Source organism: Oryx dammah, unplaced genomic scaffold, assembly GCF_014754425.2.
Source record: "Oryx dammah isolate SB20612 unplaced genomic scaffold, SCBI_Odam_1.1 HiC_scaffold_6, whole genome shotgun sequence".
Classification (NCBI taxonomy): domain Eukaryota; kingdom Metazoa; phylum Chordata; class Mammalia; order Artiodactyla; family Bovidae; genus Oryx; species Oryx dammah.
This window is the reverse complement of record NW_024070190.1, coordinates 8,017,972-8,134,083: the sequence shown is the minus strand read 5'-3', so window position 1 is coordinate 8,134,083 and position 116,112 is coordinate 8,017,972. Positions and strand designations below refer to the sequence as shown.

The following is a 116,112-nucleotide window of genomic DNA, read 5'->3' as shown; positions in this document are numbered from 1 at the left end:
TCAGATTCTTTTACCTTTTAGGTTATTGTAAAGCATTGAGTAAAGTTCCCTGTGCTATACAGTAGGAGAGATGGCCTGTCAGCTGTGAGAGCCAGAGGTAGAGGATGGAGCACATCCCAGGAAATGGTCCTCAGAGACCACTGCCAGACACTCATGTCCCAAGGGCAAAGCACAGGTGGAGTTTCTCCCTCAGAAGCACACACATGTATTGCAGAGGAAACAGCATGGGGCAGGCTTTGGGTCCATGGGGTGCTGGAGAGAGTGGGGAATGAATCCATGACTACATGAGCGAGAGTAAAGCAGCTCAGGAGGAGGCAGGGGTGACTCTAACACGTGTCCACGCTGGCAGCTGTTTTTGATGTTGAAATAGCAACTAGTCTGGTAGAGGCACAAAGAACTGTATGGCGTTTCCTCAAAAACCTAAAAATAGAGTTGCCATTTGATTCAGTGACCCCACTCCTGAGCACATATCCAGGAAAAGAAAAACTGTAATTCAAATATATGCATACACCCCTATATTCACAGCAGCACTGTTTACAATAGCCATGACATGGAAACCACCTAAAAGGCCATCAACAGATGAATGAGTAAAGAAGGTGTGGTATATAAGCACAATGGAATGCTTGTCGTTTAGTCACTAGGTTGTGTCCGACTCTTTGCGACCCCATGAACTGCAATACCCTAAGCTTCCCTCTCCTTCACTGTCTCCCTGACTTTGCTCAAATTCATGTCCATTGAGTCAATGATACCATCCAACCATCTCATTCTCTTTCACCCCGTCTCCTCCTGCCCTCAATCTTTCCAGCATCGGGGTCTTTTCCAGTGAGTCAGCTCTTTGCATCAAGTGGCCAAAGTACTGGAGCTTCAGCTTCAGCATCAGTCCTTCCAATGAATATTCATGGTTAGTTTCCTTTAGGATGGACTGTTTGGATCTCCTTGCAGTCCAAGGGACTCTCAAGAGCCTTCTCCAACACTGTAGTTCAAAAGCATCAGTTCTTCAGCACTCAGCTTTCTATAAAGTCTGGCTCTCACATCCATACATGACTACTGGAAAAACCATAGCTTTGACTAAATGGATCTTTTTCAGCAAAGTGATGTCTCTGCTTTTTAATACACTGTCTGGGTTTGTCATAGCTATTTTTCCAAGAGGCAAGCATCTTTTAATTTTGTGGCTGCAGTCACCACCTACATTGATTTTGGAGCCCAAAAAAATGAAATCTGACACTATTTTCACATTTTCCTCATCTATCTGCCACGAACTGATAGGACTGGATGCCATGATCTACTGTGATTCCATGTATGCAATGCAATACCACTCAACTCTAAAAAGAATGAAATAATGCCATTTACAGCAACATGGATGGGACCTAGAGATTATTATACTAAGTGATTCAGAAATAGAAAGCCAAATAGCATATGATATCACTTATATGTGAATCTGAAATAGAACGAAATGAATGCATCTGTGATAGAGAAACAGACTCACAGACATCGAGAACAGACGTGTGGCGGCCAAGGCGGGCGGGGGTAGAGGAGGGATAGCTTGAGAGTTTGAAGTTAGCAGGTGCGAACTATTATTATAGAGAGGATAAACGACAAGATCCTACTTTATAGCACAGGGAACTATATTCAATATTCTGTGATAAATTATAATGGAGGAGAATACGAAAAAGAGTGTACATATGTATAGCTGAGTCACTTTGCTGTCCAGCAGAAATCAGTACAACATTGTAAATGAACTGTACTTCAATAGAATAAATATCTTGAAAAAGATCGGTACACAGGGCTCAAGAGCCCACTCGTGTGTCTCGCATGTATGTCTGCTCTGGAATGAACGGGCACAGCCCCAAAACTCTGATCCGTCGAGAAGCGGACATTTCTCTGGACAGAAGATGGTGCTATCGTCAACGCAGCGTGCTTTTGCCATCCTTTCCATTTAGTGTCACGGCTGCGAAGTGGAAGACAGCTGCAGAAAGAAAGAAAACAGCAATTGCAGAGCAAGATTCAGCTGGAGTCTTCAGTGAACCTCTGAGGATCAAAGAATGGGAGCAAGCTGCTTGATAGAGTCCTGATTCTTGCTTTGTGATGTCTCCCGCGAAAACCCTTCAGAGAATCTCCAAGGAGAAAATTGCCAACACAGTCTCAGTAATAGGTTTGTGTGAAGGGCAATGTCTAGAAAACTCAAATTCCCTGTGGAGCTCAGTGTCAGACACCATCAGTTATTAACCCAGTATTCATACCTTCTTCTCCCGTGCTCACAAAATTCCAGTTTCTTTCGAGATGACAATATGCTAACCCCTGGGGCAAGGCCTCATGCTCACAAGACCCAGCTGTCCTCACAGTTAGAGGCGAGGGCTAGCTCTGAGTCCCAGTCTTGGACAATGAGACTGAAGTGGAAGTTGGCTTGTGTAGTCTGGGAATGTTTTTTTTGTTTTGTTTTTGTTTTTAAAGAGATGACACTTTTTTTTTTAATTTTAAAAAATATTTATTTATATGGCTATGCCAGGTCAGGTGGCGCTAGTGGTAAAGAGCCTACCTGCCAACCCAGGAGATGTAAGAGATGTGGGTTCAATCCCTGGAATGAGAAGATCCTCTGGAGGAGGGCATGGCAACCCACTCCAGTGTTCTTGCCTGGAGAATCTCATGGACAGAGGAGCCTGGAGGGCTACATTCATGGGTTGCAAAGAGTTGGATACCACTGAAGTGACTTAGCATGTATGCACTCCAGCTTTTAGCTGTGACACTTGGGACCTTTAGTTTCTACATGTGAACTCTTAGTTGCAGCATGTGGGATCTGGGTCCCTAACCAGGGATTGAACCCCAGGCTCCCTGCAGTGGGAGAGCAGAGTCTTAGCCACTGGACCATCAGGAACATCCCCATCTGGGAAAGCTTTTGTTTTCTGATAAAAGAGACCATCGCTGCCTCGTCCCTCCTCTACTCCCATCTGCCTGAAAGCAGTGTGTTCTCTGCATCTCCAGTAGTCATCTCCAAGCCACAAGAGAACAAGGAGCAAAGGGCAAACTCTGCATGAAAGGTGCAAGGAAGGAGACTGAGAAGGGGCCTGGGTTCCTTGGAGGTGCTCAACCCGTGCTAGCAAGTATCCACTTCTGGACTTACTGTTCTAGGAGAAATATTGGCCCCTATTTGCTTAAGCTTCTTTTGTTGGTTTTTTCTGTAAGTGCGGCCAAGCATTCCTCCGTGGTAAAAATTCCTACCCAGTTGTGTATTATTTAGTATTATTAGCTCAGTTCATTTTGAACATCTTATTCTTTCCTCACAGAGGAACCTCTTTCTGACAAATCAGCACCATCATTCCTGCCTTGAAATGCACACTGGCTGGACCAAGCCCTGTGGGTCCTTTTTGGTCCAACAAAGAAGGAGGAGGCTACACAATTGGTTCTGGGCATCCACTGGCCTTTTTCCTTTTCCTCAACTCTTACTCAAGGGACTGATGAAGGTAAAGTTTGTAAGGACTGTCACTAGCATCTGTTGAATATGTACATGTTAGCTCTGCCTTTCTAGGAAAAAAAAAGATTGTTACTTGTGTTGGCCTAACTCAGAGATTCTCATTTCAGTACCCAGTAGAATCATCAGGAATCTTTAATCCCTGGGAGCAGCATGTTCACACAGAATGTCTGGGCCTCATCCCAGACCAGGGAAACCAGAAATTTCAAGTGCAAGGTGCAAGCATCCAAAAAAAATTTTTTTTAAACTGTGCGATGTGGCATGTGGAATCTTAGTTCCCAGACCAGGGCTTGAACCTGTGTCCTCTACAGTGGAAATGTAGAGCCTTAATCACTGGACCACCAGGGAAGTCCCATATGAATTTTTTTTAAAAGCTCCACAAGAGGGTTGAGAAATGCTGGCTTTGCTCTAGCACCTACTTACTCATTATAGATGTTCACAGGAATTAGGGGAGAGAGAGGATAACAACTTTCAGGACAAGCCATCCTTTCAACACTCAGAAAACCACCCTGCTATAGATAGATACTGTCTCACCTCCACTCGAGATGGCCTCACTCACTTGGAGATGCACAGAAGGAGAGGTGTGGGGTGCTGGGCAATTTACCAACCTAACTATGAAAATGATGGGATATGACTGAGGTCCCCAGGCAGGACATGCCCATCCTGGGCAAAATATATCTGTATCTCACCTGGGATCCCGAGGAAACTGCCTTGAAATCCATCAAACTTTCCACCAGCATATCTTTTAAAAACAATCTAAGAATCACCCTTCCTCCCATCTTTTCTTCCCTTTTTGGTTTTTCTGCAAACAAAGTGGTCCTGCATGGGTGTGCTTCCCTAATGCAGTGATGGTAGAATTACCCAGGGGATGCTTCAATCCATGGGCCTTGAGTATCACGGTTCCCATCAGATCCCTGAGTTTGGCAGCCAGGGAGTGCAGGACAAAGCCTGCTCATCTACTCTATTTGTGAGGCAGAATCAGAATTCTCAGGCTTTCTGTCACTGGCAGAATCTCACTCTGCTGTGTCTGGCTTAGGGAGGCAGTGGCAATATATTCAGGCACACGAGGATTCCTGTTAAATGATGAATTGTGATTCTGTATCGAGCAGCTCATCACTGCAGGAGAGGTTAAAGCCCAGGGAATTGTCGCCAGTGGAAGAGCCCTGGAGGGGCCTTGAACAGCTACATCTGCAATAAAAAAGGAGGTAAAATCCATTACTGGCTGTCTTTATTTTTCTAGCCCACTGATAAGCAATTGAACACTACAGAAAGCCCTTTACCTGCTTCTTTCAGCCAGACATGGTCCTATTAGGCCAATCAAATTCTCACCAATAATAACAGTGACTCAAAGAGCTTTTCCTGGAATACTGGGAATTTCCTTTCCCTGCTGGGTGAGTAGGAGGCCTAACAGAGGCTTTGGCACATAGATTTAAATATTTATCCTGGGTTTAGAGCCAGAAAACAGTAAGTAGATATTGCTGATTCCTCATGTGGGGCTGTGACAAGGCTCCAAAGGTGAGGTCTGGAGACAGTTTTCAAGGTTGCGTGCATTGGTATCATATGGTTGTTGTTTTTCCTGCTTTGTTAAGGCAGGACTGGTTCATACAGCACAGAGCAGGTGCCATCAGTATCACTCACCTCTGCAAGTGGTTTTCAGGCTTGGTTCTGGATCTCGGGCAGGGTGGCACTACATTTTTTTCCTCACTTAAGTGGGTTCTCTATTGGGTTCTCTTTCTTTGTGAATGTGTACATATGAAGTGTGATGATTAACTTTATATGTCAAATTAGGTATCTGTGGTTGAGACTAATAGTACATTGGTATAAATTTGAGTGGGCTTCCCACATGGTGCTAGTTGTGAAGAACCCACCTGCTAATGAAGGAGATGGGGGTTTGCCCCCCTAGAGGAGGGCATGGCACCCCACTCCAGTCTTCCTACCTGGAGAATCCCGTGGACAGAGGAACCTGGCAGGTTCCAGTCCATAGGGTCGCAAAGAGTCCGACATGACTGAAGCAACACACACATGCACGCATGCACATACACACACTTTTGAGTAAAGCAGATTGCCTTCTCTAATGTGGGTGGGCCACGCCCAATCGGGTGATGGCTGAATAGACAAACAACCGCAAAACTTCAGACCCCTAAGTAAGAGGCAACACTGCAACTGAAGCCTTCAGACTTCATCTGCACCATTGGCTTTCTTGGGTCTCCCACCACCAGCCCTCACGGCAGACTTGAACTTGTCAGCCTCCATAATTGTGTGAGCCAGTTCCTTAAAATAAATCTCTTTCTCTCTATATTCTCATATCCTATTGGACTGTTTCTCTGGAGCATCATGACCAATACAAACAAATTCCCAAACATGTAAGTATGTCTGAGAACATTGTTTATTAAATGCAATGTTTATAAAGTAAGAAGGAAAAGATGTATTTGCTGAGTGTTTCAAGTTCATTTTCAAAGATTGTTGTGATTTTAAGTTGATAATCTCATATCTTTCTAATGATGGGCACTTTTATTTAAGTTCAGTGTTTTCTCATTGGCTAATAATCATTTCAATGTTTCTGAGTCTGTAGGAAATAGGTGCTCTTTATTTAATTCTTCACAATCAACTAATCAATCAATCAAGATGAATTTATTTAATATTCATCTACTATATGCTCCCTAAACTGCATAGTTTATAAAAATCAGCATAACAAGGCACTGCCCAGGCTTCCCAAGTGGTGCAGTGGTAAAGAATCCACCTGCCAATGCAGGCAATGCAAGAGACGTGGGTTCGATCCCTGCATTGGGAAGATGCCCTGGAGGAGGACATGGCAACCCACTCCAGTGTTCTTGCCTGGAAAATTCCATGGACAGAGAAGCCTGGTGGGCTACAGTCTGTGGGCCCACAAAGACCGAGTGTCTGAACATGCACACACATCTTGCTCCCCAGGTTAAGATAAAAAAAAGGGGGGTGGGAGGAGGCAGACAGCCACTCAGCCTGTGGACCTACAGGAGACAGGCCAGGAGGAGGCTGATCTTTTCACTGTGCAGGGTACATTGTTCTTTAAGGTCCTCTACCCAGAGAACAGACGAACAGACTGAAAAAGACCTTGCTCTCTCCTACACACACACACACACACACACACACACACACGGCTTCCACCCCATACCCAGCAGCAGATGGTGAGAGCAGAATCTGAATCTAACTTCAGGAGGTCAGATCCAAGAAGAGGACTTTGGCAGGCAGGTGGACAGGGGTTGGAGAGAGGAGAGGTATGAGTCAAAATGTTTAAAAGGACAAAGAAACAGTGGAAAGATGACAACTGTCAGGCTTTGCCAAATGTGCCCCCACCTGCGTGCACGCTAAGTCACTTCAGTCTTGTCAGACTGTGACCCCATGGACTGCAGCCCGCCAGGCTCCTCTGTCCATGGGATTCTTCAGGCATGAATACTGGAGTGGGTTGCCATGGCCTCCTCCAGGGGATCTTCCTGACCCAGGGATCTTGTGTCTCCTGCTTTGGCAGGCGTGTTCTTTACCACTGGAGCCACCTGGGAAGCCCTGCCCGCATTCCGACCCACTCCCACCCAATTCCTTTTGCAACTGCAAAGGTTGCCTGCAGAGGAGACAAATAATCCTTGATCTTGTTTGCATTCAATTTGAAAATCTAGGTATTGGTAAACTAGCATTAAATCTAGTACTTGAGCAACTTTGTAAATAATTAATAATTAAATAATTAATTGATTAGGCTCCGTGGGGTCTTAGTTACAGCACATGAGGTCTTCATTGTGTACGTGGGATCTTTCATGGCTGATTCACGGACTTTCTAGCTGTGACACCTGGGTTTCAGTAGTTTCAGTGTGTTGGCTTAGTTGGTCTGAGGCATGTGAGATTTAAGTTCCCCAACCAGGGATGAAACCCACGTCCTCTGCATTGCAAGGAAGATTCTTAATCTCTGGATCCCCAGGGAAGTCCCTGGGCAACTTCTTTTTCTATCTATAACTGACATGATGGAAACTTAATGTCCCTATGAATGGGCAGGGCCATGATTTTAACACATGATCACAGTTCTCTGTGAATACAGGTTCCCATTGGTTAGGGACTATGGCAGAGCTTGGTGTTGCTTACATTAGTGAACCTTTAGTTCAGTTCAGTCGCTCAGTCGTGTCCGACTCTTTGTGACCCCATGGACTGCAGCACGCCAGGCCTCCCTGTCTATCACCAACTCCTGGAGTTCACTCAAACTCATGTCCATTGAGTCATTAATGTCATCCAACCATCTCATCCTCTGTCATCCCCTTCTCCTCACACCTTCATTCTTTCCCAGCATCAGGGTCTTTTCAAATGAGTAGGTTCTCCGCATCAGGTGGCCAAAGTATTGGAGTTTCAGCTTCAGCTTCCAGTGAATATTCAGGACTGATTTCCTTTAGGATGGACTGGATGGATCTCCTTGCTGTCCAAGGGACTCTCAAGAGTCTTCTCCAACACCACAGTTCAAAAGCATCAATTCTTCAGTGCTCAACTTTCTATATATCCAACTCTCACATCTATACATGACTACTGGAAAAACCATAGCTTTGACTAGATGGACCTTTGTTGGCAAAGTAATGTCTCTGCTTTTTAACAAGCTGTCTAGGTTGGTCGTAACTTTTCTTCATGGCTGCAGTCACCATCTGCAGTGATTTTGGAGCCCCCCAAAATAAAGTGGACCTTAGATGTATGCAAATGTATTTACATTTTCTGGGGTCTTAGCACTTCTCACACCCCTGCAGATGGGACTGGCAGAAAGAGTCCACATCAATAAGGACAACTTGAAATCGGACTTGTTCACCCAGCAAATACTTGAGTACCTGCATTATGTGACGGTCAGTGAGTAGTCCTGTCCTCTGGGAGCTTACAATCTAAATTTTTTTAAAATAATTAATAACTGTTATGACAAGCACTATGTAAGAGAAGCAAGAGCATGCTGAGAGCCTGCAACCAGAGGTCCCAGTCTGGTCTGGGCTAGGCCTGACTTCCTCATAACAGGTACGTCTGCTGATATCTAAAGAATGAGGAGGATTGACCAGTTCTGCTGGGGGAAACCCTGAGATGAGAGGGAGCAGAAATAAGGCCTGTGAAAGACAAAAGGATGGCAGAACGTGGGAGAGAGATGAGACTGGCCTGGTAGGCCAACAAACTAGATTAAGAGTTTCGGTCTTGATTCTTGATGGAAAATCACTGTAGGGCTTTTTGAGGGGAGAAGGGAATGTTGGAGGCTGTGATTTGCGTGTTTTAAAAGTCTAGCCATTCTGTTGAAAGAGCAGCACTACAAAAGTACAGGTGAAATCATCCAAAAACTCCTTAACTCGGCATTCTAAGCCTATTTCTTTCTCTTTTAAAATTGGGGTAAAATACACATGGGCTTCACCGGTGGCACTAGTGATAAGGAAAACCCGCCTGCTGATGCAGGAGACAGACTCGGGTTCAAACCCTGGGTTGGGAAGATCCCCTGGAGGAGGGCATGGTAACCCACTCCAGTATCCTTGCCTGGAGAATCCCATGGGCAGAGGAATCCGGTGAGCTATGGTTCCAAAGGGTCACAAAGAGTCAGACACGACTGAAGCAACTTAGCATGCACACACGCAAAATATACGTAACATGAAATGTGCCAGCTCCATCATCCTTAAGTGGACAGATGAGGGGCGTCAAGTACATTCACACTGCTGTGCAATCATCTTGCAAAACCGGAACTCTCCCTGCTAAACAACTGCCTCTCCTTTCCCCCCGACCCCAACCTGCCCCAAACCGGCATTGTGCATGTGTATCCATGCCTGTGGCTTTTCTCACGATCCCATCTAAGTGGAATCACGCAGTGCTTGTCATTTCTGATTGGCTTATTTCACCGCAGTGTCCTCCAGCTTCATCCATGCTGTAACATGCGTCAGAATTTCCTCCCTCTTAAGGCTGAGGAATATTCCTTTGTATGGATTTAACGCAAGTGGTGTATCCATTCATCTATTGGCTTTTGTGAATAATGCCGCTGTGGACGTGGATGTACAAATGTCTCTTTGAGTCTCTTTTTTCTTTTTCTTTTAATTAATTTTTTATTAGGGTATAGTTGATTTACAATGCTGTGTTAGTTTCAGGTGTAAAGTGATTCAGGTATGCATATACGTAGAATAGAATCTCTTTTCAGATTCTGTTGCCATCTAGGTAGGTCACTACAGAGTGTCAAGTAGAGTTTCCTGTGTTATACAGTCCGTCTTTGTTGATCGTCTGTTTTATATATAGCGGTGCGCATGTCAATCCTAATCTTCCAATTTACCCCTCCCCCACTTCCCTTTCCCCTTTGGTAACCGTAAGTTTGTTTTCTACATTTGTGACTCTACTTCTGTTTTGTAAATAGGTTCATTTGTAGCATTTTTTGAATCTCTACTTTCAGTTCGAGTATATAATAAGGTGAAGTCGCTCAGTCGTGTCCGACTCTTTGCGACCCCGTGGACTGTAGCCTACCAGGCTCCTCCATCCATGGGATTCTCCAGGCAAGAATACTGGAGTGGGTTGCCATTTCCTTCTCCAGGGGATCTTCCTGACCCAGGGATCGAACCCAGGTCTCCCTCATTGGAGGTAGACGCTTTAACCTCTGAACCACTAGGGAAGCCCGTTTTTGAGTATATACTGCAAGGCTATTTCTTGAATACCTTTTATAGGAATGGCACTACACTAAACTCTATGGGGGCTTAGAAAAATGAATATGACACACACAGGTCTTGTCAGCCCAGTGTAGACAGGAAAATGCCTCCTCTTTCTCTCTGCAGATTTTGGTGGAGAGAGGAGGCATTTGGTAAAGTAGATAAAGAAGAAGTGGCTGACGTAGTTAGAAAGACAGGGCCGGCTAAGGGTGTTAGGTTAATTCAAGAAAAGGTAGTGATCTTTGAAGAATTTGGGGGTTTCTGTTGTTGTTTGCTTAGCTTATTGGTTGGTTGATTTGTTTCAAGTTAAACTAAAAATAGACAGAAAAACCTGAACTGATTTGGGATACAGAAACATGGTTTTGGAGTTCATAAGTAGAATGAATTGGAGTGGCCTAAATTGGAGATAGAGTGCCCCTATCAGAGGCCGTGGCAGATGGCCCAGGTAAGAAAAGAAATCAGGGCTTTAATGAGCATGCTATCAGTGGGGATGAATAAAGACATTTTCCTTTAGAGTCTGTGTTAATGTGTGTGTGTTAGTTGCTCAGTCATGTCTGACTCTTTGCGACACCATGGACTGTAGTCCACCAGGCTCCTCTGCCCATGGATTTTTCTGGCAAGAATACTGGAGTGGGGTGCCATTTCTTCCTCTGGGGTATCTTCCTGACCCCAGGGATCAAACTTGGGTCCCCCGCATGGCAGGCAGATTCTCACTATCTGAGCCAACGGGGAAGTTAGTCATGGCCAAAACTCATGTGCTCCTGGTTGATTTCAGAACGGTCTGGTCTCTGCCCACATAGTGCTTCTCTCTCAGAACCATCAGCCTCTGTCAGAGGGAGAAAGTCTTCCTCCAGGGTCTCCTTCAGTTAAGAAGCATCTCTGTCCACTCCAGCCCCTGTTTCCTTGTGGCTGGATGAACGACAGCCCCGGAGAGAGCCCCCAACACACCAGCTATTGGGGCTATTTGGAGCAGCATCTTTGAAGGACAGATTCTCCAAGCAGGAACTCCCACGGGGCAACTCAAGAAGCCTCTGGGTAGCTCAGTCCCTTCAGCTATTTTTAGTGCACCTTTTAGATTTAGAAACAGCAGCTTTCTGTAAAAACTCATTTTTTTCTGCTTCCTTCAGGCAGAAAATTTCAATCCCAAGCCTTCACACTAAATGACACAGCGTTTGAGCATTCAGCTGGCTTTCTTCCTTCTTTGTTACCTTGCCATCATGCCTTGAAGGATGTTAAAAGCTCCGAATCTTACAGTCCCAACTCAAGCAGCAGATAATTGCAATTCATGAGGTCCTTAACCATATTATGACCATGATGTCAAGCTGAGGGGAGGGAGGGCAATAATTGCAGAGCAGTTGAGAGGTATGAACCTCAGTGCCCACCCACTTCGAGAAAGTAGTACCCCAAGCTTGTACATGAACATGCTCCAAGTGGTCCTCAGATTCTGGGTTCATCCTAAAAGATTCATTTCCTTTAAAAATACTCTTGGGGAGTATGAGGAATCTAGTTTTAAAAATTCTACATTATCCTGCTCACATGGTGCTATTAGCTTTTTTTGTTTTAAATGGAAGATTTCCATGGTGGTCCAGAGGTTATTGTTCTGCAATTCCACTGCGGGGACTGTGGGTTCGATCCGTGGTCGGGGAATTAAGATCCCACATGGTCCGCAGTGTCAAAAAAAAAAAAAAATCTGAAAAGATGGAGGCCTATGACAATAGAAACATCAATGTTTCATTTACTTATTCTTATTTGTGGAACCCACTGCCAAGAGTCAGGTAGCTAACAAGTGTCTGTAATTGGCTGCTCTCTGAAGTAAAGGACATCCAGAAGTACAGGACACAGGCCAGCTACATGCTTAGCTGGGAGCAGGACACAAATTTACTCTTCCAATTTTTTTTTTTAATTTTGAAAAGTGTCAAACCTATGGAAAAGTTGAGTGAGTAGTACACCATTCAAAGACATCATACAGCTTTCACTTAGATTCACTGGTTGTTATTATTTTACTATATATGCTTTCTCTTTTCTTTCTTTTTCCATATATATATATAGTATGTGTGAGATTTGTGCACACACACATGCCAAGCCATTTAAAAGTAAGCATGAGTAAACTATAAGCATGACACTCCACCCTAAATACTTCATTGTGTATCTTTTAAGAACAAAAAACATTGTCCTTTATAATCCCATTGTTATGAGCACACCCAAGAATAATGACATCAATACATTAAGGGAAAGTTTTCAAAGAAGGAAAATGATGACTCTTATCCCAATATAGAATCAACATGTGTTAAAGATTTTATTGAAGTCATGATCAGTGAGGGAACTGTTAGGATGTCACAACGAGTTCTAAAGAGCAGGCATGTTTGTGGATGAGGAAGGTTGAAAGGAATGAGCAAGTGGAGGCAAAGCTGGCTTCCTTGTGTCTAATGTGTGTGCATGCTCAGCCGCATCCAACTCTTTGCAACCCTATGGATTGTAGCCCGCCAGGCTCCTTGGTCCATGGGATTTTCCAGGCAAGAATACTGGAGTGGGTTGCCATTTCCTCCTCCAGAGAATCTTCCCAACCCAGGGAAGAGATCGAACCAGTGTCTCTTAAATCTGGGAAGCCCCTCGTTGTGTCTAAGGGAAGGATTATTTTACATTGCTCTTCATTTTCTACAACCTAATAAGCTGTAAAATAGCTCAAAGGCAATGAAAGATGCAGAGTCCTTACAGAGTCAGAATTAGATAACCTCGAGGTATATACTCACCTGGGAAACGTGTTCTATAAATGGTCAGGTAGTAAATATTTTCACTTTCGCAAGCCATGTGGCCTTTGTTACAACTACTCAACTCTACTGTTAAACAAAAAGTAACCATAGATAATCCATAAAGGAATGAGTGTTGCTTTGTGTCAATAAAACTTTATTTATAGACCCAGGTGGCAGGCCATATCTGGCCCACTGACTATAGTTTGCTGACCCTGCTCTAAAGAATGCTGTTTTCCACTGAAGCACAAGTTATCTCCAACAGATACAAAAATAAGATGGTCTTCTCAGTTGAACTGTGTCCCCCTTAACATTCATACGCTGAAATCCTAACTCCTCCTCCACCCCTAATCTCTCAGAATGGGACTGTATTTGGAGATAGAATCTTTAAAGAGGTAATTAAAATGAGGTCATTAGGGTGGGCCCTAGTCCAATATGACTGGTATCCTTGTAAGAAAGGAGACTAGGACATAGACACATTCAGAGGGAAGACCATGTGAAAATACAGGGAGAGGATGGCCGTCTACAAGTTAAGGAGAATCTTCAAAAGAAATTTCAAGAGAATAAATTTCTGCAGTTTGAGCCACCCAGTTTGCAGTACTTTGTTATACAGCCACAACAGACTACCAGAAATGAATCACCTTTAAAATAAGCCTATCTAATCATGAGTCAAAGGAATAGGCTAGACCAATTTCCTGCTAAATTTGCTTTATCAAATGGATTATTTTCAAGATACAGTTGAAGGTGGAGATGGGGGGAAAGTTTCGATGTCAAGTTTAGAAACTAAAAAAAATCATAGTTCTTTCTTAAATACTCCCTACAACGTCAATATGTCAACGTTCTTTAGATGTCCTACAATAATTCTTATTTTAATTCCAGAGTTTCTCAAACATGGAATGCCTTTTAAAAAATATATATATATAGTTCTCTTGTTTTGTAAATAAGTTCATTTGTATTATTTTTATTAGGTTTCACATATAAGTGATACCATATGATATTTGTCTCTGACTGACTTCCTTCACTTAGTATGATAATCTCTACATTCACCCGTACTGTTGCAAATGGTACTATTTCATTCTTGTTTAATAGGTGCATAGTATTCCATTGAATACATTAATATGTACCACATGTTTATCCATTTCTCCCTTGATGGACATTTAGGTTGCTTCCATGTATTGGCTATTGTAAATAGTGCTGCAATGAATATTGGGGTGCATATATCTTTGCAAATTAGGGTTCTTTCCAGATATATGCCCAGGAGTGGGATTGCCAGATGTTTAGTTTTTTAATGATCTAAATAGACATTTCTCCAAAAAAGACATACAGATGGCCATAAAGCACATGAAAAGATGTTCAACACTGCTAATTATTAGAGAAATACAAATCAAAATTACAATGAGGTACCACCTCACACTCTTCAGAATGGCCAGCATCAAAAAGTCTACAAACAATAAATGCTGGAGCAGTGTGGAGAAAAGGGAACCCTCCTACACTGTTTATGAGAAGATACAGTTCTGAATAATAAAACCAGTATTCTTGGAACAGGCTTCGCAAACACTAGAGTGGGCAAAAAATGAAGCAGATACTCTGAGAATGTAGAGATGCCGTGAAGCAAGCCTTGGGAAATGTTGGATTCCGAAGGCTGGAGAAGAGAACCTAAGCATGCCCCAGGCAGTGGAAAGAAGGAGACTCTTGTGCCCAGGTCTGTGCGATCATGACAGGGACAGGAGGACCCGAGGACATGAGATGCTGGATGGCCCAGAGCTGAGTGCTTCCCAAGGATCGTTATCTCTGTTTCTAGGAGAATCTGAGACATCAAGCATCCAGTTGTAGAGGAACGAACGGAATTTAGAACACCTGGCCCTTGGTGTCTTCCTTCGGGATCCCCTATGATCACTCCCAACAGAATTTAAAAGCCCACAATATACTTGTTTAATGGGAATACCAGACCACCTTACCTGCCTCCTGAGAAACCTGTATGCAGGTCAAGAAGCAACAGTTAGAACTGGACATGGAAAAACAGACTGGTTCAAAATTGGGAAAGGAGTATGTCAAGGCTGTATACTGTCACCCTGCTTATTTAACTTATATGCAGAGTACATTATGAGAAATGCTGGGCTGTAGGAAGCACAAGCTGGAATCAAGATTGCCAGGAGAAATATCAATAACCTCAGACATGCAGATGACACCACACTTATGGCAGAAAGCAAAGAACTAAAGAGCCTCTTGATGAAAGTGAAAGAGGAGAGTGAAAAAGTTGGCTTAAAACTCAGCATTAAGAAGACAAAGATCATGGAGTCCCGTCCCAACACTTCATGGCAAATAGATGAGGAAATAATGGAAACAGTGAGAGACTTTATTTTCTTTGGCTCCAAAATCACTGCAGATGGTGACTGCAGCCATGAAATTAAAAGACACTTGCTCCTTGGAAGAAAAGCTCTGACCAACCTAGACAGCATATTCAAAAGCAGAGACATTACTTTGCCAACAAAGGGTCCTTTATTCAAAGCTATGGTTTTTCCAGTAGTCATGTATGGATATGAGAGTTGGACTATAAAGAAGGCTGAGTGTCAAAGAAACAATGCTTTTGAATTGTGGTACTGGAGAAGACGCTTGAGAATCCCTCGAACTGCAAGGAGATCAAATCAGTCAATCCTAAAGGAAACCAACCCTGAATATTCATTGGAAGGACTGATGCTGAAGCTGAAGCTCCAATACTTTGGCCACCTCGTTAGAAAAGATCCTGATGGTGGAAAAGATTGAAGGCAGAAGGAGAAGGGGACAACAGAGTACGAGATGGTTGGAAGGTATCACCGACTCAATGGACATGAATTTGAGGAAGCTCTGGGAAATGGTAAAGAACAGGGAAGCCTGGCTTGCTGCAGTCCAAGGGGTCGCAAATAGTTGGACACGACCGAGCAACTGAACAACAAAATTGCTCCTTCCGTGAAATGACTGCAGATCAGTGGTGTAAAAGCCCGGATGGTGCCCGCAATGTCACCTCCGGGCCACCAGATGGCGCGCGGCATCCACAGTGCACTTGCGCGGCCTCTGCGTGCCCCAGCGCTGGCCCGGGGCCCAGAGGAAATGTGTTTGTGTGTCTCCTCTTAGGGAGCGCCCTGCAACGTTTTTACACTTTAGAAAGCTCATCGGCAGAGGAGCATGTGAAACGCACACGGCACAGCTGTGCTCTTCCTGTCCTGTCCCTCGCGGGGACACGTCAGCAGCATTTCCCCGTTGTCTGTAGAATTTCGGAGCCTTCTTGCCCATTTGTTCTCAGAACTGGAGCTAGACGCGGGGAGGACTTTGCTTCCATTTTGAAACCCGCAATCCTGCTGCAAAAGAAGAGGAAAAAAATATCCCAAGATTGTTTATGAGGGCAGGCACGTTGCTGGCATGAAAACAAACTGCCAAAACTTTGTTACTCTGGTATTCTGTCAGCTAACACAGTGGGGTGGAAGATTTTGACGTCACCCCAGACCTCAGCCCCTAAGAGTTAATGATGTTACTCATGCCACTGGGGCCGCGAAGAAAGACTCGCATTTTTGGGTGGTTGCTGCTTGCCCAGAGCTGTGGAATGAGCTGTGAGGCTGAAGGCCAAGGGACTCGGGCCACCCATGCAGTGAAATAATCCCCCAGAAATGCGCTGCCTGGAGTGGAAATGAACAGTCATTCCAGGGCATTTACTAAATATTACGGACAGTCATTCAGGCTACAGTTGGTTGCACTCTCAACACTGCAAATCTCACATTTGGGATACATTACGCAGATACCAGGAAATAATAGAAATCAAACAATGGTCAAGTTCTGGGTCATAAGCAGTGAGGCCTCGTCTTATTTTCTGTTCCAATAGCAATGTATAATTAATAACCTAGTTTTTGACTGGAAGGAATATTTCAATACATGGGTGATGCTTTCAGAAGGGCCTCAGCAAGTCACTTTTTATTTCCTTCTTTCTTTCTCTTTCTGAAGTAGGGCCCTGGAAGGGAAGACAAAGGCAATATTCAAATATGACCTACATTTTTGACCCAATCAGAAACTTGTGAGAATCAAGACAAGCAAAACCTTGGCACCTACTCTTTGGCACCCTGTCCCATGTCTGAAAAGTACTTTATTATTTCATCTTCCTGACAACGACTTAGTATTTGGCATTGCCTCAGGTTTTCAGATGAGAAATCTAGGCTCAGAGAGGTTAAGTAGCTCACCAGAAGTCACACAGCCAGTAAATGTGAGAGCTAGAAAATAGACACAGGTATTTTTGACTTGAAGGCCTGGGTTTGTTCTCCTTCGTCAAGGCATTTCATAGACTCACAGAACCTTTGAGTTGGGAGAGGTCTGGGAGGTCATTTAGATAAACCCTCTAAATGTAATAATCCCTTCCCCACCATTCTTCATAAATTGTAAATATAAATGTGCCTGGAATCAAAAGCTGAAGCTTAGAAAGAAATAAGAGCAAGACTTCAGAATGCAGACAGAGGGCCTAAATAAATGGAATAGATTTTGTTTCAGTTTTATTTAAACATTTTAAAAAATGGATAATACATACAAGTCGGATGGTTGTGATATTCTCAAGTGCCTCTGTGTTATAACTAAAAATGATGCAGAGGAATGCTACTATCTCAAAACACCTTTCTGAACCAGAAAGATAACGTTCTGGTAAAAAGCTCCCCCTCTGTACTGGAGACAGGTAACTGCAGGCGTGAGGGTAGGGGACTGGCCTCAGGCCACACAGCAAGTCGGTGGCCAAGCTAGAAATAGAACTGACGGCTGCGTGTCCTAGCTGTGCCCTGCCACCTCACACTTAGTCCCTTGTCATGACCAGGTCTGTGTGAATTTGGTAAGGAAACCCAACACTGGGTTTCGGTTTTCATTACACACCGGAAACTTGGCCTGAGATCACTAAAAAGTTCACTGTGGTTTGTGAACCTTTCAAACAGATGGAGCCAGGTTTCTGCCATGCGCCTGCCCCCGCCGATGCCAGGGGGGGATTTATGGGGCTGAGCGGGAACCAGGTACAATTCCATAGCCTCAGCAGTGCCGTGTCCCAGGTACGGGCGGCTTGGGGTGACACTGCAGGCCAGGAGCCTCTGCAAATCACAGCTGCTACAGTTTCTCTCCACTCCAGCTGTGGAGAGAGAGAAAAGGAGGGAATGATTTAGGAGGTGTGCATATTCATTTGCAAACAAAGTTATGGAAGTTGCTAGTGAGATTTATATTGGTAATTAAGTGATAATGGCTGTGTAAAGCTGCTTGAGTTGGATTCCTGGAAAATACTGGAGGGACTGAGGCTCTTTTGAGAAATGTCTTATTGTTTAGCATTTCCAGAAACAATTTGGGTTTCTATAGTACTTAAAAAAAAAAAAATTATTGAACGTTGCTTTACAACGTTGTGTTAGCTTCTGCTCTACAGCACAGTGAGTTACCCATACATGTGTATATATCCCCTCTCTTTTGGACTTCCTTCCCATTTAGGTCATCACAGAGCATTGAGTAGAGTTCCCTGTGCTATACAGTAGATGCTCATTAGCTATCTATTTTATGCATGCAGGCTTAGTCCCTCAGTCGTGTTCAACTCTTTGAGACCGCATGGACTCTATCCTGCCAGGCTCCTCTGTCCGTGGGATTCTCCAGGCAAGAATACTGAAAGGGGTAGCCATTCCCCTCCCCAGGGGATCTTCCTCATCCAGATATCAAACTCGGATCTCCTGCACTGCAGGCAGCTTCTTTACCACTGAGCCACCAGGGAAACCCATCTATCTTACACGTACTATCAACTGTGTAATATATGTCAATCCCGATCTCCTAATGCATCCCACCCTACCTCTTGCCCCTTGGTATCCATGTTTGTTTTCTATGTCTGTGTCTCTATTTCTGCTTTGTAAATAAGATCATCTATATCATTTTTACAGATTCCACATATATATATTAATATGCAGTATTTGTTTTTCTCTTTCTGACTTCTTCACTTTGTATGACAGTCTCTAGGCCCCTCTGTGTCACTACAAATGACCCAATTTCATTCCTTTTTATGGCTGAATAATATTTCATTGTTTATTTGTACCATATCTTCTTTATCCCTTCCTCCGTTGATGGATATTTAGGATGTTTCCATGTCCTGGTTATTGTAAATAATGCTGCAGTGAACACTGGGGTGCAAGTGTGATCTCACTACCTGGGGTATATTATACTCATATAATATTTTATATCCACTAACTAGTAACTCCTCAAAACACCCTTGTGAGGCAGGCCACTGGGCCAGCCTATATTGGCAGATCCCAGGGATGGTCTATCTGTACATAAGGCCTAGATTAGTTCCACATACTCCTGTCCCAGGCCAGGGAAGGAAGGTCAAAAAGATGTCCTTCAAGTGACATGGCCAAGTAGGGAACGTCTTGTTTTGGTTTAAATCACGAAGACCCTCCATACAACCAGCTTGAAATTATCCAGCTTAATTGAGGGAATTAGGAGAACTCTGAAGAAACCAGGTTCCAAGACCATCCAAAGACCTTGCAAGAATTCAAATTCAAATGACTATGGAAGACAGAAATGGTTCTCTTCCCTTGCTGGCTGGCAGTGGTGGCCTGAATATCCACGAGGCTGGGGATGGGGAATAAAGGAAAGTATTCTCTAAATATTCTCCAAAATATTAAATATATTATCAAATATATATAAATACATATGACATACACTTTATATATTATAATTATGTTTTAATTACATATTGTGAGATATATGATATGTGCTCTAAATTTGTGTATATAATTTATCTCAATATAAATTATATGTAGAGAGAGGTTCGCTTGTGAGAACACATGTGTGCTCTGTAATGAGTTAGATCTCTTTCAGAAAACTGGACTGAGGTGTTCTTATTTTTCTCCTTTCCCTTAATAGTGGAAGTCTAAATAAATATTCATTTCCAGGACTAAGAGTGGAAGAAACAGTCCCTACTTATGCTGGTTTAACTTAATGATTTTCCAACCTCATGACAGTTCAAAAGCAAGATGCAGGACTTCCCTGGTGGTGCAGTGGTTAAGACTCCACAGTTCTATTGCAGGGAGCATGGGTTCAATACCTGCTCGGGGAAATAAGATCCTGAAAACTGAGCAGTACAGCAAAAACCAAACCAAACCAAACAAAAAACCAATAGGCATTCAGGAGAAAAAGAAGTTCAGATTCTGAATTGTGATCTCTCCCCAGGCTAGTGATTTGGGTCACGACCCTGCATCTTCGCTGGTGATGCTGGGCTACGAGCGGCAGCTCCCGATCAGCCTCGTTGTCATGCGTGTTCACAGTTAATACATTTATAACCATTGCGTCCCCAGATAACTATTTTGTTTTCCGCTCTCAGTACAGCATTCAACCAATTGCATGAGCTATTCAACACTTTATCATGAAATAGGTTTTGTGTTAGATGATTGTGTTCAACTGCAGGCTCATGTAAGTGTTCTGAGCACCCTAGAGGTGGGCTGGGCTAGGATATGATGTTTGGCAGGTTAGGTGTGTAAATACAGTTTCTACTTAGAGTATTTTCAATTTCCGATGGGTTTAAAGGGGCGTGACCCCATCGTGAGTCAAGCAGTACCTTTTGAATATTCAAGGTGAAGCTTGCTTATAGGAAATACTGAAAACCCCATCTTGTCACAGGTTTGTCCCCTTTCAGGGTTTTAAAATGCTCCTTCAATTCTTGCGGCCATACGAGCAGGCTTGCAGGTATATATGTTTGTAAGCTGAGGACAGGGATTTCCCAGGACTGGTTTTATTCCAGTGCACCTTTGTTAAGTGAAGGAGGGGTCAGTGTGACTCTTCCCATCCCATCTTTGGGGTATGTATCTCTTGCCAGCATCTCTGAACAAACCTCATAGTGCAAGACTGGAGAGGGACTTCTTTTGGAGGCTGTGACAGTCTGATGAATGTTCAGTGGAAGGAGGAGGTGGTTTTGCTAGATCCTGAGGCAAACCTAGAACTAAGGTCATGGGAGAGAGGGGAAGGAGTCCAAGAATCGGAACTCAGTGAGCAGGCTAGCGCCCTATCGACTTGCCCATTCAACCCTTGGTGAATGCCAACATGCTCAGTTGACTCAAGATGATACTCATTGTTCTCAAAATATGAAGTGAAAATAATCTAAACTAATAACCGTTTCATCACACGTCTGAAAGTGTGACATGCTAATGTACCAGCCATGACTGCCCTCAGCTCTTATGTCGTCATCCGTCAGGGTGGAGGGTGGGAGCTTTGAACATGCTTGATGTAAGCTGGGGAGGGGGTCTGGGGTCCATGAGGGCACCATGCAGCCCTGGGCTGTTAGAGAGGATGACTGAGAGGATAAAGGCATTTATGTCAAGGTGTTAGGAAGGATGACTGAGGTGATGAGCTGTAAAGAGAGAGAAAGTTGGGGAACTGGGAAGTTATTTTGTTTTAAACAACTACTTCCTAGATTCATGCTCAGTTCAGAGTGATACCGCAGTACACCTTCTATTTTCGGGGGCCCCTGGATTCTGTCGTCTACAAATATAGGTCTCCTACACCCAGATGATTTAGTCCATGTTCTCATGGGCTTTCCTCTGCCATTTCCTGGTTGTCCTATTGTTTCCTTGGGACTAAGGCAGGAGACCCTGGTTCTATTCCTGAGTTGGAGAGATCCCCTGGAGAAGGAATAGGCTACCCACTCTGGTATTCTTGGGCTTCTCTGGTGGCTCTGTAAAGAATCTATAAAGAATCAGCCTGCAATGTGGGAGACCTGGGTTTGATCCCGGAAGATCCCCTGGAGGAGGGCATGGCAACGCACTCCAGTATTCTTGCCTGGAGAATCCCCATGGACAGAGGAGCCTGGCAGGCTGCAGTCCATAGGGTTGCAAAGAGTCGGACATGACTCAGAGACAGGACTGAGCAACTAAGCGCAGACCAGCACAGCAAAGTGACATTGGAAAGCTTGAAAGTGATGGAGATGTAACCAAGGCCCGTTGGTTAGAATGTGAAGCATAATTTGGACATGACTACTTGCTAGGAATTTCCAGAGGTGACTTGAATTATCATATTATGTTTAGTACAATTAGTTACATTTTTCCTTCCCTTGATGACTTCCTGGTTCTTCCCAAAGGATGTTAATCTGAAAAATCGATGACCAATGTTCCAAAGAAACAGGTCAAATCTTGGTTTCCTAAAGACTGTTCAGCAAAATTATCTTTCAGGATTATCCAAAGACATATGACAGAAGACAGGAGACAAGGATGCCAACTGGACATATAAACTCACACTCACAATGGTGGCCACTCAGTGGAAATTTACCAGGTGAGTGACCCTTCGCTGTACTGACTGCACATGTGCATGTGTTTAATAATGGAATAAATGAACAATCACCCAGATGACTTGCAGTGATTTGATTGCTGGCTCCTTTTTCCTCCCTCACCCCTGGCCCCTACTGACTGCTTTATGCTCTATTTTAGCAAACGTGTCAAAGAATCAATATCAGGTTTTCGCCAATCCCTCCCAAATTTCATTACTGTCTATGTGATTTCTCCTGTGTCTACAGGGTAGGTTTACCCAATCCATTCATAATGTGAAAAAAGAGAGAGCCCTTTTCCCGCCAGAGGGCTTGGTAGCCTGGGTACATCCCTGCGTCTCCTGCCTTCGGTTCCCGGATCAGTTAGATTTCATTCTCCGGGTTACATCGTGTCCCCCGCTGAAAGATACGGTTCAGTACCAACCCCCTATGAATGTGAACTTCTTTGGAGATAGGGTCTGAGCAGATGTGGTCAAGGTAAGATGAGATCATGAGGTTGTAGGTGTGCCCTTGATCCAGTGTGACTGGTGTCCCCATAAGGGCAAAAGAAACAGCCACCAAGACAGACAGAGTGACTGAAGGCCACGTGATGACAGAGAGGGATGAAACGTTGCAGCTACAAGGTGAAGACTGCCCCACCAGAACCTAGACGAAGCAGACAAGAGTTCTCCATAAGCCTTGCCTGATCTTGATCTCAGACTTTGATTTTTTAGACCCACGAGACAAGCTATTCCTGTAGTCTAAGCTCTCCAGGGTGGGGTACTTTGCCAGGCCAACCGTTGCAGACTAATATGGGTGAGAGTGCTATGGGGAAGCAGTTGAAGACACCGTAGTTTGAAATCAACTCTGAACTTGAGTCAAGGTTCAGTTACTTACTAGTTGGTGGTTTGGGGCACATTTCGCATTAAGCCTCATCCTTTTCTGAGACCTAAGTGGCCCAAGAAATGGGAATAATAAGACTAATCTTGCAGGATTGCTGTGATAATTAAATGAGATGCTTATGTATGCCAGGAAAGTTGTTTTAAAATATATTTTGTTAAAATGTAGTTGAGTTGCAATGTTGTGCTAATTTATGCTGTACAGCAAAGTGATTCAGTTTCAGTTCAGTTCAGTTGCTCAGTCATGCCCAACTCTTTGCGACCCCATGAACCGCAGCACACCAGGCCTCCCTGTTCATCACCTACTCCCGGAGTTTACCCAAACTCATGTTCATTGAGTCAGTGATGCCATCCAACCATCTCATTCTCTGTCATCCTCTTCTCCTCCTGCCCTCTATCTTTCCCAGCATTAGGGTCTTTTCAGATGAGTCAGCTCTTCGCCATCAGGTGGCCAAAGTATTGGAGTTTCAGCTTCAACATCAGTCCTTCCAATGAACACCCAGGACTGATCTCCTTTAGGGTGGACTGGTTGGATCTCCTTGTAGTCCAAGGGACTCTCAAGAGTCTTCTCCATCACCACAGTTCAAAAGCATCAATTTTTCGGCACTCAGCTTTCTTTATAGTCCAACTCTCACATCCATACATGACTACTGGAAAAACCATAGCCTTGACTAGATGGAACTTTGTTGACAAAGGAATGTCTCTGCTTTTTAATATGCTGTCTGCTGCTGCTGCTGCTGCTAAGTCGCTTCAGTCGTGTCCAACTCTGAGCAACCCCATAGACAGCAGCCCACCAGGCTCCTCTGTCTCTGGGATTCTCCAGGCAAGAACACTGGAGTAGGTTGCCATTTCCTTCTCCAATGCATGAAAGTGAAAAGTGACAGTGAAGTCGCTCAGTAGTGTTTGACTCTTCGCAACCCCATGGACTGCAGCCTACCAGGCTCCTCCGTCCATGGGATTTTCCAGGCAAGAGTACTGGAGAGGGGTGCCATTGCCTTCTCCGTAATATCCTGTCTAGGTTGGTCATAACTTTCCTTTCAAGGAGTAAGTGTCTTTTAATTTCATGGCTGCAATCACCATCTGCAGTGATTCAGTTTACTATATATATTTATATATATATTCTTTTTCATATTATTTTCCATTATGGTTTATCACAGGGTATTGAATATATTTCCCTGAGGTGGTGCTAGTGGTAAAGAACCGGCATGCCAATGCAGGAGACCTGAGACATGGGTTGGATTTTTGGGTCAGGAAGATCTCCCGGAGTAGGAAAAGGCAAACCATTCTGGTATTCTTGCCTAGAGAATCCCGTGGACAGAGGAGCCTGGTGGGCTTCAGTCCATGGGGTCGCAAAGAGCTGGACATGACTGAAGTGACTTTGCACACATGCGTGCAACCTTACAGTTATTTTCACATACCTTAGCCCTAAACTCTCTTCTGATTGGACCGAGTCTAGACACTAAGCAACCTGAGGGCAGGAGGCCAGCCTTATTGGTCTCTTAGATTCCCTCTGTTGTTTAGCATGCTTCCAAGTGTTAGGAACTGCTGGGCAGTGGCCCTGAACCTGTCCCATCCTTGCCAGCTCTTTGGGGGGTAGCAGGGTGCCATCTGCAGGCTGCCCCTCCCTCCATCCACCTGGAACTCCAGAGAGGCTCATGATGAACAGAGCAATATTTCTATATAGCAAACAATGAAAATTATTAGGGAAAAATGTGAATATACATAAAAACAGAGTAGTACAATGACTTTTTCCTTTTATGGATCATGCTAACAGTTCTCCTAAATGTTTCATAGGTTTACACTTTAAATTTAAGTCCATCTGTTTTTGAGTTGGGTTTCCCAGGTGACTCAGTGGTAAAGAAACTGCCTGCCAAGCAGGAGACCAGGGTTCGATCCCTGAGTCTGACCCCTGGGTTGGAAAAATCCCCTGGAGAAGGAAGTGGCAACCCACTCCAGTATTCTTGCCTGGGGGAATCCTAAAGACAGAGGAGCTTGTTGGGCTGCAGTCCATGGAGATGCAAGGAGTCAGATATGTCTTAGCGACTAAACAGCAGCAATACGTTTGAGTTAATTTTTTGTGTAAGATATAAAGTTTAGAGCAAAATTGTTTTTCTGTCTTTTTTTGCCTATGGATAGTTGTAGAAACCAGGATATTTAGACAGAGTTGTTACTCTTCTAGTTCTGAGAGTTGTCTCGCCCCAAATAACCTCAAGAAGTAACCAAAGTCACATATGTGTGCCCCGTTTCAACTCCAGTCTATTGGAATTTCTGTCTTCCTGAGTTCTGGGAATCCATCAGCCCTTCCCTAAGCCAGTTGGGGGTGCCTGAAGCATGTTTTCTGCCCTTTGCCCAGTTTAGTCTTGCTCAGGAAGCCTGGGCAGGTCAAATGGATGCCTCACCCCTGGGCTGATACTGATATCGATGGTTTAAATGGGGCATGCGATGGAGAAGCTTCATTATGAGGACAGCAAATTAGGACATTTAACAAGAGGAAGAATTGATGCTTTTGAGCTGTGGTGTTGGGGAAGGCTCTTGAGAGCCCCTTGGACTTCAAGGAGATCAAATCAGTCAATCCTGAAGGAAATCAATCTTGAATATTCATTAGAAGGACTGATGCTGAAGCTGAAGCTCCAATCCTTTGGCCACCTGATGTGAAGAGTCAACTCCTTAGTAAAGACCCTGGTGCTGGGAAAGATTGAAGGCAGGAGGAGAAGGGGATGACAGATGGTTGGATGGCATCACCGACTCAATGGACATGAGTTAGAGCAAGCTCTGGGAGATGATGAAGGCCAGGAAAGCCTGGTGTGCTGCAGTCCATGGTATCACAAAGTATCAGACACGACTGAGTGGCTGAACAACAAGAGGAAGCAAAATCTCGCCTGGGAAAAAAAGAGCACATCTTAGAAGGCAGAGGCCAGGACACAGCCTGGCAGACCAGGGCTTTGGAGACCTTCAACTGGAGAAGGCAGGTGGGCCCATCTCCAAAGGTAACTTCATAAAAGACAACACTAGGGACTTCCCTGGTGGTCCAGTGGCTAAGACTCTGCGCTCCCAATGCAGGGGCCTGGGGTTCGATTCCTGGTCAGTGAATTAGACCCCTCATGCTGCATCCCTGCATGTCAGACCTAAGACCTGCAAGAAGAAGAACAGTAAACCTAAAATTCAAGGTGTTCAGGTATGCTGAAATTAAAGTAGCTTCTTGCTAGATTTTCCTGCCAATTAAACTCTGAATACATTCATTGAAGCTAAACTTTTGTCTTCTCTCTGCCTCTTTTTCATTTATCCTTTCTTCCCTCCTTCCCATCTTCTTTCTCTTTGTCTATGTTTGTTATTTTCCTAAGCGAGAGCATGAGCATCTTATGGAGAATGTTAGAAAAGGATTCTCGCATTTTTTTCAGAGGGTTCATCAACATGACCTTTCAAAGCCCTCACAAGTGGGAGATTCTATAAGTCTGTGAAATGCCTTGGTGGGGAAAACAAATCCTAGCTTTGAAGCCAGACAGATCTGGGTTAATCTCCTAGCTCCTACCTGTGTGGGATGTGTGACTTCAGGAAAGTGACTTAACCTCTCTGAGCCTCAGCTGCTCATCTGAAAACCTGGGCCAATGACAACCACCAAATCATGGCTTTAAGGATTAAATAAAAATTTGTTTATAAAACATACAGCAAGGATAGAAATGAAAGGATGAGTCAGAAACTGCTGGTGGCAATGCTGGGAAGCACCTGCCTCAGGAGAGAAGCTGGGGGCTGCAGGGTGTGGCACATATGTGGACAGAGAGAGAACAAGTTCCCTAGGCTGGTGCCCAGAGAGTTCAACACCGCTGCTCAGAGGAGCTCCTCGGCTCCATTCATTTCCCAGGGCCTGGCTGCACTTCTGTCTCCCTGTCCGTCTGTCCCCTAGAACCTAGGATAGGAACCGAGATGACTACAGTAAGTCCCCTACATGTGAACCTGCTTGTTGTGAACTTTCAAAGATGCGAACATGTGCTCCCAGGCCACCATCAGGCTCTCCCTTTGAGGCTCCACACCCTGGCATGTGGTCATTTCTCCTGGGCTTTGCCGCCTCTGACTTGACTGGATTTATCTCTCCACTCCATTTGGACCTTCCTTCTTTTATTTATTTATTTTTAAAATTCATTTATCCATAAGTATTTTGTGGCATCTACAGGGTGCCAGGCTCTGTGCCAGGGCTCTGAGAGTCCGCAGCACTGGTACCATCTATCTGCCCCGGGGATCCTGCTGCTTTCTGTCAGCTTGGGAACAGCCCCCACCCTCGGAATAGCCCCTCCCTTACCGGAGGCTGCCTGCTGCGCTGCAGGGGGCCTACCCCCTGCCAGGAGCAACCCCTGACATTCAGTTATTTGTTGATTAAATGAACACATAGACAAGAATTTTTTTTTTTTTTTAATTACCACCCCTTCCAGCTCCCCAGCCCCCTTCCCAACTGATGTCACCCAAATTGCTCTGCATTGTCATGAGTCAAATAGTGGCGGCTTGGGGATGGTGAAGAAGCTGGTTCCCAGCTCTCAGGCAGCCATTACCAGCAGCTCTGAGAGTATCTGATTTTCAAGTGTCCCCAGGGCCTAAAAATGCTAATGCTGGCTCTTTCTCTATTACTATAATAATACTTAGCAGTCATGTCCTGCCACAGATAATCAGTTCAAGGGTATCCACAGCCCCTGGAGAGATGGGTCCCTTTTAGCACCGTGTTGTAGATGGGCAGCTATGGGGTGATGGGGTTTAGCTAAGGCACCTCGGCTCTTGTGTGAAATACATTAAGTCCCCTACATATGGACTGGTTCGTAGTTAGCCTAGGTACCCAACTAACACAATCAACTATATAGTAGTGTACCGTAATAGAGTTATAATACTTTTCACACAAAAAATACATTTAAAAAAGCACACAAAAATTAAGGGAACATTTTTCATCTTACAGTCCAGTACCTTGAAAAGTACAGTAGTATAGTACAATAGCTGGTGCTTTTTAGCACTATCAGCTATATCGCCGCTGCTTTTAAGCCTGCATTCAGACATCCTGGGCTTGAAATAAGGATACTACGCTACTGTACTCTGTGCAGTACTGGACAGTACCCCAAAGCACAACCACTTATAAAGAATGCAAGCACATATACACCGGACACGTGAACTAACTTATGTGATTGGACAGGGAAACACATGTTCGCGTCTTTGAAAGTTCACAAAGTAAAGGTTCACGTGTGGGGGACTTACTGCAGTCATCTTGGCTTCTGCCCCAGAGGTATGCCCGGTGGAGGTTTGTCCCCTCAGAGAGCAAACATGCAGCATCTCCCCAGGACCTTAGCCCACAGTGGTCTGGCAGGAGGTGACTGGGCCGCTTACTTCCCAGAGGCAAAAATGAAATCCTGACAGCGATGAGATAGAACAATCCACTGTATGCGAAATTAACCAGGTAAATGGTGAAATACTCTGTTACAGTTTTATGGACTCAAAATAGTAAAATTTTCAACCACATTGAAAAAAGTTGATGAACACTGCAAGGTTGGGGGGGGGGCGGGTCTCAGACTAGGAGAAGCAATCTGCTCTAAGCAGGGATGTGTCTAAATCACCAAGAATGGTCCAGAGCACCTGAAAAGATACATCTATCATCTGGCAGCCCCAGGGGGCAATTGAGAAACCCCATGTGCCCCCAGAGCACCCCCCATACTGTTCTCCTCCTTACGCATAGGCTGAACGACAGATTAGTTTCAGGGAGAGAGGGGAGGCAGGAGGCACAGAAAGGCAGAGTGTCTGGAATGACGTCCAGGGAGCCCTTGGTTATATTCTCATCAGTCTGTGAATGGTCCTGCCCCAAGCCCAGCCAGGTCCTTCAGAACCGTAGCGTGTAGACATTGAAACAACTAAAAAAATTCTAACCTAATCTGGAAACTGATGTTCAAAGCGTTTAAATGCCTTGTGGGAGGTCATCCACCTAATTAGTACCAGAGCTATATTTTTCATATTAATAATATTATCAAGATTATTAATAAAGTTGCAATGGATATCATCATGGCTGCTGAATCAGCCAGTGTTCTTTGCCTAAAGTAATATAGATATGGGAGTATAGTGGCAAGAAAGAATAAAATTAGTGCAAAAGCAAAAACATGAGAAGTACAGGAAGGAAAAAGAGGGGGAGCATTCTAACCCAGAAAGCAAATATTTTTCTTGTCCCCACATGTGTTTGTAGGATTCTGGGCAATTCAACATAGTGTGAGCTCTGAGTGTTTTTTGACCAAATGGGACTTAGGATTCCTGTATAGTCCTTGAAAACTTTTGGCACCGTCTTATGTAAAAACAGCAAAAAAATCCTTATGCCTCTTGAATTTGCACTGCTTGACTTATTTGCTTAGAAACTGGAAACTTCATCTCATTGTAAAGTTGCTGGTCACTTGGCCACAAGATGCCAAAACCAGTGTGTGGAACAGGCGATGCTGGAGAGTCTCCTAGAGAATGGGGCAGGGCTCTTCCCAAAGTCAAGGCTGATTTCCAGGGGTCTTCAGAGAAAAAGGATGAAAGTGCTTCTCCAGGAATCCACATGCCCTGTTCTAACTGGGAGCTGCTCTGAAAATGCTCTACGGCTACCTCCGTGTCTGTCGAAACTCCTCAAATGGCAAAAACTAAGTGCTCAGTTTGACTGAGAAAAATAAAAGTTCCCCCGCTGAAACTGCCTGTTAGTTATTCCGGGGACATTCTTCCTGTCAATTTTTTATTAATTATTCAGGGGAAGTGATTCTGTAAAGCAACACACAGGGAAATTATTCGTCTGACATAACTTCCTCCGTTTTCCATCCAACTGAAACAATTCCAAAAGCTTCAACTAACCATCAAGTTGGGAGAAAACTAAACTGAATGTCTTCCAAACACACCACCACTTCCTGAGTTGAGCTCCCCAGCAGAAGCACTGGCCTGAGTGCAGGCCCTGGATGTATTTTGTGTCCCTTCCCCTCCTGTGGTGTTTATAGTGAAGCATGGATTCTATAAATACATTCTAATACATGACTGAATCCATTTTAATAACCAGTGACTCAGGTTATGAGTAAGAACACCCCGGAGTCTTAAGTATTTATTTGAAAGATTTAAAATGCTATAAATTATAGATGTTTGAAGTGTAAACCACTATTACATAAGAAACTTAAAATATTAACAAAAATTAGCTATCATGCTATCATGAAATTACACAATTATTATAAATTCATGTCATCTTACTACAATCTATGCCTTCTATAGATTACCTATTACATGTTATCTTAACTATAGATATAGGTTATCTTACTATTTTGTTCTTTTTTTGTGTGACCATGCTGCGTGGCACGTGGGATCTTAGTTTCCGGACTGGGGATCGAATCCACACCCCCTGATCTGGATGCACACAGTCTTAACTACTAGACCACCAGGGAAGTCCCCTTACTCATTTACACCTGAGAGGTTGTGCCCTGTTACTAACCTCTCCCCATTTCCCTCCGCCCAGCCCTGACAATCACCATTCTACTCTGTTTCTATGTAATCAGTGTTGTTTTTTTTTTCTCTTTAGATCCCGTATATAAGTTATCTTATGCAGCCTTTGTCTCTCTCTGTCTGACTTATTTCACTTAGCATAACACCCTCAAGATCCATCCATGCTGTTTCAAATGGCAGATTTTCTTTTTTGAAGCTGAATAATATTCCATGGTGTGTGTGTATATCACGTTTTCTTTATCCATTCATCCAAGCACATAGGTTGTTTATATATTTTTGGCTATTCTGAATAATGTTATTGGCTATTATGAAAATGGGTGTACAGATATCTCTTTGAAATAATGATTTTGCTTTCTTTGGATGTATATCCAGAGGTGGGATTGATGGATCAGATGGTAAATCTATTTTTAATTTCTTGAGAAATCTCCATACTGTTTTTGATAGCAGCTGTACCAGTTTCGACCAACAGTGTATAAGGGTCCCCTTTACTCCACATTCTCACCAGCATTTGTTATCACCTATCTTTTTGATAACAGAAAACAAATATGAAGTGATAGCTCACTGTGGTTTTGATTTGTGACGATTAGTGATTTGAGCATCTTTTCATGCACCTGGTGGCCACAAGACTATCTTCTCTGGAAAAACGTCTAATCACGTCCCTTTCCCATTTTAAAAACTGGGTTATTTGGCTTCTTGCTATTGAGTTGTGTGAGTTCTTTGTATAATTTGGATGTTAATTATTATTTTTGGATATATGGTTATTGGATATATGGTTTGCAAATACTTTCTTCCATTCCACAGATGACTTTTCATTTTGTTGGTGGTTTCCTTTGCTGTGCAGGAGCTTTTTAGTTGGATATAGTCCCACTTGTTTATTTTTGTTTTTGTTGCCTTTACTTTCGGTGTAAAAAAAAAATCATACCCAAGACAAAGGTTAACAGCTTTTTCTATAAAATTTATTCGATAAGTTTTATGGTTTTGCATCTGATACTTCAGTGTTTAACCATTTTGAGGTGATTTTTGTGTATGATTTAAGATTGGAGAAGGCAATGGCAGCCCACTCCAGTACTCTTGCCTGGAAAATCCCATGGACAGAGGAGTCTGGAAGGCTGCATTCCATGGGGTCGCTGAGGGTCGGACACGACTGAGCGACTTCCCTTTCACTTTTCACTTTCTTGCATTGGAGAAGGAAATGGCAACCCACTCCAGTGTTCTTGCCTGGAGAATCCCAGGGAGGGGGGAGCCTGGTGGCCTGCCGTCAATGGGGTCGCACAGAGTTGGACACGACTGAAACGACTTAGCAGCAGCAGCAGCAGGAGTTCAGTGACATTCTTTCGCATGAAGAAATCTAGTTTTAAGAGCACCATTTTTTGAAGAGGTTATCTTTTCCCTGGGCTTCCATGGTGGCTCAAATGGTACAGAATCTGGCTGCAATTCCAGAGACATGGAAGATCCCCTGGAGAAGGGAACAGTTACTCATTTCAGTATTCTTGAAAATTCCATGGACGAGGAGCCTGGCAGACTACAGTCCATGGGGTCGCAAAGAGTCAGATATGACTGAGTGACTGAGCACAGCACAGCATAGGTTTATTTCTGAGCTGTCTATTCTGTTTCTTTGATCTATGTGTCTGTTCTTAATGCCAATACCATGCTGTTTTGATTATAATAGCTTTGTAATATACTGGTGGCCCTTGAACAACAGGAGTCTGAATTTCATGAGTCAACTGAAACACAGATGTTTTTCAATAGATATGAATTGCAGTAAAATGCAATCTGATCCCTGGTTGGTAGAATCCAAGGCTACTGAACTGTGGATGAAGAGGATGGCTGACTGTAAAGTGACATGCAGCTTTGCAACTGTGTAAAGGGCTGGCACCTTGTGTGTTGTTCAAGGTCAACTGTAGTTTGAAATCAGGATGGATGGTGCCTCCAGATTTGTTCTTCTTTCTCAGGATTGCTTTGGCTATTCAGGATCTTTTGTGGTTCCACAGAAATTTTTGGATTGTTTGTTCTAGTCTGTGAAAAATGCCATTAGTATTTTGATAGGGATTATACAGAATCTGTAGATTGCTAGGGTAGAATAAAGTTTAAACAATATTAATTCTTCCAATTCATTTATTTGTTTCTCCCTTAATTTCTTTCATCAATGTTTTATAGTTTTCAGTATACAGTTCTTTCACTTCCTTGGTTAAATTTATTGCTATGTATTTTATGTTTTCTGATGCTATTGTCAAGGTAATTGTTTTCTTAATTTCTCTGAAAGAGTGTTGCTGTAGAGAAATTGATTTTGTATATTGATTTTATATCCTGCAACTTTACTGAATTTATTTATTGGTTCTAACAATTTTTGGTGGAGTCTTTAGGGTTTTCTATATACAATATCATTTCATCTGCAAACAGAGACAATTTTACTTCTTCCTCTTGGACAAAAGTATTCTTTAAATGTGCAGGGTGAATTCAAGGAAAGCACAGGGGTGAAAGAGCATGGCACCATACCTGCATTACAAGACTAAAAACTTACTGCCACTTCTTCCCAGTTGGTTGCTGGGCACACTGAGTTTTAGGAGCATTTGAAAGAGAAGATTTCATCAGTCATTCAAAGGCATGGATTTTAAATGCAATTACTGTATATAATTAGCTGTTTCATCTCCGGGTGCCAGTGAATTTGGAATTTAATCTCTGATTGCACAAAATAGAATACTAAGCAGCTTACTCTGTCTAAGGGCTGGTAGAGTTGTTTATTGGTGTATGGATAATGCAGCCAAATTCTTACAGCTACCATAGACAAACATCACAGAGAACAGGATAGTGTGGGACTCCCCTGGTGGTCCAGCGGTTAAGACCCTGTGCTTTCAGTGGAGAGGGCATGGGTTTAATCTCTGTTTGGGAGACTAAGACATCACATACCATGCAGCAAAGAAACAAACAAAAAAAGACAAGGATGCAGAAAAGCTACCGGCTCTTAAAAGAGGGTTAAGCATCTTTAAACTTGTGCTGAAGACACTGTTCAGATGTCTTCTTTTGATGACCCTCCCACTGCCTTGCTCATGCAGGGTGGACTCCATCCCCACTCTCACCTCAACATAGCACCTACTAGATTGTTTCCATGTCTGCTTTTCTTACAGGATTATAAGCTTCAGGAGGGCAGAGGCCATGTCTTATTAAACTTTGTGTTTCTGTCATAAAGCACAGTGCCTTGGTATACCATAAATGAATACATGGATGAGCTGCCAGTTAAAATCAGCAGATTTACAAAATCAGCAGTCTATTTAAATAGTTGTTTTCTATGTCTCTAAAGAAAAACGAACTGTTTAAATGATATTCACTTCTAAGTCCTTTTCCAAGATAAAGCTTCAGCAAAATCCAATTTTTTTCACAGGTTGGGTGGTCCCTTTTCAACCTTGCATCTAAGCCTTTGTCATCACTGTAGGAGAATTCACAAAATCCAAAATTTTCAGGGACACAGCCAACGCCCCCCCACCACATTGGGGGGATGCCTGTTGTATATCTATGTACACTAGTAGGTAGGTACCCTTAGTTCCTAAGTCGTGTCCAACTCTTCCTGACCCCGTGGGCTGTATGCCACCAGGCTCCCCTGTCCATGGGATTTCCCAGGCAAGAATACTTGAAGTGGGTTGCCATTTCTTTCTCCAGGGGATCTTCCCGACCCAGGTATGGAACTTGGTCTTTTGCACTGCAGGCAGACTGTTTGCCAACTGAGCCACCAGGTTAGCCCCTTGTGTACACTAACAATGACTTGAGAACAATAGTTGCATATATATTAATAAAGGTAGGCCATTAAGTTTACTGCTGCTGCTAAGTCACTTCAGTCGTGTCCGACTCTGTGCGACCCCATAGACAGCAGCCCACCAGGCTCCCCCCGTCCCTGGGATTCTCCAGGCAAGAACACTGGAGTGGGCTGCCATTTCCTTCTCCAATGTATGAAAGTGAAAAGTGAAAGTGAAGTCGCTCAGTCGTGTCCGACTCTTGGCGACCCCATGGACTGCAGCCTACCAGGCTCCTCTGTCCATGGGATTTTCCAGGCATTAAGTTTAAGTGGGTCTTTATCCAGCCTTAATTCTGGTTTCGGTTCATAGCATATCTATGAAGTTTTTTTAGTTATTACTGTGCTGTAAGCTTCCTGAAACCAAGAAGTGTATCAGTGTTGTTCAAAGCTATATACTCAGCAAACTGAACAGTGCCTGGATCATAGGCAATGCTCAAAAATGCTTCCTGAGTGACTGAATTTGTATACGTGGCAGCCACTGGGATAGAAGGTGGCTATTGAAAAATCGAGAGCTACTTCGTTTCCAAAATAATTTCAGTGGACTAACAGCCGAAAGAGCAGAAACACCACAGGCATCAAAAGTTTTGTGGGTTTTTCTTGTAATAATTTTTATCCCCAAGGGGGTAAAAGAAATCCCTAAAATCTGTGTAGGGAACACAAAGCAAGAAAATTCCCCCTTAAAACATGTCTATAGTAAAAGCTTTCTCCTGGCCCCACAGGAAAGGTCCTTCAGCGCCCCCATCTTGGGTGTGGGCTGGGCAAATTAGTACAACACAGACCCAAGAGGCAACACAGAAAAGAAACTGTAATGGCAGATGGAAGGGAACTTCCGGGGTCCTCCAGGCCGAAGGCAGCGTATCCATCCGCAGGTGGAATGCCTGGGCGCGGTCGGTGTGCGGTTTGTGATTCGCCTGTATCCCTGCCGCTGCGGAAGTGAGCTCAAGAGCAAAAAAAAACCCAAAAACAAACAGAAACCTTGCTGTGGTTTCTGAAGACTGGGGTTTCCATAGGTGACCCGAGAGGTTTTGTAACTTCCACATGAAGCTGTTTGCCAAATGACTCATTCCAGAGCCGGAGAAAGATTGATCCACCCCCGTCAGCCCCCTCTCTGTTGTCATGACCGCCAGAGAGACACTGGGGAAGGAAAATGGGGACATTCCAGTTTTTCCTGTGTTCCAGTCTCTCAGCCCCAGTCCCTCTGCAGGGAAAGGAAGACTCTGGGTACCAGGTTCATTTAGCTGATCCTTGGTGCAGTGAGGCCAGCCCTCGCCTCTTCTGTCACTTCTCCAGGTACTAAGGACCCCAGGGAGCTCTGGCCAGTATAGTGAAAGTGAAGTTGCTCAGTCGTGTCCGACTCTTTGCGGCCCCATGGACTGTAGCCTACCTGGCTCCTCTGTCCATGGGATCTTCCAGGCAGTAGTACTGGAGTGGATTGCCATTTCCTTCTCTAGGGGATCTTCCCGACCCAGGGATCGAACCCAGGTCTCCTGCATTGTAGACAGATGCTTCACCGTCTGAGCCACCAGCTGGGTCCCCCTGCCCCTCGGTCAGGCACCCAGTGTGCACGTCTGTGTCTGTGTGTGCAGGAGGAATGTTCGAGGAAGTCCAGGCGTGACTCTAAACAGTTTCTCACTCTTCAGTTGGTAGACCAATCCTTTAGGGCCCATTCTCCTGCCTGAGAATGTTTGCATCTGGAATATAGTGATAGTGAAAAACACTAGGCCCTCTTCTCAGAGATCAGTCAAACCCTCTCTGCACCGCAGCGATGAGAATGCCACCATTCCTTTTTTTGTTTTGCTTCTGCTGGGTCTTTGTTGCGGCATGCAGGCTTTTCTCTAGTTGCAGCGCCTGAGGTTCTCTTGTTGTGGAGCATGGGCTCAGGGGTTGTGGCTCCGGGGCTTAGTTGCCACCTGGCATGAGGAGTCTTAGTTCCTCCACCAGGGATGGAATCCACATCCCCTGCACTGGAAGGTGGATTCAAACCATTGGATCATCAAGGAAGTCCCCCATTCTTTTGTGCTGCTTCTCTCTTTTCCCTGCAGTCATGTCCTGTGGTTGGACTGCTTGCTAGACCTAGGTGCCCCCAGCCAGGGCTGTAGGTCACTGAAAGCAGAATTTGGGGTTCCCCAGCTAGGACAGGCTGGCTCCACCCTCTATAAGGGATCAATGTTGATATATAGCCCCATCAAGGTATAGGTCATCTGTGTTGTTTCCACCAGTCGGTCTCCTTGTCTGCAGCTGCCCTTCCTTTTCAGCAAGACCAGATGTTGATGACTGATGCAGTCTCACTTGCTAACTGCAAAGGTTTGTCCTTCTAAATGGTCTCCTGGGACTTCCCTGGTGATCCAGTGGTTAAGATTTCACCTCCCATTGCAGTGGGGGCAGGTTCAATTCCTAGTCTGGGAGCTGAGATCCCACATGCCTCTTGGCCAAGAAAACAAAACATAAAAACAGAAACAACATTGCAACAAATTCAATAAAGACTTTACAAATGGTCCACATAGAAGAAGACCCTTTAAAAAACACTCAAGTAAATTCTCTTTTGAATTCTGTCTGGTGAAGTTCTCTATGTGCTAACAGCAACAGCAGTTGAGGTGTATCCATCACTTTCATGCCAGGCACTTAGCCAAACCCACTGCAAACTTCCTTTTATTTAAGTCAGGGTATTTCTTAAACTAACTGGCATGATGTCCATTTTCCAGATGAGGAAACCGAGGCTTCCAGAAAATAAAATCCTGCTCGAAATCACACAGCACTCAAGTGGCAGAGGCTAGGTGGATACTCAGGAGGTTGGACCCCAAAATCCTTGCTCTGAATCGTAGCCACCAGGCTTGGCCAGCTTCACAGCATCTCAGCCCATGGGAGATGTATGGAGTTTGGCAAAAGGGAAGAAAAGGATGAGAAAACTGATTCTGGATGTACAAGCTCTGGGTGAAGGTTAACACATCCTTTTTCCACTGCCTTATACACAGGTATGCTATTTTCCTGCTTGGCTCCCAAGGGAAAGAGAGTGAGAGTCTAGTTCAAGGCTGTCCCAGCACCACCCAGGTTCTCTGCCTCTGGCCCTGTGGTGACTGCTGGGCTCCCTTGCTGCCTCTCCAGTCCTGCCAGGGGACAAGTGCAGTCTGGAGACCATGGGCGCCTGCTGGTCCAAGTCGAGTGTAAACCAGAGAGCTCCTCTGTGGGCACCCAGTGAAGCAAGGAGAAGAGGGCTGTGGGTTCCGTTGACCCCCAGCCCGACCTCACCTCCTTACTGCTCACATCCACACTGCCCGCAGCCTCAATGGTCCTTGAGCTTCACATTCCACTGGACAGGGCACTGCACTTGGCAGAGAGGACCATGGTCTGACCCCTGGACTGACCCCAGAGGAGAGCAGGCAGCCCTGCTGAGAAAGACACAGACCTGGGCAGCGAGAGCAGTTCTTAGCCCTGACACCAACTTGGCCTTACCAGCAAAGTCATTCAACTTCTCTGGATTTCTTATTTCTCATTCTCAAAATGAATGAGGAGCTTGGGTTTCACTCAGTCTCTAAAAATTCCTTTCAATGCTAAGACCCAGTGATTCTAAATGTCTCCCCTCCTGGGAGCCCCATTTCCATTCTCCTCCTGTGAACCAGGGGACCTTCTTCAGTGGGGATGATGGCCGAGTTCCCAGGAGGCTGTGCACCAAGGGCACAGGGATTACAGAACAGAAGGGGGATTGTTCCATCCGCTGGCAGGAGGAAGTGGCATCCTCCACAGCCCCGCTCAGAGGCAGATTTCAGAGCCACAAAATTCTTAGGGCTCTCAGTGCATTTCCAGAGGATGAGACCTACGACCTCCTCGGGAGCTGGTGATGAAAGGCGCCCCTCCACAGTGGAGACTGATGCTCACACACAGGCGGAAGTGGCTTTTCCCCCAAATCCTCCATCATCGTCACCCATGATTAAGTGAATTTAATAACAATGCCCCCTCCCCACCAACCAAATGACTTCTCTCCAAATTTACAATGTTCCAACTATTGACTGTGATTAACTGCTATAGCCACTGCATAACAATCTGGAGGGCTATTGTGCAGGGGAAAGCTCCTTGATGCTTTGCTCACTTTTCAGAAAGAGAGAAGGCAGGGGCATTAGCTGGAGGCTCTCTTATCCACTTGGCTATTTGTTGTTGTTGTTCAGATGCTCAGTTGTGTCTGACTCTTCGCAAACCCATGGACTGCAACATACCAGGCTTCCCTGTCCTTCACTAGCTCCTGGAGCTTGCTCAAACTCATGTTCATTGAGTCGGAGATGACGTCCAACCATCTCAGCCTCTGTTGCCCCGTTTTCCTCCTGCCTTCAATCTTTCCCAGCACCAGGGTCTTGGCTATGGTATTCTTCAAAGTAAAATATTCCAAGATGAAAGTGGAGATCAAATTACCAGATCAGCAAATAATGACGTGGGGAAAATGAGGAAATAGGTATCACGTGGGCAGTGGTTGACACATCTTTCTTATCTGTGGCTCTCAGCATGCAGGGGCTGCTCAAGGTCACTGCCCACAAGGTCTGGCTGACTTTCTTAAAGCAAGATCAGAGAGCAAATCATAAATGGAGGCAAATTTCAGCTGGGTCTTTCAACCAGCCATTTTGTTCTATGAAAGGTCACAAGGTAACAGGGTAATTGGAGGGTTTGGATAAGCTGGTGAGGGAATAAAGGCTTTTCCCAAGGATGATAAAAGCAGAGAAACAGCTCTCTGCCCTAAACTGGCTGCCCTGTTTCTTCAAAAATAGGTTCTCTAACGTGGAGAAGCAGAAATCGAAACCTTCCTAAATCCTCCTCGAATGTTTGGAATGGAACAAAAACACCTATTTCATTAAAAAAAAAAAAAATTACGTTTTGAAAGATCCCAGCAACAAGAGGCACCAGCTGCTGGGTCATCTAAGTGTTTTTGGAAAAGGAAAAGAACTATTCGGCATGAAAGATTCAGGAATGTCTGTTGACATATTAAGGAAACAACCTCAGGGGACAGCTGACAAGGCTCCAAGAAACATTACCAAGGCAACAGTGACGCAAACGCGTTCCGTTTTTACAGGCGGGCCGGCTGCCAGGCTCCCTCGCCTGGCGGCTGATGTAATGCTAATCCCTCTCTGGGTTAGCGTTGCTTGGATATCAACTCAAGCGGCTCAGTCAGCTGCAATCAATAGCAAGCTCCTTTTATAGAAGATAGTAAAAGAAAAAATATGTATACAGAGAGTGAGAGAGAACCCCAGATTCTGGTGTGCTGAAAACCTATACATTGTGTCAAAAACGAGAGAGGCAAAGGAAGGCAGGACCAACACAAAGCTAAGAACCACCTAAAAATGCATTCAGGTGTCTTTCCATAGAATAAGGCCCGTTGTCAACAAAAGATACTATTATTTCGTACTATTAGTTTTTTTAAGGCATAACTAAAGAATATGCCTAATTCCCAGCTGAGCTAAATGAAGATGGAAGAAAACAGAAGACATTACGTGGGAATGTGAAAATAATGATTTTTTTCATTATCGAATAAATGGGCTGATTCCTTTTAAAACCTCTGCGTAAAATACTGCTTTTGAAAAATTCTATCTTCAAGACCACTGCTTTTCAATTATTTTAGAATAAATAATAAGATGAATTATGCAAATTTTAATCAGCCTTGGATTGAATGCTTATGTCAAGGGTCCTCTATAATGGGCTAAGGGGCCACTTTTGCATTTTCTCTTTCTCAGGCACGGCAATTTTAACTGTCCAAGAGTGATAAAGAAGAACCCCTTTTAAAAGCTCAGTTCAATTATGCACATTCTTCTTTATTTTCTAGGTCATACTTAGATGGAAGGAACTGATGTGATCTTACACAGACGACCAACAGCAAAAGCATCCCTCATTCCAAGACTTTCAGAGTCTAAATAATAATAAAATGGGAGGGGGGCGGTGAAAGGGAAGGATGAACACCGATGGAGATAGAGTTATTTTTTAATAATAATGAGATGAATATAATGATGGTACAGCACATTAGATGCAGGAATCAAGTCCACTAGGATGGCAGTGGCGTGATAGCAATGGCACATGACTCACCTTTGACCTATTTAAAACACTTTCCTTCTAAGGTAGTGAGCTTTTTTTTTTTTTCCCACCCAAAGGAAATTTAAGCTTTGGGGAGTCAATAAGCCTCATGAATTTATATGAAAAGTTTATGGCTGTATACGTATTTTTCTGGAAGTCTCCCACCTTTCATTAGATTTTCAGAAAAGTCCAAAAGCTCCTCCAGTGTGAAAACTGATGAATTCTAAGGAGTTAAAAATCCTTCAGGAATTTGATCTCAATTATCCTTTAGCTCCGAGGGAGATCATTTATTTACAGGTAAAGAAAGTGGGAAATTTAGAGGCTAAGTTGATTGCCCAAGGTCATGAAGTGGCCTGGTCTATAATTATCAGGGACACTAAGATCAGACGGTCGCCTTGTATGAGTTTCTGTGGCATGTCCATTAGTCAGGAATGTTCCTTTAGAGCACTGCTTACAAGGGAAGGACCAGAGGAAGCTTGGGATGCCTTCTGATGAGGTCAATTTCAACTCAACTGACAACCCCGGCCCCCATCCTTTCCCATGCCTGCCTACTCTGCCCTCTCGGGCCCCCACCTGCTACCCAAAGTCTCCTTTCAGTGAGGCCAAGGCTAAGCAGAAGACTCAACTGCAGAATTTCAACATTTTAACAGTCTCACATAAGAATGTAATTTTAGCATCACCTTTCTTTGATAAAGCGATGTTTGCTTTGGAATCTTGAAACACTTCCTATCTGGCAGAAAGGATACAGAACAGGAAACTAGGGCACACAGATAGGAGGGAACTTCCCAGCATTGTAGAAAATAGGATGCAAATTTAGCTCTCCATACTCACAGGCTGGTCTGTTCTACATTGACTTACACCAGCTCAGCCTAGCAATCAAGACCTGCATTTTGAATCAAATTCTTCCTGCCTGTGGGGAGGGGTCAGTCATGGATGGCACAAAAAGTCCTCAAGTAGGAATGCAAGAAAAAAGAGTGGAGTGGAAGGCGTGAGAGTAGGGATTTTAATATAAATATTAAAAAGTGTAACATTTAATGTCATTTTACCATTCTAAAATCATATTTGTTCATTGTAGGAAATTTGGGAAAAACAAAAGTAAAGAGAAGAGGAAGGAAAAAAATATTTAACCTCATCTCTCCCAGGTATGATCCTAAAAGAATAAACATCCTCATTGTTAGGACTAGCTTCTCCTCTTTCTAACCATGACCTTGAAGTCACAAACTCTTGGTTTCTTTGGAAGGAAAAATGCAGATGATAAAACCTTACTTGCAGGCCTCCCAGACTTGCTACACAGCTCAAATAAGATTATGGATTTGAAAATGGGAAAACTCATTTGGAAAGCACAAATGTCTATATTATCTATAGAAGGAGTTCATACTATTACCCTTAGAAGCTGCTTTGTCACGATTGTACTCAAAACTGCTGAAACTATTCCCTTAAAAACACTGCTTCTCGGGACTTCACTGGTGGTCAAGTGCTAACACTCCATGCTCCCAATGCAGGGGGCCAGGGTTCAATCCCTGGTCAGGGAACTGGATCCCACATGCTACAACGAAATATCCTGCATGTGGTAACTAAGACCTGGTGCAGCCAAATAAATAAATATTAAAAAATACTGCTTCTCATGCTGATTCTCTGCTTTAGAACTTACCAGGATCCCTTTGGCCTGTTATTCAAATCCAAGTGTCTGGTCAGACTTTTCTTAATTCAGAACCCAATCTTGTCTTTGGTGCCACCAACTACGACTTCTGATGCCAATTTTACTCCATCCAAGGAAATCTTAACAACATTGACCCACAAATTGTTTCATATCCTGAAACTTTTCATAGGCTTTCCTTCATGTCTCACATTTTAGGCCACCTTAAAATGCAGATCACTTTTAATGCTTTATTTAATATCATTTCCATCAAAAGATGGCATGCTGAGGAAAGTGGGTAACCTACTCAGAGCTAGTTTTATACATGATCATTATGTGACATGTCATTTAAATTTACATCCATCTTGTGATTTTTCTCCTGCAAACTTTTGTTTTCATTCCCTACATCCTTTCCTAAAATGCTTAAAAAATAGATTTTTACAAAACATGGGATATGAATGTCATTTGTTGTGTATGAATTTGCTAAGAAATTGGGTGTACCACAGCTGTTATTTTTTCCACATATCCTACTCAATCTGTCATGCATTTACTATGTTTTATAAATATGTGACATATTTGGAAATATATTGTTCACATATCTTTCATGTTTTCCATTCAAGGCATGCTAAAAATATAGCATCAGTTTGTCAACATGGCTTGCAAAGACGACAAGATCTCCTCATTTGAAAATGCTAAGAGAGTCCAGAGTCCAGACCAGGCAGTTATTTCAAGAAGTTTAGCTTCCTGTTTCTTACTTTGCCATGTTCAGATATGGCCCTGTGTCATGTAGAAATTCTGTTTTAAGCATCTCAGATACAAAAATATCTGAAGTGAGGAAAGTTACTCAAATTGCTTCATGTCCTAGAATGCTGTTTAACTTGCTCCAAGTACACGAGGAGTAATAGTCTGGGTTCTCGCACTTTCTTTCTGAGGAGTCAGCAACATTACCCTGAGATAAAGCTGGTAGGACGGTTCCATGAACTGAATGGTCAGAGGTGTGCAAATCATAAACTGAGCTGGCTTCCAGACCATTAAAAATGCTTGTTTTGTTTGGCTTGACCACAGCCCTGGATGGAGGTTAAGTCATGTCACTTCCCAGAGAGTTTAGGACCCAGGTATGGCTTTATGTGTCTGTAATGTTGACTTGGGGGATGGAACTTAGGGATGGAAGACATGAAAAATACTCTAAATGCGTGTGTGTGTGTGTGTGTGTGTGTGCGTGCGTGCGCATGCGTGCGCATGCGCATTCAGTCACGTCTGACTCTGCAACCCCATGGACTGTAGCCCGCCAGGCTCCTCTGTCCATGGGATTTCCCAGGCAAGAATACTGGAGTGGATTGCCACTTCTTCCTCCAGGGAATCTTCTTAACCTAGATTTTGAGCCCATGTTTCCTGCACTGGCAGGTGGATTCTTTACCACTGAGCCACCTGGGAAGCCCTGGACTCTAAATATCAGTTCTTAAAAATAAACATCCTTTTTCAGTCAAAAGAACAAGGCAGTGGTTAAACTGAGAAAACGAGTCAGTATCCAACTCTTTTAAAATTATCTTCTATTTTATAAATTACATATGTCAGTTTCTTTTAAATAAGGGCAGGATAAGCCTAAGAAACCTATCCTCCAGATCTCATATTTTCAACTGATAGAACCATGTCAATGACAACCATGCTTATTACACTGCTATTATTTATTACATGTTTATTTCCTGTGTTAATCGAATCTTAACACATCAGTAGCCGACTCTTTCCTTGCAGGAGGGAAGCCTGCCCAGTGGGCCCTTGCTCTTCAAAGCTGTCTTCCCAGTCGGGACTGTATGTGCATTGGTTCTGTGTAGCTGTACCACTTGGGCTGACCTCTGACTCTCCAGTGTCTGTCTCCCTTCATTAGTGTGCCAGGTCCAGATACACAGAGGACCAGGGGACCATGAAATCTGGCTGTGGATGCTGTGGAAGAGAGTTTTTAAATTTAATTTTTATTTTATATGGGAATATAGTTGATTTACAATGTTGTCTTAGTTTCAGGTGTCCAACAATGAGATTCAGTTATACATATATCCATTCTTTTTCATATTCTTTCCCCATATAGGTTATTATAAAATATTGAGTAGAGTTACCTGTGCTATACAGTAGGCTCTTGTTGATTGTCTATTTTATACATAGTAATGTGTGTATGTTAATCCCAAACTCCTAATTTATCCCTCCTCCCCTACTCTCCCCTTTGGTAACCATCAATTTGTTTCCCAAGGCTGTAGCTTTGTTTCTGTTTTGTAGATAGGTTCCTCTGTATCTCTTTTTTTAGATTCCACTTATATGACATCATATGATATTTGTCTTTCTCTGTCTGATTTACTTCACTTAGTATGATCATCTCTAGGTCCATCCATGCAGAAGAGGTTATTGATTTAGAGCTCAACTTTGAGGTAAAACTTGTTTTTTATTTGTTTTTTTCAATTGGAGTATAATTGATTTACAATGTTGTGTTAGTTTCTGCTGTACATCAAAGGGAATCAGCTATATGCATATAGTTATCCCTTTCCTCTTCAGCCTCACTCTGTACCCCCATCCCATCCCTCTATTCATCACAGAGCTCCCTGTGCTATATAGCAGCTTTGGGGTAAAACTTTGAAGGAAGTTCAGAAAGGGTTCTAACGTGTGCCTGGAAAGGGGATCCCCCAGTTTCTGGGAGACACTTGGGCTGTCTCTTGAGAGTGCCTCCCTGCTTATCATTAAAAAAAAAAAAAAAAACCTCTCTTGGTTATGTGATCACACATCCACCTTTTGAGATAACAGTGTATTATTAATCACCAGTTCCATAGCAATCTGCGTCAGGACAATAAAACCTTTGTACCCACAGCTTGTTTTTTCAAAGCCCTCTCTGCCCAGCGTCATTTTGCCTGTTCAGCAACCCTGCCAGGGAAGGCGGGTACTATTTCCTCCACTTTCGAGGCTGAGGAAGCACTCACAGCTTTCAGAGGAGGAGCTGGAATGAAGCCTCACTTTCCCAGCTCCTTTTTCCTTCCTTTCAACCACAGACACTTTGGATCGGTAACTAGTCACACTTCCCTCCATCCCAACCCATGAAGACCAATGGAGGGAAAAAAGGACCTTTTCCAGAGTGTGCTCTGGAAGAAAGTTCGTGTCTTAAAAATATGAACCTATTTTCAGGGCAGGAATAGAGACACAGCTCTAGGTACTTGTAGACATGGGGAAGGGGTTGGCGGGTGGGTAAATTGGGGGATTAGGACTGACAAACTGTGATGCTGGAGAAGACTTTTGAGAGTCCCTTGGACAGCGAGGAGATCAAACCTGTTGATCCTAAAGGAAATCAACCCCGAATATACATTGGAAGGACTGATGCTGAAGCTGAAGCTCCAATAATCTGGCCATCTGAAGTGAAGAGTTGACTCACAGGAAAAGACCCTGATACTGAGAAAGACTGAGGACAGGAGGAGAAGGGGATGAGAGAGGATGAGATGGTTGGATGACATCACCAAATCAATGGACATGAGTTTCAGCAAACTCCAGGAGATAGTGAAGGACAGGGAAGCCTGGTGTGCTGCACAGTCTATGGTGTTGCAGAGTCGGACACGACTTAGCGACTGAATAACAACAAATATATGCTACCATGTGTAAAATAGACAGCTAGTAGGAAGCTGCTGTATAGCACAGAGAGCTCAGTCTGGTGCTCTCTGATGATCTAGAGAGGTGGGATGATGGGGGTGTTGGAAGGGAGGTCCAGGAGGGAGGGGATATATATATATACATATAGCTGACTCATTTCATTGTACAGCAGAAACTAACACAACACTGTAAAGCAACCATACCCCAGTTTAAAAAATATGAATTTATTATATTCATATATTTACTATATGAATTTATTGTCAGTCGCTAAGTTTTTAGTGTCCATGAATTACTGTGTGCCTATCACTCTGCTAAATGTAATGACACATCAAAAAACATATCACAACCTTCCTATACTCCAGTAGCTTATTGTCGAAGGCAGATTCGAAGATGACCTCTAAGACCCCTTGCTCTTGTATAATCTCTCCCTCTTGAGAGTGAGAAGGACCTTAATTTGCTTCTAGCCAATAGGATCTGGCAAAGGTGATAGGATATCACTGCTGTGATTTCATTACGTTATGTGGCAAAGGTGAACAGATTTTTGCAGATGTAATTAAGATCTCTAATCAGTTACTGTAAGTTAATCGAAAGACAGATTATGGTGGGTGGGTCTGACCTAATCAGACAAGCCGTTTAAAAGAAGGTCTAGAGGTCAGAGACTCTAAGCAGCCTACTATCTCTATCTCCCTGGCTGGCTTTGAAGATGTAAACTGCCAGGAGAGTTACAGCTTCATGGGAATGAATTCTGCCCTGTGAACTTGGGTGAGCTTCCCTGGTGGCTCAGTGGTAAAGAATCCACCTGCAAAGGAGGAGATGCAGTTTGATCCCTGGGTCAGGAAGAGCCCCTGGAGAAGGAAATGACAACCCACTCCAGTATCCTTGCCTGGAAAACCCATGGACAGAGGAGCCTGCCGGGCTACAGTCCATAGGCTCGCAAAGAGTCGACACGACTTAGCAACTAAACCACCAGCACTGTGAACTTGGCTGAGGACCCTGAGCCTGGCTGAGACCCCAGCTCCAGGTGACAGGCTGATGGCAGGCTCCTGAGAACCTGGGCAGAGGACACAGCTCACTTGTGGCAGCTGTGAGATCATAAATGTGTGTGTCTTTAAGCTGCTAGATTTGCACTAATTTGTTACAGGGCAATAAAAGACAAATACACTTATGATCTAGGAAAGGGTTACTAGGCAACAGAATTTAGTATCTGTCAAACCTAAGGTTTGTAAAAAAAAAAAAAAAATTAACTTCTTGAGTATTATTGGGTAGGCCAAAAAGTTTGTTTGGGTTTCTCTGTAATGTCTCACAAACCCAAGTTATAAGTAAAAGAGCCAACTCATTGGAAAAGATCCTGATGCTGCAAAAGATTGAGGGCAGGAGGAAAAAGAGGGCAACAGAGGATGAGATGGTTGGATGGTATCATCAACTCAATGGACATGAATTTGAGCAAACTCTGGGAGCTAGTGAAGGACAGGGAAGCCTGGCATGCTGCAGTCCATGGGGTCGAAAAGAATCAGACACAACCGAGTGGCTCAACAACAGCAAGACGTAAATAAGATATAGAGGTGATATGTAATGCCAATAATTACACCATGGTAATATACAATTAGTCTTGTCATCTAGAAACAATAGTGACGGCTGTATCGTCTCCCTCTGTCTGTCCTTTTCTCATACCCACAGTAGCTCAACCAGTTGCTTATAGGAAGGACTGATTAATGCCATTAGCAATCACATTTAGAAACATCAGATAACCGTTACAAGAAGGCATTTTAAATATCTGTCATGGTTAGAGCCATCACCTTGGAGAGGAAGAGTTGGATTCTGCGCCAAGTCACAGGAAAAGATTTCTCTGAAACGCTAGGATTTCAAGGGGTATTTATTCCTATTCTAAGCGTTGTAGACACTTCAAGGCAGTGCCTGAAACAGTGCCTGGACTATTACTAACATAGTAAGCACACAGTAGGTACCCAGCGAATATTGAATACTCGAAAATGGCATCAACTCTGGAAAACAGTCTTCACTTTCAACATGTCAGATGGCATAGAGAGCCGACTTGTGCTTGCCAAGGGGGAGAGAGGTGGGAGAGGGATAGATTGGAGTCTGGGATTAGCAGATGCAAACCTTCACCTATAGAATGAATAAGCAACAAGATCCTGCTTATAGCACAGAGGACAATAGTCAATATCCTGTGATAAACCATAATTTGGAAAAGAATATGAAAAAGAATTGTATATATATGTATAACTGAGTCACTTTGCTGTACAGCAGAAATTAACACAACACTGTAGGTCAACTGTTACCTCAAGAAAAAAATAAATGAAAAAACCAGTCAGATGGAATGGTTTGTGTATTCAACACTGACCCATGGATCTGACCCCAAAGGTGACATTTTAGTGATCCTTTCTTCTGTTAACCTGATAAGGAGAAGAGCAAGCTTTTCTCGTGGTGGTGATGATGCCTAGTGAGTGGAATGAGGGAGGGAGGGAGATGAAGCCTGGCCAGGTAGAAGGTGTCTCAGACCCACTCTGAGAAGTCACCACGCACCTGGGAGACAAGGCTGGTGACACAACCCAGCGCTCGGCTGACCTCACGTGTAAGAGGAATGAGGATATGCATCTCCGCATGTGTCCCTGTAGGGAGACCATTCTGACATCCAGTGCAAAAGCAGTCTTAATGAAACAGGACAGGGGTGAGACGTGAACAGCGCCAAGCCCCAGGCAGTGGCAGCACGGTGACTTTCCAGGCTGCCCCACACAGCACGCCCGCAACTTACTACAGTTTGAGAGCTTGGCCAGGCCACTTCACCCACCCAAGCTTTGGTCCCCTCAGTTGAAAATGAGGGGTAATTATGTTGCCTACCTCATTGCAAAGTGGTGATAGGGCTCCCACGAGAATGAAGCTACTTCACATTGACGGGCTGAGAGATGAGGGATGCTCCATGAATATTTATGATTATGATTCACAGAGGTGAACCTCAAAGGTAAATGACAGGAGTGACTGGCTGGGTGTTACAATGTCAGGGGAATGCTTCACAGTCTGACTCTGGCTTCAGAAAACTCCATGCTCATCCTGGTGACCGTACCAACATTGGTGCCCGCTGGTTAGAATGGGAGATGGTACCTGGCCTCGAGTGCTGGGCGGGCAAAGCCACCTTGGTGCTATAATGAGATATGTGCCTGCATGGTGTCACTGTCCTTGCCTGGGGTGGAGCGGCTGGCGTGGCTGTGCCTTCCTCCCCGCCCCCTCCCCCAGCCCCAGCCTCCATCCTCTCCCTCTGCAGCGGCTGAACAGTGGCCTTCTGTGCCCCTTTCTGTCCACACTTCCGCTTTGACTGAACTCAGACTGATTCACAAGCTCTGGATCTTTGCTGGGCAGCCCCAGCATACAGGGACCAGGCTGGCCTGGTTTCCGCGGAAGCAGTGTGTGTGTGTGTGTGTGTGTGTGTGTGTGTGCGTGTGTGTATGTGTGTGTGTGTGTTTGTGTGTGTGTTGGTGGTGACTGCGGGGACTGTCTTCAGACTGAGAAAGGAAAAAGCCCTTGAACTAATTAGAATTTAAAAGCCCTGAATGATGGCCATCGTGAAGAAAACAACAACCGTCATGGGGCAGAGGAGGCCGGGGCCAAGGGGAGACAGGCGCCGCACACACGTGGTGTCTGAGACGGGGCCCCAGACCTTCCCGGGAAGAAAGAGATCCTTTCTGGCTGACTCCCCTGACTCTATGTTTCCTACAATTCTACAACAAAGATCCAGGAACACGAGAAAAGGAAACTGAGAAAAATGTGTCCTGTAATCCAAATTTAAGCAAGAACAGGACAGACAATGTGAGCCAAATAGAAATGAGGCCAAGACTGCTTTCTTGGGGCCCTGGCTCTTTCTTTTTTTCAAATGCCCAAACCTGTTTAACTGCTTCGTGTGAGCGATGGTTCTGGGATACAGTTCACGATGGGAAAGGAAATCTAATTAGCAACTGGCAGTCTCACCTTCAATCTCAGGTCAATCTAGTCCAATGGGACATTAAGAGTGATTGCTACCAATTGATTCCTAAAAAAAAGAAAAAGAAAAGAGAGAGGACAGGAGGGAGAGGGAGAGGAAGGAGGGGACACACTTTAACGAAGAGTTATACTGAGAGAGGTCGTCCTGTAACAGCTGCAGAAAACGAGCATCTCTTCTCACTGACAGCCCCGATAAAGACCCGGGTTCCATTGCTCATGTGCGTGGACTGCTCGGATCCCATCCTCCACCCTCATCCTGCTACAAGTTGCTGTGTTACTTTCCCAGTAACTTAAGTGATCACATTTCTACAATTAGGACTTGAAAGATACTATGAACAACTCACATTTGTATACTGTGCTACAGTTTACAAAGAAGTTGTGTAATTACGACCGCACTTGGTCCCTCACTGTAGCGCTAAGAGGAAGCTGGTACTGGCCCCATTTTACAAGAGAGGATGCCCACTGAGACTTAAAAGATTGCAGCTCGAAGGAGGTAGGTAACAGAGTGACAAAAATACGAGGTAGAGACCGATATCCAATCACACGACTTTTCTCCTGCCCTGGGAGAATGGCCACAGCACACACAGAGAGGGAAACCGAGGCACACTGGAGTAGCTAATTATTCATTCACTGGGTCAGTGACATCGTGGGGACCATGGGCTTTTTGAACACTTAGAGTTGGGACTTAGTGAAATTGACACCATTGTCTAAGACAAAAAAAACACCTGCAGCGACCTTACAGTTCTCACGAAAAGGGCTGTGTATGGAGAAAGCGTCAGCCCCAGTGGGAGTCGGAAGGATTTAGCTGTACTCTCTGTCTCATTATGGGCTAATATGATTATCTCATAGTAGCTATTATGTGTGTCCTATGAAAAATGTCATCCCAGCGCTTCTGGAGAATAGGAGTGGAGCTCCAGGCCCTTGACAGCAATCCCGGGCAGAGTCTGAGTAATCTAGTACCTCTGAATCACAAGCAAGAGGCAAGTCTCAGTTTGGAAGCAGAAATGAAATGATGCAAAGCTTTTTAAGCCTTGGGAGGGAGGGAAGCCCGGGCAGACCCAGGATCTGACTACAAGTGCTGGCTGCACCTCTCCTCCTTGCTTTCACCCTGGCCAGCTGTGGCTTGTCCTCCAGGGTCCACCCTCTGCTTCAAATCCTGCCCAGATGATTGACAGGCTTGCCAGACCTCAAGGCGGACCCAGACATCTCCAGGCAGGGCCGCAGCCTCCATGCCGAAGAAACACATTCTGCTTAAAAGGTTTGCTCCCTGGTCTGATTCCATTAAAGTCCAAGCCCTGGTGACCGGACAGGCCAAGTGAAGGGTGTATATGTTTTTCTCCTTCCAAGTTTTTCTGTTACTCCGTGTTTCCCACCTAGACATTAGGCTGTCTCCATGATGCGAGACATCTTTCCTTTCTAGAATTTCCAGGAAGCCCAGTTGCCTCCCACGTGTTAGATTTAATGTAATTCAACCCGAAGTTTGAGGCTATTTCTCCTAATTCAGGAAAAGTTGTGAGCTTGGCAGCCCCAGTGGAAAGAGATTTTTTTTTTAATGGTAGTGGATTTGGGGGAGGGTGTTTTTCTCATTTTGGTTGTGTGTGTATGTTTCATAAAGTGCATAGGAGAATTAAGCTCAAAAAGCAACTGCTTGGAGAGATAGAAAGTCTTGTAATTCATGTTGTGCATAATGGATTTGGCAGGCCCAAGCACAGAAATTTCCAGAAGTGTTTGCGTGGCAGCAGTTCTTAGCCAATTCACATTTTTTAGCTGTCCTGGCCAGCTGCCCGGCCTACAGAAAAAGTCTTGTATCTCCACAAGTTTGGCTGGCCTCTCTGACGAGTTTCCAAACTGCATGGCAACATTGGATGAGCTTATTTTCAAGTGCCAAAAAAACTCCTGCTACTTATATTGTTACTAAATACCAGATGTGCTTAATGCCGAGCAGGCAGAGCCAAACCTAGGGTAATCAAATAACCTATCATTAACATTTTCTAAAAACAAAAAATGCAATTGGAACACCAGATTACTGTTTTTCTTTGTTTGCTTTACGCCCTATTACTGGAACCCCTAGGGTGATGGGAACAGGACTGGGGTGGAGAGGCCGTTCTGGCAGCAAGGGAGACGCTGTTTACCATTACACCCCAGCACATCTGAAACATGGGTGAGAAAGTCAAGGCCCCAGCAGATTCATCCCCGCCCCTTCACACACACACACCCCCGCCCCACCCCCGGGACACTGAGGGCTGAGGCTCTCACTGAAAAGTTGAGGTGCACTGGGATTTGACCTTGAAGGAGAGAAACAGAAGGAGAAGAGTGGGTAGGGTTGCGAGCTGGCAAATGAGAGGTTCGCAGCAGCTGCTCCTACTGCTGGAAAAATGTAGAGAAATTCTGAAAGGCTTGAAGAGACGAGAGGATGCCGTGTGGCTTTGTCAGAGGCCCTGGCTTAGCTTCAGTTGGTAGAACTGGAAGCATTTCTTGATGCAAAAATATCCAGGCCTATCCAACATCGCCCCCCCCCCCCCCCGCCCCAACCACAGCTGTAATTTCTCTTCTTTTCTTTCTCTTTCCCTCTTTCTTTCTCCGGTCTCTCTTTCTTTCTCTCTTGTCTTCTTTTCTTCCCTCCCTTTCTTTGTCTTTCCTTCTTTCTTTTCTTTCCTTTTTCTTTCTTTCTTTCTCTCTCTCCCTCCCTCCCTCCCTTCTTCCCTCCCTTCCTTCCTTCATCCCTCCTTTCTCTCCTTTTTTTTCTTTCTTTCTTTCTTTCTCTCTTGTACTTTTCTGGAATCCAGTGGGAAAGGCCAAGTACCTGGCTCCTCTCACTCTATCCCAGGCCATTCCTACCACTGGGCTCCCTCTTCACAACTTCCATGCCCTGGGCACCCGATTTTCCAAACCTCTATGCCTTCCACCTTTCAGCCCTCCCTCCCAAACTCACACTTCTGGAAGGATGAAAAGCACCTTCTCATCCTGAAGGTGCTGACCCCCACCAGATAGATTGCAAGCCTGAGTCATTAGAGGTGATCAGAAAGACAGAATATTGTAAAATAAAATGTTATGGATGGAAGTAGGATCACCACCATAAGAAATTTGAGAGTTAATAACTATTCTAAAAATATTGGTTGCCTGCATTAAGACAACTGTGTAAATAAAGGAATCTGTGACTCAGCCTAGGATGGTTGTTTTAGGAAACCTGTGACTAAAATTGTATTATAATCCAACTGTGCCTTACATGCCGTTTTGCCAAGCCAAACTCATCGAGAAGACTGCAGGGTTTCTCCACTGCGTGGAGTCATTAGGAGGATAAACCATGAGTCTGGTCTAATGAGCGATGAAACGCTTTGCAAATATTTGTTTTAAGGGGATGCAAATAGCAAAATAATGTGGAGCTGACGTTTGCAATACCTTTTGAACTTTTCTCCTAACTCCAGTCACACATGTTTTACATATCAGCTGTGTTCTTGAAAAGTCAGGTGTGAATGCATATGCTGAGCAGAATTATGCTTCAGATGTTCTGGGGTACTCCTGACTTGGGGGAACCAGGAATGGGTAAAGAAGTTACAGAGAAAATCTAACACCTAGGACTGCTTTGTCTCTGCTCAGTTTGGGCGCCCACTCTGCATCCAAGCTGATGAGCCTGCACCAGAGGAAAAAGAGGAGTCCAAACTGAGCAGAGACAAAGCAGGGGTGTGTTAGACTTCCTCAGTAGCTTCTTCACCAATTCCTGGTGAATTTCCTTCCATCAGCAGTGGTTCATTCCATTGCTGAGTCTGGGGAGGAAAGGGCTGGTCCTGGAGGAGGGTCAAGGGAAGGGTGTTTTGTTTTCTAGCAAGGAAAACAGAGAAGGCAGGAGGAAACCACCCAAATGCCAAGCTCTGCAGAGGGCAAGTGAAGTCAGGGTTTAAAAACAAAACTGGAGGAGCTCATCTCCTTGAAGCTGTTTATATTGCATAACTCAAAAAAACACAGCAGTGCAGGAATGGTTCTCTTGGTGAGGGCTAGGACCCGGGGCCCAGAGGACAAAGGGTGTTGCCCCAGCCCCTGGTTAGAAATGGCTCCTTTAAAACAACAACAGCAGTAACAGATAATAATAATACTCAGGGACACACCAGGGCAATTCAGGAGGACATCCTAAATAAATTAAGTAGAGGAATCATTCTAGCAATAATTTGGGCTTGTAAGGTGACTTTCTTTTCTCTTGCCAAGGAAATGAAGAGGATCCTAGGTGGCGCTAATGATAAAGAACCCACCTGGCAATGCAGAAGACATGAGATGGGGGTTCGATCCCTGAGTCAGGAAGATCCCCTGGAGGAGGGAGTGGCAAGCCATTCCAGTGTTCTTGCCTGGAGAATCCCATGGACAGGGGAGCCTGACAGGCTACAGTCTGTGGGGTCACAAAGAGTCGGACGCGACGGAAGCGACTTAGCACATACAAGCACAAGGAGATAAATTCTAATCAGAGCAATGGGAAGACGGAAAGTTGACCCCAAATGGCTATTTTCATTTTCAAAAAAAGGACATGAGGCCCTTGATCCTGCTGTGAAATTTATCAGGATCACAGAGGCTGCTTTCTCGCGCCCCAGATGGGTAGCTGGCTTTCTAACGTAGTCCCTTCTCAGTCCAGGGTGATGCAGGGGGACCACAGCCTTCTGGGAAACATCGGGCAGTTTCATGGAATCTGCTGGAAGAATTTAAAAAAATAATGGTTCCACACTCGGTAAACGGACACAGACCCACAGGCCCAGTGTCTGAACGAAATCAAAGAGTCTTGAAATTGAGAGCAGGCAAGAGTCGACTGCAACCTTTTTCGTCAGTCGCCTGTAGTCTCCTGGGACAGCAACCCCTATCGTATGCCAGGGGACAAGAATAGAAAGAAAAATTGAGAACACAGCCCTGAGCACGGGCTGGTGGTGTTGGTTGCCAACCGTTGCCCCATTAGTAGGCTATGGGGACATGCAAGGGAACATTTTCTGTACAAGGCTTGTGTTTAAAAATACATCTTGCTTCAAAGCTGGCTCAGGAGTGGCTGGGGAGTGAGCACCAGCTTTCTGTGTGCCCAGCAGTTGTTCACCCTCCTATGATTTGCTGCACAGCACATACCCCTCTGAGGCTCCCCTCACCTGCCACATGACAGTCACAAAGACCTCAACCTGGCTTCTAGCAGGCTAACATGCAGGACGATTCCTGGATGAAAGCCAGGCTCCAGAAACATCCTCCCTGTTGGCTTACTGTATGCAGAGGGGGCTGAGAGTGGATGGAGGTTGAGCGGAACGCCTCCCCAGCAAGGTCTCTGACCCTTTCCACTCCATGGATGTGTGTCCCTGGGGACACGTCCCTCCCCATGTCCTTTTTCTTAAAAGGAGGACACCAGTTTCTACCCACCTCCTAAGGACGTTCAAGAGTAACAGCTAACGGAAATGACTTAAAAGCCCTTGGCAAATACAAAGTTCAAGATCAAGTGCTGAATGAAGGCTTCCCTCACCTACCCTCTCTAATGCGTTACTTCCGTGCCCAGTGTGAACGCTTTGCTGACAGACTGCCCCACGGGGTGTGAGGCTGGTCTGTGCAGAAGAAATCTCAGGTTCCTCCAGAGGAGTTTGCCTTTGTAGGAGCCGCTGAGATCTTGACATGTCCAAACGCATATTCTGGGTAGAAAACAACAGGTGATGAGCTGCAGAAGCTGAGAGGCTGCCAGGATCTAACCATGGGCACCCAGGCTTTGGCACCCCTCTCCCAGGGGGACATGAAAAGGGATAGATCAACACTGCAGGGTTGAGTTCAAGTCTGCCTCGGTGAAGCCCTGGGGACCTCCTTCTTGAAAAACAACTGGGACAGTGTGACAGCTGTTTAAGGATGCCAGAGATCAGGGTCCCCGGGGAAAGCTCCCCAGGGAATGTTCTGTTTGCAGGAGGCACTTGTGAGTGACACGAAAGAGAGACAGCAGGAGTGAGGACAGCTGGGCCCCCATGAACTCTCTAACGAGCCATCCATCAGGACCACCCTCCAGATGCGAAGTCTAGTAGTACCTAGGGTGGTTTCTATGATAACCGTCATGATGATTGTTGTTCTTTGGGGCCTATTAGACAATACATTGCCCTGACACCCTGGCCCCTGGAGGGGTCCTTTCTGGGGAAAGATTACCACCCTGGACTCCTCGCAGTTCCTGTGTTTATTTCCTCTGAGGGTCTTTATCAACCAAACACAAGTCAGGTTCTATGTTGCCAGATATTTGTGGCTACTTTAAAATCTGGTCGGTGGTTCCACATGACAAGTGGGTGACAGGACATCAAGACAAGAAGATGGGGACAAAGGGTTTGGAGATGCTGCACCCTGCAGGTGAAGACAGACCCCACAATGGTCCCCCACTTCTGTGGGAGCTGCCACCTCTGATGCAGGTTTTGTGGATGCCTCTGATGGAAACCACTGGACTTGGGTCCCAAAGACTGGGATCTGACTCCTGGCTTACCCATTTCACAACAGTGTGAATGAACTGGGGCATGTTAGTGAACGTCTCTGAGATGCAGTGGACTCACCTATAAACTAGGACTGAGACCTGCCTGTCAGGGCAGTTAGGGAGTCCCAAGGAGGCACCTCACTCCCAGGGGCACAATAAACATGAGCTGAAACAGTAAAATCTGCTTCTGTCCATGGGTGTGACCTCTTACCTCTAAGGGCGTTAGTCACTTGGCAGGTGTGGGTGTCCTTCTGCCTCACCCCCTCATGGCAGGGCACACAGCCTGGAAATCAGCCTGCCACCTCCCCCCGCCCCCGAGAACTGGTGACAAAACCTGGGCTGAGCAGGTTCTGTTTGGCCTGGGGTATCCAGAGCGCCTGCTGCCACATGGCTGTGGGCTTTTCCAAAGTTCACCAGTTGGCCCATTTGCCTGGGCTCCCATTGCTCGCGGCTACAAGGAGGGGTATCTCTTTCTTTCAGGCCCCTAGGGTACCACTCCAGGGATCGAAGTCCCAGCAAAAGTACAAAGAGAAGGAAGCTCAGTGTTAACAATCTTTCTAGGTGAATCTCCAGGTTGCGGCCACCCCAGGCAAGTTCCAGGCCTGCAGCAAACCTGTCTGCTGTGGGGCTGTCTCAACATGCTGTTTGGAAAGCCAAGATTTTCAATGTAAACTTTGTTCGCCCTCCCCTTTCTTCGGGGAGTCACAGCTGGAGCTCTTTTCGGCCCTTCCTCTCCTTGGTGCTGAAATTGGAGGTCACACGACATCTCTGTCAGAACAGATCCTCAGAGCCACTGCCCTACTGGGGAGGGCAGAGCTGGCACGGTGCTGGCTCCCAAGTTGGCCTGGGTGTCGGTTTCTCGGTGGCACTATTTTTGGCAGATTTTTTATCCTTGCTCTTTATCACAAGCCCGTCGGGCAAATGACAGCGGAATTGCAAGCTTGAATGGGCTTGTCTGACAGGCCAACTTTTATCCTGGGCTCTGCTGCCTGACTTTTAAAAAGGAACTCCGAGGAGAGGATAGTAATTTCACACTGATTCCTTGCTGTAATTTGCTGTGGGGTTTAAAATGTCATTTTCCAATCACCCCTGGCTGCGCCGCTGTGTAAAGGAGAAGATGGGCCATGTGTGTGGTTTATGTCTTTGTAATGCATGTGTGCATGCTAAGTCGCCTCAGTCATGTCCGACTCTTTGTGACCCTATGGACTATAGCCCGCTAGGCTCCTCTGTCCATGGGATTCTTCCGGCAAGGATACTGGAGTGGTTTGCCATGTCCTCCTCCAGGGGATCTTCCCAACCCAGGGATCAAACCTGCGTCTCTTAAGTCGCCTGCATTGGCAGGTGGGTTCTTTACCACTAGTGCTGCCTGGGAAGCCTAGTGTCTTTGTAATAAATACACACAAAGGCACTGCTTTGCTCTGGAGCAACAACCCCAGAAACAGTGATCAGTAGGCCAAGGAACTCTCTACCAGCTACAAACAAGTGCATTCAAAGGTCTCCATAATAGATGATCAGCCTGTGCAGAAGTAGGGTTCCTTGTAACTGGTGCCTCATGTGCAAATCTCCACTATTCAAGCGTATATTGAAATATCTTTATGCTCTGGGCTGTATTAAGTGGAGGAGCTGGCTGGTTTTAGGTGAAGCTGTAAAGTAAGAGGAGACCTGAAACCCAGATCTAAACACAGTGAGGGCCCAATGAGGTCTAGCTGAGGATAGAAAATTCAGCTTAGACAAGGGTAAACTGACAGGTACAGGCCCCAAACGGAAAGAAGTCCTCATGCTGATGAGAGTTGGTGAGGCTGTGTTTGGAGAATCCTCTAAGGAAAAGGCCTGTGGAAAGGTCAGTGGACAGGGTTGTACCCAGTTTAGCATCAGGAAAGGAGGGCTTTTCCTCATTTAAAACCCTCCTGTGGAAGCATCTCTCTTGTTCCTTCACCATCGCTCATCACGCTCACAATGGAGGTCACCCTGCCTGGTGTTTAATTATTCTTCCTGCTGAGGGTCCATAATGTTTCTTGTTTCTTGCTCTTCATCTGGCCTATATATGCCTTGGGGTCAGGAGCCAGTATCTAACCTTCTAACATGCCCTGAGGATCCTTCCCAGGGTTGAGCACCAACCATGACTCAGTAAGTACGTGGAGTGTGTCAGAACCCTTCCCACTTGCTTAGGAAGCTTCAGAAGCACCGGTGGGACTGCACAAGGGCCAAGCAGGCTATTTCTTCTTCTTTTTTTTTTTTTTCTGGCTGCACTGGGTCTTGGTTGTGGTGCTCAGGCTTCTCTAGTTACAGCACATGGATCTCAGTTCCCCAGTCAAGGATCAAACTCTCATCCCCTGCACTGGAAGGCAGATTCTTAACCCCTGGACCACCAGGGAAGTCCCCAGGCAGGCTATTCAGAGGGAAACAAACCCCCGCTCATTCTAGGCAGGCCACCAGGCTGCAGACACTCTCTCCCGCCTTCCTCCTATGCCTTCCTGGCTGTGGCCCCGTGTGCTCTCCGTGCCAGCTGAGCAGAACTGAGCACTCAGGCTTCTGGGCCTTTTCACACACTGTTCCCTCCACCTGGCTGTCCTTCCCTTCTTCTTCCACCTGTGGATTTGTCCGTTCAGTTCCAGGCTAACCCTCCCCTCCCACCAGAGCCGCCAGCATCTGATGGGCAGAGCTGGTGACACCTCCTTCTGGGGGTCCAGGGTGCTCGGCCTGAGGCAGTGTCTGGGCCAGCGACACTGCCACCGAGTTGATGCTGCCTGCTGGGCAGCCCTACCTCTTCCGCTGGGCTCTGAGTGCCTTGAGGGCAGACCCACGTTCCTCCTCACCCCTCAGCTCTTGGTCCTCATCACAGTGCCTGGCACCTAGTACAGATTTATCAAAGGAGTGTGTTGCCCTCATTTGGCAAATCATGGGGAAGGTGGGACCAGGGCCCAATATGTAATGCGAGAACAAGGCAAAAGGGATCCCACTGTGAGACAGCATGAAAGCTGCAGAGAGAAGCCAGGCCTTGGGGCCCCTTTTGATGCGCTGGGGCACCCAGGACCAATCCTGGATATGATGTTTTGAAAAGTGATGTTTATGAAGTGATCATTCTGATATCTTTTTTCACTGTAGGGGTTTCTCTGTATTTTCCTTTCCAAAACTTTGGGCAATCTTCTCTTACAGCTTTCAGTTACCCTGCCTGACAAGATAGTTATTAATCATCCCCAGGGGTAGACTGGGGGTGGCAAGTGCAGCAGTGTGCTGAGTGGGGGACCAGGAAGAGAGGGCACCACAAGCTCTGGGTGGCAAGGAAGAGAGGGAGGGGATGAGGAAGATCCTCAACAGCAGCCTGGCTTCAGACCCCAGACCGCCACCCTCCCTGCCTGGGCCAATAGCGATGGCTTTCTCACTGAGCTGTTCTGAATATTAAGCAAATTAATACATGGAAGCATCCAGAGTAGGGCCTGGCATGTGGTAGTTGCTAAGACTATGCTAGACTAAGCCAGATCTTGTCACCTTGAACCAGAAGCTGGAGCCCAGCCTGGCTTTCTTCACTTGTGAGCTGTCTGACCTGGGTGAGTAAGGTCACCTCACTTCTCCACTCACATTCTTTGGTCTCTCATACGGAGACAGAGATGATGACCTCGTCAGCCATTGTTAGAATCAGGGAGAGGATGGGATGAACGTGTTTTGTAAGCTATTAGGTGTTTTCTCAAGGTGCTTGTGTAGTAACCTGGGTGAAAGTTTAGGGAGGTGAGGACACCTCAGATGTCCTGTCCCTATGGAGTCAGTGACCATGAATTAACTTTAAATACTTCACATTTCTGAAAGTGATGCTTTAATAGCCATCCAAGGGTCTATCACGTACCCCTCAGCAAACTATAACCTCATTATGGTGGCCAATTCTACGTGTCAGCTTGCCTGGACCACAGTTCCCAGATATTTGGCCAGACATTATTCTGGATGTTTCAGTGAGGGTGTATATGGATGAGATGAATGTTTAAATCATTGGACTTTGAGTAAAGCAGATTGTCCTCTGTAATGTTGGCAGGCCTTTTCCAATCAGTCAAAGGCCTAAATAGAACAAAAGACTGATGGTCCCCACTGAAGAAATGAAACTTCCAGCAGACTGCCTGCAGACTTGGATTGCAGCATTGGCTCTTCCCTGGGTCTCCAGCCTGCTGGCCTACTGTGCAGGATTTGGACTTGTCAGGCTCCAAAGTTGCATGAACCAATACCTTAAAAATCAATTGCTCTCTCCTCCTTTCTCTCTCTGTCCACACACACATACACACCCTCTACTGCTTCCGTTTCTCTGGCGCACACTGACTAATACATCCATCAATATTAGGACTCCTCAGACAGCTTTAAACTATATTCTTCCCAGTCACTGCAAACATGAATTTCACGGGTTCCTACTTTTACACATAGCTGGCCAAATCTAAACTTGGCTCTCCTACCTCACCCATTCCTCCCCATGAAAAACATAAAGATTCTTACCTATAGGTCCCCCTAGCTCCCTCAGCCTCTTGACTGATCCTGGTGCTTCCCCTTATGGCCCTGCAAGGTGACTTGTGCTCTCCCCAAGGACTGTAGGATAATCAAACCTTTAAACTTTCTCAGTCTTGATGTGCGTCTATCTTACTGATCCCTATCTAAGGTACTATGATAAAATAGACCGTGGCTGCAGCCCAGTGCTAAGAAAACCGTGCCCAGTCTCCAGAGATGGGTGAGGCGGTTACTGCAGCTATTGTGTGTCATTCTGCTACAGGCCATGGTACTATTCCATGTGAGATCCGGGGCTGATAGAAACCATAGCCAGCTTCTCAAGCAGCTCGAACCAAAAGAAAAATTCCTTGCACAAAGCAGAAATCATCATCATTGTTATAAACATACTGTGACCCTGTGAAGAGCCCAAGTGAGCAGTTTTCTCAGTGAGCAAATGTTCACCCAGAGTAAGGCTTTTTATTGGTTCCTTCAGGGCCCAGAGAAGTGGCAGTCACACTGGTAGGGTGTGTCCCAGAAGCATCTGTGTCTGAGACAGAGCTCATTCACCTCCCCTGGGGGAGACGAGGCTGGCTACCTCTCAGAAAAGCATTAATTCACCTGGGTGACTCATAATATCACAGAATCACACAATTACAGAACTTTAACATTTCAGAGCCTGGAAGGGAGCTAACAGGTCATCTGGTCCCATACCCCTCATTTTGAGAATCAAAAAAATAATCCCAATTAAAACAAAGGCTGTCACTTACTGTGGTTCCTAGGATGGAGCCCTCAGTGAATGCTAAATTTGAGGACTGAATGGAAAACAACTTCGACCTATAGCCAGTGTTCATTTTGTGGGCTTTCTTACTGATGGAGGAATTGATGAGGGTCCATCATTCATCTGCCCATCTGTTCATCTCTCTATTGTCCCTCCATCCATCAATTCCTCTTCCTAGTAAGACCTTCAGGCAGCTACACAAAGAGCACAGATTTTGCTGCTCTCACTTCCTCCTCTTTCCTTGTTTTTTTCTCTCACCTAGGATGAAGATGAGTGTCATGCACATGTGTTGGGGGTGGGAGAAAGACCAGTCACTGCTGGTGTCGCTGTGGGGTTTTTGAAACTCTCCAAGTCCCTCATACGCCCATGGTCAATATCACCCAGCCAGGATTGCTTGACAGAACATACTATAGAGGGGACCTTAATGAAGGGGAACCTAAGATGCTGAAGGGCTGAAAACAAGCCCTTCTCTTGTCTTCAGAATACTTTCCAATAGGGTGTCATTGAATGGAGACCAGGACAAAGAAATGTAAATAAATCACCACTGAAGCTGCTGTTTCCTCACTTCCCGCGGCCAATTAGACTATCCACCCGGCTTCCGCTGAGGGTCCTGAGTTAAACCTCACAGCTGATGGTGGAAAGGGGCTGGGTGAATTCATGAACAATAGTGATGCTGGTTCTTATAGGATCTAAGATAAGGGTAATTAAATCTTGTACTTCAAGCCATATAAATGGATCTCCACAGGAGGGCGAGAACTAATTTAATTTCACGTGCACAGCCCTGCCCAACCCCTCCACTAGCTTTATGTGATAGACCCAGTGTATGGCAGAGAAGACAGAGTGAAAGCAGAAAGATTTGTTCCGAGCACCAGGTATTAACCACCACACAAATCAGGAGCTTGAACTTGATGGGGCCCAAGGCTGATCTCATGTGGCAAATCCACAGCTTCTTCCAGCTTCTCCCTGCATTTGGTTTATTACACACAATCTGTACTGGGGCTGTTTTCTCACTTAATGGCAATCCTGAATCACTATCTATTTCCCATCTTCGCCTGCAAAATAGCAACCCGGAGCTAGTGCTCCACCATAAATACTGGGCCCCATAAAGCCACGGCTGTATAGATTTGCCTTTTTGTGCGTGTGCGTCTGATTCACTGGCACTCTGGCAGCCTTCCAGGATCTAGGAGAGGAAAAAAAACCATCCTGAGCATCCCAACAGCCTCATTTTGCCCTGTGATACTGAACAACTCATTTCCACTTCACAGGCTCTGCTGAGCTGTGCCACAGAAAGACGAATCCCAGACGAGGAAAGGAAAGGCAGGGGGGAGGACGGTGGAGGAGACGGAGGGAGGAGGGGAGGGAAGCAGAAAAGGGCTGCATCTATTAAGCTGTTTTTCTTTTGGTGAAAAGAAGCATTTATCAGTGATTTCATATATCATGTGAGAGGTGGCTTCCTGCCAATTTCCAAGAAATCAAACAACCCACTGACATCAGATGCTAAATATAGCACAGCCTTTGCTTTAGGTGAATAAATAATGCCGCTGGAAAGGAATAGGTTCTCTTCACTTACATGTTTATTATGATCAGGCTGTCAGGCTTGTGTAATCAAAAGAATAATGTCCAGTTCCAAGGAGGAATGGTGGGCAAAGGATCTTCAAACAATTTCGGGAGGTCAGTGTTGGAGACCCATGCTCCTTCCCTTCCCTGATGGCCAGCTGAGCCTGGCTCTGGGAAGGAGGTGGGTGATGATGTTGTTGCGGGTTTTCAAAGCCCTGATTCGTGTGTGTGTGTGTGTTCTATTTGCACGTCTGCCCTCCTTTCCAAACTAATAAGGAAAGAAGACTTGGAGACCCAAGGGAAATGCACAGAATGAAGACATTCAAGTGCATAGAGACGGTCATGAGATTTTCATGAGGCTGGGGTGGAGGTGATGGGAACCGGAGAGACGGCTGGGTGGGGTTTATATTCAAGATGGCCAAGACAGCCTCTGTGAATTCTGCCAATCTCTAGGTAAGGATGCTTGTCTAACAGCCATTGGAGCGCCTAACCCCGCTGTTCTCAGGCCTCGGCGCTTTTGATTCCACCCCCAAGGGCTTTTAGGTTTGGCATGTTGTGTCAAAGCCATGGGAAGAATTAAGATTTGTAATAAGACCCAGAGATTTCTGCCTTCTCTTCCAGCATCACCCTTCTCCCTGCTCACCCCCAGGCTCATATGGAGGAGGAGAGCCATCCCCAAGGGCTTGTAGGTACTTGGAGGAAGGGGCAGCTGTCAGAAGAAGAAAGGCAAGAAAATTAGTGCGGGAAGATAAGGAGACAGTGCATCAAAATATCTCCTGGAAGGTGTTGGATCCCTACTAACATCTGCAAGATTTCTCTTCACAGTCAGGGATACAATAGAGGTGGTTACTATGGAAACGAGTGTAAAAGCAGCCCAGAGAAAGGAGAGAGCTGGATATAAAGAGGAAAGAGGAAAAGGCACATAACACTTTTAAATCATCAAAGGGGAATACTACAGCACTTTCCATCTCTGAGAGGAGAAAAATAAAGTCATTGAGCCCGGAGGCTGCTGAATGCCAGGAGCAGGGGAGGGGTCAGGGCTCACAGACTCTGTAATCCCTGTTCCCACCGCCTGGGTTTTGAACCTGCCTTCTTGCAACTAAGATCATCAACCAGAAAAGCCTCTGCAGGCTGCTCAGGGAGGCAAACTCCAAAGTGGACCGCATGCTCGTCTTGGCTTGGTCATGACCTTCAGTAATGACCTTGGTGAGATCAGATCATTTTTCTGGGTCATGGTTTCATCATCTACCTTCCTCCCGAAGAGGAATGACAAAGCACTTCGCTCAGGGAAGAAAGGATAAAGGCTTAAGGCAGAAACATTCCAGAATGTCGAGAGCTGTGGATTCAGGGAACAAGGCATGGGCTGCCCCAGCCAGTACCCCGAGCATATCCCAGAGGGCCAGGGAGGCAGGGGCCCAAGCTGTGTTCATCCCCAATCAGCCTCATTTTGTTTCAGTGTGAGTATTAATGGGGTAAAAGCATTTTCTCTGGCCAAGGAGAGTTTTAACAAGCCATCCGTCTTTTATCAGGACTTAACAAAGGCAGTGCAGCAGATCAGTGCTCTCCAATAGAGATAAGACACAAGCCATATAACGTAACGTTACATTTTCTACTAGCCCCATGAAAAAGCAAAAAGAAACAGATGACATAAATGTTAATCCAATTTATTTATCCCCAGTATATCCAAACTATGATCGTTTCAATAAAATCAATCTAGAAATTATTAATGGGGTATTTTGTATTCCTTTTTTCATATTGAGTCTTGGAAATCTGGTGTCTCAAGGGCTCAGTAGCCACGTGGGGCTGATGGCTACTGTATTAGACAGAGAGGCTCTAGAATTTTCCATTAGAAATAGGAGGAAAACAAAGAAAGAACACAAGGAAGAATGTAAAATAGGTCTGTTTGACTCACACTGATTCTCACCACTGGCCTTGTCTTACTGGGGGAGCAATAATTACACACACACAGAGAGAACGGAGAGTCAATCTCAAACACTTCTTTCCGTTGTTGAATGGTGGCCCTCCTGTGTTAAGATGAAGGAGAATTTCCATCTAACATCCTCAGCCTCTGTGCCAGTGAAATTAGACAAACCCGGTTCAAGACCTGTCTCTCTATTCCTTCCTGAGTGTCCCTTTCTGAGACAGTTTCTTAACCTTTCTGAGTTTGCCTCAGTTGTGAAATGGGAACGCTAGTACAGTCAGTCCCCTGCACACGAATGAGTTCCATTCCGAGTGTGAGCTTGCAAGTCCGGTGTGTTTGTAAGCCCAACGAAGTTAGCCTAGATACCCAAGGCACGCACACAATCAGCTATATAGTAATGTAATAGATTTCTAATACCCTTCATAAATAATACATAAAAAACAAAAGAAAACATAGAAAACATTTTAAATGTTACAGGATAGTATCTTGAAAAGCACAGTAGTACAGTACAACACCTGGCATACAGGGACTAGGGACTGGCATCGAGAAAACAGGCAAGAGAGCAACTGCCTGGAGGAGGGAGGGGGGTGGGAGATGGTAGAGGTGAAGGACTGTCAGCAACAGGAGATGGAGGGCAAGCTGCAATTTCACACACATCTGACATTAATGGAACGCACATTCGAATCTTTGAAATTTTGCAACTTGAAGATTAGTATGTCAGGGACTTACTGTAGTTAGGTCACACAATTGCTTTTAGGCTTAAATAAAGTAAAGCCAGGAGCAGGTTTAACATAGAACAGATATCCATGGGGGTATCTCACTTCCTGTTCCTTGCCCAGCTCTGGGCTATCCGTCTGTCCTTGAGTATCTCATCTTCTCAAGGCCCGTGTGAACGAAGAAATTAGAATCGTGCATTTCTTCACATGGTGGGAAAACACCAGAGTAGAAACAGGACTTTAATGGCAAGGATCTGCCTTCTTTCACTGATAAATACAACCTAACAGCTGGGTGTTTTCCCAGCACAGAAAAGTACTGAGACTCAGTGAATGAGGAAGAGCCCTTCGTTCGATGGCCGTGGACAACACAATGAGGCACTTAGAAAAGGTAATTGAAATGTGTCCTTTGTCACAATAGCTAAGACATGGAAGCAACCTGAATATACACGGACGGATGAATGGATAAAGAAGATGTGCTACATGTACACAATGGAATATTATTCAGCTCCAAAAAAGAATGAAATAATGCCATTTTCAGCAACATGGATGGACCTAGAGATGATCATACTAAGTGAAGTAAACCAGACAGAGAAAGACAAATACCATATGGTCACTTATATGTGGAATCTAAAATATGACACACATGAGCTCATCTACAAGACAGAAACAGGCTCATTCAGTGCAGTTCAGTCGCTCAGTCGTGTCGGACTCTTTGCAACCCTATGAGCCGCAGCACGCCAGGCCTTCCTGTCCATCACCAACTCCTGGAGTTCACCCAAATTCGTGTCTATTGAGTCAGGGCTGCCATCCAACCATCTCATCCTCTGTCGTCCCTCCTGCCCTCAATCTTTCCCAGCATGAGTCTTTTCAAATGAGTCAAAGTACTGGAGTTTCAGCTTCAACATCAGTCCTTCCAATGAACACCCAGGACTGATCTCCTTTAGGATGGACTGGTTGGATCTCCTTGCAGTCCAAGGGACTCTCAAGAGTCTTCTCCAACACCACAGTTCAAAAGCATCAATTCTTCTGCACTCAGCTTTCTTTATAGTCCAACTCTCACATCTATACATGACTACTGGAAAAACCATAGCCTTGACTAGATGGACCTTTGTTGACAAAGTGATGTCTCTGCTTTTTAATATGCTGTCTAGGTTGGCCATAACTTTCCTTCCAAGGAGTAAGCATCTTTTAATTTCATGGCTGCAATCACCAACTGCAGTGATTTTGGAGCCCCCAAAATAAAGTCAGCCAGTGTTTCCAGTGTTTCCAGTGGCTGACCAGTTTCCACTGTTTTCCCGCCATGAAGTGATGGGACCAGATGCCATGATTTCAGTTTTCTGAATATTGAGCTTTAAGCCAACTTTTTCACTCTCCTCTTTCACTTTCATCAAGAGGCTCTTCAGTTTTTCTTCATTTTCTGCCATAACGGAGTTGTCATCTGCATATCTGTGGTTATTGATATTTCTCCCGGCAATCTTGATTCTAGCTTGTGCTTCTTCCAGCCTAGCGTTTCTCATGATGTACTCTGCATAGAAGTTAAATAAGCAGGGTGACAATATACAGCCTTGATGTACTCCTTTTCCTATTTGGAACCAGTCTGTTGTTCCATGTCCAGTTCTAACTGTTGCTTCCTGACCTGCATACAGGTTTCTCAAGAGGCAAGTCACGTGCTCTGGTATTCCCATCTCTTTCAGAATTTTCCACAGTTTCTTGTGATCCACACAGTCAAAGGCTTTGGCACAGTCAATAAAGCAGAAATAGACGTTTTTCTGAAACTCTCTTGCCTTTTCGATGGTCCATAGAAGAAAAAGCTTATGATTACCAAAGGAGAAAGCAAGGGGGTATAAATTAGGAGTTTGAGATGAACAGATACTCATGTCTATGTATAAAATAAATAATAGATACTGCATAGCACAGGGAACGACACTCAATTTCTTATAATAATCTATCATGGAAAAGAATCTGACAAAAAACAGATTCTGGACCCCCTCTTCATGGGCAGAACCCCTTGGAAGTGAGCAGCAACCCCAGCACCACTGTTAAACCAGCAATCCCCAGGCTGTCTGACTCCCCACTTCCCTGCAGAGGCTAGAAAAGGGGCAATCACGTGAAGTGGCTCCATTCTAGGACAAGTGTGAGCGAGAGGAGGCAGGGAGATTCGCCCCATTACTATTCTGGTCATTGTTTCTTCTGTGAAAGTGGCAAATCTAAAAAAAGCCAGGACATCCTGGGGAAGGAAGTTAAGACCAGAGTGGCCGAGGGGGTCAGGATGGGCCTGTTCGTCTGGCATCCACAGACTGACACACCAGCCGGCTACCCCCAGCCCACCGTATGCAAGTCAGGCACTTCCAGCCAAGTAGGAATGGAAAACCCAGAAGGGCAAGTTTCTGGTGACTGGGAAACGTGGAAAGCCCTGATAGGCATGAATAATGATGAGCCTGCACAGGCCTGGCAGTCAGGAGGGAGGAGGCTGTGTCCATATTTCCACAGGCCTCTCCCAGGAGCTGGGGGCTCAGGCCTCCCCAAAGCTCCAGAGGTTAGGTAATTGAGTTCCTAAATGGATCAAAGATGGAGCTCCAGACCCCTCATTTATGTCCGAGGACGGAAACAGTGGATTCTCCTGGGGACTTCTGGTTTCTTCTCTGTTGTTCCTATTCTTCCCAGTCACTGTCAGAGAAGGAATAGGCCTTTCCAAACAGATATCTGTCTTCTAGTGGATCTGCCTTTCTGGACCCCCGGGGAAGATGGGGTAAGAGAATAAGGATAGAAGATGCCCCCATGGGGACCCACCATCCAGAGCTGCCTGGGACCATCTTGGGTTTTATCTCTGAATGTCCCTCCACCCCAGAAAACTCTCATCCTGTCCTAAGTGGGACGGTTGGTCACTTGCCCCCCCATCCAGCTTCCTTCTCAGCCCTGGAGTCCAGGTGGAGAGATTCCCTAGGCAGTGACTCCATCAGGAGACGTGCACGAGAGGAGAGTACCTTCCTCTCTCCCCACGGAGAGCTCTTTATCTTCTGGCAGCAAAGGAAAACCTGGGTGTGGGCCTCTACCCTGTTGCCTCAGCTGCGGGACTGGGAGTAAGAGCTGGTCAGGAGATGGAGACACTGGGGGGAGAAAGCAACATTTGTCCTACTGAGATGTTTGAAGACCTGGCGGGCACTTGGTACCCTGACCTGCTGGCAACCACGGAGCATCTCTGCTCCTCCTGCTGGGCTATGGGTCAGGTAGTGAAGGGGCAGTGGGAGAGAAGTGGGGTGTCGTGTCCTGATCCCTGAACATATACACAGTGGTGTGCTGGTTCATAGCTGATTTCCAGCTGCCGATGTGAATGGGGACAGATGCACACCCCTGGCTCCGCTGAGCCATGGAAACCATGTCCCCGCGTCTCTGTGCTGTGTGCGCCTCTCTGGCTGTGTCCACTGAGTGATCTAGTCAGGCCTTGCACAGGGCGCTTGAGACGGAGGAGGTTCTCACTGTGTGTGAAGGTGAGGCTGAGAGTTTTTTTGCTTGTTTTCTCTTTTTTTAATGCTTTTATTTATGTATGTGTTTATTTTTATTAAAAAGTTTTTTATTGGCATATAGTTGATTTACAGTGTTGCATCGGTTTCAAGTATATAGCAGTTTTACATTTATCTATATCCACTCTTTAGATTCTTTTCCTCTATAGGTTATTACAGAGTATTGAGTAGAGTTCCCTGTGCTAAGCAGTAGGCCCTTGTAAGATACCGATTTTATATATAGTAGTATGTATATGCGGAGAAGGCAATGGCACCCCACTCCAGTACTCTTGCCTGGAAAATCCCATGGATGGAGGAGCCTGGTAGGCTGCAGTCCATGGGGTCGCTAAGTCGGACACGACTGAGGGACTTCACTTTCACTTTTCACTTTCATGCATTGGAGAAGGAAATGGCAACCCACTCCAGTGTCCTTGCCTGGAGAATCCCAGGGACGGGGGAGCCTGGTGGGCTGCCGTCTATGGGGTTGCACAGAGTCAGACATGACTGAAGCAACTTAGCAGCAGCAGCAGCAGCAGTGTGTATATGTCAATCTCAGTCTCCCAATTTATCCCTCCCCCATCCTCCCCCCATGGTAAGCATAAGTTTGTTCTCTACACCTGTGATTCTACTTCTATTTTGTAAATAAGTTCATTTGTACCCTTTTTGTTTAGATTACATGTATAAACAATACTATAAGATATTTGGAGTCCAAGAGTTTTCAGCAATATTCACCAATACCAGGAAACCAACTAACTTGCTGTGACCTTAAACCAGTGAAACAGGATTTATCTAGAGGCGGAAATTATAAGTGAAGGGATCAACTCTCAGGAAATGAATGATCTCATTATGAATGGTATCAGACCTATCCTATAGCAAGCTGAGGCGGAATCAGACCTACTTTATCTTATACAAACAGTGGGAAATGGGGGGCATTGTGAGATATTCATTTAAAAAAAACTGAAAGGAAAGCAATGATTTTTTTTGGTCACCATTAGAAAACATTATTTTTGTGGATATAACCTAGAATCAATTATTAAACCCCGTTTGGATAAAGCATAACATGTAGTAAATTTCAAAGAAGGTCGTTCATTTCATTTCATGATAAATAAAATGATGTTCGACCAATCTGATGAAGACAATAAGTCAAACTTCAATGCTCTGGCATTTGATGTGCACTAAATGACAAATCTTATTAAGGAGCTTTTTACATTTAAAATATGCGAAATGCAAACAAAATTTAGTAGTGAAAGTAAAATTAAATATTTAATGACATAATTAAGTCTTATTAAAGGCATGATCTTTATTTTGCAGATTATATATTCACCACGATGATCATCTCTTTCATCTTTATTACTTAAGCAATGTGTTTTTCATAATTATTTGTTAGGTATTTTCATTAACATTTGATGAATATTAATAGTTAAAAAACAGTTTTTATTTCTTCTGTAATGACTTTACAGCGATAATAATATATAACTGTTTATAATGTGTTCTACTTGTTAATATTTAGATCCCCGATTTTGTTGCCACAGAGTGGAAATGTGGATCTTTATGGGTGATAAATGACAATCGTCACCCTCTTCCATTATTCTTTATTTATTTAATCTACTATTCTTAATGTAGCTTCACTGTGGGAGAAATATGAATTGCAGACACAACTAAAACTAGTAAGTCGTGCGTTAGGTTTAATCCTATTCTTGTGTTAATAATGGCTTGCCTGTCTGTTTAGACATCCTCATTCATTTCCCATTTTTAGTTCATTTACCTCCCTGTTTTGGTCCGTCAGAGCTCATATGGCTCTGGGACATTATCTCTCCATGATGTTTAAGACTTAATATCTGATGGCCTCTCAGCTATTTTTCTTCTGGGACAAGGGATAAGAATTTTCCATCCTGGACAATATGAAGCAAATGCCTGTGGATCTCCTGCTGCTGCTGCTGCTAAGTCGCTTCAGTCGTGTCCAACCCTGTACGACCCCATAGACAGCAGCCCACCGGCTCCCCCGTCGCTGGGATTCTCAAGGCAAGAACACTGGAGTGGGTTGCCATTTCCTTCTCTGGCGGATCTCCTAATTTTCTCCATATAGACAGTGATCTTGGAGAATCAACAGGAATGGGTCCAATCAACATGAGGGCACGAAAGGCATGTGGTGACCATCCCTTAGTGCATCCAGTATGCTGGCCACATTGCTATCAGCAGCATGGAAAGCTTGCCACCTCTGGGACAGCTCAGGAGCTGCATTTTCTCCATCCCCCATCTCTGGCTCCCACTCCTCAGGCTGCTGATCTGAAACCTTCAGTGCATTTCCACTGAGGGTGACCGGCGGAAAGACTGAGGACAACGGTGGTGCACCCCAGTCTCATGGTCAGGCAGGATCGCAGTCACATTTCTGCGCAGTTCTGATGCAGACCCCTGCTCAGCATTCTGTGACAGGCAAGAGCAGGCATTAGAGTGCAGACAGAGTTGCGCTAATCAGAACAGTTTGCCCTTTGGCTTTCCTCGGAAAGCTTTTTTTCTTCTGCAGAAGGCATCTGCATTTTTAAAGCCACAGCTTGTTGGAAAGAGCTCTGAATCACAAAAATGTACAGGAAGAAGGAGAGTTTCTAGCCATGAACAATCTATAGGTAATTTACAAGAACCCATATGCATTTCAATAGAAACTACAGTTTACTGAGAACTTGAAAAGACCCTGATGCTGGGAAAGATTGAGGGCAGGAGAAGGGGATGACAGAGGATGAGATGGTTGGATGGCATCACCGACTCAATGGACATGAGTTTGGGTAAACTCCTGGAGTTGGTGGTGGACAGGGAGGCCTGGTGTTCATAGAGTCGCAAAGAGTCGGACACGACTGAATGACTGAGCTGAACTACCTTCTGAAAGGCTATTTCTCATGAAAACTCTGCGAAGAGGGAGCAATCACCCCATTTTATGGACGCGTGGAAACTTGGTGTGTTTGCTGAATGCTCAAAGGGCTCACGGGTGCTGATGGGCACAGCTGGGATTCAAAACCAGGTCTTTCTGGCTCAAAATCCTGGGTACTTCTTCCCATCACGTGATCTTACCTCCCTCATCAGCTATTCCTCTAGGCAGTCATATAAGACACAAGCCCCTGATAAATCTCATGGTTAAGAAAACCCAAATATATGTATAACTGCCTCATTTTGCAGTACGCTGCAAACTAACGCAACTTTGTAAATCAACTATACTCCAAATTAAAAACAAAAGCCAAACACACAGAGACTTAGCAAAGGGCGAGGGCTCCATTTTTCACGAAGCCAATGCAGGAGCCAGGTATTCTCAAAGACACCACTAGAAGTGGCCTCTGCCCCATGGCCCTTAGAGACATGCCAACCATCCGGTCCTGGAGGGGAAACACCGTGCTCTGCTCTCAGATTTTTATGTGGGGAAATTAGTCATCTGGACCAGCCTTAGGTGTCTGTGGGTTCTCCAGCCCCCTACAAACAGCTGTCCTAAAATCTCTAAAACTCAAAATTTGGGACTTCCCTGGTGGCCTAGTAGTTCAGACTGTTCTTTCAATGCAGACTGTTCTTTCAATCCCTGGTTGGAAAACTAAGATCCCACATCCCCAAGGGCAAAAAATAACAAGATAAAATAAAACAGCTAAGCAACAGGTGCTAAGTCACTTCAGTTGTGTCCGACTCTTTGCGACCGTATGGGCTGTAGACTCTGTCCATGGGATTTTCCAGGCAAGAATACTCCAGAGAATCTTCCCAACCTAGGGATCGAATCCACATCTCTTATGTCTACGTACAATGGCAGGTGGGTTTTTTACCACTAGCACCACCTGGGAAGCCCCAGCAACAAGTGTTTACAGTAAAAAATAAAATAAAATTCAAATTTGTATAATATGTGCTCACACCATTCATGCGGAACAGTTCTGGCTATTTCCAACAATGACATCTGCTCCCTCCTCACTAACAGCCCAGCTGTGAGTGGATGGTGCTGCCAAAAGCAAGCAGGGGCCGTGACAGAGGGGCTCAATCCACACCATGCCTTCGGAAAGCCTACCGGCCCAGGGGGCAGTGCCAAGAACACATTTCCACATGATCCACGGCCTTAGCTTCCCCCTTCCGGCTTCGGGCGCATCCATCAAGAACAAAGCCCACAGGGGCTCCGCAAGGACAAATATGGGATTCCTGCTCCCTGGGGTGAGCCGGGCAGCTCAGCCGGGACCGCACACGCTGACGTCAGGCCGGCCCCTCGCTCTCCTCTGTCACGTCTCTCCTTGTGAGCCCGCAGTGTGACCATTTTGTTTATTACCTCTCGAGCCCAGCGCCATATTTGGCGCTGCATGCAAGATTGATGGATTCTTCCTGTCACCGGCCTCTCTGGGCGGCAGCTCTCCAGGCCTCCTCCCCCCCACCCCCCGCCCCGCCTCCCTCCACCTTCCAACCACCCCAGCAGCTCCGAGCAGGCCTCGCCACTGGCGGCTGCAGACCCTTTTGAAGAAGCCGTTTCCGAGAGAGGAGAGCGCCGATGACAGATGCCCAGTTGGCCTCCGTGATGCAGAGCTGGCCGGCCCCGTGAATCACTGCATTGGAAGCTGCTGACAGCAGTGGAGCCTTTCTGGAGTCATCTCCTTCCCCAACTGCCCTCAGCTCTCTCGCCTTCAGAGGGAGCGGGGCTTCCAGACAGAGAGGCCTATTCGGTGGGTGGCGAAAAGCTGAGATGCTGCCTTCAGTTATCCTGCCTGATGGAGAAAAGTCCAGTTTAAAGAGTGGAAACCATTTTCATTGAGTCCTAAACCTTCACGGAGACTTGACTTTTGCATTGCTAAGTCACTTCAGTCGTGTCCGAATCTGTGTGACCCCATAGACGGCAGCCCACCAGGCTCTTCCGTCCCTGGGATCCTCCAGGCAAGAACACTGGAGTGGGTTGCCATTTCCTTCTCCAATGCATGAAAGTGAAAAGTGAAAGTGAAGTCGCTCAGTCATGTCTGACTTAGCGACCCCATGGACTGCAGCCTACCAGGCTCCTCCATCCATGGGATTTTCCAGGCAAGAGCACTGGAGTGGGGTGCCATCATTGGTCCTACAGAATTGTGGCAGCGAATAAGGAAGCAAACTTCGGGAAGTTGAAAGACAGTGAGGCCAAGGGTTGATGTCTGACTTAAGAGGCTGATATGCCCCGTCCTTGCTCTGTCACTGAGCATCAATGTGACCTTAGTCATTGAGTCCTCAAACTTAACTAACACCTCTCATTTGAAGGCCAAGCTCACTGAGCCAAACCCAATGAACACCAGTTTCACTAACTAACTGAAGATAAAGAGAGGTTTCAGGAGCTACGCCTGGAGGTTGAGAGCCTGAAGTTGCAGATAAAGGGGTGAAACGAGGTGAGTACCTGTGACATGCCAGGCTCTGTGCTGTCTAGGCCCTCCCCAGGGTCTAGCTCATGGGTCAACACAGTGGTTCTGTGGTTTCCCCAACACCAATCAACTAGTTTTTCAAGTCTCTGATACCAATAGGGTGTCCTACAGTTCAATCCAGTTCTGACACTAACTGCCTGGAGTTAGCACAGGACCTCCCCCCACCCCCACCCACCCAACACACACACCCACCCCAGATCAAGGGCTCAGTGCCATGAGACTGCTCCCACTTCAGGCACCAGCTGCAAATGGAGTCCCCAGCCCACTTGCTCTTCTGGGCAGCTGGCTACAAATTCAGTGGTTCCCATGACCTGCCTTCAGGTTCTATAATATACTACAAGGACTCACTGAAGTCAAGACTTATGATTATTGTTAATTGTAAAGGAGAGAAATGAACAGTCAAATGAAGAAGTATTTACATTGGACAAGGTCTGGAAGGGTCCCCAGCACAGGAGCCTCTATTGGGTTGGGGTGCACCACTCTCCCAGCATGTGAATGTGGTTTCCAGATCAGAAGCTCCTGGATTTTAGGGATTTTTGTGGAGGTTTCATTAAGTAGGCATGATTGATGAAAGCATTGGCCATCGAGATTGAACTCAATCCCCAATCCCTCTCACCTCCATGGAGGTGATGCTGAGGTGGGGTGGGGCTGAAATTTCCAACCCTCTCACTATATGTTTGGTTTCCCTGGGAACCCCCATGAGCCATCTCATCAGCATAAATTCAGGTGTGGTCAAAGTGTTATGAATAACACTCCTATCACTAGGAAATTCCAAAGGTTTTAAGAACTCTGTGCCAGGAAATGAGGACAAAGGCCAAATATATCTATGTGTTTTTTAAATCATATCACAGGTAGACAAGAAATCAACCCTAAACTCATTGGAAGGACTGTTGCTAAAGCTGAAGCCCCAATACTTTGGCCACCTGATTCAAAGAACTGACTCATTGGCAAAGACCCTGATGCTGGGAAAGCTTGAAGGCGGGAGGAGAAGGGGATGACAGAGAATGAGATAGTTGGATGGCATCACCGACTCAATGGACATGATTTTGAGCAAACTCTGGGAGATGGTGAAGCACAAGGAAGCCTGGTGTGCTGCAGTCTATGGGGTTGCAAAGAGTTGGACACGACTTGAGCAACTGAACAACAGGTAGACAGAAATGTGAATGCATGTGGTGGTTGCTCTGAAGGGCTAAGGAAGGGTGATCCTGAGCATCCCTTCCTGCTGACTAGGGAGGCCATATAAAGGAAGTGATCCATGGGGGAACTATATATGCACAGGTTCACTATGGCCACAGTGCAATGTACATTTGAATCCTAATATCTGTATGACTTTGAACAGGTGACCTGCACCTATGAGCCTCCATCATCCCATCCATAAATGGGGCCAATAATGGCAATATTCAGGGTTAATATGGGACATAATGAGACTCTTTAAGGACAACATTCACACCATGCCTCACACATATGAATCATTTGGTGAATTTAAGCTGTTGATACTGGGTGATGATGTTGATGATAAAGGAAAATTTCAGAGGAATAGTGAGAAATTGTATGTGGCTGAAGAACTTGACAGAGAAGTAGCCCTAGTTACCTTGTGATTCACGAGACCTCTGTTTACTCAGGCAACCACAGGCAGGCCACCGGCTAACTGGATCATGGACAGTTACTAAGTGGTCCGTTGGGGGTCCTTGCCTCTTTCTGCCGTGGACACTGCAGGGCTCCCCTTTCTGTAACAGCCTCCTCAAGACCTCGAAATTTTGCCTAGTTTAGCTGGCAATGGACCCAAATTTGATGATGCTCCTAATTAGAAAGAGCTACTGTTTAAAACAACAGCCATAAAAGAAACCAAAAATATTTTTTTAAACAAAGCAAAAACAGTCTGTATCTAATCAAAACAGGAGAGAAAGGGCCAAGTTTTTGTAAGGCAGTCTTCCTGCTTGGAGTAGATATGCCTGAAATAGGACCATGGGAGCCTAGGGCTTGGGGTGCCCCAGGCTCCATGAGTGAGGGTAATGGGGAGACCCTGAGAGTGGAGATGGCCTGCTTGTTGAGGGGGGCGGGCTTGTTGATCTGGGTGGGCCCTGGGCTGGTCTTGGGAATGTGGCCAGCTGAGCCAAGGGTGTGTCCAGCATGGAGGATATAGGTGCCCCCTGGGCTGTACCTGCAGCTCTTCCATCTTGCAGAGAAGACAGGAGTGAACAGTAGTAGAAGATTTCAGGCTGGTTGCCCTTCCCCTGGGGCTTCCCAGGTAGCCCTAGTGGTAAAGAACCCACCTGCCAATGCAGTTCGATGCCTGGGTTGGGAAGATCCCCTGGAGAAGGAAATGACAACCCACTCTAGTACTCTTGCCTGGAGAATCCCATGGACAGAGTAGCCTGGCGGGCTGCAGTCCCTATGGTCGCAAAGAGTCAGACACGACTGAAGCGATTTAACACAGCACAGCCCTTCTTCTGCACACCCGCCACCCAAGGTAGCATCTTCCCCTCCTTGCAAAGAAATGCCCTGTTTGGGGCCTGAGGCTGGAGCATCTTTACAGCATCCTGGGTGCTGCTCTGTGAGCCCAGGGCTGAGAGCGTGGGAAGGGGGCTATCAGGCCTTGGGTGCAGGTCCCTGGACTTCTGTGATCGATACACCCCATGCCAGTACCAGAACTGGGCTAAATTCAGCCATGGCCAAGTTCACTGCTGCCTTTTACTCTGGGCCAGATGCAAGCCAGTGGCAGGGTCCTGGGTTTTTAGCTTTTTTCTGGATGGATGTCACCTTTCGATTCAAGAACAAGGAGACCTGGAAGGAAATGCTGGCAGGTGGGGGCCTTGCACACTCCTTGGCCTGCAGCCTGCCTGGTGCCTCCCAGGAGGGCCCCCAACCAGAGAAAACAGGACTTCCCCCACTTCTGGAGCTCCTCTGGAGGCCAGGGTACACATGGGGGTGCCAGGCACTGTGCCAGATATTAAGGAAGCAGAGACCCCAAAAAGGAGACCAGACCAGGAGCGTTCATCCTCAGACCTCAGTATGGGGCACATAGAACTGCTTATGAGCTTTGCAGGTACCCAGGCCTCGCCTCAGTGGTTCAGATTCATTGTCAAAACTGCCCTAGGAGCTCATACATAGATGGTTGAGGCCCATCTTTGGGGAATCACTGACTAAAATGAGCTCAGAGGACAAAGACACACCACAACTTGGGAGTCCTGGGTTGTAGGAAGAAAGTCTGGAGGGATTTCTTGGTGTGGTACCCAAGCCAAGTGAATCTTAAAGAACAAGGAGGAGAAGAGGATGATGAAAGTGGAGAATGAGCAGGATATTCCAGGCTAAGCGCCACAGGAGTGAGGGAACTGTGGTGTAAACACCCCATGGGGCAGGGCTGGCCTCATGGGCAGGTGACTTGAACGTAGTAAGTCCCCGACATTCAAAGGAGTTTTTTTCTGAGAACGCATTTGTAAGTACAATATGTTCGTAAGTCCAACAACATTAGCCTAGGTACCCAACTAACATAATTGGCTGTATGTAGTATACTGTATATGTACTACAGCACAATATTGTAATAGATTTATAGTACTTTTCACACAAAGACACTGTACCACTGTACCCTATACAGTACGCTACAGTGAAATACACCTAAGCGTGACCACTTGTAAAGGATGCACACCCATGGCAGTGTAAAGCAGACACGTGAGCTAACGTATGCGATTGGACGTGTGAACACTTGTTCGCATCTTTGAAAGTTCACAACTTGAAGGTTCGTAGATGACTTAGTATAGTCACACAGGCCCCGTGCTTGGAGTTTAAGGCCCTGCTGACAGCATTTTAAAAATCCTCAATTTTAAAAAATCTTATGTATTTATTTTTAGCTGTGCTGGGTCTTAGTTGCTGCACACAGGCTTTCCTCTAGTTGCAGTGTGTGGTTTTCTCATTGTGGAGGCTTCTCTTGTGCACATGGGCTCTAGGGCACACAGGCATGGGTAGTTGTGCTGCACAGGCTTAGTTGCTCTGTGGCATGTGGGATCTTCCCAGACCAGGGATTGAACCTGTGTCCCCTGCATTGGCAGGCAGATTCTTAACCACTGGACCACCAGGGAAGTCCTAAAATCCTCAATTTCATCTTTGAGTTTGTGGTTTGAAGGAAGGACCCTTGCCCTGCAGGGGTCGGGAAATGGCAGGAAGCCCAGGTCTGAGCTGGGAGGAGTAGAGGTAGCTAAAGAGAGAAGGCCCCGAAATGCCAGGTCAAAGAGCTCGGATTTTGACCCAGAAGGAGTAAATTTTAAAAGGGAATGACGTAGTTAGGTTTGCATGCTGCGATGACCGCTTTGGGACCTGGGTGAGTCTACCCACAGGTCCAGGGGCCTCGAGAAGGCCACCAGGATAAGGCCAGGATGCCAGTGGCAGCTGGAGAAGGGGTGGTTGGGAGAAACAAGAGGTGGGGGTTTGGAATCGAAGAAGCGGGTAAAAGAGATAAAAGGCAAGGATAATTCCCGGATTTCTAGCTGAGCCACTGCATAGCTTGGTGTTGTTCAGTCACTCAGTCATGTCAGACTCTTTGTGACCCTGTGGACTGCAGCGTGTCAGGCTTCCCTCCTTCACCATCTCCCGGAGTTTGTTCAAACTCATGTCCATTGAGTCAGTGATGGCATCCAATCATTACGTCCTCTGTCACCCTCTTCTCCTCCTGCTTGGGATGTCACTAACGGAAAGAAATGCACTGTTGTTTGTTTCCTCGTTTGTTTTCTCCTCTGCAATGGTATTTATGCTAAGAAGTCAACATTGTTCACCTTTGTCAATAAGAGCTGTTTTCCAACATACAAGTAACTCATCCTTTAAGAGAAAAACACAGATGAAGAAACTGTAATCTGGTCCCAAATTCACCCATTTCTAGACATCCCTAAAATATTTGCTGGACAGAGAGCTTCAATAAGAGACCTAGAATTTCATTTGTTTCCCCGCCCTCTGCCCCTGTTTTCTATCCTAAATATCAGTTATTTTTTTTCTTTTGCTAGAAACCCAGCACTGACCTTGAAAATATCATTCATGTTTAAACACACTCTGGTTGTTTGACCAGACATGGAGAGCTGCTTAGATGTGACCTCAAGACACCCTTGCTCCAAAAGCAGCTGCCTATGGGGCTCAGCCCAGATGGGCAAGTGTCCAGTGGATCTGAGGCTCGGGGGAAAAGAAATCTAAAGTTAATGCATTTATCTGAGCCCCTTTGATCTGGAATCAGGCTGACAATCCTGTGAGGCCAGAGTTGCCCACAAGATTTTCAGGCTTTCCTCCTATTCAGCCGTCTTCCCTCTGGTGTCTTATAACTTGAGCTTTGAATAACTTGATATATACAAATTAAAATCACCCTGAACTATGAATGAAAGATTTTTAAAAGAAAAAATAGATTTTGTTCAAATTAGACATCCTGAAACTGAGAATCATGAGCTTCCTTTGAGCCGGTTTATTTACAGCAAGAAAATTCAGCTATGAAAAAAGCTTACATCAACCACACTGCTCTCACAGGAGGCAGCAAGAAAACATTACTTTTAATAAATAATAATGATTCAACAGATATTTTAATAGCATTTTTCCTACTTCTAAAAGTAATATATACAGATTGTAGATATTTTGAGAATACAGAAAATTGCAGGATGAAAAACAAAATCACTCATAAACCATTACACAGAGATAATATTGTTCATGTTTTGATGTGTTTCTTCTCAGCTTTCTTCCTGTGCACACATTTATAAATTCTTTTCTAAGTCATTCTAAAGCATTCTAAAGGTTTGGGATTTGGAATTCTAAAGGGGATTGTGGATTAAATTATAACACTCATTTGAAAACCAGATTGGTTTCATAGCCATATTTTTTTCTAATCAAAGAAATAAAGTATCATCAGAAAAGAAAACTTGTAGAACAGAGAAAAATCACAAAGGAAGACAACAAAAATCACTTGGATTCCAACCAAAGAAAACTATGATTAATGTTTTGCTGGGTACCTTCCAGTATTTTTTCCATGTGTGTATGTGCTTTTCTTATTTATTAAAAAATATCAAACAGTGTATCCTCTTTTACTGTTCGCATATTTCACGGAGTGATACAGAATGAATAGTTCCCATAAGAATAAATGTTTTTCTACAACGTGATGTTTAATGGCTGCCGAGATGGTATTCCTCTTTATAGATTTATAATAATTTACCTACCCAATGTACTTTGTGGGACTGGTAAGCTGTAATTTTTATTTTTGACAGAAATGCTAAGTTGCCTCTGGAATAGTGGTACTAATTCATATTTTACTAATTCAAGCTTTTGAAAACATGATTTTATGGTAAACATAATAATCTCTATGTTGTCATTTGGGACAATTAAGGCAGAAACCAGTATTGTTGTGAGGGCTACACAGAAAGTCCATGGGCAGAATCACCTTCATGTAGATCAAGGGTATATTTTTGCATGCACTTTATGCTTGGGCTTCCCTGGTGGCTCAGACATGAAAGAATCCGCCTGCAATGCAGGAGACCTGGGTTTGATCCCTGGGTGGGGAAGATGCCCTGGAGAAGGGAATGGCTACCCACTCCAGTGTTCTTGCCTGGAGAATTCTATGGACAGAGGAGCCTGGTGGGCTACAGTTCATGGGGTCGTAAATGTTACAACCTCACCAGAGCCATGACAGGCTCAGAGAGGTGCACTAGGCCAAAAATAATCCCTGAGTCATGCTTCCGGGGCTTCAGAGAGATGATATCTCTGACCAATCAGAGGGATGATAAGTGGCCAATCAGTAAATACCAGGAAACCCCTGCAGCCAATCAACCCTTGCCAACTCCCTGTCTTTGTTCTAAACTTATAAATACTGCTGAAAATCTGGGCTTGGGGCTCTTGTTCTACTCCACTGTGTTAGATGTGACAGGAGCCCTGGCTCGAGCTAGCAATAAACCCCTTTATGCTTTTGCATTGCTGTGGATGTCTTATTCTCTCAGTTTTGGGGACTCGGACTCTGGGCAAAACAGTAAAGAGTTGGACACAATGGAGCAACTAACACTCTATGCATATTCTCACTTAATTCTCACAAAAAAAGAGTTATTTTTAATCCTTATTTCCAGATAAAGAAAATGGGGCCCAGAAACGTCACACCGCTGCCTTGCCCATTCATTGTATTGTGGTGTCTTCATGACCAGAGACTTCCATATCTGCAGACAATCCAGCTGTGCGGCAGTCTGAGAATCCTAAAGTGTAACCCAGTTTTACAAACATCAAATGCATCAAACCCTTGCAGAAACCAATACTTGATTTTAAATAAGTCAATAACATAAACCCCCTCTTTTTTGATAAATGCAACACGAAAGATCGTGCCCCTGGATTTATTCTGTAGGTAAAAATAGCTCCCAGGTTATGGCCTCTTTTGGGGAGATGGCTAGGGGTGAGGGGAGTGGAGTGAGCTTGAGAAAGAGAAGAACAACATCTTTAGACAATGAGCAAGGTGTAAAAGCTTGTCTCCTAGGTCTAGATTGGCAGACCTCCTGCCTTGACTCAGAAGGAGGGAATTTGCTTTGGTTTCCTAACTGAGTTGCCTTGTTTATCAGCCACCAGGCAAGAGACATGCCACAGCAATGAAATAAAGTTGACATGTCATACTGGGGAAAAGGGGGTTATTCAACAGGCTGAGTCACTCACTGTTGGACTGTAGGTATGGGTGAGACACCCTGCAAAGACTCAGAGCGAATGCAGACAAACTGTGGGTGAGTAACAGAGAAACAGGTCTGTGGATGACCTAACACTCCCGAAGTATTTTGAAATTCCTGGATTGTAAAAATGAGAATGAAAAACTTTCCAGCAGATGTATGTTCACCTTTGCTTTGTAACAACTCCTGGGCATATGTCTGGAGACTTAACAGACACAGAGAACAGACTTGTGGTTGCCATGGGGGTTAGGGGTGGGGGAAGGGATGGATTTGGGATTTGGGCTTAACAGATGTAAACTATTATATACAGGATGGATAAACAACAAGGTCCTCCTGTACAGCACAGGGAACGATATTATTCAATATCTTATAATAAATCATAATGAAAAAGAATGTATATGTGTGTATATATGTAAAACTGAACCAGTTTTCTATAGAGCAGAAATTAACACAACATTCTATATTAGCTATACTTTAATAAAATAAATTTCAAACATTTCCTCACTGGTGTCCACATGTAGTCCATTTAATTATCACAACAGTCCTGCAAAATTAGTTTTATTATTCCCCTTTCTTGGACCACTTAGGTCTCAGGAAAGGTTGAGGCTTAGTGAGGAATTTGTCCCAATAGAACTTGTACACGTGAAGTCAATTACCTCTTAGTAAATAAAACTATTAAATGAGACAATACTTTGAAAATCAAGTTAGTAGGATATCATATTAGAATCAAGACACACTTGAAAAAGCATTTAGTCCAAACCCCTCATTTTATAGATGTAGAAACTGCATTGCAAAGAGATGAAGTAACTTGCTTGATGTTAGGCAATTGGCTGGAAAAGAGCTTGGGAACTGGCTGAAGGCAGGTAGCCTGAGATCTTCCCCAATACTCTTCCCATCATCCACTCTACCTATCCAGATCATCAGCAGATTGGCAGATGTGTAATAAATGGCATTAGGAAATTGAGGTTAAGAGATGGATAGATGAAATACACCAGATTAACAGAAAATTTTAGATTGTACTTCAGGCCCTGGGCTAACTGACTGTAATTCTCTCCAAGTCCCTGAGCCTCTGTTAATCTCAATTACATGTATAAAAGGGAGTCATAAATACTCACGGACTACTACCTGCACGTATAGAGTACAGTTGATTCTCTGTATCTGCAGATGTGGGATCTGTCCTTACAGGTGGATCCACAATGGAACTTGAGCCCCCTTGATTTGCGTACCCACAAGAGGTCCTGAAGCCACTCTTTCATGGAGACCAAAGGACGACTGTACTTTGTTAACTGTTAAGGTTTAATGAGTGTAAGGCATTCACGTTCATTCATGAAACCACACTGAAGATCGCACTGGGTTTTCATCCAGATGAGCTCCTTGAGGATGGGAAATATACTTCTTCATTTTTGTATGTCAATAGGTATTTTTAAGGTATTTTTAGGTATTTTTAAGGTAAGTGAACAAATTAATAGTATAGCTTTTATGTAAGTGCTCTTCCTTATCACCATGACCCAACTGAGCTCAGGGACTCACCCAGTCAGTATGTTACCCACCAGGGTTCTTGGCCTTCCCCAATCAATAGAAATTGACTACAGGCTAGACAAGAAATTCAGGCAAGGCTTTACTGGGGTCCCTGCTGCAGCAGAGAGGAGCAAGAACAAGCAACAGAAGCCCATGCTTGCTCACTCCCCGAGGAGGGACACGCTTGTTCCTTATATGAGGTGAAGCTGGGGGGTATGTCCGTTGGTCAGGCAGGAGGGGAGGCTGAGGTGGTGGGGAGGCACCATGCCTCAGGCGGTGCTGTGTGCAGGGGGCATGTGCAGTACCCCGCTTTGCTCCCAACACCCTGTTTTTGCTCCAGGCTTCTCAAAAGTGGCAGATGGGTTTTTAGTCTCTTTGTATCTTTTAGGTCTAAAATTTGCCCTTACTGAGCTAGCATGCAGTTATTTTCAGTCCTATATAGTTTCTTTGTATTTTGTTGCTCCAGGAGAGGTGTGTCTGGTTGCAAGCTTTGCAGCATTACAGCAAAGGGTCCCAGGTCCCAAGCCTTTCTCAAGTGTAGAGGCTGAATTAAACCAAAAGTGATACATTTCAAAGGGACAGGGGAGCACAGTAAAGGCCCACGATTACCACTTGGCCTGCAGGGCTTCATCTCAATAAACTCTGAGGACTAGTTGTTTCTTAACCTCCTGGAATCCAGTCCTGTTTGCTTGTGTTTTTCCTTTTTCTTAACATTCACATTTCCCATTATCTTGAAAATGTCCTCTGCTTTAGAAAAAAAAGTAGGTATATGAAGATGAGACATTCGATCCTTAAGCCACACAATGCATAGAAATTAACTCTAGTTACAGTTCAGATTTAGTGTCAAAAGAAAACTTTTCAAAATTTCTCACCATAGAGCAGGGAAAGATTTTAAACAATTAGACCAGAAAACTCTAAGTTGAAAAGATACATACACCTCAATCTTCATAGCAGCACTATTCACAACAGCCAAGACATGGAAGGAACATACAAGTGTCCGCTGACAGATGAATGGATAAGGAAGATGTAGTACATACATACAATGGAATAGTCCTCAGCCAGCAGAAGCAGGAAATAATGCCATTTGCAGCAACACGGATGGACCTAGAAATTATCATCCTAACTGATACATGTCAGAAAAAGAAAGACATATAGTATACAATATCCCTTACATGTGGAATATTAATTATGATACAAATACAATATGCACTTTTCTACAAAACAGAAACACAGAAAACAAGAAGGAAAGGGGGTGGGGAAGGGCTAAATTAGGAATTTGGGATTAGCAGATACACACTATTATATATAAAATAGATAAACAACAAGGTCCTAGTGTATAGCACTGGGAACTACATTCAATCTCCTGTAATAAACCACAATGGAAAAGACTATGATAAAGAAAATACATATGTATAACGGAATCATTTTGCTGTATACTAGAAACTAGATTGATAAATTAATTCATTAAAGGTTCAAATTCGCGTTTATCAGAAGACCCTATTCCTCAACTCTGTTTGAATTAAGATGTTAAACATATGTTGGTGTGTGTCACACTTGGGTATCACCACCCCAGAAATGAGGTGTTCAACCAAAGTTTGCTGCCACACCCAACACGACAGTAATTCAGGAAGACATCCATCTGGCAGGAGCTTCATGTTCCCATGAGAGCTTTATCTAGATGATTTAGGGACTGGAGGACGCAGTGTGGGAGGAGTGTGCAAATCCTTTGTTACCAATAGAAAAATAATGTAATACACATGTCTAAACAGACGTCATGAACACCTTGAAGGAATGCAGCAGATCTTATATCTTCCTAGATCGAAAGACCCTGGACACTGGTACAAACACGAAGGCTCTTAATACGTGGAGGTGTGGAAAACAGTATCCTCCTCACTCAGATAGGAAAACTATTACTTAGATCACTATTTTCACCAGAGATTCCTCACTCTTTCATATTCATCAACCAGAGGCTGTCCTCTCCAGCCTCTATTGCCTATAACTATCATATCAAACAAACAAACAAAAAAATCCGCACACAAATAAACCCCCAAAACAACAACAAAAAAAGGTTGTCCACAGAACAAATAAATTCCCCCAGTAGTGACAGCAATATTGTGTTTTGCGCTTCCCAAGTGGCACTAGTGGAATCTGCCTGCCAGGACAAGAGATGTAAGAGATGTGGATTTGATCCCTGGATTGGGAAGATTCCCTGGAGGAGGGCATGGCAACCCACTCGTATTCTTGCCCGGAGAATCCCATGGACAGAGGAGCCTGGCGGGCTACAGTCCATAGGGTCACAAACAGTTGGACACGATTGAAGCGACTTAGCACACACACAGGCATACTGTGTTTTACAGTTTGCAAATGACATCAAATATAATATCTCACCTGAATCTCACAACAACAAGTAAAATCAGATACTATTCATCTTATATCATAGGTGAAGAAACTGAAGGTTTAGAGAGGTTGTGTGACTTTTGCAAGGCTACACAGGCAGGAGGTGGCAAAGCCAGGACTTCAGATTCCAGGTAAAGGAAACAGTGGGAAGCCTTAGTTTCCAGTGGTCATGTGTGGATGTGAGAGTTGGACTGTGAAGAAGGCTGAGCGCCAAAGAACTGATGCTTTTGAACTGCGGTGCTGGAGAAGACTCTTGAGAGTCCCTTGGACTGCAAGGAGATCCAACCAGTCCATTCTGAAGGAGATCAGCCCTGAGATTTCTTTGGAGGGAATGATGCTGAAGCTGAAACAGAGTCTTGGAAAAGACTCTGATGCTGGGAGGGATTGGGGGCAGGAGGAGAGGGGGACGACAGAGGATGAGGTGGCTGAATGGCATCACCAACTTGATGGACGTGAGTCTGAGTGAACTCCGGGAGATGGTGATGGACAGGGAGGCCTGGGGTCGCAAAGAGTCGGACACGACTGAGCAACTGAACTGAACTGAAAGGAATAGTGTGAAATGAAGATGATATCAACTTTCTCCCCAGAAATGTGTTTAATTTTACTCTTGGCTTTTCAATAGGGTTGGTTTGGCCATACATCTTATAATTGAGAACACATAGAGACAAGGGGCCGTCATACAGAGTGAAGCACGTCAGAAAGAGAAAAACAAATATCACATGTTAAAGCATATATGTGAAATACAGAAAAACGATACAGATAAACCTATTTGCAGGGCAGGAATAGAGATGCAGATGTAGAGAGCAAACGCATGGATGCTAAGGAGAGAAAGGTGAGGTGGGATGAATTGGGGGGATGGTATGAACTAGGAGATTGGGATTGACATATATACTATGTACAAAATAGCCGACTAATGAGAACCTACTGTGTAGCATAGGGAACTCTACTCAGTGCTCTGTGGTGACCTAAATGGGAAGGAAGTCCAGAAAAGAGGGGATATATGTATACATAGAGCTGATTCACTTTGCTGGGCAGCAGAAACTGACACAATATTGTGAAGTAACTATATTCCAAAAAATTAATTAATAAAATCACTAACACCAATCTCTCCTCACAAAAAGGCAAGGGACAATACCCTCTCTTGGGTATTTGTTGAGACTTCCCATCCTTCACGAATGCATCCTTCTCACTTCCATGTTTGACCTGATTTTCCTCACTCTTCGACCTCTTGTGCCGGGACTCTGGCAAGCAATATTTGTCTAAGGCCTTTCTCTGAGTTTGGTGAAATTGTTAACATCAATAATGACACAAGCAGGCACCCGCTAAAGAGTCCTGCTTATTATGGGCCAGGACCAAGTGCTCCGCCCGCATTATCTCGTTTAGCCTCCCAACAACTCTATGAGGTAAGTACTATTTTGGTCCCTAATTGACGAACACACTGAGGGGCAAAGAGATGAAGTAATGTATCCAAGGTCAAACTGTTGGTAAGTGGCAGATGGAAGACCAAGCTGTCCGACTCCAGACCCCTCTCCCTTACCACTGCCCTCAACTACTTTGCAGTAGTCAGGTTGGACCACTGTCTCTCGGGTTCACTGACCTTGTCATCTGGTGGCCCCTCAGCTGCTGGCTTTGCACCACCTCTCAGCTTTGAGGAGCTCGCAGCTCTAAGTGATAGCATTCCCTCTGCCAGCGTCTCCCCCAGGAGTCTCCAAATAGACAAGGTTAATCCCCAGCAGTAGATGCCATGGCACCCCATTCTCATTCCCCTGGCTGCAGCAAGGGTTGGCTGAGACTCCCAAGGAACTGCCCTGCCTTATGGGAGTCATTGAACAACCAGCACCCCCACCCACATCCAGTGATTGTACACATGGGACACAAAGACCCAGGCGTCTAGACTCACTGGGGCCAAGTCCAAAGGTCCATCCCAGCTCCAGAGCTCCCATGGGGTTGGATGAGGCCTCTGCTGCACCTGCTTCCCAGTTCAACTCCTTTCCCCAATTCTGCTTCCTTTACTCCTCAACAGAAGATGTTCCCAAGTTGTGTGCAGTGTGTATTTAGTCGCTAAGTCATGTCCAGCTCTTTGCAACCGCAAGGACTGTAGCCTGCTAGGCTCCTCTGTCCGTGGGATTTCCCAGGCAAGAATAGTGAAGTGAGTTGCTATTTCCTTCTTTTTCCCCAAGAGCACTCTTCAATAATCGTCCTGCATGCGCACACACTGCAGCCTCAGACTTGGATGCCCAGGAAACGCAGCAAACTGACCAAACATCTCTGCCCAGGGCCTCAGCCCCCAAGTGCCAGCGCAAAGTCTCACGCAAGCTGAGCTCTCAAACCTGTCTGGTGTTTCTGTTGTCCTGTCACCCAGTCTTTGGCACGGCCACGTGCATGCTGACTTTTCTTCTCTTATTTTTCAGTCCACTAGAATTTTCTGGTGTTCATTCCTTTGTTTATGAGTCTCACCTATGCCTCCAGCCAACATCAGAGCTGTGCTCTTTCTGCGACCTCTCCAACCCTTGATGATGTTGAATGTCCCAACCTGGGACCCAAGTTTGTTCTGCTCATCACGTCCACACAGTCCACACCTTTGGGTGACAGACGTGCTTGCAATTTATGTGCATCGAACACAAAATAAACATGTGGGCAGGAGTAGAAGGACCCTTGGGTCTTGAAGGCAGTGCAGATACCTACAAGTAGACCCAGAAATCCTTGGCTAGTGTCCTACTATTTCTCTAAGCTCAGATCCTTACTCCTTCCAAGCCAAGATGCCATCTTATTCAGCAGGCTTCTTTATCTCCTATCTTTTCAACTTTAGTCTGCTGGACACTCCGTTGTCTGATTTACTTCCTAAATGAAGCTCTCATGACTTCCCTGGTGGTCTAGTGGTTAAGACTCTGTGCTTCCAACTTCCAAAGCAGGGGGCGTGGGTCTGATCGCTGGTCGGGGAACTAGGGTCCCACATACTATGTAGCATGGCCAAAACAAAACTCAAAACAAAATCAAACTAAGTGGGAATCTTAATCAGTGGACCCTCCCTACTTAAAACCCTCATGTTCCCTGATGCCCATGTGTCTCATCCAAACCACCCAACAAGGCTGAGATCAGAGTGCCCCATTCATCCTGTCCCAAGCAGCCAGCCTTTCCAGGGCTTGGTGAAGCCTTTCTTTCTTTTGTTTTAAAACACTCAGCAAGAAACTCTTCCTGATCCATATAAAGAACTGAAGACAGTTTACCCTGTTCTTCTCTTATAACTTCACCTGGGGCTCCTGTGATTTATAGTCATTCATATACTGGGTTCCTCTTTCTTCCTAGATGACAACCAGCTCAGGAGACTATGGGCCACCAGAGCAGTATGAGACACATGATGGCCTCTCAGGAGAGATTTGTGGGAGTGATTTGCTGTCTCCCAGCATGACCATAGATTTATTCTCCTCCACTTCTCCTTGACCCCACCCCCAATATTCCTGAAATAAATAGAAATATAAACACTACCCCAAACACATCTCAGAAGAAGGATGATTTAAAACCTAAGGTAGAATGGAAGGAAAATAAGGTCACTGCTTTAATTTAACAAGAAAAGTTATCATTTTGAAATGATGTTTTTGGGAGGCTGCACAGGGTTTATGGGCTTTTCTCTAGTTGCACAAGCAGGGGCTGCTCTCTAGCTGTGGTGCGAGGGCTTCTTATTATGGTGGCTTCTCTTGTTGCAGAGCATGGGCTCTAGAGTGCATGGGCTCAGTAGTTATGGCACATGGGCTTTGCTGCCCCACAGCATGTGGAATCTTCCCAGGGATCAAACCTGTGTCCCCTGTATTAGCAGGCAGATTCTTAACCACTGGACAACCAGGGAAGTGCCTGAAATGATGATATTATATTTAAACAATGGACTAAACCCAGGGTAGAGAGGGGCCTTCTAAAAATCTAGTGTAGGCTAATTAGAAATCAAAGGTAAGCAGGTGGTAACTGTATAAACTACTTCTAAAGAAAAAGGTGAATATTTTACGGAAAGATTTCAAAGCCGAGTGTGTTAGCTTTTGCTCTTTCCTAGACAAGTGGACAGCTGGCCCCTTCTCCTAGGGGTGGGTTGGGCTCAGGGCCTGGCTCTGTGGTTTTGCGCACCTTTGCTGGCCAGTTCAGTTTTCTATACTAGCCCGCCTGAGAGCCCAGAGTCCCAGCTCTGCAAACAGTGATATTATCATATCCCAACTGAGCTGCAAAAGTAACTGCTTCACATTCAAACACACTTGTGTCTTATTTCCTCAAAGTCATGTTCCCCCAACAAATGGCTGGAAGCTTCTGGTAGGAAGTAAAGCTCCACTGAGTTTCAGAGATAATGAAAAAAGGGGTAAGATTCAAAGAGATTCTTAATGAACACAGCAGTGACTCCGAGTGGCATTTGGTTCAGCTTTGGCCCCTCTTTGTGTCCTGGGGCCTTCTCTCCAGAGGGGCAGCTATGTTTCAGGGCAGGTTGTCCAATTCTGGAATTGGTCCTGGTGGTGGGAAACAACGGGCCTTCTCTCATCTGCTTTCTCTAACAAGCTGATGTCCCAATGGACACAATCCAATCTTTGAAAGTCAAGCCATCCAGGGTGGGTAAGGCACTGAGAGATGCTCTAGAATAGATTCAACGTCAACATGGGAAGTGATGTGGATAATGGTATTTGCAAGAAGGATTTGCATACTGCAGAAAATTTATCCCAATAAATGTTTGGCTGTAACATTGCTCTTTTTTTTTTTTTAATTGCTGGCTTGCCTTTAGACATAGTCAAGAGAGGCTCTGACCCAGCCCCACAGTTTCAAGGGCTCCTCAGATACAGAGACATACACACACACACACACACACACTGAAATACACATGGTAACCAATCCCTTGAAGTCAGTGCTCAGGGCAGGCAGAACAACTTGTAATCCTAAACATCCACTCTGGTGACCAGGACTGCTCAATCCACAGCTTTATATCTCTGGTAAAAAGAAGGCCCTGAATCTGAGTCCCCAGAAGATGTGTATGCACCACTGCTGACTGCAAAAATGACCATTATTTGGAGTGTAGACAGGATTCAAGCGGCAGAAGTGCTGAGATAAGAGAAAAGACAAATTCATTACCTTGTTAAGTTCTTCCTCTCATAGAGCAAGGATGTAGTAAATTCTTGCATAATGAAGAATTATTTCCCAATAGTGCCAGGAGTCCATTTTCTTGTTTCCTTTCCCATTCCAACTCAGGGTTCTGGGCGGTACTAAAACAACTGCATACAATGTGTGCAACAGTTGTGCATTGGCCAACATTTTGCAATATTACATAATTTCTATTTTCCTTACGTTTGTATATAAATATAGTTCTAGTTCTAGAACTTGGGCAAATGCCAGGAGACAGTGAGGGACAGGGAGGCCTGGCATGCCGCAGTCCATGGGGTCACAAAAAGCTGGACATGACCTAGAAGCTGAACAACAATAGCATAGTTCATCTGCTGGCTCATCGAAAAAGCAAGAGAGTTCCAGAAAAACATTTATTTCTGCTTTATTGACTATGCCAAAGCCTTTCACTGTGTGGATCACAATAAACTGTGGAAAATTCTGAAAGAGATGGGAATACCAGACCACCTGACCTGCCTCTTGAGAAACCTATATGCAGGTCAGGAAGCAACAGTTAGAACTGGACATGGAACAACAGACTGGTTCCAAATCAGAAAAGGAGTACGTCAAGGCTATATATTGTCACCCTGCTTATTTAACTTCTATGCAGAGTACATAATGAGAAACGCTGGGCTGGAAGAAGCACAAGCTGGTATCAAGATTGCCAGGAGAAATATCAATAACCTCAGATATGGAGCTGACAACACCCTTATGGCAGAAAGTGAAGAGGAACTAAAAAGCCTCTTGATGAAAGTGAAAGAGGAGAGTGAAAAAGTTGGCTTAAAGCTCAACATTCAGAAAACTAAGATCATGGCATCTGGTCCCATCATTCCATGGCAAATAGATGGGGAAACAGTGGAAACAGTGGCAGACTTTATTTTGAGGGGCTCCAAAATCACTGCAAATGGTGACTGCAGCCATGAAATTAAAAGATGCTTACTCCTTGGAAGAAAAGTTATGACCAACCTAGATAGCATATTGAAAAGCAGAGACATTACTTTGCCAACAAAGGCCCACCTAGTCAAGGCTATGGTTTTTCCTGTGGTCATGTATGGATGTGAGAGCTGGACTGTGAAGAAGGCTGAGCGCCGAAGAATTGATGCTTTTGAACTGTGGTGTTGGAGAAGACTCTTGAGAGTCCCTTGGACTGCAAGGAGATCCAACCAGTCCATTCTGAAGGAGATCAGCCCTGGGATTTCTTTGGAGGGAATGATGCTGAAGCTGAAACTCTAGTACTTCGGCCACCTCATGCGAAGTGTTGACTCATTTTGAAAAGACTCATGCTGGGAGGGATTGGGGGCAGGAGGAGAAGGGAACGACAGAGGATGAGATGGCTGGATGGCATCACAGACTCGATGGACGTGAGTCTGAGTGAACTCCAGGAGTTGGTGATGGACAGGGAGGCCTGGCGTGCTGCGATTCATGGGGTCGCAAAGAGTCGGACATGGCTGAACGACTGAAATGAACGGAACTGAACTGAGATATAATATATGTGACATATAAAACTAAAAATGGATTTTGCTAGAGTTGCATGTAGTTTTATTTTTATACAAAAATGCATAAAATGTAATTAAATCTTTAAAACTTGTAAACATCTCCAGATTTAAATAATTTTAAATTTTGATATTTATTAATTAAAATATATTTTTGCATTTTGGTAAAAATGGGTAATTTTGAATATTTTGGAAGAAAAATAACTTTTCTGGAAACATCTAAAATAATTAAATTGTTATCCTCCTATATTAACATTAATTTACACATTGATTAAAATATATTCAGATTTTGTATATTTTAATACAATTACATTTATTTTTAATCTGTTAGATTAGTGCTATTAATGAAGCACAGACTTTGGAAAATCTTGATTATGTAAGTATAATTAATGATTGTGCTGAAATAAAGGCAAGAAAACGAGTACTATTAAATAAATATATCATAGTTTATGAATTTATATGTTTTTATTCTTAATACTCATCCAAATAACATGCCAGACAGCCTTACACATCATCGGATTCCCTTTTATTTTACTTTTAAAATATTTTGGCTTCACTGGGTCTTCACTGAGGCGTGCAGACTTAGTAGCTCTGAGTCATGTGGGATTTTAGTTTCCCAACCAGGGATGGAACCCTTGTCTTGTGTACTGAAAGGCAGGTTGTTAACCACTAAACCCCTAGGGAAGTCCCTCCTCTGTCTTTAACACTTTACTCACTTTTAGTCATAGAAATACCATAGTTTTCATATATTTCTCTATTTTTGTGCGTGAAGGTTATTAAGATGTAAGGATAAAAGTTTTCCTTGACAATCTGTTAACTTGATTTATAGCTTCCAATGCTTAGACACATGGCAAGTGAGCCCAGGCCTAGCCAGTGGTGGGGGTGGGCAGCTCCCCAACCTCTCTCATCGCTGACGCCACAGTCCTTTCTAAGTTGTACTGCATGCTCCCACTGAGACAAGCACCCTACTAAGTGCTTTTGTGTATTTCATTCATCCCTCACCATAGTTTTCCGAGATAGGTATCATTTCAGATTCATTTATTTTTTTCAATATTTATTTGGCTATGTTGGGTCTTAGTTGTGGCACAACGGCTCTATAGTTGTGGCGCGTGGGCTCAGTAGGTGAGGCGCGTGGGCTCAGTAGGTGAGGTGCGTGGGCTCAGTAGGTGAGGCGCGTGGGCTCAGTAGGTGAGGTGCGTGGGCTCAGTAGGTGAGGTGCGTGGGCTTAGTTACTCTGCAGCATGTGGTATTTTAGTTTCCTAACCAGGTATCGACCTGTGTCCCCTGCATCACAAGGCAGGTTCTTAACCACTAGCCCACCAGGGAAGGCCCACCATTCCCAGATGTAGATGAGGGGGCAGGGATGCAAGGCACTCGCAGGTGGTCAAAGGACCACGACCAGGGGAGTGGCCTCTCATCCTGGCCTCCCATCCTGGCCTCCAGGGCTCCAGCTCCCTCTGTGACCAGCCCCGTTGCTTCCCCAGAAGCTCTTCCATGGTAGAGGCTGACAGGCCAAGTCTCTTCCTTGTTTGCTTCTAGAGACCCTTTGTTGGATGATTTTATTGTGGTCACACCCCTCACTCCCATTATATACCTCTTTAAAAATCCTGGATTGATACATCTATAAAGGATTTCAAGCTCACTAGATAATCTAGATACAATATATGCCAGGTGCCAATGGACACTTGCTAAACTACTCATGTATTTGCAGTCCAATTATATTTATAAAGCCTTCAAAACAACTGAAATGCCTAGTACATTTAATTGCACTAACTGACTGACTGACTGGTGAAGAATCTGTCTAACAATGCAGGAGACAAAAGAGACACAGATTTGATCCCTGAGTTGGGAAAATCCTCTGGAGAAGGAAATCGTAACCCACTCCAGTATTCTTGCCTGGAAAATTCCATGGACAGAGAAGCCTAGTGGGCTACAGTCCATGGGGTCAAAAAAAGTCAGACACGACCGAGTGTGCATAAGCATATGAAGACTATATATATCATCAGTTATAGCCATTCAAGGAAATGTCATGCAGGTGGTGATGAAAGCTACAATAACATGGAAAATATTTACATACAATGTTACGTTTTAAAAGTTGCATACAAAATTACATATATGTCAGAATAATATAAAAATTACCATAGTTATGAAAACAGAAACAATCACAGGAAACAAATAGAAAACACAACTAAATGCTAATAATAGTTATGTTTAACATAGTGAATATTAATTTATTAGAGTATTAGATATTATTAGTATTAGATAACATTAATGTATTCAGTTCAGTTCAGTTGCTCAGTTGTGTCTGGCTCTTTGCGACCCTATGGACTGCAGCACACCAGGCCTCCCTGTCCATCACCAACTCCTGGAATTTACCCAAACTCATGCCCATTGAGTTGGTGATTCCATCCAACCATCTCATCATCTGCCGTCCCCTTCTCCTCCCGCCTTCAATCTTTCCCAGCATCAGGGTCTTCTCAAATGAGTCAGCTCTTCACACCAGGTGGCCAAAGTATTGGAGTTTCAGCTTCAACATCAGTCCTTCCAAATGAACACCCAGGACTGATCTCCTTTAGGATGGACTGGTTGGATCTCCTTGCAGTCCAAGGGACTCTCAAGAGTCTTCTCCAACACCACAGTTTAAAACTATCAATTCTTCTGTGCTCAGCTTTCTTTATAGTCCAACTCTCACATCCATTCATGACCACTGGAAAAACCATGGCCTTGACTAGATGGACCTTTGTTGGCAAAGTAATGTCTCTGCTTTTTAATACGCTGTCTAGGTTGGTCATAACTTTTCTTCCAAGGAGTAAGCATCTTTTAATTTCATGGCTGCAATCACCATCTGCAGTGATTTTGGAGCTCCCCAAAATAAAGTCTGCCACTGTTTCCACTGTTTCCCCATCTATTTGCCATGGAGTGATGGGACCAGATGCCATGATCTTAGTTTTCTGAATGTTGAGCTTTAAGCCAACTTTTTCACTCTCCTCTTTCACTTTCATCAAGAGGCTTTTTAATTTGTCTTCACTTTCTGCCATAAGGGTGGTGTCATCTGCATATCTGAGGTTATTGATATAATACATAATATTAATGTATTAGAGTGATTTTTTCTTTTTCTTTTTTCTATGTTTTGTTTGCTTTTTATATTTTTAATTTTATTTTTATTGAAGTATAGTTGAATTTCAATGTTGTGTTAATTTTTGCTGTACAGCAAAGTGATTTAGTTATATACATATATAATTATATGTATATATAATATATATAATTATAATATTATGGTTATTATAATATATATGTATATATACATTCTTTCTTTAGTATTCTTTTCCATTATGGTTTACTGTAGGATATTGAATATAGTTCCCCGTACTATACAGTAGGACCTTGTTTTTTATCCATTCTATGTATATGCTTATATCTAACTCCAACCTCCCACTTATTGAAGGATTAGGTTAATTTCATATTTTAAAATGCTGACTTAGAATGCGTTTTTTCTAAAAACAATAATGAATTGGTGAACGAGGCCACCACCTCATTACCAGCAGGGCATGCCTGTCTCTCTGGCACTGTACCCTCTTTAAGATGAAAGCTGGCACAGCTGCAGAGGCTCTCCATGAGTCTGCTTGCTGTTGGCAAGATGCATTTTAGAGATCAAGCAGTTTAGGCTTTGTCTTATAAATGAGGAGGAGAAGAGATGAAATAAATTACAGACTTTGAGGCTTTGATACAAACTGCAAACGGAAAAGTTCTATCACTTTCTAAGGGAAATGCTGTCCATCAAATGCTCCCCAGGGTCATGGAGCCCCACACCTTGGTCGGTGAGCTCGAGATATAAGCCGCATATGATGAGAATGCTTCCTTTCTGCACTGACCGCGCCTCATGGCATCGTAACATCCCAGCTCCCAAGCCTTTGAGAGGACTCCAGCATTCTCTTGCTAATGTGGCAAACTGGCGGGAAGCCTTGAGGACCTTGAGACCATCTGTGAATAGCTAGAAAGGAAATCTCGGGAGAGGATGGGATGAGATCTGAGATTAATTGGAGAGCAGACACTTACACATGATCATGCGTGAAATAGACAGCTAGTGGGAAGCTGCTTTATAGCACAGGGAGCTCAGCTCAGTGCTCTGTGATGACCTAGAGGGATAGAAGGGGGGGGGGGGGGGGGCGGGGGGGGCTGGGAGGGGATATATGTATACATACAGCTGATTCACATTGTGCAACAGAAACTAACTCAACATTGTAAGGTAATTAGCCTCCAACTAAAAATACATTAATTAAAAAAAAAAAAAGAATGGAAAGATTCATTAGCCTTTGTTCATATCTGCCTCACCAGAGCCTGTCTTGGTGTTTAATATCAAGGACACGAAACTTACCCAGTGTTGTCAAAAACAGGAAAGACTTACCCAGTGGAAAACTCCTAACCTCCTGTCTCTCTTCTCAGCCCTCTTCCTCTTTTCCAACTGAAGACCCACCATGTGCCAGCTACGTTGCTACACAGTGAGGACACAGTCACATCAGAGAGGAATGGGCCTTCAAGGAGCTTGAGGTCTACCCCTTCCCATTGAAAGGGTGGCCTAGAATCTTGTTTGAAATTCAGACTTTTGGGTCCCAAGGAAAACCCACTGACTCAGAATGTTGATTTTAGCAGGTTCCTGGGGTGATTCACAGGCACCGCAGGTTGAGAAGGCAACCTCTAGGAGGGTAAGCCCAGTTTCTTAGGAGTGTTGTTTTAATAAGATTAAGGAGTTACAGTCACTATGGAGAACAGTATGGAGGTTCCTGAAAAAAACTAAGAATATAATTCCTATATGCTCCTGCAATTCTTCTTCTGGGCATATATCCAGAGAAAACTATAATTTGAAAAGATATATGCATCCCAGTGATCATAGAAGCACTATTTACAATAGCCAAGACATGGAAGCAACCTAAATGTCCACCAACAGATGAATGGATAAAGCACATGTGGTCCATACATAAACAATGGAATATTACTCAGTCATAAAAAGGAATGAAATAATGCCATTTGCAGCAACATGGGTGTACATAGAGATTATCATAATAAATGAAGTAAGCCAGAGAAAGACAAATATCATATGATATCACTTACATGTGGAATCTACTAAAAAAAAAAACAGTTAAAATGAGCTTATTACAGACCCCAAGACATATTATAAAAAGAAACTCATGGTTATCAAAGGGTAGGAGAGGGATAAATCATGATTTGGGGATTAACACATATACATTACTATATATAAAATAGGGAACCAACAAGGACCTACTAGCACAGAGAATAGCACAGAGAATTCTACTCAGTATTTTGCAATAACCTATAAGGGAAAAGAATCTGATAAAGATATGTATATATATATATATATATGTATGTATATCGAATATATATCACTGTGCTATACACCTGAAACTAACAGACACTGTAAACAACTACAATTTTTTTTTTTAAAAAAAGGACTGAGGATTGAGTGTTGTTATGTAGTCTGTTGTTCACAGACTATTTTATCTTATTTTACCAGTATCAACTGGAAGTATATATGACTGGCAGGAGCCTCTGTCACAAGATAGTGATTGCCCGTGGGAGTGGAAAGTCCCCTCTGGGAGGCTTTGTCGAGTGGGCAAAAGGCAAGGAGAGAGGACAAGGGAGGAAGTGGATGTGGGCTTCTGCCAAGGAGCAGTCAGGAGATGAGGGGTGTGGGAATGTCCCTTGTAACAGTGGACATTCCAAGACTAAGCAAACAAGTTTGGAAGGGCTGCCTTCCTGGAGGCAGCATCTGAATGGGATATACCCTCTACTCAGGCTCAGAAAAGGGGCTTCCCAGGTGGCTTAGTGTTAAAGCATCCACCTGCCAATCCAGGAGACTAGAGTTTGGATCCCTAGGTTGGGAAAATCCCCTGGAGGAGAAAGTGGCAACCCACTCCAGTATTCTTGCCTGGAGAATCCCAGGGACAGAGGAGCCTGGTGGGCTATAGTCCATGGGGTCACAAAGAGTGAGACATGACTGAGCACGCACACACACACACACACACACACACACACACACACACAGAGGCTCAGAAAACCAAATCTCTTCCGTGTTTTGTCTCCTGAATCTGCAAGTATCTCACACAGCCACTCAGCAGAGGAAGGCATTCAAGGGTGCAGGAATAAGCCAGGGGGCACCAGGGACTGGAAATCCAGGACCTCCACCACTTCCTGTAAGGAAGGATTTTTGGAGATTTCAGGGAGGAGGGTTGTTATGATCATTGTTGCTGTGTTTTGAGAGGGAAGTTTTGTTTTTGCTTGGATCGGCCTTCTCTCTACCAAAGTAAACTCGAGGCAATACACCTCAAATTTGGGATTTCTGACCAAGGCTATATGCTTCTTGAGTGTGGCTCCACATCCCACCAGCAACAAGAAGCAGCAGAAGTATCTAAACTGGGAGTTAGAGACTAAGGTATATAGTCTCACTTGAGTCACTAGGATCTCCAAGGCACAGCCCTGAGCATCTCTCCTCATCACACAGGTGTTATAGAGGGTACCTGTAATCTTTCCTACCTTTGAGCCCTCTGACTTTCTGTTGCATTGGCTGGAAACCATCTCTTAGCATTCGACATCAGCAGGTGGGAGAGGCTTGGATGAAGATTTACGTCTTCCCTTCGGAGGAAATCACAGGTATTGACAGCCTATTTTGTAGGTCACAGCCATACCTCGCTATCCCCGGGAGATTGGTTCCAGCGTCTGAGGCAGATTCCAGCTTCTGCGGATGTTCCAGTCCGGTAGCCAGTCCTCCATAGGCGAGGGTTCAACCAGTTATTGCTCACCATCCGCCTCTGGTTGAATCCTCGGATGAGGAACCCACAGACACGGAGGGTGGAGCATCTAACATGCTTTATATTTTGTTTTGGCATGTGCAGAAAGCGTTCAAGTACATTTATTCTAGATGGGTGTTAAAAATAGTAATTTTTCCCCCTATAATATATGAAGAAACGATTTACACGGTATCAATCACTCTTTGGGCTTCCCATGTGGCACTAGTGGCAAAGAACCCATCTGCCAATGCAGGAGACATAAGAGATGCTGGTTCAATCGCTGGGTTGGGAAGATCCCCTGGAGGAGGGCTTGGCAACCCACTCCAGTATTCTTGCCTGGAAAATCCCATGGACAGAAGGGCCTCGCAGCATACAGTCCATGGGGTCACAAAGAGTTGGACACGACTGAAGTGACTTAGCACACACACATTAAACATTTATTAAATGTTAAACATTCATTTTCTTATAAAGAAGAATCAAGTCTAAGTATTTTAAAGACCTTTTCATGGAAGGTAGCTTTGAGGGCATGTGAATAATGCCAAGAATAGGGTTTAGACTTTCCACCTCAGTTCAGTTCAGTCGCTCGGTCACGTTCGACTCTGTGACTCCATGAATCCTTGTCCATCACCAACTCCCGGAGCTTGCTCAAACTCATGTCCATCAAGTCGGTGATGCCGTCCAACCATCTCATCCTCTGTCATCCCCTTCTCCTCCTACCTTCAATCTTTCCCAGCATCAGGGTCTTTTCCAATGAGTCAACTTTTCGCATGAAGTGGCCAAAGTACTGGAGTTTCAGCTTCAGCATCATTCCCTCCAAAGAAATCCCAGGGCTGATCTCCTTCAGAATGGACTGGTTGGATCTCCTTGCAGTCCAAGGGACTCTCAAGAGTCTTCTCCAACACCACAGTTCAAAAGCATCAGGTGGCCAAAGTATTGGAGTTTCAGCTTCAGCATCAATCCTTCCAATGAATATTCAGGACTGATATCCTTTAGGATGGACTGGTTTGATCTCCTTTCTACCTCACTCCAGTGTAAGTTCGTCTGATGTCTTTCTCAGCTGTTTTCACAGAGGAGTATGACACATGGCTCCCTAACACTCTCAAAATAATTTTTTTTTTTAATTATTTAATTTATTTATTTTTTATTTTACTTTACAATTCTGTATTGGTTTTGCCATACATTGACATGAATCCACCATGGGTGTACATGCGTTCCCAAACCTGATCCCCCCTCCCACCCCCCTCAAAATAATTTTTGAATTGAACTAAATGTCCATGACACAGCGGTCACCAGCAGGCACCTAGGCTGGTTGTACATGTTTGTCTATGTGTGCATGCATGCTGGCATGTGTATATGTGTGGTGACATGTGTGCATGTGTGTGCTTGTGTGCATGCGCACACATGTGTGTGTGTGCACATATGACCGAATGTGTGCTTGCACATGTTCTCATGCTTGTGAGCATCCATGTGCTGGGACAGGCTGAGCTGGAAGAGAGACCCGGGGAACAGACAGAGTGAGTTGTATTCCCAAACATGGGTGGTGCCTCCGCTCTGACGTTGGCCCAGCCCTGCTGGGTTGGAGGGCATTACTGGCTCTATCTTAAGCCAGGATTCCCTTTCACCCACTGCAGACAGAGCGTAAAAATATCTCCAGCGTGTAGCTTTCCCAAAAGGGGGAGGCCCTTCACTTTCATGGGAAATACTGCATTTAAGGAAAAATAAATCTCCTGGTGGGGCTGAGGTGGGGTTTAGCCATCACTGAGGTTTGGTTCCCAGGGTATCGGGGAGGAAGAGTGCCGAGCTGTCGTTGGGAAACCCGGAAAGGGAAATATACACGTTGTGCCTCCCTCTGATTGGGGGCGGGGGTGGACCGAAGGACGGTGAGGTTCTCTTCTGCCCAAGTTGCCTGCAGATTCCTCCTGTGAGGTCAGCCTCGCCACCCACCCACCCCCCGCGCCACCCCCACCCCAACCCTGCTCTGCTTCCTGCTGCAGCCACTGGGCACCTTGTCCTTTCCTCAAGCAGCCTGATTTTCCAGCCACCAAAAATAACAACATTTGATACCAGGCCTCTGAAAGCTTTGGCTGGGGTCATGTTTCCAAATTCTTGACTCGAGAATTGTTAAATGAGAACTCCTGTTTTTTTTTTTTCCAGTCAAGCTATTTTTTTCCTCTTTTTTTTTCTTCTCAAGATGTTGGGAGAACCCCAACCAAGGAATCAGCGCTTAATGGGTCACAGGGTATAAATAGCAGTGTTGAGTCGTAACACAAGGCTCTTTGTACTATCATGCAACTGAACCTTAAAAAAAAAAAGAAGAAGAAGAAGAAAAAAAAGCTTCCAAACAGACCAGTTAACATACCAGCCTGGGGACTGGGGCCGAGAGAGGGGGGCAGCATTGCTGAGCACAAGCTTCATTCTATATTTGTCCATGCCTGCATTCCACTACTGCCATCTATTTACAGCCTGGCCATGTACACAGGATCCCCTATTCATTAAACATGGATTAAAACAAAAAAAAAGATTCTGTATGTATTTTTGTTCTGCTGAATAGTTCACAGACATACATGAAGACAATAAAGTCAATCTTAACTGCAAATCCTGAGTCTGGGCTCGCATCCCTGGCTCCTAACTCTGTAATTGTTATTTTACTTGTCAACATGAGGCAACTTCTTCTCATCCATGAAATGGGAACAAACATACCTGTTCACTAAGCTTGGCTCTAGGTGACACAAAGTGTTGTTCTAAAAATTAAGAGAGAAGATCTGTGGGCTTCCTGGCTTTGAGGCACTTTAAATATGAGATATTATCCTAATTAAACTAAATTTTCATCTTGGGGTCAGTCCTTTAATGAAGTTAAATGGGAGGATCCATTAATTTGCTATCAGTCATTGTATTTGGAGTTTCTGAGGGATCCTGAAAATTGATGAATTATGACAAGCCCAGTGGTATATTTCTGGCTGATTATGGCAAGCCCTGGGCGGTATTAAAAGAGATGCCACTTTTTATGTGACAGTGAAATTCATAGTCTCTAACAGAAGTATGATTATACCAATGAAAGGGACCAGGCTGAAGCGCATGTGACTTAGCAGCTGACAAGTGCAATAATTCTCAGAATTTTGTGGCTCAAAATGTGTGCTGGCTACTAAGAACTGGGATTTTAGAAATAGAAAGTTCAGGTTACAAGCCTAGTGGGCAGAAACTCGAACTCTTGGTGCTGGCAACATGCCCCGGGCACTCAGGGGTGGGCCAAGGTTCTGCCCATTCAGTGTCCTATGTTTAAATTCTGAGTTTGTAAGCAAAAAAAAAAAAAAAAATGTTGGAAGGGTTCCCTTACCTTTTGGAAACTGCAAAATAAAATCTCCTCTGGCAAAGAGTCTCTTTCTTTTGTGGGCTCTCCTACAGGGCTTCTTGGGCAGGATTTGCCTCTGGGCTGCCATGACCCCAGTTCCCCAATTGCCTGCTGTCCATCTTCTGGTGGGGGTGGGGGGTGGGGGTTGGGGGCAGGGGTAACACTGTTGATCAAGTCCTTGGACTAACCAGAAAATTAGCAGGAAAACAAAACAGTAGGGGGTCAAAGTGGGGTCCATACCACACGGTGAAAGTGTCTCGGAGATGAAGCTGTCTGTTAATGAGGTTTAGAGTTTCAGCAGCTGATATTTGAGTTGGGTTGCTAGGAGAGAGACGCAAAGAAGGGCAGGCAGCCTTGTTTACCCCTAGCATTGGCCTGGAACCCGGGTACAGGCATATTCAGATACCGAGGATCACACGTTGAGCACGTACTAGGTAGAGCTACAGCAGGAAGCCTTTTAAATAGATCGTTTCATTCAATATCCACAAATGTCCTGTGATACCAGGGCTTTCCTTATGCCCAGTCTGCATAAGAAAATAGAGCCCTAGAAAATAACTTGTCCAGACTTCATAGCGAGGCCGAATTTGAACCCAGACTATTGGATGTCCAAACCTAGGCAGTTACTGACTTAGCTAAACTTCCTTTTTGCATAGCTGAAGACCCAGGTTCAATCCCTGGATCAGAAAGATCCCCTTGAAAAGGGAACGGCAACCCACTCCAGTACTCTTGCCTGGAGAATCCCATGCCCAGAGGAGCCTGGCGGACTACAGTCCATGGGGTTGCAAAGAGTCCAACATGACTGACTAACACACACACATACACGCACACACACACCCTAAGCCTTGTGCAAATGCATCAGGGCTCTCCCAGGGCCAGGCAGGGGTGGGGGTGGGAATGTCTGAGATGTTCAGGGATGAAAGGTCGCAGTGTTACAGACTGAGAACCGGCCCCAGAGGCCAGGGCTCCCGGCTCCCGACTCCTCTCCCTGCTGAGAGTGTCTGGCAGCCCTGCTGGACCTAAATCAGGAACATCTGAATGGCAGATTTGAGCCCAAGTGTCCACCACAGCCTGCCTCTCCTCCACGCACAGGGCACAGAAGATCGCTGCCTGGCCCATAGCTGTGACTTTGGAGGGAAATCTGAGCTTACTTCCTACTGATGTCATACACTGATGAAAAGAAAACCTGCACTTCACGACTTTGTATGCACCCAGAAAATAGCACTGAAAAATATCCTAATTGGTAAAGATTAAAAAAAAAAAAAGAGCCTGTGTTCTTAGGCTCAGTTTGGTCCTCTGATGTATAAAAGCACATTCTCTGTATCTTAGCCTCCTGGGAGCTACACTGCTTAACTTCTCTAGGACACTGGAAGGACTACAGCCCTTGCCTCTTACATGTTGAACTTTGAGACACACTTTTTTTTTGCTTATTTCTTTTTTAAAAAAGTTTTGGGCACACCAAGGGGCTGACAGCATACACACATCTTTGGAAGTGAAAGCTCAGAGCCCTAACCACTGGACTACCAGTGAATTCCTGAGACACAAACTTCTAACCCTGACTCATGCCACTCTCTACTCCTGCAAAAAAAAAAAAAAAATCCTGAAATCTTCAAAGGAACTCTGAAATTTTACCCTCTTTACTCCTAATTCAACACAGCATCCATGAGTTTCCTCTAATGGCTATTTCAAATGCTTTCCTCAGGCTCACTGCTCCATTCTGTGTTTATCTGTGGGCTTCCCAGGTGACAATACTGGTAAAGAACCCACCTGCCAATGCAGGGGACCTAGGAGATGGAGGTTCGTTCCCGGAGTTGGGAAGATCCCCTGGAGGAGGGCATGGCAACCCACTCCAGTATTCTTGCCTGGAGAATCCCATGAACAGAGGAGCCTGTGGGCTACAGTCCATGGCATCACACGACTGAAGCAACTTAGCGCGCGCACACACACACACACACACACACACACGTTTATCTGTGTCTTCCCCATAGACTGAGAGCTTCCTGAAGACGCCCAACCCTATCTTACCCCTTTCTGCTGTGGCACCCAGTGCGGAGCCTTGTATACATACAGAGTACACATGGAATAAGCAAGTCAGTGCAGGCAGGAATGAACACGTGAGGCTCATGCAGTATACATACAACCAATGATTCTCAGGGTAGAGGACGGAAAACACCTCCTGAGTGCCCAGAACATCCTGGTTCAATTCTGTTCCACCACACCTGGCACCTTGCCAGGCAGCCTGGTCCATTTCCTGCTGGAGGTGCTTTGCATCACCTGTTACCATCCTTGCCTAAACCTGGGGGCTGGGGAGGGAGGGGGTGTTCTTTTTGTTCTGAAGTGTGCCCCCAGCTTAACATCAATTCATTTTTACTCACTTATCTGGGCATTTCTCCCAAGGTGAATCTTGCTCCCCTTCACATAAATGGACAACATTTCCATCTTCCACACCCTCTTCCCATCCATACCCTAAATCAGACTGGCCTCCACGTCTGATCTACTCCTTTGTTGAAATGGCTCATCTACTAGCTGCTCCGTGCTGCCGCGCTGGTCTGATTCCTCAGAATCTGGTGGCCTTTCAGCGGCCTTAACTCCACACGCCCGAGCCGCAGTTCCATCCTTCGTGAAAACCTCTGCCCGGTGACTTCCCACGGCACTGCTGTCAGGACAGACACCCTTGGACCCCTGATGTCTTCTCATACATGAGTTTCAGGGCCTTTGGAAATTCCACCTGACTTCATGTCCTATCACTTCCCAGTAATTATCTTTCCGCTAGGAGTCGCAGATCCTGCTTGGTCCCCAAATAAGCGACACTTATTTTTGCTCCATCTGATGTAGTGGTCCCTCCACCTCCAGGGTACCTCCTGGAACCCATCCTTCCCATGAATCTTACTTTTCCTTTTGTCACCAGCTTGACTTGCTCCCTTCTTTGAACCTTGCAGCCAAAGTATGCATCAGGCCTCCCCTGACCTGCTTGAACGTCATTTTAGTGGGATCCATAATTTAATGTATGTTAGTTCAAAACTTTCAAGTAGATTCTAAGTTCTTTGAGAATAGCATCTGAGTCTTATTCCTCATAGTCAGTATCTGCTGGAGGGAAGGACTTACAAAAACTGTGTCATATGCTTGTGCCTAGGTTTTAGAAAAGGCAGAGGAACCAGAGATCAAATTGCCAACATTTACTGGATCATCGAAAAAGCAAGAGAGTTCCAGGAAAAATATCTATTTCTGCTTTATTGACTATGCCAAAGCCTTTCACTGTGTGGATCACAATAAACTGTGGAAAATTCTGAAAGAGATGGGAATACCAGACCACCTGACTTGCCTCTTGAGAAACCTACATGCAGGTCAGGAAGCAACAGTTAGAACTGGACATGGAACAACAGACTGGTTCCAAATTGGAAAAGGAGTATGTCAAGGCTGTATATTGTCACCCTGCTTATTTAACTTATATGCAGAGTACATCATGAGAAGCACAAACTGGAATCAAGATTGCCGGGAGAAATATCAATAACCTCAGATATGGAGCTGACACCACCCTTATGGCAGAAAGTGAAGAGGAACTAAAAAGCCTCTTAATGAAAGTGAAAGAGGAGAGTGAAAAAGTTGGCTTAAAGCTCAACATTCAGAAAACAAAGATCATGGCATCTGGTCCCATCACTTCATGGGAAATAGATGGGGAAACAGTGGAAACAGTGTCAGACTTTATTTTTCTGGGCTCCAAAATCACTGCAGATGGTGACTGCAGCCATGAAATTAAAAGACGCTTACTGCTTAGAAGGAAAGTTATGACCAACCTAGATAGCATATTGAAAAGCAGAGACATTACTTTGCCAACAAAGGTCGTTCTAGTCAAGGCTATGGTTTTTCCAGTGGTCATGTATGGATGTGAGAGTTGACCTGTGAAGAAAGCTGAGCGCTGAAGAATTGATGCTTTTGAAGTGTGGTGTTGGAGAAGACTCTTGAGAGTCCCTTGGACTGCAAAGAGATCCAACCAGTCCATTCTGAAGGAGATCAGTCCTGGGTGTTCATTGGGAGGACTGATGCTGAAGCTGAAACTCCAGTACTTTGGATACCTCATGCGAAGAGTTGACTCATTGGAAAAGACCCTGATGCTGGGAAAGATTGAAGGTGGGAGGAGAAGGAGACGACAGAGGATGAGATGGTTGGATGGCATCAACGACTCGACAGACATGAGTTTGGGTAAACTCCGGGAGTTTGTGATGGACAGGGAGGCCTGGAGTGCTGCGATTCATGGGGTCTCAAAGAGTCGGACACAACTGAGCAGCTGAACTGAACTGAACTGAGGATTGCCCGACTTTGCTGAGGAAAACTGGGAAAGCATTTACAAAACGTTATACCTGTTTTTTCTGGGAAAAATCAGGGCTTGCAAGGGGGGTTTCGTTTGCATTGATTGCTGTTGCTACTTTCTTCCATTTCTGCTTTTTTTCTATTTATTAAAAAAATTTTTTTAAAGTTTTTGGCCATATCATTTGGCCACTTGGCCATACCAGGTGGCATGTGGGATCTTAGTTCCCTGACCAGGGATACAACCCACACCACCTGCACTGGAAGCTCAGAGTCTTAAACCACTGGACTACCAGGAAAGTCCCCATTTCTGCTTTTTCTTCCTTTTTCTTTCTCCTTTCTCTTTTTATTCATTAAATGTCTGTTGTGCTTCAGTCCTTTTTCTGTAGGCTACAAGGCTACCAGATCTTAAAAACATGATAACAATCTGAAAGCCTCACAGTCTTAACATATAGGATGCATACAATGAATGTGTGTTGAATAAATTAATTCATAAAACTTTTGGTCTCTAGAATCCATAACATCCCATCTTATTGAAGCCAATTGCCTCCTTCTTTGTTCTGAAAGCCTAAACTCCGGCTTTTCAACGTTTTGATCCCGAGCACTTCCTTCATTGCTATTTTTCTGTTTTCTCCTCTTTCTTCCATCTCCATTCTGCCCTCTTCAATCTTCTAGTGTCCTCTTAAAAATGATTATTTAGCTTTTAAAGCATCCTCTTATGGCATTAAGTTCCATGATTACTCATTACAATTGTTGGACATTATCATATTTGCTGTAGCAAGAGGCGATCCACCGAGATTAATCAGTGTGAAATGTGCAATTTATGAAATGACCTCTGTATACCCTAAGAAAAAAATGTAACTCATTTATAAGAGATGAGGTTGTTGGTGTAGTTATTACTAGAACCTCCAAAGGTGATTGTGTATTTTTTCCAAAAAAATCATCATCCCTTCTGGATTGGAGCAGCAGAGTGAAGGTATATGTGGCAGTGATATCGTCTTAAAGTCCCTTGTGTTGACTTTGAACCCCACCCTGCACCCACCAGGGAGCTGTCAAGGGACCTTAAGCAGTAATGTCACATATCGGGATACCTAGCGCTTCCCCAGTGGCTCAGCCATAAAGAATCCGCTTGCAATGCAGAAGACGCAGGAGGCGTGGGTACGATTCCTGGGTAAGGAAGATCCCCTAGAGGAAGGCATGGCAATCCACTCCAGTACTCTCGCCTGGAGAGTCCCACGGACAGAGAAGCTTGCCGGGCTACAGTCCATAGGGTCACAAAGAGTCGGACACGACTGAAGTGAGTGAACACACACGCAGGCATACGCGCACATCAGGATACCCCATGTTGTCGGGGTACATCCACAGCAGAGCTAAGGAACCTCTAACGGTACCTCCTGAGAAAACCAAAACAGGAATCAGGATGAGAAAATAGGAAATATTCCATAGGAAACCTAACTGCAGGGATAGACAGTGTGTATTTTAAAGCTAATAATTTATGTTTTCTTTGTGATAGCAATGCTACATTTTATTTAGCGTAGCAATCACCACAATTGATTTATAAAAGCAAAACTGCCTAATCAATGGACTAGAAATACAGTCACTGTGAATATAAATTCTTTCCTCTTCTAATGATCCCAGGCTAATCATTGCAGTTCTTCTGGCTCGTTTTCCTGATTAAACCAGGAGAATAAAGACAACAGGAACATGTGACTCCTGCATTAGCAAGCTAAGCCATGAAGCATGAGAAGAAACCAGTGGGTGAAAGGGGGCTAGTGAGACCTGTATAATCCATTCTGTGGCACACACCTTACTTAATATTTGCTATATTGATAGCTGCCCCTCAACCGCCAAAGTGTTACTCTTAAATATTGCGAAAAAAAGTGGTGGGGATTTAGAGTTAGCAGATCTAAATTTAAGTAGAGGCTTCTCTTGGTAACTATATACATAAGTCCCCTACATATGAATGAATTCCATTCTGAGAGTGTGTTCATAAATCCAACTTGTTTGTCAGTCAACAAAGTTAGCCTAGGTACCCAGCTAACACAGTTAGTATAGTACTGTACTGTAATAGGTTTATAATACTTTTCACACAAATAATATATTAAAAAAAACCAACGCACAAAGTAAGGAAAACAGTTTTAATCTGGTAGTACAGTACCTAGAAAAGTATAGTAGTACAGTACAGCAGCTGGCATACAGAGGCTGGCACTCACACTAGCATCTTTGGAATTTTGCAACTTGAAGGTCCTGGTGGCTCAGGACCACCTGCAATGCAGGAGACTTGAGTTCGATCCCTGGGTCAGGAAGATCCCCTGGAGAAAGAAACGGCAGCCCACGCTGGGACTCTTGCCTGGAGAATCCCATGAGATTGCGGAGTCGGACATATTGAGCCACTACACCGTGTAGGGGACTTCCTGTAACTTGAAGCAATTTCTAGACTTCTCTGCCTCCGTTTTCTGTTCTGAGGGTTTCCGATGCTTTTGTTTTCTGGGCTGTTATGAGAAGTCAGTGACAAGAGAGAAGCCAAAGCCTTTGTCAGTCATAAGGTATTGTACTGGTATTCAGCAGAATAATTTTTTTTTTCTTGCTCAGTTTAGAACGATGTGCCTGTTTACATGACAGCATCCTTGGTGTTTGGTCCCAAATGCCTCTCTCTCTAACTGTATTCAGGCAATAGAAAAACTGCTGATGTTCGTCCTGTAATCCCAGGTCCGTCGTGATGGTCTCTTCAACACAATGTTGATTCGTGTTGGCTCAGACAGTGGAAGATCCTCACTGTTCAGTGGTTGATAGGGAGGCTGAGGATCCATGGTCGAGCTGAGCTGACCTGAGTGCACTCCCCGACCCCAGAATGGAGACAGCTCTGTGCAAAGAACCTGAGCTTTTCAGCAAAGTGAAGCATCCCCCACCTGTGACATCCTGGGTGGTGCAAGTGCCAGTCTCTGCAGCAGCAGCACGGACGGAGGGAGGGGCAGAAGAGGCGTTTACCACTTGTTAAGATGTAAGTCCTCATACTTCACTTACTTTCTTCCCCCCTCTTTTTCTGTCTTTCTTTTTTTCATCAAAATCAGAATCTTTCTTTATGATTTCTATTTTTGCCCCAAGTAGAATCTTTAAAAACAAAATTTATTGGCATATAGTTGATTTACAATGTTTTGTAAGTGTCAGGTATACAGCAAAGTAAATCAGTTTTATATACGTATACAATATATATATGGTTGAGTCTTGGCTCGGGAAGACCCCGTGGAGGAGGGCGTGGCAACCCACTCCAGTATTTTTGCCTGGAGAATCCCATGGACAGAGGAGCCTGTTCCGCTGCAGTCCACTGCGTCACACAGAGCTGGACACGATGGAAGCAACTTAGCATGCACACATACACATGATATATATATATATATATATATATATATATGGGCTTTCCAGGTGGCGCTAGTGGTAAAGAACTCATCTGCCAGGGCAGGGAGACATAAGAGACATGGGTTCGACCCCCGGGTCAGGAAGATCCCCTGGAGGAGGGTGTGGCAACCCACTCCAGTATTCTTGCCTGGAGAATCCCATAGACAGAGAAGCCTAGTGGTCTACAGTCCATGGGGTTGCAAACAGTCAGACATGACTGAAGTGAATTAGCATACATATATTATATATATATATGTATATATACACACACATATATATATTCCTGCAGAATTTTTATTATTTTTCCTCTTTTTGCCAGTTTTTTTTTTTTTTAATAATAATAAATTCCAGATGGGAATCTCAGAGACAACCCCCTCCCCAGGGACTACCCCCACAAGCTTTCCAGTCACCTTCCTCCTGCATTCTTTGTCCCCACCAAACTATCCCAACCAGAACGGCGTGACTCACTCCTCTTGGCGGCGTCACAGCCCTGCTCGAACGCTGACAGTGGTAAAGTTGGCTGCCAGGAGTTCAGTCCTGAGATCACTCCCTTAGTGGCAGGGAGGCAGTTTAGAAACAAGGAAGCTGAAAGTGAGCACACAGCTGCCAGCCTGCTGGCCACCACCGACCCCTCCACGCTGGACTCACTCTGCCCTGACATCCAAGGGAACACATCTCTCTTTCTGGGCAGATATCCTCTCAGTGCCTGAGACCACTCAGCCCCAGTGGGCACAAGTCCCGTAGGCTGGAGCACTACCTGTGCCCTAGGCTTGGGCACTGCAGCTGCAAGCTTCAGAGACTGATGCAGAGATCTAAGGTTATCGTCCACATCCAGACCACCCCTTGGCCACTGTGTAGCAGCTACTTGTTTGGCTGGGCCTGGCTCCAGGGAAGACCCCTAACTAGATGCCAGTCAGGGAAATCTCGTCCCCTTGCTCTGGGATCGGTCAGGGTGTGGGCAGACCTAAGCCATACAGAGCGGGCCATTCCCTTGGCCACATGATGTCAGGACCAAGCCAAGCAGAGACAAGCTTGGTGCTCTTTCTGCTCTGTTCTGGGAGGGATGCGCCTGCTCTCTTTCCTCTTGGGTGTGAATAAGAAAGCATGTCAACTATCTTATAATCTTGGGGGAAGCCTGCCTGAAGATAAAATCAACACAGGGAAGGTGGAGCCAAGAGAACCAGGGAGAGATGAGGTACAAACCTGAAGTGAGTCAGACCTCAGGCTGGTCTGCTATGGATTCTTCAGTTACAAGAGCCAATAAGTTCCCCTTAGAGTTGAATCCTGTTTGAATAGATTGTTTTTGTGACTTTGCATTTGAAAGCATCATCACTGATAGAAGCATCGCAACCTGGGGCAGCCAGAGGAGGTGAAGAAAACTCGGAAAGTGGCCATAATGATTGCTTTACATGTCAACTTGACTAGACCATGGCACCCAGTTATTTGCTCAAGTGAAGGGCAGTCCTGATGTTGCTGTGAAGGTACTTTTTGGATATGATTAGCAGTGAAATCAGTAGACTATGGGTAAAGCAGATTGCTCTCCATAATGTGGGTGGGCCTCGTCCAATCAGGGGAAGGCCTTAAAAGCCAAGACTGGGGTTTCCCGAAGAAGGAATTCTTAAGACAACAACAAAGATACTCCGCCTGAGTTTCAGCCTGCAGAGCTCAGCCATCATGGTGACTTATAAGTACGTTTATTATAGCTCAAGAAAAAGCAGCCAGGCAGCAGCTCCCATATGAATCATCCTATGTGGAATTTTTAGCCCACACTGAAATAAGACAGTATACAGGCCTCCTTCACTGCACCTTCCATGTTGTAGTACCAAGGGTACTTCCAGTCTTGTCAGATCTGCCCAAAGTAGTCAGCCTCCTTAGGCATATAAACTCTGACTCCTCTGACTCTTGTGGCCTTCCAATGGGAACCAGAGGGAAGGGAGGCTCACCCACAGCCCCCTTCTCCTATCAGCCTTGCAGGAAGGACTCTGCATTTCTCCTGGGACCTTTGACTTCTTGGCCCTGATCATGGAGCCCAAGGCACACACCTGACCGTGGCAGTTCTTCAAGGCAGGGTAGAAATGTGACCCAGTGACTTGTAGCTGCACCAAAGCCAGGAGAACCTGTTTCTAGACAAGGCTGCATCCCAAGGATGAGCTTGAGATTTAGGGGAAAGTCTTGGATAAACACTTCATAGACAGTCAGAAAAAAAGTTAATCAGTGATGTTGTCCAGAAACTAGTCTCAGTCTTGATATTTTTATAAATTAAACATAAGGGGAAGTAAGTCCCTGAATTCATGACTCAGGTAAATCTTCTATGGGTAGAGGGATCCCAAGTTAGGTAAAAGTCAGCATTTTTACGCTACTTTGGAGCTTACAGCACATGCTTGTGTACATAATTCTACATAAGTTAATTTAGGATAAAACTGGCCTGAACCCTTGCTGCTAGGGAGAAGCAGAATCAGAACTGAAACATCTATAGATGTCGCCCACCACCCTGTCTCTGGCCCCTAGAATATTCTACAGTGGCCTTCCTTTCTTTTCTCCCTCCGGGCCAAAGATGGATGGGACCAGTAAAAGCCAGGCAGAGGAGGGCCCTGAAGACTTGCAGCAAAAGCCTGCTGGGCAGAGTTTGCAGGCACAAGAATGGATAAAAAGTTGGAAATCCATATTCCCATTGAGAGTGACAGGGGAGGGGTCCATGGAGTAGGGGCTTGGATAGAAGACTCGGGAGTTTGGGAAGGTTTCAATAGCCATTTAAAGAAGGACTATCAGGGACTTCCCTGGTGGCCCAGTGGATAAAAATTCACCTGCCAATGCAGGGAACCTGCGTTCCATCCCCGGTCAGGGAAGAGTCCACACACCGAGAAGCAACTAAGCCAGCGTGGCATGACTACCAAGGCCTGCACGCCCTAGGGCCCCTGAGCCTCAACTACAGAGCCTCCAAGCTGCAGCTACTGAAACCCGCACACCTGGAGCCTGCGCCACAACGAGAGAGGCCCGCACACCACAACTAGAGAGCAGCCCCCGCGCTCTGCAATGAAAAGCCTGTGCTCAGCAACAAAAACCCAGCACAGCCAAAATAAAGGACAACCAGAGGGATTCCAGACTAGAGGACCCATGGGAAAGACCTGAGTGGTGAGGTCTCAGGTGTTGGCCGAAGGATCAGTGGATGAAGTGATTACTCTCCCCACCCTCTGATCCTCCCTGTTTTAGGATAATTAGACACTGTTTATTATGTGACTATCCCAAGGAAACTTTATAAATCACTTAGCCCTCACAAGAGATTTATGAAATGGGTACCCTTTTTCTTGCCATTCTACAGATGAGGAGGCTGAGGTTTAGTGACATCTGGAAACGTGTCTGAGGACATAGCCAAACTGGGGTGGAGCCAGGGTTGGAATGAAGATAGTTATGTCTTTAACCACTTCGACCCGTTAACCACTTCTCAGCAAAAGTACTGCTGTTGCAACTGCTGCTAACCAGCTTCTAAGATCACCTGGGAGCTGTTAGGTGAGTCAGGCTGTCTTCCTCTCCCTTCTCCTGTCAGGAGGAGGTGGAAAGCCGGAGTGAGTGCAGCCAGCCCCCACTTTTGCCTTTTTTCAATCTTTTGGCCTCACCCTGCAGCACATGGGACCTTAGTTTCCAGACCAGGGATCGAACCTGCGGCCTCTGTATTGAAAGCGCAGAGTCCTAACTGGGCTCAACAGTGTCTATAGGACCCCGTGCTTGCCCTTTGCCCCAGTGCCTGCTGGGGGCCCCTGCTCTGTGAATGGCGCCGCTCAGTTTTCCTCCTCAGTACAAACTTCCTGGGTAATTTCTCCTCATGTAGGCTAACCGTGTTTTCACTGTATCTTATAAACACATTTTTATGGTTCTTTTCTTATTTTTCACCACACTTTCCTCATTAAGATTAGAGACTAAATGGATTCCTTTAACAACTATTTACTGAGAGTTCAATATGCCACTCATCATTATGACACACTTATTATGTGCCAGACATCATAGTATGCACCTTATATACTCCTGTCAATTCGTCCCCTCAACAACTCCACAAGGGAAGTAATATCCTTAACCCATTTCACAGATAATTAAATGGAGATTGGAGGGTTAAATCCTAAAGGTTAAAAACAGTTGGAGCTGGAATTTTAGCTTAAGCAGGCTGATTCCAGAGCCCGCATACTTTACCATGCAATAGATTTATGGAGAGAAGGAATAAGTGAACCGAGTGAATGAATGAATGACTGACTAATGATGGTTCTCCTGTGATTCTTCCTCTTCAAGCTCTCACTTTTGCACACACTGTCTCTTTCCCTTTACTGCTTGCAATTCAAGTTGTCCACCTAATTCCAGAAGTCTTCAAACCCTCAGCAAACATGCAGACATCAGTGCGGTCTGGTACCGGCTGACACTCAACTGAGGCACTGTTGGTCCCAGAGACCCTGAATGAGTTCCTTTCGGGACTACAAAAAGTTCATGATTACTGAAGGCTTACTTATGGACCTAAAGGTCCATGTGCAGAAAAGTGTAATTCATAATACGTGGACATAAAATGATTTTTTAAAAAATAAATCCAACTATTTTACTGAAGTCAAAGTTCAATGTAGGTGTTCTTTTATTTTTCATCATACATCAGTTTTACTGATTATCTTAAAAGAATACAATAGGTTCCATCACATCCTCACTCCCTCAGGCCTCCCCTCACCCACCTGCCACCAGCCACACAAATACCGTCTTTGCTTTCAAAGCCATACACAGACGGAGGGAGACCGTTCTGGTGGGTTTTAGGTAGGCTGACCCTTCAGTAAATAAATCTGAGCAGAGAAACTTTTAAAGAAAATATTCATTCCCTTTATTTGTGGTCTATAATTTTATTTCATTTTCAATAGAATGATATATCCCCCAAGGTGTTGATAACTTCACAAACCGCCTGATGCTAAGCTTTACACCCAGTGGCTGTCCCAAGTACAGGACTCCTGGGATATTGGCCTAGGAGAGATGTACCTTCTATGTGACAGCAGGGGGAGCCTCCTATTTCCAGTGTTTCAAAAATGTTTGCTGTGACCCCCTTTCATGATATAACCAGAAGTCGACATTTTTGAAAAGTTTTTTTTTTTTTTTTGTGGACCATTTTTAAAGTCTTTATTGAATTCGTTATGATATTTTTTTCTGTTTCATGTTTTGGTTTTTTGGCTTCGGGGCATGTGGAATCTTAGCTCCCCAAACAGGGATCAAACTTGCACCCCTTGCTTTGGAAAAGGAAATCTTAACCACTGGACACCAGGGGAGTTCCATTTTTAGTGGTACATACTCACTGCCCCCAAGTACCTAATGCCTACCACACATGCCCAGTGCTTTCTCATATCTGGCTGACATGAAAAATGCTATCATAAGGACTGTCCAGTTTAATTCCTTAACCCCTTTTGAGGTAAGTACATGGTCATTTTAAAACCTGCAAAATAGAAACACTACATTAACTGAATTACCTGAAATGACCACACGAAGCCCAAGGTATCTGGAGACTCTTTGACCTTTATTCACTGTTTTTTGTGTATCTGGAATAGAACTGGACAATTCTGAGGTGTGTTTTCACAAAAACTTGAATTTGTATCTCTCAACATAGTTTCCCCTCAAAGAGCTTTGTGAAGGAGCAGAGCAGGCTGTCAGTACAGTGCTGCTGTGTCAAGAAAAACAGGCTCCAGCCAGAATAACTTCCTAGGAATCAAATTTCCACCGAAAAGGC

General features: G+C 44.9%; 1 long non-coding RNA gene across 2 annotated transcripts; it reads right to left on the bottom strand.

The window, feature by feature from the left end:
- Window positions 1-43,429: 43,429 nt before the first annotated feature.
- Window positions 43,430-99,584, bottom strand: LOC120865428. 2 transcript variants are annotated; one of them, XR_005721398.1, is made up of 3 exons: window positions 99,075-99,584; window positions 91,006-91,136; window positions 43,430-43,903 (listed from the first exon to the last, which is right to left on the bottom strand). It is a non-coding gene; the product is annotated as an uncharacterized LOC120865428 (long non-coding RNA). The 2 variants fall into 2 exon arrangements; XR_005721397.1 differs by lacking the exon at window positions 43,430-43,903 and adding an exon at window positions 84,580-84,615.
- Between the last annotated feature and the right edge of the window lie 16,528 nt (window positions 99,585-116,112).